Source organism: Sciurus carolinensis, chromosome 8 (assembly GCF_902686445.1).
Source record: "Sciurus carolinensis chromosome 8, mSciCar1.2, whole genome shotgun sequence".
Lineage (NCBI taxonomy): Eukaryota > Metazoa > Chordata > Mammalia > Rodentia > Sciuridae > Sciurus > Sciurus carolinensis.
Window position 1 is genome coordinate 310,545 of NC_062220.1, and position 102,550 is coordinate 413,094.

At 48.3% G+C, this 102,550-nt stretch overlaps 1 protein-coding gene and 1 non-coding gene across 5 annotated transcripts; one reads left to right on the plus strand and one right to left on the minus strand.

The window, feature by feature from the left end:
• Nucleotides 1-3,700: 3,700 nt before the first annotated feature.
• Nucleotides 3,701-84,050, plus strand: Esyt2 (extended synaptotagmin 2). Of its 4 annotated transcripts, none has more exons than XM_047562536.1 (23): nucleotides 3,703-4,154; nucleotides 27,439-27,480; nucleotides 28,282-28,416; nucleotides 37,343-37,419; nucleotides 42,469-42,541; nucleotides 42,747-42,836; nucleotides 52,497-52,552; nucleotides 56,843-56,963; nucleotides 59,061-59,237; nucleotides 59,932-60,014; nucleotides 61,177-61,225; nucleotides 62,298-62,387; nucleotides 62,829-62,924; nucleotides 64,491-64,592; nucleotides 70,338-70,412; nucleotides 71,556-71,642; nucleotides 73,868-74,017; nucleotides 75,206-75,579; nucleotides 77,304-77,402; nucleotides 79,149-79,280; nucleotides 80,209-80,314; nucleotides 81,027-81,076; nucleotides 81,170-84,050. In XM_047562536.1, the coding sequence occupies exons 1-23, from the start codon at nucleotides 3,825-3,827 to the stop codon at nucleotides 81,213-81,215; spliced, it is 2,640 nt and encodes an 879-aa protein (XP_047418492.1). In that variant the 5' UTR covers nucleotides 3,703-3,824; the 3' UTR covers nucleotides 81,216-84,050. The 4 variants fall into 4 exon arrangements, with proteins under 4 accessions (XP_047418495.1, XP_047418492.1, XP_047418493.1 ...); XM_047562537.1 differs by lacking the exon at nucleotides 64,491-64,592 and adding an exon at nucleotides 67,136-67,198 and having other exon boundaries at nucleotides 3,704-4,154; XM_047562539.1 differs by lacking the exon at nucleotides 77,304-77,402 and having other exon boundaries at nucleotides 3,701-4,154.
• On the minus strand, nucleotides 11,276-11,378 carry LOC124992096 (U6 spliceosomal RNA). Its single transcript, XR_007110091.1, has one exon. It is a non-coding gene; the product is annotated as a U6 spliceosomal RNA (small nuclear RNA).
• Nucleotides 84,051-102,550: the final 18,500 nt, after the last annotated feature.

Consider the following 102,550-nt stretch of genomic DNA (forward strand, 5'->3'; position numbering starts at 1 on the left):
CTCCCAAAGAGGACTCCAACATTGCCAAACAGTCCACAGACTCCATTTGAGCTTCACCAATGTGCCAACATTTCTGTGTCCAGGATCCTATTCAGGAACATCCATAGAATAACGGTGTGCCTTTGATCTCTTACAATCTGGAACAGATATAAAGAAAACAGGAGGGCTTTTATATTGGCCCTCTGATGTTCCCGCAGGTCATGCTTCCTGGTAGAAATATTCCAGAAATGTCAACACCATATCAGGACTCAAAATTCCAACCCGTCTCCCACTGTGTTATGGTTGGATGTGAGGTGTTCACGTGTGAGACAATGCAAGAAGGTTCAAAGGAGAAATGAGTAGATTGTGAGAGTTTTAACCTAATTGGTGAATTAAACTCTGATGGGATTAACTGAGTGGTAACCAGAGGCAGGTGGTGTGTGGCTAGAGGGAGTGGTTCACTGGGGGTGTCACTGTGGGGTAAATATTTTTTATCTGGAGAGTCTCTCTCTCTGCTTTCTGATCGCAGGTGAGCTGCTTCCCTCTGCCACACTCTTCCCCCATGATGTTCAGCCTCACCTCAGCCTCATGGAGTGGAGCCGGTCTTCTATGGACTAAGACCTCTGAAACCGTGAGCCCTAAATAAACTTTTCCTCCTCTATAATTGTGCTGGTCAGCCCATTTATTTAGTCACAGCAGCGAAAAACCTGACTAAAACACACTGGTAACATGTAGTTCCATCAGCTGGGTAGGTGATGCCCGGATGAGAGCTGGTTGTGCTGTGGTCCTGGCTCAGCCGACAGAACTAGGAAGTGCACCTGTGTTCGTGAGCACATACACCTACCCGCATGCACACAGACACAGGCATATAACTGCTTTTATATGTGAATATTCATCAAAAACATGAGCTTGTACTAATACCGCCAATTCTAATCTGCTCTGACATGGTTCTTTCTAGTCTTCCTCCTTTCTAAGTTGTTGGGGGGGTTTTGTTGTTGGGTTTTTTTTTTTTTTTTTTTTAGGTTTTTATTTTGTTTTGTTGTCCCCTGTGGTACTAGGGTTGAACCCATGAGCTCTTTACCACTGAGCTACATTCCCAGTCATTTTTATTTTATTAATTTATTTTGGTACTGAGGACTGGACCCAGTGTCAAACTGCTGGGTCACATCCCTAACCCTTTTTATTTTTTATTTGGAGAAAGGGTCCAAATTGCTGATGCTAACTTTGAACTTGTGCTCCTCCTGCCTCAGTCTCCCAAGCCACTGGGATTACAGGTGTGGGCCACCATGTCCAGCTATTTTTTATTTTGAGACAGGGTCTTGCTAAGTTGCTGAGGCTGATCTCAAACTTGTAATCCTCCTGTCTCAGCCTCTCAAGTAACTGAGATTACAGGAGTGAGCCACCATGCCCAGCCACACATTTGTAAGTATCTTCTCCAATAGCAAGAAGTCTGGCTTTCATCATTCTATTTATTTGCAAGCATAACCAGACTGACTGTTCCCTCTACCTGGTTATTACCACTTTGTCAACCACGTCTTTGTCACTGCCTCCTCTGTGCCGGAATGGAAGTTTTCTAGACAGCTTTTTAGGAGGGTAGGATTAAAGGAATACCAATCAAGAGATGTTTACAAATCATAGAAACTTGTTCAGAAAAGCCTAGGCAAAGTATGTTCACTATGAGAACGTCGGTCCATCACACAAGGAACATCACAGAAACACAGTTGTCTTTGTGGTATGGGATGTGGGGACTGAAAAGGGAGTGATTGGTTTCCTGCCCATTGTAAAGAACCATGGCCCAAAACCCTACACCAAGACAAGGTAACAGAAGAAAATATAACGCATTTACTTGGTCATAGCAGGAACCTTCAGGATGAAGACCCAAAGACCCAGTGTGAACTCTCGGCTTTTATGTTTGAATTCAACAAAGCATGGACAGCTATGTAGGAATGTGATTGGACCAAAGGGGTGTAATGCAAAGAACTGAGGGGGAAACCCAGTTAGTCCTGAGTGTTCAGATTCTTCTTGATCTGTGTGCTATTCCTTCCTCCAGAGTATGGGGAAGGACCCCTTCTGGAATTGGGGGTCTTCTGATCTCTTTATCAGACACAGTAGGTCAGAGAATTTCTTTCTGGCCAGTTCCAACAGATAAGCAGTGAAGATTAACATTTTCAGGCTTTATGACTTCGGGGGAAAAGATGTTCTAGTTTCTATGAACTGCACTGTTTGGAAAGATTCTATGGCTTGTCTTCGGAGGGAGAAGAGGAGCCTGCCACAGGAGGACAGGAAGTCTGAGAGAGACTGGTCCCAAGGCTACTTCCAAGGCTTTCTCTTTGAAATATTGTTTTCTGAGCTCCAAGATGGTTTTGAAAAATTGTGGTTGTATGCTCCACCATCTATGATGAAACAGAATCTGAGGGAAGGGGCATCTTAAAATGAAAGGATCAAATTTTATATAGAAGTAGCACTTCTCTTTGAAACTAGAAAGGCTGAAATTTCACAGTGGTGCACTGGAAAACTCATGACACACTCACTTCAAGAAGCTGTGCCTCTTCTCGGGGAACTGTCTACACAGAAGGATAGCAGGGACAGAAGAGGCTACAGGAGACAGGATATACGGGGTAAAAGCTCAGTCCGGGTTACACAGGAGGCTGACTGGCTCCCAATGCTGACCTTTTTCTTCAATCTGTTTTACAGCCTAGGTCCCTAGGCCGATTACTGGAGAGCAGACAATACATGCTTTTTCCCCTTGTAGTTTATGTTCACACAACCTTACAGGATGCACAACTCAGGTTTAGAGCAAAGACCACAGAAAACGGGCTCCTCTCTCCCTGTGTTAATGAGGGAATCACTCACTTGGATGCATTAAAATAATCTGGAGCCAGACAAGGTAGTGAACGCCGGTAATCCTTGGCAACTCAGAAGGCTGAGGCAGGAAGATCACAAGTTTGGGGTCAGCCTGGAAAATTTAGCAAGACCCTGTCTCAAAGTAAAAAACAGAAATGGCGGGGGGTGCAGCCCAGTGGTAGAGGGCACTGGGTTCAGTACCCAGCACCAAAACAGCGGATCTGGACCGAAAGGCGGCCTTAAGAGCGCAACTGCACATCGGTGAAGGGCTGAGACTCACCCTTTTACGTACGTGCGACTTACATGCCGTAATTTGGCGCGGAGGCAAACAAGGTGGAGGAAAGGAAAGGGCAATCACTTCCCTCCCCGCTCGAGGCCCTGCCCGGCCGGTTCCCCCGCGGCCGGCCGAGACGCCCGCCCACGCGCGCAGGGGTGCCCGTGCGCCCGCGCGCCAGGCCCCCTTCCGCGGCCGACCAGCGCCGCGCTCCTGGCGAACCCTCTCCACCAGACCGCACCACAAACTGCCCGCTGCGCTCCGGGACAAGGAAGTGACCGCCAGCGCGCTTCCGGGGCCGGCCCTGCAGCCCCAGGCGAGGACCTCAGCGCCCGGGGCCGCCCGCCCGAGAGGCCGCTCCCGGACCCACGCCCTGCCTCGGCCGCGCCCCTCCGCAGAGCTCGCCCCGCCCGGCGCGATGACGTCAGCGCCGCCCGTCCTCGGGAGGTTCCGCCCACCCTTCAGCGGGGGCGGGGCGGGGCAGGGGTGGCGAGTTGACGCCACGCACCGCCCATCCTCAGGCGGCTCCGCCCGACCCCGCGGAGGGGCGCTGGCGCGGGGGCGGGGCCGAGCCGACGCGGTGACGTCGAGCGTCCGACCCCTTCCCCAGGCGGGGAGGGCGGTCCCCTCAGAGCGCTGGCTCGCTGGCTCGCTGGCTGGAGCGGGTCCGGGTCCGCGGGAGCGCCGCGCCCTCCTGGTCCGAGAGGACAGCGCTGTGCGGCAGGCGATGAGCGGCGCCGGGGAACAGGCCCCGGAGGCCGGCGCCGGCCAGACCGGGGGCCGCCCGGCGCCCGAGCCGCCGGTCGGCGCGCTGAGCGTGGACGTGCCGGGGCTGCTGGCGCAGCTGGCGCGCAGCTTCGCGCTGCTGCTGCCGGTGTACGCGCTCGGCTACCTGGGGCTGAGCTTCAGCTGGGTGCTGCTGGCGCTCGGGCTGCTCGCCTGGTGCCGCCGGAGCCGCGGCCTCAAGGCCAGCCGCCTGTGCCGCGCGCTGGCGCTGCTGGAGGACGAGGAGCGCGTCGTGCGCCTGGGGGTGCGCGCCTGCGACCTGCCGGCCTGGGTGAGTGCCGGCCCCCGCCCGCCGCCGCCTCGGGCGCCCGGGTCCCGCGAGGCGTCCCCGCCCGCGGGCTGCGCCGGTGGCGGGCGCCGCGCGTGGCCCGCAGGCCGCGCGTCCGGCCCCGCCGAGTTTCCTCTCCTGGGGTTGGAAAGTGACAGCCGACGGGAGCAGAGCTTGTGTTCCCTTAGCGAAGAGCAGTAAGTGTCCCCCGAGAGGTTGCTGGTGTTAGAAAAGTTGATCCGCTTCTTTCTTTTTCCTTTTGCAAGTACCCCGTTGTGAGCCTGAGCACTTTTGTATGGGGCCATCCTAAATTCAGTGCGAATGTATATATGGCAGTAAATTTTGGAAGAACGAACGAGATTTACAGTATTTTACCTCGAGCAGTGTTCTGCATATTTGTGGAGTATAGCATTTAGTGGAGTTGGCCTCGTCTTTTTCTCCTCGCTCCTTAATTCTTTCTTAGCCATGAGTTGGCGTCGGTTTCAGACTGCAGAGAATACTGTTGTTTTAAGATAAATGGTGCTCGCTTTAGGCATGATGTGAACTTGTGTGGCAGTAGCCAGCTGTGAGTTCCCGAGGGTCGTTTTCTGTTGCTGGAGGAAAGGGCGTGGAGGCTTCGTTTCCAGCCAGCTGACACTTGTGATGGTAAGGCGTGCAACATCGGTCGCGAGTGGCCAACAGACAGAAATCAGAAGCAGGAGTGCCCAAGACCAAGAGGGACACGATGTCATTTTATGATGACAGATAGCAATTGCAATAAGAATACAGTAGAGACTTTGGGAACTTAAAATCCAGCCAGTACGTCGTGAAAGATGTATTTTGGAAAATCAGAATAATTACTGTGGTACAGCTTTTAGCTAGCTGCAGGAAAACACTAGGGATCTGTAGAAAACAGGAAGTTAGAGTAAACAAGGTGAGAAAAATCGAGAACAGGGATGCACTTCAGAAGTGCAAAAGGACTTTAAAGTGACATTTGTGTCTTATGTTATTGACTTTTTATTTATTTTTTTGCTAGTGGTACTCAAGATCAAAAAACCCTGGGCCTCATGCATGATAGGCAAGCACTTTACCACTGAGCCACATCTACTGATGCCTGCACCGTGTGTCCATAGTATCTGAGTTAGATCCTCTTAGAAAAGTAGTTAAAAATAGAGTAGTAGATAAATTACCAAAGCATCACCATAAGTAATGCTGAAATTCGCAGGAAAGGGTGGTGATAACCTTCAGAGATGCTTATTGAGCATCTCCATGTATTGATGGACATATCAAATTTGCTTAGAAAAAAGCTTTGTGAAAAAAGCTATTTTCACTTAGAAATTAAATAAATTGCTGCCACATGAAGAACTAATTTTTATGGAATAAAAAAATGATTAACTGAAGATTCTTTTTTTGGATTTTTCATCTGTGTTACTTAAACTGGTGAATCATAATGTTCAACTCATAAAGAATTTATATTTTCTCCAGAATTTTTCACTTGTTTATTCCAAATTTGTATTTGAGTTCCTGTCACACTTGGGCATACTTAAACATGCCTAGATTGCTTTAAAAAATTTTTTTGAAGTTATATATGGACAGAATGCCTTTATTTTATTTGTTTTTATTTTTATGCAGTGCTAAGGATAAAATCCAGTGCCTCACACGTGGCAGACACTCTGCCACTGAGCTACAGTCCCAGCCCCTGTAGATTGCTTTTAAGGATTTTTGTGAAACTTGACAGTGATCATATCCAGGGCTTTAGAGAGTTTTTTTTTTTGGGGATTGAGATATATATATATCACCCAGGTGTTATTTTCATAATAAAACCAGGGAGTCGCATAACCTGGAAGCATGCCTGAAGTTCTGCCACAGGGATTGAGGAGCAAATCAACGGTAGAAGAAGCCAGGCATAAGGAAAGTTAAGACTTTGAGTTCTACTCTGGGTTCTTGGGCTTTCTGAACTTTGGACTGGTATTTTTCATTGAACCAGATGTATTTGTATACCCTAGAGATGGAACATGTTTTCTAGTGTCATTGACGACTGATTCATAGTGAAGTGAAAGCTTAGAAAACATGAACTAATATGGTACTGACTTCCTACATTCGTCTTTGAATACACTCACAGTTTTCCTTTTTATTTAGTAAAGTAAAAATTTTGGCTGGACATTGAAATGACATCCTTAAAGAATATTAATGCTTTTAGAAAAATATGTTTTCTTCCTGTGTTGAGACTATCAGGGCATGAAAAGTGGCTCTTACTTAACGTCCTATAGCTTTGATACAGACAGTTATTATTCAGTCTTCCATTCTTTTTCCAAAAGTAGGGAAAAGGCCTGGAAGGCTTGAAGGATTGAGGAGGGCTCTACCCTATGTAATAGAACCCAGGAAATTAGGCTCTGGGCAAAGAATATTCTTGAAGAGTTTTTATAGAGATAAATAAAAATAAAGACAATTTTCCACTGGTGTATTTATGTTATTAGAACTTGGTAGGATAAGATGTGACTTTCTTGCACTTACTATTGCCAATAAATGCTAATGTTATGGCTACGAGTATGTTGAAATCCAAACCTGTCATGTACAGTATTATTTAACTGTTCAAACAACTGCTCTTTTTTACTTGGATTATTGAGAATTAAAGCAGAGTTGGCTTCCTTGGATATGTTTTTCTATGCTGTTGAGTACAGACTTTCTTTGGGGACAACTTCCTTCCCCGTTGTTCTTCTAGAAGGTTCTGGGGAATTTAACTCTGGTCAAAATATAGTATGTATAGTCTAAGAACAAAATGAATAAAAAGAATGTACTCTGTGTGGTCCCGTGTAAGGAAAGGAGAAACATCTGCTTTTTCTTCATTTTTAATCATTTACTTAATAATACTTTCATAACTTTTTATGAAGACTTATACTAGAAAATGATTGACATAGCTTATTGAGGAGTCAGAACTTGGTTGTTTTTAATTTGAGCCCTACCTTAGCACTTGCATCCCAGAGTGATTCTATGGTTTGAGGAACTGCAAACAGGGTGTAGGTGCTGCTGAGTTTCTTGCTCACACCCACATTGTGGCCATGATGCAGGAAGGAAAGGACCGTGACAGTCTGATTGCTTTGTGTATGTGTCTAAATGTTTCACTGAGTTAGAACAAGTTAAAGGAGTAAATACCTGTTTCTTGTTTAAATTGAAAAAACAATTTTAATTTAAGATATGCATGTCCACTGGCCTATATGCTCTGGTTTTAGTAATATTTCTAGTTCAGATTAATGTTATTCTCATTATAAATTTGAACATGGGAGAACAGGTCAAATATAATTTATAAAATATATACATTAAGATATACATATATTTACATAATTTATAAATTCTATGAAGAAAGAGTTATGGAAAACAGACTTGTGTTTTAGTGTTATCATTTGGCCTGATGAATCTCTGGCCTTTACTCTGAATTTTTGGTCACAGCACTTATTCTTGAAATAGATATTGTGAATATACTAAAAACATTGAATTGTACAGTTAAAATGAGTGACTTGAATAATATGTAAGTTATATCTCAATAGCACGGTTAAGAAATAGAGACACTGAATTTCCTATAAAACTAAGAATGGCATTGGGAATGTAATTCAGTGGTAGAGTGCTTGCCTAGTGTGTATAAGGCCCTGGGTTTGATCCCCAGCCCTGCCTAAATAAATAAATAAATGAAAGAGTGAAAAGGCAGTCAGTGCAAAATGCTTTTTGCTTATAAACTTTAGCTTAAATTTAAATGTAATGATATTTACATTTTAAACAATTTCGGTTTTTTGGGATTGGCTTATTTCATTTGACATGAACGTCTCCATAATTTCATTCTTTTTTATGGCTGAATAATATTCCATGTGTATATGTACCACATTTTCTTTACCCATTCATCTACTGAAGGGCATCTAGTTGGTTCTATAGCTTTGACAAAGTATAAGAGATCATCCTGTTTCACATTCATCCCTTTCAGGGCAGATGTGGCAAACACATAGAAGGCCTGTGGTGGTTGCCCCAGAATGTCATGGGATCAAAGAAAGGGTCAGGGAGGGATTAATGGTAAGGGATGCATAAATATTTATGTATGGAATTCTTAGGGAACAGCAAAATAATCATGGCATGTTCCATGGGCCCCAGAGCCCAGTATGGCAGCAGGGTGCAGGAGGGCAATCAAAAGGTGGGTTTCTGGGCCTTCTCAGAAGGGACTCTGAGAAAGTGATGATTCCTTCCCAGTGGACGGTGGAACTGAGCTGCAGCTTATGCTGGGCTTAGCAGTACTCTTGCTGGACCCCACTCAGGCTCTCAGGGATGAGGAGAAAAGTGCTCCCACTGGACCCCACCCGGGCTCTTAGGCATAGGAGAGAAGTACTCCCGCTGGGCCCCTCCTGGGCTCTTAGGCATAGGAGAGAAGTGCTCCCACTGGTCCCCACCTGGGCTCTTCAGTATAGAAGTACTCCCACTGGGCCCCACCTGGGCTCTTCAGTATAGAAGTACTCCCACTGGGCCCCACCTGGGCTCTTCAGTATAGAAGTGCTCCCACTGGGCCCCACCTGGGCTCTTCAGTATAGAAGTGCTCCCACTGGGCCCCACCTGGGCTCTTCAGTACAGAAGTGCTCCCACTGGGCCCCACCTGGGCTCTTCAGTACAGAAGTACTCCCACTGGGCCCCACCTGGGCTCTTCAGTATAGAAGTGCTCCCACTGGACCCCACCTGGGCTCTTCAGTACAGAAGTACTCCCACTGGGCCCCACCTGGGCTCTTCAGTATAGAAGTGCTCCCACTGGGCCCCACCTGGGCTCTTCAGTATAGAAGTGCTCCCACTGGGCCCCACCTGGGCTCTTCAGTATAGAAGTGCTCCCGCTGGTCAGTCTAGGGCTCCCAAGGCAGTTCTCCTGGTTAGCAGAGACTAATACCTAAGGATAAATACTCCCAAGTTTCTTAGATGCAGTGTTTGAACATGGAAGGAGAGGGAAAGAGTGCTGTATTCAAATCTAAGCATTTGTGAAATCGGAGGAGGGAAAGGACTGGTAATGCAGTATGGCTCTCTTTTTGCTTCAGCCACGAGAAAAGGTGCCAGAGAATTTCTGCAGGACTGTGTTCTGTGCCTCTTGGTGCTGGAAGTACCCCGCCCTCTTCCTCCAGTAGTCCTTTCACACTCAGTGAACACTCAGTGATCTTATTGTGCCTTCCACACTGAGTCACCTGGTGTTCTTTGGAACTGGGTGGGGCTTGGTTCTTACAGAAACAGTCACTATGCCCATAATCATCTTCTGCAAGGATCATATTTCCATTAAGCTTGTTTTATTTACAGAGGTTTTCTCATGTCTTTTCCCCTGTCATTGATTTTTCATTATTTCCTTTTCTAACCTATTTTAAAAGACCTACAGGCAATTTTGGTGAATTTTTACTTGAATAGATCACATTTTAAGGAACTAGCCCAATTCATGTGTACGAATAGAAAGTGAGTGTCTGTGGGTTCAGTCATGTACTGAGCCAGCATTCCGTGAGGCCTTAAATTAAACATAAGTGTCTACGGATACACTCACTCACTCGAGCAGTCTCCTGTGACCCTATGCTATGCCTCAGGCATTGTGCTGGTGACACAAGTATGAGGAAGACAAGGCCTTAAAATCAGGAAGAGTATTAGCTGGCAACAGAAAAATCTGTATATAACCCCAATTTTAAAGTCATAGTGGTGATTTGGGGCCTTTTTTTTTTTTTTTTTTTGCAAATTATTTTTACTTTTTAATTAACAAAACTATATCTTTGTACATTTTTTAAAAAATTGTATATATCGCAAATGGCTAAATTGAGCTAACATGCATTACCTCACATACTTATTTTTTTGAGAGAGCTCTTTAAAATCACTTCACTATAATCAAGAATATATAACATTGTTATTAATTGTAGTTCTGATGTTGCACAATAGAACTTTTGAACAGTAGTCCTACTAACTGAAATTTTGTGTCCTTTGGTATTATCTCTTCTCTCTGCTCTTTTTCATTTTTTTCCCCTACCAACTGAAGTTTTGTATCCTTTGATATTATCTCTGCACTACTCTCTGCTTTTCTCCTTTTTTTTTTTTTTTTTTTTTTTTTTTTTTTTTTTTTTTTTTTTTTTGGTACCAGGGATTGAACCCAGGGGTACTTAACCTCTGAGTCACATCCCTAACCCATTTTTATTTTTTATTTTGAAACAGGGTGTTGATGAATTGCTGAGTCTGGCTTTGAACTTGAGATCCTCCTGCCTCAGGCTCCCGAGCTGTGTCACTGCACCTGCTCCTTTTTTTTTTTTTTTAAGTGACACATAAGTCATTTTTCCTTTTTTTAAAAATTTTATTTATTTATTTTTTACAGACTGCATTTTGATTCATTGTACACAAATGAGGTACATTTTTCTTTAATCCAGGAAAAGTATGTCAAAAATATCATCCATGCCAAACTACCCACAATGGTAGTTGGTGGGAAATTATAAGTTAATGGGAATATTGGGAATTTTTCAGTTTGTACTGACTGGCTGTACTGAAAATCATTTTTTCAGTAAAATCTGGTTTAGAACGTTAGTATTTTCTGGATTCATAGCTACATCATAAGGAACCTTTATTTGGTCTTTCAGTTGATGAAGTAGTTTGTTCATTTTTTAAAATATGCTATTTGGGGTATTTTTATTTTTTTTCACCTTTATTGATAAATTTTGATTACACACAGTGGTGAGACTTACTATTAAGTATCCATTTGTGCATGTGATGTAACCATACAGTTTGACCGATATCCTTCCCCAGTATCTACTTCCTCTCCCTCCCCCGCCATTTGCTCTGCTCTACTGATCTGCCTTTGAGTTTTCATGAGATTCCCCCCACACCTTTCCTTGTTTCTCCCTAGCTTTCACATGAGAGAAAACATACGTCCCTTGACCTGCTGAGTTTGACTTATTTCACTGAACACGTGGTTCTCAGGTTCCATCCATTCTCCTGCAAATGACGTATTTTCATTTTTCCTTGTGGCTGAATAAAACTCCATTGTGTGTCTATACCACGTTTTCCTTATCCATTCGTCCACTGACAGAACCCAGGCTGGTTCCACGGTTTAGTTTTTGTGGATCTTGCTGCTCCGAGTGTGGGTATGCATGCATCAGTATAGTGTGCTGAAAAATATGGAGCACTTTGCAAATTTTCATGTCATCCTTCCGCAGGGGCCACACCCATCCCTGTATCATTCCAAGTCTCATGTACGTGTTGCGAAGCAAGCACTTAGGGCATTTTGTACATTACTAAGGTAACGACTCAGCTCTTTATATCAGTTCCTTTTAAAACAAGTAGTTTCTTGAGAATTAAAACCTTAGGGCTTGGTGATCTAGTGCATGTGGGTCATGTCCTTTTATTTTCTTTTGTTTGTGCAGAGCTGGGGACAGAACGCAGGGCCTTGCTTGTGTAGGCCAGTGCGCTGTCGTGAGCACACCCTCAGGCCCACATGGGTCTGGTCTGATTCTGTGCCCTGCCACCTTTGCTTGTTTCTCTGATGGGCAGTTTATGATCACTTCTACTGGATCTGTGGGTTGGTAAGGTGTCTTTTCAGTGGATCACAGCAAGGTGATCAGGTGAGTACCAGTACTGCCCCTCTCTTGGAGTCCTGCCCAGCACCTGGCAACTGCACAAGAGTGTTGGTGAGGACCCCAGTGGCTAGAGTGAAACACCAACATGATGGTGTTCAGGTGCTTTCTTTTATTTGTAAAGTTGTTATTGAAATTGAACTTGAAGGTTTTTTTTTTTTAATTTGCTTAATCATATAGTGCAGATCCTTTATTTTTAATGAACATACTGTTGTATTTTCATTTATTATGTCATAGTGTGGCTAGATAGGCTTTAAGAATATAATTTTCAGATGTCAGAAAAACACCTGGAATCCTGACTACTAATATGATAACTACTAGTAACATTTAGGTATATTTCCTTTTTTTTTTTTTTTTTTTTTTGGTGCTAGGGATTGAACTTCAGGGTCTTGTGCATGAGAGGCAAGCACTCTACCAACTGAGCTACATACCCAGCCCCCTTAATATTTTTAATGCCTTTATTTTATTTGTTTATTTTTACATGGTGCTAAGGATTGAACCCAGTGCCTCACACATGCTAGGCAAGTACTCTGCCACTGAGCTGCAGCCCCAACCCATTAATCCTTGACATGTTTGTATGTGTATGTTAGTATCTTCCTTTCTTCATTGAACATTATCTCATTCTTTGGAAATATGACTATCATTATTGCAATATTACTTATCTTATGAAAGTATTATTCTTTATTTAAATGATGTCTGATGGACACAATTGAAAAAAAGATTGTTAGGTAGCTGGGTTCGGTGGCTCACGCCTGTAATCCCAGTGGCTCAGAAGGCTGAGGCAGGAGCATCGTGAGTTCAAAACCAGTCTTAGCAATTTAGTGAGACCCTGTCTCTAAATAAAATACAAAAAGGGCTGGGATGTGACTCAGTGGTCAAGCACACCTGGGTTCAATCCCTGGTACCAAGGGGAGGGGAAATTATTAGATATATGGTGAGAAAAGATAAAAATAGAATGAGATATTTAATCTGATGTTTTTAAGTTACAGATGCATATTAAGCTATTTGGTAGATCTGTATGGAGAGACTACATGAACTATTTTGAATCATTAGAGTAGAGTGATAATGTATAAGAAAAAGTCTAATTGTAGAGACAGTGTTTGTTTTTGAATGGTAAGATGTTAAAAGTCTTTGTAGGTTTATCCACATCTCTTCCTTTTTTTGAAATATTTTTTATTTGTCAATGGACGTTTATTTTATTTATTTATATACAGTGCTGAGAGTCAAACCCAGTGCCTCACCCGTGCTAGGCAAGTGCTCTACACTGAGCCACAGCTCCAGCCCTATCCACATCTCTTCTTATGGAAGTAACCTGTAGGGGAAGCATTCCTCCTCCAGCGAGTCACAGCCTCAAGATTGCTCTTCTTCCTCCATGTGGGATGTTAAGATCTGTTAGCAGGAATGTTATTAGTCCAAGTAGTGGTTTTAGCAGGATAAAGTGACAACTGCTTTGAGACTTCTGAGCCTTGATGGATCGTCTTGTCCTTCCCTGACTGCGGCGGCCCCTGTGACCAGCATCAGTGTCTTTGGGCTGTGTTTCTGATTATGAAGGCAGACCCTGGAGGCCGCGTAGCTCAGGCAGGCCCGATCCCAGATGTGGCGCCTCTGAGGCCACTCCCATGCTAACTGTGCCCTTGGCTGGGTCACGCACACCTGCTGACATGCCTTCCTCATCAGGAAGGCTGGAATGGGGAGAGACCAGTGAAACCGTGGACACGGGTGGGCAGACAGGCGTGACCTGCGCAGCCACCTGAGGCTGCTGTGCCTGATGTCCCAGCGCCCTCTCAGTGCTGGGCCTGAGTCACTTTTCCTGCAGTGTTGTCTTTACCCGCCTCCCGCCCCCACTGGATTGGAGTGGAGCTGTTGAACCTTGGAATTTTTCTTTGTTTCTGTTTCACTGCAGTTTGTTTATTTTGTGTTGTTGCTAAGAATTTATCTACCATAATGCTTTGTTATTTTTAACACTGAAAGCATGCCTTACAATTCACTTTCTCTCCCTTTTCCCCTGTATATCCCTAAAATAATTCCAAGGACCCTGCATCCTTGCTTTGACCAGTTTTCCTGTCTTCTGCTTCCTTACCACAAGTACTGCCCGAGGACCTGGCAATCTCTCCTGCCCCACATCCACCCCCCACCCTGATGCAGTGGATAAGAGTTGGAACTATATGTGAGTGCATTGTATCCTACAGTTTATTCTGATATTCTTTTCCTTCCTGTGTGAATGAGTGTTGCTCAGTGACTAACATAGGACTTGAAAACGCACATCCTATTTCTGGGTCAGGTGCAATATAGTTCTATTTTAGCCTGTGTTAAAAGTGGAGTTGCTTCCTTCTGTTTACATCTGAGGAATTGATGTGATTTAGGTTTCCCAGAGTAATGTAGATCTGTGGGAAATAAATCATTGGTGTAGGAATCATTGGGCTGGTGACTGGAGAACACCTTGCACCCTGGTTTTGGATTATGCAGCTCACGTTGAGATACCAAGTGTCCAACTGCTAAAATCATTAATCTGAGTGATACTCTCACCTTCTCTTTTCTTATAAAACTTTGTTTATATATTTATTAAAGCATTTAAACTTTAATAATTATATCTGCTGTAGCATCTAGCATAGTGCTTTTGCATGTGGTTTGTGCTCATTTAACCTAGGCAGGCTCTTGAAACAGTGAATTATTAAGTACTCGTTTTACTAAAAGAAAGCTGCCTACATAGATTATTGATTTGTTTCCTTTCTACTATAAGTACTTAAATGCCTAGCATGTGAGTGTATAAGGTATGTTAATGCTTTCTACCTTAGCTTCTGAGTACTAGGATTTTAAAAGTAAGAATTTGTAATCTGATACAAAATGATAATACTACTTCTAGGTATGTTTTTCCATATATATGAAGACCTTAGACTATATCCAGTAGGTGATACGAAGTGTTCTTTTCTTAATAACTTGAGTTCAGTTGTGATTTTATACTGGGAGAAATAAGGGAGTGAGTGACTCTGTGTATGAAGCAAAGTTTTAGACGGGGTTTAGCAGGAGAGGTGGCGTAATGCCAGATGGCCAGAGGAAGGAAGGGTGCCACACCTCCCTGGGGCAGCCCTGTGAGGCCCGGAAGAGGGAGAGGTGTGGCGGAAAGTGCGAGAGGACCTCCTGGGCTGAAGCACAGATGCTGATGCCAGGAGGGCAGTTTGCAGGTGCGGGACAGCTCCGCGTGAGTGCCAGCCACTGCTCTCTGTCTGCCTCTTGGGATGTACCTACTCTGGATATTTCACATGACATGTGACTTTAGTGTCTGGCTTATTTCACTTAGCATATTTTTTAAGTTTATCACAAAACATGAACCAGTACTTAATGTATTTTGAAGACTGAATAATATCCCATTTTCTGGATTCACCAGTTTGTCCATTCATTCATGGATGGTCTTTTGGCTGCTTCCATCTTTTGGTTGTTTGAATGGTGCTGCTATTAAAATCCTGTCCTTGTTTTTGTTTGAACATCTGTTTCCAGTTCTCAGGTGTACACTAGGTTTAACATCTTCAGGAATGCCAGATTGTTCCCCACAGTGTCTGCACTGTTTACATTCTTACCAGCAACTATGAAGGTTAGGGTTCCTCCACATCCCTGCCAACTCCTGTTTTTGTTTTAATGTATCCATCCAAGTGAAGTGGTATCTCATGGTGGTTCTGGTTTGCATTTCTCTAATGACTAATACCACTTTCACATGATTTTCTGTGTTTCTTTCCAATTCTGCATTCAGTGAGATAGTTTGGTAGCTTGAAATTGGCTGTGGCAGGCATATTTACATTGTGGCAAAGTCAGCAGTCTCAGAGAAGTGGCTGTGAACGTTGCCCTTCCTTTCTGAAGGATGTTCTGCACCTCTGGAAAGGCTGGCCGTCCTCTGAAAGGCAGATGGGAGCAGGCTGCCTCAACCCAGGGAGATTCTACTACCTGTGTCTGTCCAGTTACTGAATCTGCAATGGCACCCGAGAGTTAGTTGTGGTGTCTCCCTATGAGAAGTAGGCCTAAGGCTCTATTTTTGCTGATTAGAGGGAGATGAAGAGTTTGGCAGATTCCTGTTGGGAGAGGTCTGTGAGTATCAGTGAGCTTCTCAGACCTCCGCAGATGACCTAGATTCCAGTTCTGGTCTCCAAGTCTCAGGATGTCCCTCAATCCTGCTGGCTTCTGTTTCTCAGCTGCATATTTCTGGATTTCTCAACTCGTGCACACCCCAAGGGAGAGCAGCCACAGTGTCAGTGCTCTGGGCCCTCACATCCTCTCCCCAGGGTGACTCTTCTGCATTTCCAGTTGTGCTGTGTGTGCACGTGGATGCAGAGTGTGGAGGCTTGTGCGTGAGTTTGTGTCTGAAGGCTGGGCTGCGTCCTGTGCGTGTCTGTGTCTGAAGGCAGGGCAGTATCGTCAGACTGCACCAGGTGTTCTTCAAGGACTGCATGGATCACTGAAGGCCTGTGTAATCTGATACGGGGAATTCTAAATTAAACTCCTCATTGACTTCTGGGCCTCTGATGTTACTTATTTGGTTCCATTGTGTTTGGAAATATCTGAGTAAAATAAATGCACTGTAGTAAAAAGGGTTTCTTTTTAGGAATATGGAAAAGTTCTCCAGGTGGATTGTGGTAATAGTTGCACAACAGTGAATATTTTTAATACCACTCGATTGTACACTTAAAATGTCTAAGATGGTAAATTTTAATTTTGTTATGTACATTTTAAAATGTATTTTTAAAAAGACTGTGGTGAATTATCACTACATGCCTGCTGGAATGGCTAAAATGTAAGATAGTGGCAGGAAAACATCTCTCACATACTGCTGGAGGGGACACAAAATGGTACAGACACTCTGGAAAGTAGTTTTGTGGTAAACACACCCTTAGCATGGGATTTAGTAGTCACACTCCTGGACATTTCTTGGAGAAATGAAATTTATATCTGCAGAAAAACCTTTACACAAGTAGTTGTTGTATATTTGTAATGTGAAAAACAATACAACCAAGGTGCCCTTTAGTAGGCGAGTGGTTAAACCGTGTTGTAGCTGCACCACGAAGTACCACTGGGCATTGGAAAGCAGCAGGCACTGTCTCCCAGGGCCATGCAGTGTGGTCCTCTTACACACCGTGCTTACTGCCCACGTCATAGAGATGAGCTCTGAGTGGTCACGGGGCTGGGAAGGTGTGGCAGCGGGTGGGTGTGTGTCTTGGCTCTGGTGGCAGTGACGCAGGGCCATGTGATGGAGGCAGGTGCCAGTGTCCGTCCTTGGTTTTGGTGTGGTTGTGTAAGATAGAGCCCTTGAGGAAACTGGGTGGAGGGCACACAGGCCTTTCTATGCTTTTGCAACTTCTATAATTATTTGTTTTAAATCCTTGAGGATGATTCTGAGCTCAGAACACCTCTGACATCACATGTGCAGACTTTATTTCACCCAAAACTAATTCAGTAACTCTGTGGTTACTGACGCCACCCGGGGTTACGTCAGATCCACAGGTGAAGGGCTTGACCCCCCAGGACCGCCCCCACTTCAGAAGCCAGCTGCAAATGGGCTGCGCCGGCTACCCACACTTCTTCCCATCCAGCCTCAAATTCACAACTCCCACAAATCCCCCTCAAGTTCTCTCACTTCTGGAACGGCCCACAGAACTGAGGGAAGCACTTTATTACCTCCCTGGTTTATCACAAAGGATGCAAGGCAGCAGCACCGGGTGGAAGAGAAGCATGGGGACAGGTGTGGGGGTGCGGTGCAGAGCGTCCTTGCCCTCTCTGGGCACACTGCTACCCTTCACCCCGGTGTTCGCCCTCTGGGAAGCTCCCTGAACCTGTCACCCAGGTTTCCATGCAGGTGTCAGTTTGCAGGCAGGACTGACTGCGGTGCTGTCCACTGGTGGAGCTCCAGACCCGCCCGTCCTGGAGGTCGGGTAGAGCTGGACCTCCCAACCCTCTGGCCCTGCCTTGGTGGTTCTGGTGGGCAGCCCCCTCCTGAGACTATCCAAGGACCCACGAAGAGTCCTCTGATTAGAACTGTGACCCCAAAAATTCCAAAGGACTTGAGAGTTCTGTGTCAGGAGCCAGGACAAACACCAGATACCGGTTTTTTGTTTTTGTTTTTTTTTTTAATTTTATCGCCATGATCTTATGATCTAATTATTGATTTATGTATAATGAATACATTAGTAGATTTTTCCAAGAAAAAGTGAAGAAGCTCAGAAATTTGATCAGGAGACATACAAAATTATGTAATTTTTCCTCCTGAGGTTTCCTGTCATTATTCAGTATCTTGTATGGAAAACAGCAAATGATAGAGTAAACCATGCTTATTCTCCCTGGATTATATCTGTAATACCAAAATTATAGGCTTTTTAAAAAAATTTCCGTATTGACATCATAGTTACTAACAACAGTGTGGCAAACAACCATTATTGGGATAGATGTACTGGGATCATGATGTTAAACATCCAGAAAAGATAAATGATCTTATTCAGAAAAAAAGTCCTCGTGTTTTCATGAGTCAGATTACATACTGTTTCTTTGTATACAAATAAAGGATTAAAAAGATTGGAAGCAATAGACTTTAGAGTGTCCAATTCATTCACACAGCTCCTGAGATATTTGCTGTCTGTGTGAGAGGTTGTTGTTAATCCCTCAGGAAATAATATAAAGCTACTACTTGAGAATGAAAATTTACAGTAAAACTGTAAGCCCGAGGTGACTTCTGAAACCACCATGTTGCTGCCCTCTCAGTCTCAGTGTTGTGTGTGCGTTAGAACAGGGCTGAATTGATGAGGGACAGTCAGACGTGACGTGAACTCCAGGCCGCAGTTGCTCATCTGTCTTCTTGGGCCATTTCAGTCAAAACACAGGTGTGTCCCTTTGATAGCAGTATGTGGTGTGAATTAAGATAAAAACCAACCAGATTGTCTTACACGTTTCAGTGAAGAAGAGAAAGAAGACAGACCTCCTCCTCTTGGACTCATTTTAATTTGTGATGTAATTCATGCCAAAACCTCAACTTATATCAAGATTATTGAATAATCTGTTTGACTTTTCTGTGAGCAGTGGCAGAAGGATGTCTGGGGACTTGAGTTTTGTCAGAATATACTTTCACTTTGGGAAAATGTCATCAAGTAACTCTCAGTCTTGGTGTTTTTGAAGAGCTGTCTTGCTATCTCTTGACTCTGGACTATGAGGTGTCCCTGTTTTGACTCTGCATTGAATATCGGTCCTAGCTTCCATCCCACACCTGCAATGAAATGTAAGCCCCCTGCTCCAAGATAAATGGGTGGAAGAATGGAGTATGTCAAATATGACACAAAATTCAATGTACATTCTCTTAGCAAATCAGAAATAAGAATTGGGTCACATGTAGTAGTATATGCCTGTAATCCCTGAGGCTGAGGCAAGCGGATTACAAATTTGAGGCCACTCTGAGCAACTTAGTGAGGCCCTAAGCAACTTAATGAGACCTTGTTTCAAAATAAAAATAAGAATGGTTGAGGATGTGGTTCAGTGGTTAAATGCCTCTGAGTTCAATCCCTGGTACCAAAAATGCTAAAAATAGAAAGGACTGGGGCTGTATGTAGCTCAATGGTAGAGTACCCCTAGGTTCAATTCCTGGTACCAAAAAACAAAAACAAACAAACAAAAAGAATTGGTTTTCAAATAAAATCTAAGTAGCTTTTATACAAGGTATACTGGGATTGACCTAGTTTTCAAAGTTTTCTTTTATTCTTCCCTAATCTACAAGAATAGATAATGGTCATTCATATAACAAAGAAATAGAAACAAATCATTGAAGACAGACACTTCTTACGCAGACATTCTATAGCCAGGCACTTGGTCCCTGCTGCCACTGCCCCTCGTTCAACCAGGAGGCTAGCGCCCAGGGCACTGGTGTCTCAAGCTGTGGCTCGCCACCGGCTCCACCAGCATTCCTTTCAGCAGCCAGCCTGCGTTCCAAACTGTCAGTTTACAATGACAGGGGAGAGTCACCAGCTTACTCTGACTCTGGTAGACCTCGTGTGATGTGTGGGGAGAAGAGGGAGTGACTGTGGTCTCGGCAAGGGCGTCAGGGTGTTAGTGCTTTTTCACATTCCCTAGTGTAATTTCTCCTTAGCATAAAAAGCACCTAGCAGAGAATTTTGAAAATGTCTCCTGTTAGGAGGCAGCCTTCTATTTGGTGTGTCAAATTATACTGTTGCAGTAACCAACATCCACATAAAGCTGACAGAACTACCAAGAAATGTATGATCTTGTGGATTTCCAGCAGATCAGTTGTTTCTTTACTATGTGAACGATTACCTGCGATTTATGTAGACTATAAGTAGGTGAAACAGCTCCTTTGTACACTTCATTTTTAGCATGGACAGTAACTATTTGGACACTGATTGTTCATTCCAAGATTCGCATATTTTCAGAGAAACACTTCTCTGCAGCCTTTTCACATTGAATCCTCTTTTCTATACAGAAGCAACTACCTGAACAAAAATCCCAGTATCTTGGGAAAAATAGCACTTCACATTAAGATTTCTTGTCCTTGTTTCTATTTTCCACAGATACTGACTCAGCTCTCTGGAGAAGACCGAGAGGGGCAGACCGAAATTGAGGGTCTTGAGGCTAGGAAATTGGTACAGAAGTTTGGATATGAAAAGAGAGGAGGTCACACATCTGTGTTGTCCTGTCAGAAACAATAGTGTCTAAATCCTAGACATTGGAACTTTTTACTCCTTTTGGTTGCTTTGAGTTATGAACCAACATTTTCTAAAAAATTCTAACTTTCTACAAGTCTTTTCCCCATTTACATAGATTTTAAGATTAATTTGTATGCAGACTAAACAATATTAAGCAATTTAAATATTTACAGACCTTTAGTTCGATTGCTCAGATCTCCTACAAAATGACTTACTCTTGTGATATAACTCATAGAAAACAGTCATCTAATGTTTTCATAAAACTTACTGTTATGCTCATTTTGTCTTACCTATTCTATTTTTGAAAATGTTGACTTTAGACATGGAAACAAAGCTCCCTGCTTCAATTTTTCAGTTTTTAGACTTATGTAGAATTCCCCGATACTGTAGGAGGTTTGGTGTGTTCAGATGACCAGTCCTTAATGACCCTGTCTTTCAGACCCACCCTTACCACCTCCCTGTCCCAGGGCACATCAGCTGTGCTGTGGCAGGAGCCTGGGGTCCTTCTTCAGCTCCTCCAGTGTGGTCCCCGATAGTGAGAAAGTCCTTCCTCTGAACATTGCTGAAAGTAAGAATTTTGTGGGGCTTGTTTTCACACAGTGCCTAAAGGTATTTAGAGATGAGCAAAGCTCAAATCCTTGGAATGAGGAAGAATATGAGCTAATGAATTTGATTTTTAAATGATCATTGTATACCTTTAAGTTTTACTTAAAGCATTTTATCTCATCAGCATTTCCCTGATGGTACCTATCTAAACAGACCCTAAATTTTCCTAGTAAAGAGAAGTGGACAGGATTACTTTGTGCTGCATGCTTCAGCCCACTTGTACTGAAGGGGTTTTGAGCCCTGCCTTCTGCCTTGGGCAGAACCCGCTGTGCCATTTGTAGTGTATTGCTGTCTGCTTGAGGTGTGGAATTTATGAACAGAAAAACCCCGCATAAATGCTGATTGTTAGTATTGGCACCTTCTTCTTTTGTGGTGCTGGGATTTGAACTCATGGCCTAGTGCTTACAAGGCAAACACTCTACCAACTGAGCTATCTCCCCAGCCCTGATTGTTAGTATTGGTCTTCAAGGGGAGCATTGTTTGAAGAAAGCCTTTTCTTTAACTTCAACTTTAGATGTTATTCCAAATTATATTTTTAATGCTCAGAAACAAGAAAATACTAAAGTAGAAATTTTTGACCAGTTTGTAAGTTCATTTCATTCTTTATACTTCAGCAGGGTGTAACAGGAAGGACTTTGGAGTCCCCCGAGTCCCGATCCCTCCTTATCTGCTGCTCATCTGCTAGGTAGAAGCCTTGATGATCAAAGGGTTCTTGTGCACTGAATATGATACTGGATGTTCAGTTCCTGGATTAGTTAAGTGTTCTGTCTTTGTATATTTAGTTTAATTTTTCTAAGTAAAATGAATATCAACAGCTTATTAGGACCTAAAATAGGCTTTTGTTCTTTTTATTTTTTATTTCTTATTTGTATTATTTTGCACTACTGAAGAACTTTTGTTCTTTTTAATGATAACATCTAAAAAGAGATTTAGGGGGTGTGTTGACTCTTAAGTACAACAAACTTGAGTAATGCTATAATGATTACTTCTGCTTCATAGAGGTAATACAAACAACAAACATAAAAGCTTGTTTTACAGTTGGAACTTAAGATTTGAGTACCACTTTTTTTAGTTGGAGGATGAGATTTGAAACTGATACATGGATACATGTTCGTGCGTTCTTATATGACTTGGGAACATGTTTTCTGTTATTCTGGTATCCCAGTCTTTCTCTACGATGTTTTTGCCACTTTAAATTCTGTTTTGTGAAACATAAGCAAATGTTTATGAATATGTATTAGCAAGAAGCAGAATTTTTTTACTTAGTGAACAGAATTGGAAATTTGTTAACAGATTTACTTTCTTCAAATTTGATATATTCTCTCTCATTTTCCTTGGCTCTTGAAATAGCCACTTATAAATGAAAAGCCCAAGAACCAGTGAGTATTGGGATACTTCTAAAGAGCTGTGTGGTGTTCAAACTCGTCCTGCACGCAGTTCTAACAACGAAGGCTGCATTCTTGTCCATGTGGTTCTTTGCTAGTTCCAGATGGACTGGCCTCTGCAGACCGTCCCCTCTGAGTCTGACCTCGCACTTTCTCCAGCAAGCGTGGGTGTCACCTAGGCCTGTGGAGTAAAACCATCCAGGCTTCAGGTGGCCAGGATGCACTGTGGCTTCCTCACCTTCCCACTCCATCCCCAGTTCAGCCACAGGGAATTACATGTGGCTTAGGATCTTCTCTCTTCTTTGCCTTATATAAGTGATGGGGGGGGGATCACACCTTTTACTTCTCATTTTTAACACTTCACCTGTGATCACCAGAATACAGTGGTGGGGTATTCCCTTCACACCAGGCAACAGCCAACAATAGCTGGGTGTCCTGTGATTCAGTTTGATTCTGATACTGTGTACTTGGAATTAACATCAGACCCCACAGGCTGTCCCCCTTCAGATGTCAGTTGCATGTAGTAGGTTGTCACCTGTGCTCCTTCTAGCCACTTATAAATCAGGGCTCTCACAACACCCACCAGGAGCTTGATTAATTTGCTAGGATGACTCACAGAACTCAGGGAAACACGTACATTCACTGGTGTATTACCAAGAACATCACGAAGAACATAGCCAGCCAGCTGGATAAATAGATGCATGGGATGCCAGGCAAAGTGGTGCCTGCCTGTAATCCTGGTGACTCAGGAGGCTGAGGCAGGAGGATCGAGAGTTCAAAGCCAGCCTCAGGGGCCAGGGATGTAGCTCAGTTGGTTGAGTGTTTACCTTGCTCTGGGTTCAATCCCCAGCACCACAATAAAAAAAAAAAAAAAAAAAAAAAAAAAAAGCCAGCCTCAGCAGTTTAGCAAGGCCTGAGCAACTTGGTGAGACCCTGTCTCTAAATAAAATACAAAAAGGGTTAGGGATGTGGCTCAGTGGTTAAGTGCCCCTGGGTTCAATCCTTGGTACCAAAAAAAAAAAGATACATGGCACAAGGTCTGGGTAGGGGGACCAGAGCTTCTGTGCCCTTTCTCGGCATGTTCCACGCCACACCACTCTGTGTGCAGCAGCTTGGAAGCTCTCCCACCTGAATCCTTTTGGGTTTTGGTGGAGGTGTCATTAAGTAGCTACAAGCTGGTTCAGTCATTGGCTTTTGGTGGCCAGCTGTCATTAGCCCCATCCCCTCCCCAGGAGCAGGAGGAGGGGGTGAGCCAGAAGCTCCAGCCCGTTAGTACATCATCTCTCTCTAGAGCCAACTGATTAAAGCAAAAGAGTTTCCTGTCACCCAGGAAATGCAGGGATTTAGGAACTCTGTGTCAGGAACCAGTTCGGAACAAAAGGTTCTCCTAGCACCTCATCCAGAAGGGTTTTAGCCAGCTATATACCTGTTGTCTTCTTCCTGACCCCAGAAGGCCCCTCCCTATCCTCCCATTGTTCTTCCTTCCCTAGTGCAGGAACTGGTCTCTGCTCCATGCCTGGTTTCTTCAGAAAGAATGGCCCAGTGACTGAAATCAGACTCTTGTCCTGGTATGCACCTGTGTGTAGAGATGCTGTATTTACTTAGGCATGATTGTCCTGGCCCCCGGCACTGGCGAATGTCCAGCTTTAGGTGTCAACCTGGTGTTAAGGATGGCAGGAGTAGGAATTCACTGGCCGACTGGCAGACCCACCTGAGAAGTGTCAGCGAGCTTAGTGAACAGTGTTGGAGAAGAGTATTTTTTTTTCTTTTTTAAAACTGGGAATTAACCCAAGAGGGGCTTTACCACTGAACCACATCTCCAGTCCTTTTGTTACTTTTTTATTTTGAGACAGGGCTTCACTAAGTTGCTCAGACTGGCCTTGAACTTGGAATTCTCCAGTCTCAACCTCCCAAGTTGCTGGAATTATAGGTGTGAGCCACTGTACTCAGGAGAAGAGCACTTTCACCCTGGAACATTTGTGGGAGTCATTTCACCATGTTCAGTCATAAAGTGTTTGATCAGTGTTGTTGTATTTTCCCTTTAGAACTTGATATACCAAAAATTTTTATTAAAATCAAATTTGGAATAGATTATTCATGTGTAATACAATCCTATTTCCAATTATCATTCTCTCCCAATATCATTACAATATGCTTTAATTTATAAAATTCCATTTTCACGTAGTTTTGGTTACTTTATAAAAATAGTACTTATTCATTAGATTTTCTTATTTTAATCCTAAGTTACAATAGTAATTAGAAAAGTAATTATGTTTCTCATAAGGAATTCCAAACTGTGGAAATACATAAAGGGGAAGGTAAAGCTTCATTCTCCTTTTGACTGGCTTGGTTTATATTCTTGCAAACATCTGCATTTATAGAAATATGTAACTTATAAAATGTTTATATATATATATATATTTATATATATATTTATATATATATATATATATAGGCTAACAGTGTTTTAAGAATACTTGGCTCCTTTTTGTCAATTTTTATTGGTTGGAAAATCTGGCTCTATCTTCTATTACCAGATAGTCATTTCTCATAATTTTTAAAGGCTTTGTTGGAAAGTAGAAGTTTGTTTGATGTATTTAAAATGTGGATTTGATATAATGTACTGACTCGAAAATATCAGGATTATTGCTTATCGGCTCAGCTGGTGAACTGGTCACTGATGCTGAGAAGACAGAAGCTGCCCCTTACATGGCTCGATAACTTTAGGGATGGACTAAGAGGCACCCTGGTCTGGCTGAGGGGCACTTAAGGGTTGTGGGGAGAGTTTGAGAGTGGAGGTATGAGTCATTGTCCAGCTGAGCCTGCTGGCTCTCCAGGAGGATGTAGGCAGTACACAAGAGGTGAGGAGAAAAGGGCATGGTTCTTTGTAGTCATGGCCGCTTTGGTTGGCTTCAGCAGGAGTGTGGTAAAAGGGAGGGTTTTGAAGGTGAGCCAGAGAAAATGTGGTTCCAACTGTCTTTGAAGATCAAGCTGAAGAAGTTGAACTGTTTGATAAACAAGTAGGAGCTTGAGGTCTTGAGTAAGGTAAGTTGGAATGAGATTCTTGTTTAACAGAACAGTGGGTCTGGTAGCTAAATTCAGCAAAGTTGGGACAGTCAGACACTCAGGTAGACACCTGCAGAGATGTCCTTTGGTGTTCACTCTTGAATTACAGAAGGAGCACGTCAGTAATAAAGTCTGGCTGTCCACACACAGGTGTTCAGTATCTGCCTTTTATTCCTTGTCTTGCCACCAGTGTTGGGGTAGATTTGCAGGGAAGGGTCAGAAAGGGAGACAGCCTCACAGCAAATTGGGAGAAATCAGAGCTGAATATCTACTTTAATGCTTAGATTACCCCTGAGCAGCAACAACCCGTCCCATTCCTGATCTGACTTTGAGTGTTGAGCTATTCTATAGTAATGGAAAGAAATGGCAGAGTACCCATTGCAAATGAATTGCATATAATTAATTTTGTGATCTCATTCGATTAGTCTAGCAAGCCCTCCGACTCTTCTCACTGAAATCCCTGACTTTCCCAGTTCCTTGGGGAAAAGTGCCGCCCATTAATGGGCACTGGTTCCACCTGGGTCAAAATTTGCCTTTTTTTTTTTTTTTTTTGCGGTGCTGGGGATCGAACCCAGGACTTTGTGCTTGCAAGGCAAGTGCTCTACCAACTGAGCTATCTCCCCAGCCCAAAATTTGCCTCTTAATAGTGACAGAAACTTATCCCCTGAAGTCAAGCAATCGTCTCTAAGAGTTTCTTTCCTGACTTCTAAGCTATTTCTCTAATTCTGAAGGTTGCTGCCCCTTTGGTTTTTGTTGTCATAATGGATTCAGGCTAACTTTATCTAGAAACAACTTATTTCAGCTCACTCCAGCCCAGCTCCTGGTTCAAGCAAAGTAATTAGTTGATGTCATGTGGTATAAAGGAATGAGGCCTGCTTAGGCTGTGGACAGGAAGGCACCCAGAACACTGCCAAGCCTGCTGCTGCTGCCTCTCCTGCGGGCACCAGGGCTTCCAGGGGCTGGGTAACTGGGATAATGCCTAGCCAGGCCTCTGTGGGACAAGGGCTTGCCTTCTGCTGGGCTGCATCCTCAGTTGTGTGAGGTGAGAAGACGAGTTGGATCTCCAAGAACCCTTCTTGGAAACCCCCCACCTGTCATGAGAGCATTTCCTGCCCAGCTGTTCCACCTGGTCCAGCTTCTCCTGCTGTAGCACAAGGTCGGAGCTTTAATTGGCTCAGGTGCTCTGTAACTTAGGAAAGCTCTGGACATCAAGACCTTTCTCCCCTCAGTCACCACTACAGACTTGCCTGGGGTCTGCCAAACCTCTAAACCGAAAGTGTCATCATAGCATTGGTGTGGCCTATGTGTTCTTCCTTCTTTGAAAACTCTGTATCTGTGGCCAAAAACAGCTAGCCTTCTGCTGCAGGGATGCTTTATTTAGCTCCAACAGCAGAAAAAACATATTTTTTCCTCCTTTTTTCTAATAGGTTTCTTTTTGCCTTTTAAACACTTGCAGTACACAGGCCTAACCCTGGAGAACTGCAGTGATAATTCACACTTGGGAAAGGGTGGGGGACCAGGTGGAGATGAGCTCTTGAAGAAAGGCATCTGGCAGGGTAGAACTGAAAGGGGAGAGCAGAAGGAAGAGGTGGGTTTTGAAGCTCTGAATCTGGATTTCTGGAACACGGAGATGGCAATGCTAATGATGATCCTTTTAAAGAAGAGATCGTTTGCTGTGTCCTCTGATGTTTCAGGCACCAGGAACAGCCCTCTCTCTGGACAGTGGGAGACAGAGAAGGCTCTGGTGGCATTTGTTGGTTCTTGGCTCTTCTGCCTTCAAGTTCTGAAAACATGGAGAGCCAGGGGCCAGGCATTCCAGCATCCCTCCTCAGTGTAGGAGCAGACCGTTTTAAAGAGTCCTCATGTAAACACAGGACAATAGGAATACAAAATAACCCACAGGGCATTTATTCACAATGGTCAGGAGTTAGTAAGTCATGTCTGTATCTTTTTCTCTTAGGTTCATTTTCCAGACACTGAAAGAGCAGAATGGCTAAATAAGGTAAGAGTAGAATACTCCAAATACCAACTATCAGTGGGAATTAGAGGATGAGAGAGCATCTTTCCATATTTGGGAATTTGGATGTTGGCAAGACTAGAGCTCATTTGGACAGCAGTGGGATGGCTTCCGCTCCCGAGAGAACGTGGTCTCTAGCGTCTGCTGTGTTCCTCCTGGGTGAAGGCTGGCTGCTTACATGAGAAGACTTGGGGCTCGCGTTGTATTGCTCTCCAGCCTCATCTCTCCGTTCCTGAACATGGAATGTTGAGTCTGTTGTATGATGATCACAAGCAGAAATTCAGGATTGTTATTACAAGGAGGGAAATAAACCCCAAGAAATCTAGCAATGTGATATATGCTGTTAAGATGAGTTTCAGGATGAGTACCCCTCGAGCTGGAATTTCCATCTTGTACTTGTGGTACCTCTGGGGCTGTGTGGTGAACACTCACCTAGATGGTACCCCTGTAGCACTGGTAGTCTGTCCTTAAACAAAGCATGGGTACTTAGTAGAATCTAAGCCGCTTAAGGTTTCTAGCAACGAGTTGAAATCTGTTTTCAGTCATCAGATGTGCTGACAAACAGAATATTAGAACTTTTTCCTGCAACATAATGGTTAATGAGTATTTCATCACCATAAGTTTTTAAAATTTGAACTGTAAAGGGTTGATTTATAAAACAAGAAAAGCATTTCCCCCTTTAATTTTCAAAACCAGATTCTTGCAAACTACAGGATTTTAATTTTTCAGGAAAACTCTGGTACATATGTATCACAATTGTTTAACATCAGTTCTTTCTCCTTCCAGACTGTAAAGCACATGTGGCCTTTTATTTGCCAATTTGTAGAGAAGCTTTTTCGAGAAACCATAGAGCCAGCTGTGCGGGGAGCCAACACCCACCTCAGCACCTTCAGTTTTACCAAGGTGGACGTGGGCCAGCAGGTCAGCTGCTTCTTGGTCTCCTTACTGTACACACAGTAGGATCACTGTCAGAACAAGACATCTTTAACCATTCCACATGTTCCAGAAGGAGCTGTTCACCAGAAGCCAACCAGTGTGCTGCAGTGCTGCCCAGGACCTGCACCCACAGGGGACCTTCTGCCCAGGGCAGTCCCGCATTGCCCACACACTGGACTGTGCTTCTTTGCCAGTTCAGCCGTCATTGTGTGCTTTCTCTCTGGTGTCACTTTGTCTTCCATAATGTATCTTTCTGCCCTACGTTCACCTGGCAGAATTATCTTTCAGATGTGCAGTCTGACATGTTAAGTTTGACATGTGAATTCACACTGACAGTCCAGTAATTGACAACAAGCTTTATGTGTTTACTCCTCTCAAGATGTTAAGAGCAACAGCTAAGGACACCTGCTGGACGGTAGGGTCATGTTCACCTCCAAGACGAAAGGAAAGCTACTGGTTGCTAGTAGTACCTCTAATGAAAACCTCAGGATTGTGTTTAAATAGCCTGGGCGTGGCAAGTTCCTCCCTCCCTCCCTGCCTCCCTTTCTTCCTTCCTTCCTCCCTCCCTCCCTCCCTCCCTCCCTCCCTCCCTTCCTTCCTCCCTCCCTCCCTCCCTCCCTCCCTCCCTTCCTTCCTTCCTTCCTTCCTTCCTCCCTCCCTCCCTCCCTCCCTCCCTTTCTTCCTCCCTTCCTCCCTCCCTCCCTCCCTCCCTTCCTTCCTCCCTCCCTTCCTTCCTTCCTTCCTCCCTCCCTCCCTCCCTCCCTTCCTTCCTCCCTTCCTCCTTCCCTCCCTCCCTCCCTCCCTTCCTTCCTTCCTTCCTTCCTCCCTCCCTCCCTCCCTCCCTCCCTTCCTTCCTTCCTCCCTCCCTCCCTCCCTCCCTCCCTTCCTTCCTCCCTCCCTCCCTCCCTCCCTCCCTTTCTTCCTCCCTTCCTCCCTTCCTCCCTTCCTCCCTCCCTCCCTCCCTCCCTCCCTCCCTCCCTCCCTTCCTTCCTCCCTCCCTCCCTCCCTCCCTTCCTTCCTTCCTTCCTTCCTCCCTCCCTCCCTCCCTCCCTCCCTTCCTTCCTTCCTTCCTTCCTTCCTTCCTCCCTCCCTTCCTCCTTCCCTCCCTCCCTCCCTCCCTCCCTTCCTTCCTCCCTCCCTCCCTCCCTCCCTCCCTCCCTCCCTTCCTTCCTCCCTCCCTCCCTCCCTCCCTCCCTCCCTTCCTTCCTTCCTTCCTTCCTTCCTCCCTCCCTCCCTTCCTTCCTTCTTGTACATAGTACGCAAACACTCTACCACTGAGCTGAACCTCCAGAACTTTTTATTTTATTTTGGGACAGTCTTACTAAGATGCCCAGGCTGCCTCACACTTGTGATCCTCCTGCCTCAGCCTCCTGAAGCCTCCAGAGTAGCTGGGATTGCAGGTGTGAGCTGCCACCTAAAGTTTCCGTTTTTGTTTTATTTACTTATTTATTCATTTTTGGTACTGGGGATTGGCTGGGGTGCTCTACCACTGAACTACATCCTAGTCCTTGTTACATTTTATTTTGAGAAAGGATCTTGTTGGCTTGGAACTTGCCATCCTCCTGCCTCAGCCTTCTGAGTAACTGGAACTTCAGTTGTGCCACTGCCTGAGGGAGTCCTCACATGTCCCTTATCCTTAACGGTGCTATTTTGGACAGTTCTGCCGTTATTGCATGGTTTCTCTTTAATCTCACTTTGTCTGTGATGTGTGCCCGTTCTCAGAAGCATTATTTTTTTAGTCAGTTTTATAAGAATTAGCAACAGTTCAAGAGAACACTGTTCTATACGCCTAATAAGAACTCAGAGCCTGACTGTACTTTAAACTCTCACGTGGTTCACACGCTTCAGTGCATGGACAGCACTCAGTGTCATCCTGTGGTGTGGCTCAGCCTGTAACAGGCGTGGCCAAGGGCGTGTCCGGTGGGTGCCACACATCTGCTGTCATCTGCTGGCTGTGTTGGTGTCCAGCCTCCTCTACTGACTGAAAGTCACTTTTACCCATCACAACTGATTTCTGCTTGTGGAGATCGCTCCATCTCTTCTGCGGTCATTCGATGTGCAGTGTCGACAGGACAGGCCTTGCCTGGCCCGGCCTATGGCGGCTGCTTCCCTTACCTTTGAGGTGTCCAAATAAGATGTGCCTGAGGCACCGCTGTCCTGTTCAGGTGGCCCAGTGCCTCCAGAGATTACCTGGGTGACCCTGTGTGGGTGGTGCAGCTTCACTTTCCATGAGCTAGACTGATAGAAGCAATTGGGAAAAACATGGAACGCAGGATCACAAGCCTTTCTGTGGTGTCTGGACAATAACTGCTCAAGCTTTTGTGGTATTTTCTTCTCCTTTTCTCCACTCCTTCCTTTTAAAATCCTTTAAAATGGTGAGAACCATTCTTAGTTACAGGATATACAAAACTGGGCCAAGACATTGTAGCTTCAGACCAAGTTTACTGTCCCCAGTGGAAAGAATGCTCATGTTTATGGAGATTTAGATTCTAACCCTCACTGGGTTTATTTCAGGGGGAATTTAATGATGTTCATGTTGTGTTACATGCTTTCAGTTTGATACCAACTAATAAGAACCTAGCAGAAGAATGAGAGCGATGAGTGCTGGCAAGAGGAGACCTTAGGGGAGAGTGGGGGTGGAGGAGGGCGGGTCGCTGGAGACCTAGGGGAAGAGGACCGTGGAGGAGGGTGGGTCGCTGGAAACCTAGGGGAAGAGGACCGTGGAGGAGGACGGGTAGCTGGAGACCTAGGGGAAGAGGACCGTGGAGGAGGACGGGTCGCTGGAGTCCTAGGGGAAGAGGACCGTGGAGGAGGGCGGGTAGCTGGAGTCCTAGGGGAAGAGGATGGTGGAGGAGGACGGGTCGCTGGAGTCCTAGGGGAAGAGGACCGTGGAGGAGGGCGGGTCGCTGGAGACCTAGGGGAAGAGGTCCGTGGAGGAGGACGGGTCGCTGGAGTCCTAGGGGAAGAGGATGGTGGAGGAGGACGGGTCGCTGGAGACCTAGGGGAAGAGGACTGTGGAGGAGGACGGGTCACTGGAGTCCTAGGGGAAGAGGACCGTGGAGGAGGACGGGTCGCTGGAGACCTAGGGGAAGAGGATGGTGGAGGAGGACGGGTTGCTGGAGACCTAGGGGAAGAGGATGGTGGAGGAGGGTGGGTCGCTGGAGACCTAGGGGAAGAGGATGGTGGAGGAGGACGGGTTGCTGGAGACCTAGGGGAAGCAGAAGGTGGAGGAGGACGGGTCGCTGGAGACCTAGGGGAAGAGGATGGTGGAGGAGGGCGGGTCGCTGGAGTCCTAGGGGAAGAGGACCGTGGAGGAGGGCGGGTCGCTGGAGTCCTAGGGGAAGAGGACCGTGGAGGAGGACGGGTCGCTGGAGACCTAGGGGAAGAGGACCGTGGAGGAGGGCGGGTTGCTGGAGACCTAGGGGAAGAGGATGGTGGAGGAGGACGGGTCGCTGGAGTCCTAGGGGAAGAGGACCGTGGAGGAGGACGGGTCGCTGGAGTCCTAGGGGAAGAGGACCGTGGAGGAGGACGGGTCGCTGGAGTCCTAGGGGAAGAGGACCGTGGAGGAGGACGGGTCGCTGGAGTCCTAGGGGAAGAGGACCGTGGAGGAGGGCGGGTCGCTGGAGTCCTAGGGGAAGCAGAAGGTGCAGGAGGACGGGTCGCTGGAGTCCTAGGGGAAGAGGACCGTGGAGGAGGACGGGTCGCTGGAGTCCTAGGGGAAGAGGATGGTGGAGGAGGGCGGGTCGCTGGAGTCCTAGGGGAAGCAGAAGGTGGAGGAGGGCGGGTCGCTGGAGACCTAGGGGAAGCAGAAGGTGGAGGAGGGCGGATCGCTGGAGTCCTAGGGGAAGAGGATGGTGGAGGAGGGCGGGTCGCTGGAGACCTAGGGGAAGCAGAAGGTGGAGGAGGGCGGGTCGCTGGAGACCTAGGGGAAGCAGAAGGTGGAGGAGGGCGGGTCGCTGGAGACCTAGGGGAAGCAGAAGGTGGAGGAGGACGGGTCGCTGGAGTCCTAGGGGAAGAGGACGGTGGAGGAGGGCGGGTCGCTGGAGACCTAGGGGAAGAGGACCGTGGAGGAGGACGGGTCGCTGGAGTCCTAGGGGAAGAGGATGGTGGAGGAGGGCGGGTCGCTGGAGTCCTAGGGGAAGAGGATGGTGGAGGAGGGTGGGTCGCTGGAGTCCTAGGGGAAGAGGATGGTGGAGGAGGACGGGTCGCTGGAGACCTAGGGGAAGAGGATGGTGGAGGAGGACGGGTAGCTGGAGACCTAGGGGAAGAGGATGGTGGAGGAGGACGGGTAGCTGGAGACCTAGGGGAAGAGGACGGTGGAGGAGGGCGGGTCGCTGGAGACCTAGGGGAAGAGGACCGTGGAGGAGGACGGGTCGCTGGAGTCCTAGGGGAAGAGGATGGTGGAGGAGGGCGGGTCGCTGGAGACCTAGGGGAAGAGGATGGTGGAGGAGGACGGGTCGCTGGAGTCCTAGGGGAAGAGGATGGTGGAGGAGGGCGGGTCGCTGGAGACCTAGGGGAAGAGGATGGTGGAGGAGGGCGGGTCGCTGGAGTCCTAGGGGAAGAGGATGGTGGAGGAGGACGGGTCGCTGGAGTCCTAGGGGAAGAGGACCGTGGAGGAGGGCGGGTCGCTGGAGACCTAGGGGAAGAGGACCGTGGAGGAGGGCGGGTCGCTGGAGACCTAGGGGAAGAGGATGGTGGAGGAGGACGGGTAGCTGGAGACCTAGGGGAAGAGGATGGTGGAGGAGGGCGGGTCGCTGGAGACCTAGGGGAAGAGGACGGTGGAGGAGGACGGGTCGCTGGAGACCTAGGGGAAGAGGACCGTGGAGGAGGACGGGTCGCTGGAGACCTAGGGGAAGAGGACCGTGGAGGAGGGCGGGTCGCTGGAGTCCTAGGGGAAGAGGACCGTGGAGGAGGACGGGTCGCTGGAGTCCTAGGGGAAGAGGACCGTGGAGGAGGACGGGTCGCTGGAGACCTAGGGGAAGAGGACCGTGGAGGAGGACGGGTCGCTGGAGTCCTAGGGGTAGAGGACCGTGGAGGAGGACGGGTCGCTGGAGACCTAGGGGAAGAGGACCGTGGAGGAGGACGGGTCGCTGGAGTCCTAGGGGAAGAGGACCGTGGAGGAGGACGGGTCGCTGGAGACCTAGGGGAAGAGGACCGTGGAGGAGGGCGGGTCGCTGGAGTCCTAGGGGAAGAGGATGGTGGAGGAGGGCGGATAGCTGGAGACCTAGGGGAAGCAGAAGGTGGAGGAGGACGGGTCGCTGGAGACCTAGGGGAAGCAGAAGGTGGAGGAGGACGGGTCGCTGGAGACCTAGGGGAAGCAGAAGGTGGAGGAGGGCGGGTAGCTGGAGACCTAGGGGAAGAGGATGGTGGAGGAGGACGGGTCGCTGGAGTCCTAGGGGAAGAGGATGGTGTAGGAGGACGGGTAGCTGGAGACCTAGGGGAAGCAGAAGGTGGAGGAGGGCGGGTTGCTGGAGTCCTAGGGGAAGTGGACGGTGGAAGGCGGGTCGCTGGGCCTAGGGGAAGAGGACCGTGGAGGAGGGCAGGTCAGTAAAGGTGGCTTTCATATTACTACCTACTCCACCAACATCTGATAAGTGGCCACAAACCCAGGCTGCCCCTGCCAGAGTTGGAGTGGGAATGGAATCTTGTGTGTGGTGCTTTCTCATATGTGAGTTCGTGCTCTGTCACCTGGGGTGGGGTTTGTGTTGCTGCTTCCCTTAATCTAAGATGAAACTCCAGTATTGGAAGGGGCATTTGTTGGCTATTGCATGAATTTAAAGTGAGTACAGTCATGGACACCCCATTTTTACTTACCCACATAGTGACTAATGGGTTTCTGAGTGGCTCCTTGGTATCCACATGTCTTAATTTGTGTGTTAGTTAGCTTTTGCACCTCTGTGGCCAAAACACCTGACAAGAACAACACAGAAGAGGGAAAGTTTATTTGGGATTCCTGGTTTCAGAGGTCTCCACCCTCGGATGACCGACGTCACCAATCTGGCCCCAGGTGAGGCAGCACATCGTGGAGAAAGGGTACAGAGGGAGCTGCTCAGCTTATGGCAGGCTCAGAAAACAGACCTCAGGGGAAGAGCACCCGAGGATAGGTCCCCTGTGGCCTACCTTCTCCAGCCACGCCCCACCTGCCCACAGTTACCACACACTCAGCCCATTCAAACTAGGATGGACTGATTAGATCACAGCTCTCACGATTAATCATTTCACCTCTAAGCATTCCTGGATTAAATCGCAGCTTTGGGGAACACCTTATATCCAAACCATAACATTCCCCTTCTTGCCCCCCAAAGCTCAAGTTCATCTCATAATGCAAAATGCATCTAGTCCACCCCCAGGACTCCCATAGTATTAACAGTTTTATCATTGCCCAAGTCCAAAGTCTTCTCTGAGACCCAAGACAAATTCTTGGCTGTGCACCTCTGTAAAAATCAAAAGTCATATATATCCAGTGTGCAGTGGCACAAAGTGAACAGTCCCATCCAGAGGAATAGGGGAGTGGGGCATAAAATAATGGGTGAGGCCAAACCAAGACTGAAACCCAGCTGAGCAAACAGGTTTCATAATTCAGCTTATGACTCTGTACAGCATCTAGGACACATGTCAGGGAGATGTGTTCTCCAAAGGTTTGGGCAACCTGGCCTCTTTGGCCATGCTGGTTTTAACACACACGGTCTCTTTAGCCTGGCTCTCTACACAGCCAGCAGCTTTTCTCAATAGACAGTGCACATTACTGGCATCTCTTAATTTCTAGGATCTCCATTCCAGCTTCAGCTTCAATTGCACAGCTTCATGTATGACCCTCTCAGGAGCAGCTTGTAGGGACTTGGACCCTGCTACACGTTGCCTGGCTTCCCAGGCCTGCCTTTGAAATCTCGGTAGAAGCCTCCACAATTTCCTTAACTTTAGCACCCTACATTCCTGCAGAACCAGCACCATGTGGATGGTGCCAGTTTGTGCAGTACCTGGGCCCTGGAATCATAAGTGCAGTGACCTCCAAGTGCCTGGAAGGTTCAGCCTGGTGAAGCAGCTTCCTAGGCACCCTGTGCTAGCAGGGTGCTCTCATGACCTCTTCTCAGGAGAATTTTCCCTTCTGAACCCTTGAGCCTGCAATGGATATGGTCTTAAAAATTCCTGAGATGTCCTAAAGGCATTTTTCCTATTGTCTCTGTGCAATTTAGGGACTGTAATCTATTTAACAAGTATACCTTTCTTATCCCCAGTTTTACAAGCACTTTTCTGGCCAAATTGCAAGTTTTAAAAATCTTTTAAGCTCTACTTTCTACTCCTAATACTCACAATAAACCTGGCTGAAAGATGCCAGCAATATCCATGCCACCAAATGGATGTTGTACTGCCTTAAAATTTCCTCCACTAGATTAATTAATCCATCACTTCTAAATTCAGCCTCACATAAAGTCTCAGAACATAGACAAAATGTAGACAAGTTCTTTGCCAGAATATAGCAGAGTGGCCTCTAGTCCAATTCCCAGAAGAATCTCCAATTCCCTGGGAAACCTCATGAGCACAGTCTGCACTCAGTAGGTATTCTGCCCTTCTGAGATCCCACCGGAGTCACCCATTAAGTTGCACTGACAATATTCTAAAATTTTCTGGTTTGCATCTCTAAACTTCAAAATCCTCCAACAAACCAACTCAGAAGACTTCTGAACCACACTGTAAGGTTAGTCATGGTAATGACACCACTTCTTAGTACCAATTTCTGTTTTAGTCACTGTGACTAAAATATCCAACAATATCAACTTAGAGAAGGGAAAGTTTATTTGGGGCTCATGGTTTCAGAGGTCTCAGTCCACAGACAGCTGACTCCTTCGCTCTGGGCCCCTGGTGAGGCAGCACATCAAGGGAAGTAGAGGGAAGCTGCCAGAAGCCAGGAGAGGGTCAGAGAATGTGAAAGCCATCACTGGGAAGATGAGCTCTTCCTCGACACACTCCTAGCAACCCATCTCCAGCCACTCTCCACCTGCCTGCAGTTACTACCAGGCAGTCCATTCAAACGAGGATGGACTGATTAGGTCCCAGTCCATTCACTTCACCTCCGAACATTCCTGCATTCACACAGGAGCTTCTGGGGGGCACCTATACCCAAGCCATAACAGCTAGTATGAAGGGAGAAGGCTGGAGCCTGGGATGGCAGGAGAGGCTTGGACTCTTCAGTGACACCCGAGTATAGTTCTGCAGCTCCTCCAGAGGCCAGACTTCAAGACATTCAGACTCAAAATAAGCAGCAGTACTCTGAGGGGAGGGGTCTCATCTTCAGAGTTAATTTTCAAGAACTTTCTCCAGGGGATCCTGAGTTTACAAATGGGAACAGCTTTGAAGTGGTGATATTATACCTGGGCCCTTGAAATACTCCATGTATTATAATCTGCCTTTTGTGTTTGCATGTACCTGTATCATCTATTGGGTATTCGTGTTACATCTACAGTTTGTCTTTTTTATTTAATCAAAAGCCCCATTTTTATGAAAATCTTAAGAAATGAAGCATTGCAAGTCATACAGAAAAATCTAGATTGAAATGGTTTCAAACAGCGTAGTTAGGATGGAGCACAGGGGAAGGATCTAATTAAATCAAAAGAGATGAGTGAGGAGCTTGGAAAAGAGTGCAGAGGTATTATGTGCTAAGAACAGCAGCAATGCCAGTGTTCATCGAGGGCTTCCCACACAGCAGGCAGTGTACGCAGTCCTTTTTCTTACAGGTGAGAAGACTGAGGAAGGGGTTAGATGGTTTGCATGGAGTCAGGCAGCTAGCCAGTATCTTGTGAAAGCAGAATCTTAGTCCAGTGCTAAAGCTGGTTCTCATCACCTCTATGCTGTATTCAGTGTTTATATTTTTTTAACCTCTCTGTATATTAAAATAAGCCACTTTTTGTTTCAGCCCCTTAGGGTCAATGGTGTTAAGGTGTATACTGAAAATGTAGACAAAAGGCAAATTATTCTGGACCTTCAGATTAGGTAAGTTTTTTATTTGTATTGTATTTGTGTCATGGTTAGTGATGGATGATGTCACTTAACTGTATCTACAAGGTGAAGAATATAACAAGCACACTTTTTACCTGCTATTTGTTGAATTTGACTAAATATTCTAGATAAATATCTTCTATAAAATGTGTAAAATAAAAGAAATTGAAACACTATAGGAAAACTACAGATCAGTCAATATCTCTTATGATACTAGCAAACCAGATTCAGCAGCATATCATACACCATGAACAAGTAAGGTTTATTCCCAGAATGCAAGGATGATTCAATATATGAAAATCTGTCAGTGTATTACACCACATTAACAGAAGAAAGGGGAGAAAACTACATGATTATCTCAGTTGATGCAGAAAAGGCATTTAACAAAATTCATGATTAAAAACCTGAAAAAGCTAGGAATAGAAGGAAACTACCTCAACATAATAAAAACAGTATATGAAAAACCTACAATAACCATTATACTCAATGATAAAAGACCAAAATTGTTCCCTTTAAAATCAGGAATGAAGCAGGAATGTCCACTTTCACCAGTTCTATTCAACATAGTATTGGAAATTCTTGCCAGAGCAATTAAATATGAAGAGGAAATGAAAGGCATCCAAATGGGAAACAAAGAATAATATTCTGTCTGTTTGCAAATGATATGATGTTGTATGTAGAAAACCCTAAAGATTCCACAAAAAGAGGAAGACCAAGTGGGGTGCAGTAACACATACACCACGCAGCACCTCGGAGGCTGAGAGAGGAGGACAGCAAGTTCAGGTCCAGCCTAGGCACCTGAGAGAGACCCTTTCTTGAAATAAAAATAAAAAAATTAAAAAGGCTGGGGATGTAGCTCAGTGGTAAAGCACCCCCAAGTTCAAAAAGAAGTTCTCCTGTACCAAAAGAAAAAAAATAAACTGTTAGAACATAAATGAATTCAGTACAGTAGCTGAATCAAAGCCAATACAAAAGTCATTTGCTTTTCTGTACATTGACAATGAACAACCCAAAAGGGAAATTAAGAATAGAATAAAATGACTAGAAATTAAGGAGGCAACTATGGAACACTGCTGAAAGGAAATTAAAGAAAACATAAATGAAAAAATATTCTTTGTTCATGATTTGGAAAACTTATGGTTAAAATGTCAGTCCTAGCCAAAGCAATCTACAGAAATGCAATTCCTATAGTCAGAAATCCGACAAGGAATTATTATCCCAAATATATGAACTCACTCACAACAACAAAAGACACCCTATTCAAATATGGGCAAAAGGCTTGAGTAGATATTTCTCCAGGAAAGATATCAAAAAGTCCAAGAAGCACCTGAAAAGATACGCAACATTATAATCATTAGGAAATGCAAATTAAAACCATAGGGAGATACCACCTGACACTCACTAGGATGGTGACTGCCAAAGAGCAGAAAATGACAAGTGTTGGTGAGGTGCCTTAGAGCCTTAAAAGTAAGATTGCCATGTGATCCAGCAATTCCACCTTCTGTTGTATTATCATAATTCATTGTCTGTTGCTAGAGCAAAGTACCTGAGACTGGGTGATTCACAAAGATGAGATGTTTCCTTTGGGTCTCAGTTCTGAAGGTTGGGAACTTTAAGATTAGGCAGCTACATCTGGTGAGGGCCTGTGCTGCTTTGACTCATGACAGAAAGTGAAAGGGCAAGCACAGATGTGTGCAGTGGAGCAAGAATAGGAGGGATGGACTTGCTTTATGGCAACTTGTGTTGTAAAGAAGCCAGTCCAGTTCTTAGGAGTAAGAACTCTGGCAATAAAAAGTGTTCATCCAAGAGGCTCCACCTCACGACCCCACGCCTCTCACTTGGCCCCACCTTCCAAGACTGGAATTAAGGTTCTAACCTGTGAACTTTTGGAGGACACACTCAGACCTTATCAAGGATAAACCTGAAGGAATTGAAGGCAGAGACTAGAGCAGATACTTGTACACCAGTGTTCATTATAGTACTTGGGCTGCATAACTGCACTTTGGTCAATGGTAGACCACATACACAATGGCGGTCACGTAAGATGACTTTGCCTAGTGATATGGTAGCCATCTAGGTTTGTATAAGTGTCCTCTGTGACCCTTACACAATGATAAAATCCCCTGTGGGTGAATTTCTCAGAACGTATCCCCATTGTTAAACCCACCCGTCCGTATTGATGATAGCTAATAGGTAGAAGCTGCTCAAGTGTCTGTGGAAGGATGAAAGATAAACAAAATATGGTGTAACAAGTTACCCAGCCTTAGAAAAGAAGGAAATTTTGGCACTTGTTGCAACGTGGAAGAACCCTGAGGTCATCGTGTAAGTGAGATAAACCCAACACAGACAACTGCAGTGCAATGCTACTTGTTTAACGTGTCTAGAGTAAACAAACTTGGGGAGGCAAAGTAGATCGGTGGGTAACCAGGGGCTGGAGGAGGAGGAATGGGGAGTTAGTGTTACTGGGTACAGAGCTTCACTTTTCAAGCAGAGAATGTTCTGGAGATGGATGGTGGCAATGGTGCAGGCCTTATGGATGTCTTAAATACCACTAATGTAAACACTTAAATTAGTTACGATGATCAATTTTATGTTATGTATATTTTAGCACAGTTTTTTAAATTGGGGGGAAAAAAACTGAGGGTCTGCCAAGTACCATGCCGGGAATAAAAAAGGTGGGTTTTCTTGTGTTAATGGTTTGGATATATGAGGTGTCCCCCAAGAGCTCTTGTGTTAATGCTGGAATAACCAGAGGCAAGAGGATTAGATTATGACAGCTGCAACCCAGTTGATCAGTGCATCCTAATTTGAATGGATTAACTGGTGGTAACTGGGCAGGTGGGTGTGGTTGGAGATGGGTCACTTGGGGCATGGCCTTGGGATTGTGTCTTGTCCCCATGACTCCTCCCTTTCTCCCTCTGCTTCCTGGCTGCCATGTCCTGAGCTGCCTTCCTCTGCCACACTGTTCTGCCACGACTCTGCCTCACCTTGGTGTCAGAGCAGGGAGTCGGCTGACCATGGACTGAAAGCTCTGAAGTCATGAGCCCCTAGTAGACTTCTCCTCCTCTAGGCTGTTCTTGTTGGGTATCTTGGTCATCGTGGCACAGAGCTGCCCAACACCCCTTGTTTCTTCATTCTTAATTGGACTTGCATATGACTTCCTGCATTCTGTGTGAGGCCTGTCAGTCAGCTTTTTGTCACTGTGACAGATACCTAAAGTACACAATTTATAAGGAAGAAATCTGTCTTGGCTCATGGTTTTAGTCCACGGTCACTTGGCCGTGATGCCCTTGGGTCTGTGGTGAGGCAGAAGGTCATGTAAGCACATAGTAAAGGAAACTGCTCTCCTTACACTATCAGGAAGTAAAGAGAGAGGGAAAAGCTTGGGTCCCAATACCCGCTTTGAGGACATGTCCCAATGACTTCACTTCCTTCCACTAAGACACCCCTTAAAAGTTCTACCATCTCCCAGTAATGCCGGGGGGTTGAGGACCAGGCCTTTAGCACATGGGCCTTTGGGTAACATTTTAGAGTCAGACTATGGCAAGTCCTAACAGATGCATGCTGTGCATGGTGAGTACTGAACACGGTAGACTCAAAACACTGTGTGGTTGTAGCACTTCAGAGTTTTTGTTTGTTTGTTTGTTTATCCTTGATTAAGGATCATTTTGTAATTTATGAGTTAAAATTTTTAAAAAAGACTAAATTACAATAATACAATAACTGAATAGAGTTGGTACCAATTACCTTTAATTTAGAAAAGAATGTAGGATGTCTTTGATATCAGAAAACCTGCATCTTTAAAATATTTGACACTTGTGCAAAAAACATTGTCATCAGTGAAATAAGAGCAGACCCACTTATGTCTTTGTTAGTCTGTGGCCAGAAGGCCTGTCCACAGGGCCCATGGTGAGCTCCCAGAAGGCCCCCTTCCAGAAGCCTTGTCCACAGGGCCCATGGTGAGCTCCCAGGAGGCCCCTTCCAGAAGCCCTGTCCACAGGGCTGATGATGAGCTTCATGAGGGTGGAAACCTAGTCTTTTGTTCAGTTCCCGTAGCCCAAGTGAGTTTACTGAATGAACATGTGAATCAGCTGGTTAACGAGTGTCATTTGAAGATGCAGCTGCAGCAGCACATGAATTCTCCTTTTCTGTGTTCCAAACTCAAGTTCTTAACTGCATTGGCAGTGGGGATGGGGAAGGAGAAATTGAAAAGATTTAGGAAATAAGCAAAAGTCTTAGGTGAAAAAAGGTAAGGTTTTATGACGGTTTTTGTAACAGGCTATTGGTGAGTTCACCAACTTGGAAGTGAATTGTCATCGAGAATAATCTGTAGGTTTGGGCTTGAACATTAGGAAATGAGTCTTTGAAAAATTTCATCCCCTGTCCCTTTTGTTACTGTTTTTTGCATCTGCCTAGCCACTCTCTGACCAATGCTCCTCAAATTCCACAAGTGTGCCTAAGCAGGAATATGGAGCCCTGGGTCCAATTCTACACCATCCTATGCAACACTTATTTGACATTTCAAGTGTATATTGAAAACAGAGTACACCATGCATTCAGTGTCACAGTCGGTTCACATTTATTGGTCTTTGGGTAAAGTCAAGCCTGAACAGACCTGCTGTGTTCAACCTTTGACATCTCAAGGCTGTGGAGCACCTTAAGCAGCATGCTCGTGACTGGAGAAAGGGTCTGGCCTTTCCCAGTGATGAAATGAAATAAAGACCTTTCTGTTTAGACAAACAGGATCCATATGACAAGTAAGAACTGCACTCCACCCAAACAGTGACCCAGGAGCTGCACATTGCACTTCATGTTTCACCTCTGGAAGTGGACACTGGCTTCAGCTGAGTGTTGGTGCATGACAGGAGTGCATGGCAGCCCTCCCTGGTGCTGTGGCCTGGAGCAGCACAGTGCCTGACTCGAGCTTCCCCTGCAGTCTGCTTTCGGTTGCTTTGCTATTGTCATGTTCTGATTGTGAACCTTGAGGTTCTGTGGGGATTAACTTCACTCACTTAATGTAATGCAGAATTTTTTCTTTGCTAGTTTTGTAGGAAATTGTGAGATTGATTTGGAGATCAAACGATATTTTTGTAGAGCTGGCGTGAAAAGTATACAGGTACATTTTTAAAAATTTCATTCTAAAGTTCTCTAAGCTGTATTCAAAAAGAAAATTAAGACGTTTGTACTAGCTCAGAAAGTTTTTAAAGTAAGTTTGTGTTTGTGGTCATGGAATGAACCCATGAAATTAGATGCTTGAAAGTCACTCCATGGTCCTGCAGAGCCGTGTTCTCTTACACATTCTGGTTTCCTTTTGAGTTTAGATCCATGGCACAATGCGGGTGATACTGGAGCCTCTGATTGGAGACATGCCTTTAGTCGGAGCTTTATCCATCTTCTTCCTTAGGAAACCAGTAAGTCAACCTTTATGCCTTGTTTATGGACCTACAGAAGAATAGGTAAAGTGAAGGACAAAATCCCATCCGTAACTTACTCTTCCCTTTTCGATGCACACATCCTATGAGCTGTGTTTTCATACTCTCTGTGCTTAAGTCCCTAACTAAGGACTTAACCTCTTGATAAACAACGTTCCTTTGTGATTATGAAAATGTTTGTTGTAGAAAATTTGAAAAAACTTTTTAAAAAGTGTAGGTTTAGCAGCCATTTTATTCAGCACCTGTTGTTAAGGGTAAGTGACAGAGTCTTGCTCATTTAAGCCTCATGCCTCCAAATCCAGCTAGTGTTTGCTTTTACTGTCAGGAAGTGGGATTGAGAGTCTGTTTGTCCAGGTCATACAGCTACTGAGTGTGGGAACCTGCACATTGATCTGGATAGCCCAAAGAGAACTATGTTTCTAGCACTTCGTGCAGTGCCTCTCCTGCTCCCTGGCTCCCTCCTGAGACAAGTGCAGCTGTCTGTTGGATGCGTTTCCTTCCCCTTTTGGGGTGCATTTGATCAACTGTGCATAGAGTTGTGTACTGTGTTTTAAAATGAAATACTTTTCTTGACTTGGATAAGCCGTAATGTTACCGTCTCATGATGTTAGGTGTGCTGTTCCTTTTATTGCTGTAAGCAGGCAGTGTTTATCACGTTATTAGCAAAACACATGGCACCACAGCTATTGCTTCTACAGCAGATTCCTCCTCCTCTAGGCACCGGCAGCCTCTGACTGGTGCTGTCTTCAGTGTTCACTGATTTTAGATGCAAATTGACCATTGGAAGTTTCCCTGCCCTTACAGACAAGATCACAGTGACACGGAGGAACTTCTCTTTCTAGACTCATTTCCCACCACTGTCCCAGCCCACATCCCAAGTTCCAGCCATAGGGAATGAATGATGCTAGGAAAATTATCAACCCCCTCTTCCATCGCTTCCTCCTCCCTCTCTCTCTCTCTCTCTCTCTCTCTCTCTCTCTCTCTCTCTCTCTCTCTCTCTCTTTTTTTTGGGGGGGGGTTGGGTACCAAGGATTGAACCCAGGGTTGCAACCACAGGGTCTTATCCCCAGCTCCTTTTAAGTTTTTATTTTGAGGGTCTTACTAAGTTGCTTAGGGCCTCACTAAATTGCTGAGGCTGGCCTTGAACTCACGGTCTTCCTACCTCAGCCTCCTGAGCTGCTAGGATTACAGGCATGTGCCACCACACCTGGCTCCTCCTTCAACTTTTTCCTTCCTTCCTGAATGCTGGTTTCAAACCCCCCCCACACACACACACACACATTTATTTCCGGCAACTTTCTACATTTCCCTTCCTGGGACAGTCCCATTTTAGGCCATTGCAGGTAAGTCTGAAAGCAAGGGCAACTGTCTCCTTATAGTTCATCAGATGTCTGCAGGTGAGCAGCTGCTTCCAGGTCTTCCACTCAAGTGTGACCCTGGGAGTCCTCTGGGAAGGTGCCTTTAATGGCTTAAAGCAGGAATATTTGTGTAGTTTGATTCAAATAACTTAATTAAAAGTATTGTTTTGTTTTGTTTTGTTCTGGGTACTAGGGATTGAACCCAGGTGTGCTTAACCACGGTGCCACATCCCCAGCACTCTCTTTATGCTTTTTTTTGAGACAGGGTCTCCCTGAGTTGCTTAGAGCCTCACTAAATTGCTGAGGCTGCCTTTGAACTTTGAATCCTCCTGTCTCAGCCACCTGAGCTGCTGGGATTATAGGTGTGTGCTATTGTTTTTAAAATATGGGTTTATCTAAGTCAAACTAAATGTAGTGCAGTTGTACTTTTCTGTGTGAAGACAGAATTGTGTCTCTGCTTTCTGTTACCACTAACGTTGTTCTCATTGACTGATTGCTTAAATCATGGACTTATTTTGGATGCATTTTAAGCATATAGAACATATAAAATGTAAAAGCTTCTAGAGAGTATGTCAAATTTTACTTGACATTGTGAAATGAAGAAATCCCAAAAAACTTCAAATTTGTATTTTAATCTGGGGATGTAGTTCAGTGGTAGGGTGTTCACCTAGCATGCTTGAGGCCTTCAGTTCGATCCCCCAGCACAAAAATAAATAAATAAATAAAATTCATTTTTTTCCACATACCAATTATTTAAAAAACAGTATGTATAAGAAATTGGCTCTACTAATGTTTATAAAAAGTTAATCTTAAACACAGTAGCACGTGGCTATAGTTCCGGCTATGCAAGAGGCTGAGGCAGGAGGATCAGTTGAGCCCAGGAGTTAAAAGCCAGCCTTGACAACATAGGGAGAACCTGTCCTTAGAGAGAATGGGGCTGGGAGTGTGTCTTAGTGGTAAAATACTTGCCTACGCGCGTGAAGTCTTGGGCTTGATCCCCAGCACCCCTGCTGGAGGGGATCTAACACATTGCCAATAGTTTAAATTTACTCCTCCTTGTCTGGGGACATTCTTAACAGTTTACAGAAAGGTCTTTTTTCCTGGAATATAACAGAATCCAAATCTTTTAGTCTTCCTCAAAATTTATCAGTGCTCTTACTTAGTTTGGATCTTCCACAGAGTAATTTACTTTAAAATAACATGACAGTATTAGCCTCTAAATTATATTTTTTTACCCAAAGGATGAGGCTGAAAGTTCAGAATCGCCCCTTTCCTTATATGGTAAGTAAAGTCACCAAACATGCCTCAGAGGGAAGGGAATTTTTTAAGTTAGTTTCAGCTGGAAACTATGAGAATGGATTTCTTGCCAAATGCCAAGTAGTTCTGCCTTGTCCTGGTGAACAACACAGAAGGGTGTTTAGTGGATCGTCTTTACTATCTGACTGAGGTGGAAGCAGTGCCGGAGGCCTGTGTGAAACCTACGTGGTTTCTGCTTGCTCTTTGCTGAGTCAGTTTTGATAACAAGGAGCTTGTTGGGAAACCCTGCAACCTACTGAAGCAGGGAGGTTTTGGAGCCAGGGAAAGGCAGTGTTGTGCAGCCAGCTTCCTGCCCCTTGGTCCCCTCCACTCTTCCTCTTCCTGCTGTGTGCTTTCAACAGCTCATTCCATTTTTCTGAGCCTCAGTTTCCCTGTCCGTAACATGGGGGTGACGATAATACTTACAATTAAATATGAAGATTAACGGTCAGTTCACCTAAGTCTTCGGATTTCTAGGATGTCAAGCATTTTGCCATACGGAGCTCTCACGTCTGGTTCCTGACTAGCGGTGAGTCCCGTGCTGGCTAGGAGACAAGCTGGAGCAGATGTCCCAGTGAGCCTGAGGCTCAGCGATGGAGTACTGCTCAGCACGTGCCAGGGCCTGGGTTAGTACCCAGCACTGCCCAAGCGCGTTCCGATAAGAACCACACAGTGCCCGTTTGCCCATGGCTGTTACCTCAGGGAACCTCTGACCCGGTGCCGTGCCTCAGGCACCCGTCTCAGGTGCGCCTACTGAGGGCTGTTTTTGGATGTAGCCCAAAAGCACCCCTGAAGCTGAGGTGAACCCGGAGGCCTCTCTCAGAGCTCGCTCCAGAGGTGTGCATCTTAGGGACTCTTTCCATCCTGGAGGGAGGTGCTGGCTTCTGAAGTCTTTTGAGCCACAGATTTTATTTCTTCATCAGGCAAATGGAAATAATATCTTTCTTTTAGAGTTAGTATGAGAAGAACTTGAGTCCTATTAGACTAAGATTCAAGAAATTTAAATATTTTAAATGGGACAGCAAAGGAGAGGAACTTTTATTTAAAAATAAGAATAACGTATATATGAGACTCTGCAACTGTGGGCAAGTCCCAGAAGCGAACGTTGCAGCTGCCACACCTCTGCTCCACTCCTACCTCCCAGACCAGCTTTGGTTCTCCAATTCACATGCGGCAGCCATGCCCACTGCACTCCAGGAGGCTCCGAGCCTCTTCCCATCCCTGTTCTTCCTGGACCAGGCCTGGGGAAGGGGGGAAAGAAGGTGGAAAGGCTTGAGAAGCCCACCCCTGCAATTCTGGCAGGCTAGCTGCAGGCATCCAGTCTCAGACCACACCCATAGTGACCTGGAAACTTTGGGGGGCTTTTATTCTGCTAAGTTTCACTGGAGTTTCTTGGAACTGTGATTTGATGTCTTTCATTATTTTGGACAGTCCTGTGGTCCTTGTCCACCCTGGGTCTTAGGGTGAGCGCTCTCAGCAGCTGCCCCTCCTCCATGTGTCCTGTGTCTGAGGTGGCTCTTGTGCAGGGTAGGCTGTTACTGGAACTGTCCTGCCACCTGCAGGGACTCTCTTTAGTGGGTCCTCACTGGTGCTTCCTTCCTGCAGTGGCCATTGTCCCTTCAGGTGGAGGTGGGATGGGTTTCTCTGTGCCTTTCTGCAGCACTCCTCTACCTGACCACTTTCCTGCAGAGGTGTTCTCCCTGCTCTGTCTGTACAGCTGCAGGTGCAGGTGCTCCTGGGTGTGCGTGGCCTGTGTCTGTGGATCTCTGGCTCACCCACACCTGGTCTTTGGTCTTCCTTTAGGGTCTAGCTGGAGTCGTCTCACCTGCCCAGTGGGGGCCTTGTCTTCGTCCATGCTCAGCTCTCCCATGCCATCAAGAGGTTTACTTGTTCCAGTTTTTTATACTCCAAGTGAAAGCTAGACATCTTGGGACTAAAACATAAGAAAAGCATTCTTGAACTTAAATCCAACCCAAACCACTCAATCAAAAACACTCAGGGAGGAAACCCCACAGGAGTACAATAGCCATCGGTTTGTGTTCTTAACAGACTTCCTGGGTGCCTGGCCTACTGTGAGCTCTCCAGGGCCAGTCATGCTTGGGGCGTGAGTTTGCCTGCACCCAGCAGAAGGTCGTGCCGCCGCAGCAGGGAAGGATCTGTTTTCCATGAAACACGCGGCGATGGCTTGCTGTTCAGGTGAAACCTCATGTCCTTTTCCAGTTGCGTCTTGTGTTCTGCTTCTCAGGGAAGAGTCACCACAGCTCAGAGACAACTTCCTGTGCTTGGAAATGCCTCGCACACTCCTCAGCCTTCTGAAACAGCTCTTAGTCATGCAGAAGCGCTGGCTGCGTTTCCCCCAGGAGTCTTGGAGCCTGTGAAGGCCAGCAGGAGACAGCTTCTGTGAGGCCCTTCCCAGACTGCCTGCATCAGGCGCTCTGGCTCTTCACGTCCTGTCCGACTTCCAGGGAGTGTGTTGTTTTGTTTTGTTTTGTTGTTTTTGTTTTTGTTTTTTGTTTTGTTTTTTGGGCTTTTTTTTTTTTTGGTGTTTTGTTTTGTTTTGCTTTGCTTGTACTTGTAGATGGACAGCATGACTTTATTTTATTTGTTTCTCTCTCTGTGGTGCTAAGGATCCAACCCAGTGCCTCACAGGTGCAAAGCAAGTGCTCTGCCAGTGAGCCACAGCCCAGCCCTGTTCACACAGGCCGTCACGCTCACCTCCACCTCGCTCGCCCCGCGCTCTCACTCTCACCCTTGACCTTGCTCACCACAGGCCGGGTCTCCCACCCTTGACCTTGCTCACCGCACACTCTCACTCTCACCCTTGACCTTGCTCACCACAGGCCGGGTCTCCCACCCTTGACCTTGCTCACCGCACACTCTCACTCTCACCCTTGACCTTGCTCACCACAGGCCGGGTCTCCCACCCTTGACCTTGCTCACCGCACACTCTCACTCTCACCCTTGACCTTGCTCACCACAGGCCGGGTCTCCCACCCTTGACCTTGCTCACTGCACACTCTCACTCTCACCCTTGACCTTGCTCACCACAGGCCGGGTCTCCCACCCTTGACCTTGCTCACCGCACACTCTCACTCTCACCCTTGACCTTGCTCACCACAGGCTGGGTCTCCCACCCTTGACCTTGCTCACTGCACACTCTCACTCTCACCCTTGACCTTGCTCACCACAGGCCGGGTCTCTCACCCTTGACCTTGCTCACCGCACACTCTCACTCTCACCTTTGACCTTGCTCACCACAGGCTGGGTCTCCCACCCTTGACCTTGCTCACCGCACACTCTCACTCTCACCCTTGACCTTGCTCACCACAGGCCGGGTCTCCCACCCTTGACCTTGCTCACCGCACACTCTCACTCTCACCCTTGACCTTGCTCACCGCATGCCGGGTCTCACACACTTGTCCTTCTACTCTTCTTCACACTCATCCTCACACACAGGCTTGCCCAGTTCTACCCCCATCGCTCCTCCATCTTCCATGCTGGCTTCCCCTGCTCCCCAGCGCCAGTGCCCAGGGACAAGCCCTGCACTTGCTCAGTTCCTTGAGTACAGGACCTTTCCTCTGCCTGAGGCCTTCCATCTTGCATTGAGACTCTTCTCAGAACCCAGCTCAGTCCTGCCCTCCTGGAGTCCCGCTCCTGCCTCCGTGATGGCTTCTGTCTCTGAACCTCAGCAGCACTTGTGTGCATCTCAGTCGTCTCAGCGAGGCTCCTGTGAGAGGAAGAAGCAGGAGCCAGCACCACCCAGGCCAGGGTGGGGAGGCTTGGGAGCAGGTCTGGCCAAGGCCATCCCACAGGAGTGGCTGGAAGGCCAGGAAGGCCACGCTGGTCAGAGTCTGGGAGCAGGGCTGGCTGAGAGCTCCTTCCCATGTGGCCCCTTGGGGAGACCCTGCTCTACTGTCATGCAGCGTGACGTTGAGAGGGTTACAGATGAAATCACTTCCTCTGGGTCTCAGTTTTCTCATCTCTACAATTCAAATTTTGGTTCTTCCCAGATTTGTGAAAAACCCTAAATTTGAACCTACTTTTTAAGCCAGTTGTATATGTAATTTTAAGATGTATATCTGTTTTGCTTCGTTCTTTGACTTATTCCAGTAAACCTTTATGCTCTTACATATGCTTTCATGCTCTTTGAAAAAATAGAAATTTTTCCTACTTTTGATGCCTTTTGCCCTTGCTTCTGTGGCAGAAAGACATCTTTCAAAATTCTAGATCACCTTCAGAGAGTCGTTTCTCAGTGCTGACAAGGACAGCTAGTTACTAATACCCTTTTGTGGAGATTTTACTTTCCAGTTATGAGCAGTTTTTAATATTTAAGATACTGGGAAATGTTTGTTTCAATGCCATATCAGACCTTTAAATCTTCATGCAATAGGCTACCCACAGATAGGTCAACGTTTCTGTTGGTTAAAGCAGAAGCATACTTTTTTAAACAAAATAATTAGAGGCCAACTGGTATACACTGTACAGTGGTTTTTCTTCTGTTCTGTTCTGTGTTTAGTGTAAGGGGCAAGGTCTCACTATGCTGCCCAACTGGCGCTGAGCTCCTGGGCCTAAGCTTTCCTCCTGCCTCAGCCTCCTCACTGTCTAGCTAGCTGCAAGGATTTCCACACAGCACAATCATACAGGACATAGTGAGTTTCTGGCGTCAGCCCAGGACATGTTTTCTATTCTCCACTGATCTGCAGCAGGGTGCATCTGGAGGAAAAGCCAGTGAGTCACTGTAACTAGAGTCAGTTCTTGTGATCCGGGTTATTATTTTGATCAAACAAGCAAGATGTCAAAACTGGTTGTGGCCATGTGTTTGAGATTGCTGCGTGCAGTAATAGCATGAAGTATGTGGATCTTGGGGAAACAGGCTGGGAGCAGATTCCTTTGTTGTTCTTCATTCACTTTATACATGTCCTTGTTTTTGACAATTTGTGACGTTACATTTGTCATCTTTTGCATTTTTATCCAGAAGGCAATTTACGTGGCAGTTGAGCCTTCTTAGTTCTAACCAGTCCCTGTTTCACCTGAGTATTTTAACAGGTCCAAAACAACAACTAAAATTAGCTTCACACTGACTTTAGTTCTAAAGCCAGCCCTTGTCTCACTCAAGTATTTAACAGGTTCAAAAATACCACATAGCTACTTGGAAACATAATAAAGTCTCATTATAACACAGCTCTCAAGTATTCTGCGTTATAGTCTTCTTAAAACATGACTGCATTAACAGTACTATTAATAGGATCGTTAATTCTGTTTCCCAGAGTGTTAGGGTCAAATGCTTTAATGCGTTAGGACTCAGTTCCTGAGGTAGCGCACAGTGACACAATGGTCACAGACCCCTTAGAATCGAGGTGCTGTTAGAAGCAGACTTCTCTCTCCTGGTGCTCTCTCACCCGCAGTGGTGTCACGGACTCGAATGTGGAAGCTTCCGTCTCCCCTTAGCAGGTGTCCCTGTGCTGGGGTCCGTCTGGCTCCCCATCTCAGCTCTGCAGATGCTGCGCCATCTTCTGTGACAGCATCTTTGGGGTGCTCGCATCTGAACTTGAATTGAGTACAAAGATTCCACACTGCACCTCTGATGCATCTGTGATCAAGAAAAGGACCTTCAAAACCAAGAGTAAAGCTCATGAATCTCCAGCTGCCTAATATGCAGGTGCTTTTAGAGGTCAGAGGTGGTGGCACTGGGCAGCACCTTCTCCTTCCTGGATCCTGAGGCATCTCACACTCCTGATGAGAGTGCACAGTGCTTCTCAGTCTGCCCAGGCAGTACCAGTCCAGCCCCTGCACAGCGTGTCCCTGGTGTGGCCCATACCAGCTCCCAGTAGTCCTTCTGGTGATCGGGAATGCCAAGCCCTGGAGTCGGACATGCTCCCAAGCCTGAGTCCTCCTCCTGGAAGCTCTGTCAGTCTTAGGCAGCTCAGGTGGTGGCTGCCCCTGGTGGGCATTGCCTCTGAGCCCAAGCAGCGGGGACATGGGCAACACACAGATCCACCCTGACCCTGCACTCCCTGTGTAAGATTGACTACCTGTTCTTTTCCTTCATGGGTTTCATGTAGCACTTCTCCCGTTCTGTAAAAAATTATAGTCGTGAAGAATCTTTTAAAAAAATTGATGCTTTTTTCCTTCTTTCAGTCTTTCCAACAGAATTTTGACTCTTCAGTTCCTATTTACATGTAAGCAGTGACTTCCAGGACAAATTTGAAGAGTTTTGTTTTCCTGGCTGTGAGAGCATGCAGTTCCACCTAGCATTTTTACCACAAGTCTAACATATAAGTGATTTTACTATGTGATGTGTGCTTCCATTTGATAGGAAAAAGTGTTTCCAGTCAGGGGTTTTAACTGGTCCACATCCACTTAATGAAATCTTAGCTAACTGTAGGACTTACTTTCTGAGATGAATGGATTAACAAATGTCAAATAAATGGATGAAATGTGTTCCACTCATTGGAAAATGCAAATTAAAGAGGTATTAAAGTGACTTGTTTTAACTGCCAAATGGGCTGCTTTTCATTTTCATCTATTTTTGGTGAAGGTATGGGAAAGATATTTTCACACGTTTTTGGTGGGAATATAAATTGGAGTAGTGTTTTTAGAGGTCAGTTAGGTTAATTTATGAAAACACATCAAATTCTACTTTTGAATGCTGGTCTGCATATGAGAAAATGTGTGTAGAAAGACATTCACTGAATCATTACTTGCAGTAGAAATTCCAGGTATTCCCAGTGCTTGTCCGTAAGAAGAGGGGCAAGTGCATCATTGTACAGTTCTAGAGAAAACCATGCAGTGTCACAGAACAAAACCAGAGGCCTCCACACACAGGAGGAGGAGGATGTCCTTGACCACCCACGCAAGCCCTGGGAAGGCGTGGGCAGTTGTGTGTGCTGTCCTCTTTCGCTGACGAGAAGTGAGCTATGTGCATTTGGATGGACAACTGGAAGCAAATGGATGCTTAACATTTTGCCCCCCTTTCTTTGAACAGCTGTTAGAGATTAACTGGACAGGACTGACCAACCTCCTGGACATCCCTGGATTGAAGTAAGTCCTGTGTGCATCCTGTCGCAGTGGCTGCTTGGTGAGGCCTCGCCTCTCGGTGTCGGAAATGACAGGAGACTGAGAGCTGGTCTCCCAGGTGGTCTGCCCCAGTGGGCCCCTGAGGAGCAGGGGAGCTTGAGGGGCGCTGCTCAGCCCCACAGGTCAGGAGTGCTCACGGGCCACTCCATTGGCTGGCTTATTCATCCCGAGGCGTTGTCCCAGTGTAGCATATAAGAAAAGTAGCAGCCTTGTAGTGTTGTGTAAATTAAATCTTTTAATTTGTGTTTTACTGTTTTCCCATAAACGACAGAGAAAACTTGGAAAAAAGGAATCTGTGCTTCAAAACGAACCCTCTTTGTCCTTTGTTATGGCTACCCTTGTCCTTCCTCCTTGGAAGGAGTGGAACTAGAAGGCAGCCTGGGTGTGACATTTCTGTATCATGTCATTGGAAATCCCTTTGGTTATTTGTAGCAACTTACTATCTAAAAAGAAGGAAAAATGCCCCTTAAAAAGCAACTGAGAGCCAGGGAGGTGGCAGGAGCTGGGTAGTTCCAGGTACCCAGCAGGCTGAGGCAGGAGGATCCCAGGTCTGAGGACAGCCTGCAAAACTCAGTGAGACCCTGTCTCGAAAAGGGCTGGGGATGTGGCTCAGTGGTAAAGCTCCCCTGGGGGCCATTCCCAGTACCAAAATAATGTGTGAAAGCATCTAGACCGTGGAAGGCGTGTGCCACGGAAGAAGGCAAGCGGTGTTATTGCTGCTTGCAGCCCCACGGCCCTGTGCAGCTTGGGTGTGGCAGGGAGCCTGTCAGCAGTCACCACGGGCAGGAGCCTTTGGGGCTGCAGCCTCATACACGTGCTGTGTGGCTTTACTGTTGTATTTGAAGGTTAAAATGCATAACTTATTGTTTAAAGTTATATATCTAGAGCATGTTTTGTTAATCTGTGGATATTTTTTCCTAAAATAGCTTAGAAATTAGATTATGAAAGTTGGATTTCAGACTATTTTTTCTATTCCTGCATGTTTGTTTATGCCTCTGAAATGGCCATTAGGAACAACAGACCCACTCAAATGATATACTTTTTGTTCTTTTTAGATATACACAACAGGGTGTACTTTGACCTATCGTACACACATGGAGTATAACTTCCCATTCTTGGGGTTGTACATTACCTGTGGTTTCACGAGTCATGTATTCATATATGAACATAGGAAAATGATGTCCCATTCATTCTACTGTCTTTCCTATTCCCATGCCCACTCCCTCAGATGATCTTAAAGAGGAAAGTAAGTTAAGAAATATATTTTTTTTAAGTACTGGGGTTTGGATCCAGAATCTTGCTCATGCTAGGCAAGCATTCTTCCACTAAGCTACATCCCCAGCCCAAATCGTAGGATCTTCAAGGCCATCTGGTTGGCCAGCACAGAGGCTTTGAGTGCCTTGCCTACTCTGAGCCAGACACTTTCTCAGAGCTCAGGTGCAGCTTGAACAGAGTCCTCCATGGCTGCTCTCAGGGAGCTGCTCCCGCTCACAGAGCGTCCCCTGAGTGTGAGCCTCTCCTGCTTTTCTGCTTGGGCTCCTGCCTCGCACAGCTGCTGCCAGCCTTGGCTCTGTGGACAGCAGCCTGTGTCAAAAGTGAACCCTTCCCACTAGTCAGAAAAAGTTCCTGGTTTAGCATTGTGTCTACCCCTCTTGGACAGAGTTCTGTGATTCTGGTGATGAGGCTTTGTTCTTGTGTACCCCTTCAGCCTAGTGTAGAAAAGTTTATTCTAGTCAGGTGTGATGGTGCATGCCTGCAGTGCCAGCTACTTGGGAGGCTGAGCTGGGAGGATCTCACAACTTAGTGAGACCCCATCTCGAAACAAAAAGGACGGGAATGTGGCTCAGTGGTAAGTTCCCTGGGCTCCACCCCTAGTATTGCAAAAAGGAAAAAAGAAAGTTTTGTTTTCCTTTGCTTCCCTTCAGTGTTGTGGGAGGACTGATGTAGAAGGCAGTCTTATTGAGTGTCTGCCTCTAATTCACATCATCTTACCAGCTGCAGATGACATCAGAGGATACACCAGGCCCTGGAAAGACTGCAGCCAGTCCCAGACTGTTTTATATAAATGGGATATATGCACACAACAAACACACATACATACACACATCTGGCTTCGTTTTATTTAATATGCTTCTAACCATTGACTTATGTATAGATCTTATGTATATATTCTGTAAAATATCCCTATATATCCTCTCTGTATATAGAATTGTATTAAGAATACTCTTACATACATATACAGGGGTAAATATATATACATCATTCAGAAATGAGCTATCTGTGGTATAAAAGGACTATATAAAAAGTACCCCTTTAAAATAAGGTCATATGTACGCTATACATAAACCTTACATAATTATGTAAATTTTGAATAATACAACATTCCTAGTGTATAGTATATGTAATAAAATAATATAAAATTAGGCCTCCTAGTTCTCAAAGATTGTCAAGTAAATCAGAACTATAGCAAGCATGTTATAGATATTTTATAAAAAGGTGAGTGTTCAATTTCTGCCAGCCTGGTAGAGTGGACTTTGGTGTCAGCTTATGAACCGGGCATCCACATGCCATTCTCGCTGGCTGCAGAAAGGAAACGGCGTGATGGGGTGGTGTCTGAGTGCTTCACCGCCCCACCTTGTGGCCAGCCCCACTGCAGCATCCCTGCCAGGAGGAACGTGGGGCGGTGCAGGGATGAGGGTGATGGGCAGGGTGGAAGCTGGCAAGCAGCAGCAGTGCCCCCGACGGGCTGGGGACTGGCGCCTCCTGGACTAGCCACTGCTCGCCCGGAGGCTGTGTGGAAGCCAGGAGCAGCATCTGCACCAGTGTCCAGGAAGGTGGGACTGTGGGGAGCAGGGTCTGTGGAGCACTGGCCAGTGACCACTGACTCCTGGGCACAGAGCAGGTGGCATGAACTACACCAGGTACCGTCTAGGGGTGCTGGGTTTGTTGCCTCCGGTCAGCGAAGAATGGAAGAACAGCACACAGAGCTAGCAAGCAGCAGGTTTCCTGTAAAGGTGACAGAATTCTCCAAAGAGAAGGGGCCCAGAGCCTGTTCCCTTCACAGGAACAGGTTTCTGCCTGTTCCTTTCAGTCTCCGGAATTTCCTCCTCTCCTCATCTCCTCCCCTGTCCAGGCGTTCCTCACTTTTATTGACTGGTGCCCTGTGCCCACGTGTCTGTTTCAGTTTTCTGTTTCTTAGGAGCATGAGTATGGAGATGTCTGTCCGATTGGGTTCCCACTTGTGTCCATCAGCACTTTCACCAGCCAGGGAGTTGACTTATCAGGAGACCCTCTCCATGCTCCTTTGACCTGGCCCTGCCCCACCTCCTCCCCTGCCATCCTGCCCTTGCTGCCCACGCCCTTCTACCTCTCCCTCACCAGCACAGCAGCAAGGGGATGCTCCAGAACACTTCACTCAGGGACTCTTTCAGTACAAACCAGCCATGTTCTGGGGCGTGTCCACATGAGAACACAGTAGGTACCAAAGCACAGCACCACCTAGTACCTCCTCAGACAGCCTGTGTTCAGTGCCCGCTAGCTCGAGCCCTTCATGTCTCTCCAGAAGAATCCACAGTCAACCCGGGCACAGTGGCCCACACCTGCAATCCCAGCAACTGCAGGGGCTGAGGCAGGAGCACCCCAAGTTTGAGGCCAGCCTCACCAACTCAGTAAGCCTGTCTGAAAATAAAAATTAAAATGGGTTGGTGGTGTGGCTCGGTGCTAGAGCACCCTGGGTTCAGTTCCAGGCGCCGCACACACACAGTACTTACGTTCCTTGAGACAATTGTGTTCTTACTGAGTGCACTGTGCAGTGGTGCATGTTACTCAGTGTGAAGAGAGCAGTGGGAGCTAGCACCAACAGTAGAGAAATTCAGTGTGCACAGAAACACGGAATGGGTTAGTGTGTTCTCTGCACTTTTACGTTCGAAATAAATTCATGTTTAATGAAATGTACCTTCGTTCAGTATTAAATCTATGGTGCAGCTGGGCAGGGGTGTATGAAGTTCACTTAGGAATCATGAAGTGTAGCTCCAGTTTTGTTTACTTACTTAGAACAAGAGTAGCTCCCACCTCCTAGTTGCCCTGCTCAGCCCGGCTGAAGTCCTGAGTGCTGGCTTTGAACGTGGTGTTGGAGAAGCAAGCCCACCAAGCCTGTGAGCGGACGCTGCCGTGTGTCGGTGGTGACGCTTGTTGAAGTTGATAGTGAGTAGTGACGTGTCTGATTGTTTTTTCTTTTTACCTCCCAAACTGCAGTGGCTTATCTGATACTATCATTTTGGATATAATATCAAACTACCTGGTGCTTCCCAATCGCATCACTGTTCCTCTCGTCAGCGAAGTTCAAATAGCCCAGTTGCGGTTTCCTGTACCAAAGGTAAGCGTGCCCAAGTACCCTCTGCTTCTCCGTGTGCCATGGCCTGCCCAGCGAGGCGGGCACTCCACGGTCTCGTGAGCCACCACGTGGGTCTTGACAAGGTGACAACCAGCCTGCCACCCTCCTTGAGAGTGCTGCTGCACACCAGGCCTGGAGTCCCGCTCCAGCCGCGGGTGGACCCCGCCCTCTCCGCCTTCACGGTGCAGTGGGGTCGGAGCTCTCGGGACTGGTCCCCTCAGCAGGCCCCGTCCCTCTTTGTGACTCAGCAGCAAGCACGGTGACCGACAGGATGGGAATTTTGATATGGTGACTTGTGTTTGCTTTCTCTGGACCACCTGACGAGTAATGTGGTGGAAGAGGGGCGGTGACAGCTCGCCTGGACAAAGTGGGACGAGCAGACGCTCCACCCTCGTGGCACGTTGCTTTATGGACACGTGACTGGCCCGGCTAGGCCTGTTTCTGCACCCCAAGTCAGGGTGATGCCCACAGAGCTGAGTCCCAGACTTCAGGATCCCTTCACACAGAGGTCGGGAACCCGCTCACCTGAGCGTGGAGCCCCGCTGGCCCTGAGGGGCTGGTGTTCCTGAGTGTGCCAGCCACGGGGTCAGGTCCCGCCTCACGTCTGACTGGATGTCAGCCTCCAGAGGCCAGGGAGACGGCTGCTGTGGTGCAGTCTGCAGTTCTCACCTGCTTCCTGGACTGGCGGCAGCTTACCACACCTACTTTTATGGTTAAATTAGTTAGATCTTGGCAGTAGTACACAGATCAGAGCTGCATGAACACCCTCGAGTTTTAAGAGTCACGTGCGCCTTTCATTTGAGGTCCGGAGTGGTTCTGCTGACTTTCGACAGACGCAGTGTGATGCTAGTGTGCGGAGGAGTGTCTTCCCTCTTCACGCAGGAGTCTCCCTCTGGACCTGCAGGGGAAACCCTCATGCTCCTTTGTGGCGTGGGCCTTCTTGTCCTGAGTGCAGTGAGCCCCGATCCCACCTGGAACTTGCTGCCCTCACCCACAGGGCCTAAGAGCCAGTGCTGTTGAAAAGCAGGGCCAGATCCTCCAGGCTTCAGCCACAGGCCAGCATGAGGGAGAACGGTCTCGGTGTGCGTCCACAGAGCGCTCATCTTCCTGTGCCAGTCCAGCCGGGACATGGCCTCTGCTTCTGTTATACTGTTTAAAGTTGATGGGGAATGCCTGTTTCAAGTTCCACTGTCCTCCTCTATAAAGCAGGTTTAATGATAGCATTTCATACTCTTTTGAAGACTGGGTGTTGCCAGGCACAGTGATGCACACCTGCAGTCCCAGCACTCAGGAGGCCGAGACAGGAGAACCATGAGTTCAAAACCAGCCTCAGCAACTTAGTGAGACCCTGTCTCTAAATATTTTTTAAAAAGGGCTGGGGACATGGCTTAGTGGTTAATCACCCCTGGGTTCAATCCCTGGTACAAAAAAAAAAAAAAACAAACAAAAATCTGGGTGTCATGGTTATATCCAGCGTGTAGTCACAGACATGGTGTCTCCCATCGTGTTATTTACTGCTTACTTAGACCACAGCGTGAGCTTGCTGATGACACACAGCCCAGTGTGGCAGTACAGGACCTCTGCCCTCGGTGCCAGGAGAGTCTCTGCAGCTGTCTCTGCTCAGTCTCTCCTGTGATGAGGTAGCTGCTCTCCCCTTCAGACAGCTCCACTCCTGTGCTCTCATCCCCCAACCCCGCCCCTGTACTGGGACCAACCCCAGGGCCTCACACATGCTAGGCAAGTGCTCTACCATTAGCCATGTCCCCAACCCTTTTTCTTTATTATTTTGAGACAGGGTCTGGCTAAGTTGCTGAGGTGAACTTGAGATCCTCCTGCCCTAGCCTCCCAAGTAGCTGGGATTACAAGTGTGCACCACAAGGCCAGCAACTATCACCTTTTTCTCAGGCCTTGTTTTCTGACCTGCCACATCTTTGCTGACTCTGTTGGGATATATGCTACATGGGAATGAGGTCATTGTGTTCCTCAGCAATTCTTAGGACAGGGTCAGGCACACAACTGCCCCCAGTTCTCCATAAATTTACCAGTGAATGGTCTCCATGGCTCGCTTTTCTTTTTCAGGGTGTCCTAAGGATACATTTCATCGAAGCTCAGGATCTTCAGGGGAAAGACACTTATCTTAAGGGCCTTGTCAAGGGGAAGTCAGACCCTTATGGAATTATCCGAGTGGGCAACCAAATCTTCCAGAGCAAGGTCATCAAAGAGAACCTGAGTCCAAAGTGGAACGAGGTGTACGAGGTACGGCATGGTGCCCTGGGTGCTGAGCGGGGTGTCAGGAGGCCACTGTTTAACTTCTGTTGTATTGACTCCCCATCTTTAAAAGCATCGTACCTTCTCTCCCTTCCTCATAGTGTTCTTGCCACGTGAACACGTAGGATTTTAAACCTTAATTCTATGATGTTGTTATAATGAAGAATTGGCAAAAGTATTTTTCATAATGCGAATAGCTTATCTTTTTCTAATTATCAAATGTCATGTGTGGTTGTTAACATAAACACAAAAAAGAGATTATACTGTTTGCAAACTTTGCATTTGATACATCTGGACAGCTTTACATGTCAGTGAAGGAGAGCTACATGATTTTAATAACCACGCCACTGAGTGGCACCCTGGTGCTTTACCTGGGGAGGCCTGTCTGCACAGGACAGGCTGCGCGGGGTGGGGGCAGCCTGGGGTGGGGGCAGCACGGGCAGCGCTGTACAGGATGGCGTGGATTTCCTGACGTGGCCCAGTTTCCCCCAGGTACATTCCAGGAAAGCTGGATCAGATCACGGATTATAGTTCTGCAGCACACAGGGCGTTTGGCCCCTCCCTCCTTCTGCCCTTTGTCCCCGGGTGTCACTCTGCGTGATGAGTGGGACAGCTTCACCGTCATACGCAATAGCAGACCGACTCAGTAAACATGCAATAGCGCTAACCGTTCGTCTTCCAGGCTTTGGTCTACGAGCACCCCGGACAGGAGCTGGAGATCGAGCTCTTTGATGAAGACCCAGACAAGGATGACTTCTTGGGAAGGTGAGGAGCCTGTGGCGGTGGGCACACAGGCTCTGCTCTCACAGACACCAGCGTCAAACCTATGTACTTGCATGTGTGCATCTTTCAATGGTTCTTAGATACAATGTTTTTTTCACATTCAATTTCTTAAGGCACTTTAATTCCTAAAAAGTCACCCGGAGGAGGAGAAAAGCTTCTAGCTCTGGTGGCCCATCACAGTGACCACCACCCAGGGGCTGCTTGAAGCACGCCAGTTGGACTTGAAGTTGCTGGGACACTCGGTAGTACCCGGCAGCCTGCTCTGCAGGTTTGCTCAGAGGTGCTTCTTTCTAGACTGTAAAAAGGGGTTCTCAAGCTGCTTCAGTTTGCTGTCCTACAGTGGTTCACAGATATTGATTTTTGGGGGTGTAGTTCAGTGGCACAGTACTTGCCTAACAGGCCCAAGGCCCTTTCAATCCCTGTACTGCAGGAGAATAATAATATTACTATATGCATGAAATGATACATATTGTAGTAATAATAGTGCTTTTAAATTGAAAGTTTCTATAGCTGGAGATAATGGACTCTAAAAAATAGGCTTCTACCTGATCTTTAGCATTTAATTTAATTTAATTTATCATGACAGAAAAATGCAGGAACAGATGCCTGACACTGCAGAGGCTTGACCCTTGTCAGGAGCAGCCCGTGTGTCTTGCCTGCTGCCAGGGCAGGGCCACAGGGGTCCACACAGAGCTCCAGCGTGGGGCGGAGAGAAGCCCCAGACCTCGGGCCATTGCAGTCGCTGCTGCCTGCAGGCTGGGCGCCCTCTGCAGAGCAGGCTTCTCTCAGGCCGACCAAGGCCTCAGAGGGACCCTAACCCCGGGGCCCGCGGGCACCTCCACCTGTGCATAGCGCATCCACAGTGATGTTTGGCAGTACCCAGCAAAGCGTGTAGATCACGAGGACTGGTGTGTGCACTGCGCAGAGGGGGTCAGTTCTTGGCAGCTCTAACCTCGCCTCTGATCTCACAGAAGTGCAAGCCTACTCTTGTCCTCTCCTCTTGACACTCTGGGAATCATCCTGCTTCCTGATCACCTGGGTTGCGTCTTAGAGTAGTCTTCCATGGACAGGTGCTTGCTGAGGTCTCTCCATGTGTAGGAGCTGTGTTTTCATGCTCTAAACGTCTGTGTTGTTATTCCTCCAGTCTTATGATTGATCTTATTGAAGTTGAGAAGGAGCGCCTCTTGGATGAAGTAAGTTTTCTCTGAGTTTGTATACTTAGTGAACACTGCCTAAGCGCCCCCTGTGTTTCAGAGGTGGGCGGACATGCTGTTGCCCATCTGCTCAGTGCAGGAATCCTGGCTGGTCCTGAACGGACAGCATCACTCCACAAACATTAAGAATGCAGGTCCTAAAAAATAACAAAAAAATTTTAAAACAAAAAGAAAAATAATCAAAAAATAAAACAATAGCAACAAAAGAATTAGGCCTTTAAAAATAAACTAAAAAGAAATTTAAAGGTCAAATCAGATGATTCACATAGAATACCTGCCACATGCTAGAAATTCTTATGGACACAAAACACAAAGCTGACTCTGGCAGGCAACCTGTGGCATCCTGCAGGGTTAGGGGCAGAGTCCGAGAAGCCCACCAGTAATGAGAATGATATCTGGAGTGAATAGCAGAAATGGCATGTGCAATCAGATCATAAGACATCTGTAAATACTATGGGAATTTACAGCAAGAAGATATTACCTCAAGCAGGGATATTGCTATCAAAATAAAAACATCAAAAAGGCAAAATGTATAGAGACTTCTAAAAGAGGTCAGTTTTCTGCAGCAAGCTCTAACCAGCCAGATTGGTGTTGAGATTCTGCTGCTTCCAGAGTGGCTGTCTGCCCACAATTGCTCGGTGTCCACAAGACAGAGTTTCGCATGCACCTGTTGGGTGCCAAGCACCGAGTGCAGCATTGCACAGGGCAGACAGAACACAGCCTTGGGGCTGTCCCTTTTTATCTGTCAGTGTTTGGGGACCCTCTTTGATGAACCGTTTTGTGGTTTTAAGCCAGTGTTTGATGTGAGCGTTCGATGCCTGGGGACCAGTGTTGGCCGTCTCTTGGCCTCTGAACTCCCTGCGAGTCACGTATAGGACTTCCCAGGGCTTGAGTCCTGTGTGCATGCGGGTGGTGGTTGTGCTGCTTGGCACAACCTAGACACGTGAGGTCAGCGCTTCAGGCCAGTTGAGCAGCAGTGCTCGGGCAGGGGGCGGCTCTGACCTGGGGCCTCTGGTCAGCAGTGCCGTGCGAACTTAAGCTCTCCCCACAGTGGTTCACTCTGGACGAGGTTCCCAGAGGGAAGTTGCACTTGAAGCTGGAGTGGCTCACCCTGATGCCAGATGCCTCGAACCTTGACAAGGTGCCGTGCACTGACTTTCCTCCTACTGCTGATCACGGGATCAGGTTCTTCAGACAGTGTTGTTCCTTAACTAAAAAAATTATGCCAGTGATTTTGATTATTGTGTTCTATGTCTCTATAGTAGCATTGGGATAAATTAAAGATAATGGAAATTTTTTTAATGGAATTTATGGGTCTATGCCTGTTTTATATATCTTGAAATTGCTTGCTACAGTACAGGGATTTGGAGGGCCATACATCATCAAGTACTTCATTTGATTGATTTGTGTGGGATAGCAGTCTTGTTTAAAAGACACGTATTATTCCAGTTTTCAGTCTGTTGCACGTATTGAGCAGTTAATTTCTTACTTTTGTGGTTTTCTTGTGCATAATTGACATATGCCATCAGATAGGAACAGTCTGCAGTCTTATGGACAGACACGAAGGCCTTTTCCTCCCCAGGTCCTGATGGACATCAGAGCTGACAAAGACCAAGCCAATGATGGCCTTTCTTCTGCACTGCTAATTTTGTACTTGGACTCAGCGCGGAACCTTCCGGTAAGACAGCAGTGCTCACTCATTTGGGTGCTTTTTTCTAGATAGCACAACTTGCTTGAAAACCACTTCTTTGTTTACCCACAATGTGGCGCCTGGTGTTGTCTAGCTGTTTGATTTCACTGCAGAGCAGAAGAGTAGCAACAGAGAGCACAAGTTAGTGTTTGCTTTGCATGTCTAGATCCATCTCTAATCAGTAAAACTTCACTGTCTAACTGTGGAAATCACCTCTGTTTGGAAGGTGACTCCAGACTTGTCCTAGCTGTAGCTGGAGGAACCAGGAAGCTCCCGACAAAGCGGTGGCGGGCATCTGACAACCCGCTGCCAAACAGACGCTGCCTGCAGCCTGAAAGCACTTGCCTTTGTTCACATCAGAATTGCTTTGTCCTGAGGAAGAGTAGAGACACACTGTACAGAGTCGAGGGCTAGTGACGACCCGGAGAGGGTGATCCCGTAGGCAGTCAAGGCGGGCACACTTCAGCCTTCAGCCCACCGTTCGGGGCACATACTTGCTCACCAGGCAGTTCTCTGTTTCATTGTGTCAATGACCAGTTTCGTTGAAAGAATGAACACTGCTACCAGGTACTGAGGTTGCCCCAAGACTGGCCTTTGCTTAGTTCTTTCCGCACGGTAAATGCCACTCACGCAGACAGGCAAGCAGACTGCGCAAGTCTTTTTCACACAAGGACTTCACCACGTGTGTGCAGTTCAGTCTGGCCCCACCTTGCCGGGTAAGCCACGCTTCTCTATGGTTGCTGAAATTGCTGCGCCTAGTACTTCTCATGCTGGGAATGACTGTACTCTGTTGTAACAGCCTATCATTTTACTTTCTTTCAGTGAAGGTTTCTTGACTGATTTTAACTTCTTAAATTCTTAGTTTTCTTAAAAGAATTTACCTTAACTTCTTTGCCAATCTATCTAAATCTGTGGCTTTATCTATTATGATTTCAATTTGAGAGACATTACTTTATTATCATTTAACCCTACTACATAGTTTTTCATATAGAACTTTCTGATTTTAACCAATGTTTATTATAAAATGTCTTAATGTTACAATGACTTATGCCCGGTGAAAGTGAACCAGTTTATATTTTAGGATATAGAGCATAGGGTGGGTAAACTGGCAAGAAAGGCTTAGGCCGGGCTGGGGATACAGCTCAACTGGTAGAGTGCTTGCCTCTCAAGCACAAGACCCTGGGTTCAATCCCCAGCACCTCAAAAAAGAAAAAAAGAAAAGAAAAGAAAGACTTAGGCCCATCTGTAGAACTGATGTGTTTTGTCCATTAAGTTGAAATTTCAATCCTGTCATAAGCAAAAAATGGAAAAAGGAAAGTGACTGTTCTGATTTTCTGTTAGCTGGGCACTTTGTGCATGATGTACGCTGTGGCCGTCAGAGGCAAAGGATCCTGGCCAAGCGCTTTGTGAGGTGTGGGTGAGGGCCTTTGCTGGGGTCCCCATGAGCTGGGATCCTTTGGCTCTGCCTCTGCACTGTTTTCCTGTGCTTCTGGTGCGCACATTGACCACAATCCACCGTTCTTTGCTTTTTCCTCCCATCTCCACTTTCCTAAGAGTATCTTCGAGGGAAACTTTGGGTGTGGCTACTTAAAAGAGAGGCGAGCGTCGGGACTAGTGTTTTGTGAGAATACTACCTCAGTCTATAGAGCACTATTTGTGAGTCCTCCAGGTTCCTTCCTTTGTTGCGTGGGTTCTGCGGAGTGTGGCCTGGACCTTCCGTGCAGTCTGCTCGTGTGGAATGATGGGGCATGCTGCTGTCATCTCCCTGCATGGTTTCGGTTCCTGTGTATCGCCCTGTGCTGGTTTCGTAGAGTGTAACACTGCTTTAACATTGGCAAGTGCATCTGATGGGAGACGAACTACACTGAGATGCCTCAATTGCTACTGGCCTGTAAAAAAATTTAAAATTGCTATGAGAAGAACGAAGCCATACTGTGAAAATTGATTGTTCTGTGGTTCATCTCAACGTGAGATGTAAATCTCTTTGTTAACTTTCCCAAGACTCTCCCATGTCTGCCTTTTCCTCCTGACCAACACAGCGGTGTTAGGGCTTCCCTTCTCCCAGTCCATCCCTCTAGTCCACGCTGTCACCAGGGCATGGTCATGTGAGGACAGGCAGTGCCCCTCCCAGGGACAGCCAGCCTTCTCCCTTGAGGACCCGAAAACCACTTTGAGTTCACTGTTCAGTTCCTTTTAAGGAATTTGAAGGATTTCTATGCACTTTTTGTTTTGATTTCATTATATTGGTTCCCAGGACCACGTGTGTGGGACCTTCACTGGGTACTGTTCTGGATAGGTACTCTCAGTTGGGATGTGTTCTCTCTTGCTTAGGGGCTGTAGAAAATCACTAATGACTCACTCGTTAGTCTAGAAGTCACCCTTCAGACTGAACTCTGTGACTGGCCGGGTCCCAGAGTCCTTTGCCCCTGGACTCTTGTCATGATAGCTCTTTGCGTTCTCCTGGAGACGTTATTTCTGTATCCAGAGCTTTCCACATGCATCTTCAGTGTATTCTTACTTTTCAAAAGAGAAGGTGTGCAGGAAAGCACCTCAAGAATAGATATTCTGCCCCATTTTACCAATAAGGAAAGGCAGGGGCCTGAGTCGCACCAGCAGGTGGACACTGTGGCCCTCCCAGTGGTCTGCCTCACCTGCCACCTGTCCAAGGCCAGGAGACTTGTGCTGTCCTGCTTCGGGCGTTTCTTAGTGGATGACCGAGTGGCTGTGCTGTGTAGATTCTGTCTCTAGGAGCTTTTCCAAGTTGCTTTTGCCATTCTGTAGCTGCCTGCTTTTGTAAAAAGAAGATATTTCTGAACCTGAGCCAGACTTTTACATTGCTGTTTAGTATTTAGCCATGTCGGTTCCCCCGGCATGGTCAACGGTGCTCTACTGTTAGGATATATATGAATGTGGACGCTTCTGTCACCCGTCCAGAGTGACGTCAGATCAGCTCCCTGGGTCTTCCCGACAGCTGGCTGTGGAAACGAGTAACGGTGCCAGGCAGCCCTTGCTGTCTGCCTTCCACCTCGTCTCCTCACTGCCGAGTGCACTCCAACCAGGGTCCCAACCCAGAACTGAAGAGCAGCTTTGCTGCACGTGGGCTCCACCTCTCCTCGCAGAGGCTCTTAGCTCTGTGCCCTCCTCCTCTCCGTCACTTCCTGCACTCGGACTCTGACTCTGGTGGCCAGCTTCCCAGAGCCAGGCGCACACCGTGACTCGTGATCAAGGAGCACCGTGCAGGAGCCAGGCAGGGCTGGAAGGCCCTGCAGCTGCCTCTCGGCTAGTCCCTCCACTGTTGATGTCATTTTGCAGATTAGGAGACAGGATGACACAGAGGACAGAATGACTGAGATTGGAGACCTGAGGCCACAGGGTTTGTGAGTGTAGAGCTGTCACTTCATTAGTTCATGGGCTCATGATTCTACGTGTGGACACTTCATGTGTCTGGGACAAGTGGAGTTGGGTCGTGCCCACCCCGCACATGACAGTGCCGCTGTACACCACGCAGACCTCCGGCGGGGATGCTTTGTGCACGTTATTCTGGCTCTCCTTTAAACAAAAAGTCAGGTGCTGCTGCTGCCTCCATTGGTGGTGAGAGGCCCAGGGGACATGATGCCTGACTTCTGAGCCTTGGGCCTGGACACCTGCCCAAAGTACTTCAGTGACCTGGTCTCTCTCACACCCAAGCTACAACTTTCCCTGACCCCACACGGCTCCTCCTGCACCCCCGGCCCCACACCACAGCAGCCCTCCTGGTTTCCCTGTAACTGACGCATGTCGGAATAACATCACATTTGTTTCGGCCGCGCTTGCCCAGCGTGCGCATCAGCAGAGTCACTGTGAAGTCCGCACAGTCAGTGCTTGCCCTTGAGGGCCAGGCTCCCAGGCTCCACCAGTCTGTAGTTAACGATTCTAGTTTACTCAGGCAGATGATAATAAACAGAACCCTTCCTAAAATCTCACTCTTAAATTTTTTAAGTCCCACAGGACAGAGTTTGGGGGAGTAAAAGATTATGGAGAACAGGAAATACATTTTGAAACCTCTAAGGTGAAATCTTGGGCATAAAGAGTCCGATGGTGGGGGGATTTGCTTAAGTTTGTGTTTACTCTCTTAGATGTTCGTGTCATTAACCTTCCATAAGCTCCTCATTGCACGTTTTATTAACCCTTGGTGTATTCATTTTCTTCTGACCTGAAAGAATAACCCATTAGACTTTAACCCCGGTGTCTTGAAGAAGGCTGCGGTTCAGAGAGCGCTGAAGGTAAAAAGTGTCCCTGGAGGGTACAGCATAACCAAGGCATATTGAAAGAGATGATACTTGAGGGCATGAGGTGTGGGCAGGCTACCTCTCCCACTAGCCCCCAGTTGGTGGTCCTGTGGAAGAGAGCCTGCTGTTACTAACCAAGAATTGGTAGGTGGAAGAATTTATGGCAACTCGGAAGGTAAATTTTACAAATCTCCAATGACAAATCATGTCTTTCCCCTCGACCTGAGGCAGCTACCTCTAGGGCAGTTGAAACATCTGTATTTCATTTGGATTTGAATTTGTGAAAATGGTGCTCTAGAAGTTCTACTTAAAATCTCAACCAAATTTTAGATTGTGACTTAAAGACACACCTTGCAAATTGTGAATACGCTTTTAAGAAATCGCCTCTTCCAATATGTTGAGTAGGGCTCTCTGAGGCAACAGCCTCGTGGCTTTGGTGCTGTGGGTCTGGGTGATAGATCTTTCCGAAAGCTTGGAAATCTTTAAATGAGGTCTATTGAAACTGAGCTCCACTCCCAGAACACAATGTTAGCATGTATTTGCTGGCTAAATTGTTAGTTTTCTATGACTTATTTTTTTTTTCTAATCTCTCTGAATATTTTAGGTTTAAATATTTAGAGTGGGGAAGTTTTTAAAATAATTCTTTTTTAAAAACCCAAAGAAACAGGAATGGTTATTTCACCTAGAAAAATAAGTCGGCTTGCAGTGAAGGACGCTGGCAAAGGCTGCTCTTTGACGTCTGTTGTTCTGCACTGAGAAGTGACACGTGGGTGGAGGGAGCAGTCTGTGTGCGCCAATCAGCAGGCGTTGCCGCCCGTGCCCACAGCACGCTGGGGACTTGCTGGGCACTGCCGAGGAAGGCCACTGGCCAGCAGCGCAGTGCTCAGCAAGGCAGGCTCTAAAGCCGGGGGATGGGTTCACTCTGTGCTGTACTGGGGTGCGAGTGGCATCTGCTGCTTTGGCTTGATGAGGAAGCGGACATGGGGCATGTGAACGTGCCATTGTCCTGTTGCATTAGCCCACTTAAGACAGCCTTCCACCAGGGTTCTGGAGATGGCACTGCGCCCATGTTATAGTCATGGAGACATACAGGTTTCACGGGTCGAGAGGCAGTCCAACTTAACAGCTTATATTTCATTCACTTTGTGCCTTTGACTTCTGCTAATGCATTTTGAATATTGTGTCATAGTCCAAAATTTAGTAATGATTTAACCTTTTTTCATATAACATACCATCCATTTTAAGATTTCTTGCTGCTGGGCAGGCGCAGTGGCACACACCTATAATCCCAGTGGCTTGGGAGGCTGAGGCAGGAGGATCACAAGTTTGAGGCCAGCCTCAGCAACTTAGCAAGAACTTAAGCAACTTAGCAAGACCCCATAAGAAAATTAAAAGGACTGGGGATGTGACTCAATGGTCGAGCACTCCTGGGGGTTCAATCTCTCATACCAAAAAAAAAGATACACTGCTATTTTATGTACCCCTGAGGGAGATTATAAAGTGCCAGTTGTACTTTGTTCGTGTTTGTTTTATACTTAGAACTTTTTAGATTCAGATGAGACAGATTTTTACTATCACGTGCAGACCCGAAAGGAAGTCATAAGCGCAGTAACTTGACCAGGCAGTGACAGCTGTCTTACTGCTGCAGACTGCCCAGGAGCAAGCACATAATGCCAGCAATTGCAAGCCTCATTCTGTTCTCAGAGATGTTAGAAAGTGAAGGGGGGAAAGTGGGTCTTGAAATTGCGAGATCCATAAGTAGAGAGGCTCTCTCAGCGGTGAAGTGTTAGCAGTTAGGATGGAACGCTGCTGCTGTGTCCAAGACCTACAGCAGGGACGGCTCACTCAAGTCCCTCACTGGTGGCACCACCTTGTGGAGGGAGCTGGCAGGGACCTGCCCTTCTCAGTGGCCAGAACCAATTGCTTTGCTGTGCCTATTCCCAGGGAGCTGGTCACAGAGGGTGAGTGCAGAGCTGGCCCCTGGGGGTCTGTAGGGGAAGGAGAACTGAGCTAGCGGCAGAGTCAGGGTTCTCCACCAGTCTTCCACGGCCTTGGACATTGGCTTTTAATAGTACTTATTTCATTTTTCAGAATGTATGAACATCAGAAAGATGAACCAGAAAATAGATTATCACAGTAGATCTTGGCTAGGAATATTTTTTCCAACAGTTTTGATTTTGATACCTGTTTTTCTCATGGCTGCAGTGTTGAGGATTGACTCAGAATTACTAAACTAAAAGCACTTTTTTGACCTTCTTTTAAGTTCCACTAACAAGATCTTAATGGCATCTCCTCGTGGGGCTAAGTTGTAAATAAACCTCAGAACACATACCTCTTGTCCTACTGTGTTCTCCTTTATAAGCTGTATGTGCTGTTGTGCTTCTTGCCGTTTTTTCTTATTCCCAAATTTTCCCATTATGTTTATATCTGCTGAATTTAATGATTCTAAACTGACATTTATTCTCCTAGTTAAAATGGCCTTGCAGCTGGTAAGCAGGATTTGATGTCTGATAGCTGTGTGTATCTGAACAGAGCATGCCGAGTCGAGCTCGTAAAGCCGTGCCTCTGAACCGGCGGCATTCTGTCCCTCCAACCAGAGGAGTGTTCTGAAGTACCACTCTGCACGCTGGTTGTCTCACGTGTGCTTTGGTTTCCATTCGTTGCACTTCTATATTTTTATTACCAAGTTTTGAGAACTGTAGTTAACATTAAAGATTTTTTTTTTAAGATTTAACTTTCATAGAAAAGCTTGCTTTAAAAATTAAAAAGAAAAAAAAAAAAAGTTTCACATGTAAGAATCAGGTTCGGCTGGTGCAGCGGCACGCTCCCATGTCCTGGTGGCTTGGGAGGCCGGGCAGGAGAGTGGCTTGAGCCTGGGCAGCATAGTGAAACCTGTCTCAACAGAAAAATCGTACGTGAATGTGAGTTTTCAAGTTCACTTTGTGGTTGGAGCAGTTATGGCCCAGGTGTGCTTAGCAGTTGCTGTGTGGTTACTTCCCATGTAGTCCCTCTATCTGAAACGTCAGAGGTGAATAGAAGTGTCTCTCAGTATCAGCCAAGATCTCATGTTTAGTAGGCCCTTTTCAAAATCTATGTCTATTTATTTTGTCTATTTCTTCTTCTTTTTGGATAGTCAGGGAAGAAAATGAACAGCAGCCCAAACCCTCTCGTCCAAATGTCGGTTGGCCACAAGGCTCGGGAGAGTAAGGTGAGTCCCAGGCTGGCTGCTGCTCAGGGCTGCCTCGCCGCGTGTCACTGCCACGCTGCACCCAAGGCGGCCTGGGTTTCCCGTAGCCTTTTTCCCTTGGAACAGTTATTTTGTTGATAACCAGCTACTTAATTTGTCAAAAAAATGTTTTTAAAATAACATTAAAAATTACCATACAAATGTGTTATTTCTTGATTTTATAGGTATGTGTAGAATAAATTCCCCAAGGTTCTTTTGAGCTCTATAAATATGTGAAGATAACCAACGGTGCTTAAAACTAAGCAAATAAAATAGGTTCAAGAATTGAAAGCAGGTATTGCTGCCAGGTGTGGTGTTACTCGCCTGTAACCCCAGCTGCTGTGGTGGTTGAGATGGGGTAGCAGGTTAGATGCCAGCCTTAGCAACTTTGTGAAACCCTATCTCAAATTAAAAATACGGGGCTGGGGTTTTGGCTCAGTGGTAGAGCATGTGCCAGGCCTTGGGTTCCATCCTCAGCCCACATAAAAGTAAATAAGATAAAGGCATTGTGTTCATCTACATCTGAAAAATTTTTTTTTTACTTAAAACTAAAAGGGGCTGGTGGTGCAACTCAGTGGTACAGCATCCCTGGGTCCAATTCACAGTAAAAGGAAGGAAAGGAAACAAAAAGGGAGGGAGGGAGCAAGCAAAAATCACTGTAGCTGTAATACGTTCTTCTCTCCTAATCAAAGAGAAAGCACTTCAGAAATCATTCAGTTACAGTCACTGGCCATTTGTAATTGTCAACCCTTCAAGATGTGGGCCCACGCCAGGCACAGTGGCACAGGCCTGTGACCCCAGCAGCTCAGAAGCTGAGGCAGCAGGATCGCAGGGCACAGCCGAGAGGCTACGTGCCAGGGTGAGGAAGAGGGAGAACACAGGCCAGCTGAGTAGGCGGGTCCAGTCCGTCACAGTTGCTTTCCTGACGCTCAGAAAGCCCCGGCACGTCCTCCGTCTTTTCAACACCTCCCATGCTTGATAATGTAGTAGTGCATGCACAATGAGTGTGTCCTGGATTATATCAAACTCATCCTGTGCTTCTGGACACACTGAACCAGTAAGCACAGCACTGGGATCCCTTCCCCACAAAGCATTGCAGAGCTGATACTGGCATATTTCTTCCAGATTCGGTACAAAACCAGCGAGCCCGTGTGGGAGGAAAACTTCACTTTCTTCGTTCACAACCCTAAGCGCCAAGACCTTGAAGTTGAGGTATTTTATTTGCATCCTTTTAATGATGTGTTGGAATGGAATTGACGTGTAATAAGCTGCCCATATTTAAATGTGCAGTTGGATGAGTTGTGACAGGCGGCTGTGGATGAAGACGTAGACAGACCCACGGGCACATCACACAACCAGGATAACGACTGTACCTGTGCCCAGGCAAAGCTCCCTGCTGCTCTGAAACTCAGGCCACACACGCACACATGCACACACGCACACAGGCAAGCAAATCCGCCTTTTGGGCCCTCACTGTCTGCATCGTTTTGTGTAGTGCTTTTGGGGTTTGCGGTGTTGTTACGGATATGTGTAGTACTCCATGGGACGGACGCACCCCCACTGACTTGTCCAGCACCTGACGGTGCAGGGCTGGCAGGAGGTTCACGAACACACCTGCTCCGAGTGTGGCGTGCAGTCGTTGTGAGGACCACGCCTCCGTTGCTCTTGGGTGTGCTTGGGAACAGGATGTGGGTGACCCTCGTCGTCTTGGTGTGCCTTTCACACCCCCACTGGCAGTGTGTGGCAGGCGCTGTCCCTGCACATGCTGCCAAGGCTCCGCGCTTAGCGGGTAGAGGTAAAGCAGGCCCTGCAACACCGTCACCTGTGGCTTCGGTCACCTATGGTCAGCCTTGCTCCAGACCACAGGCCACATCATCAGAGGAAGGGTGAGCCCTGTGCCATGGCCATATCTGAAATCCCAGCAGCATGGGAGGCTGAGGCAGGAGGACACAAGTCCAAGGCCAGCATGGGCAACTTACACGTAATGAGCCCCTTTAAAGTTTTCCCAACTTTTTAAAGAGGGCTAGTCGGGTAGCTCAGTGGCAGAGCACCCCAGGTTCAGTCCCCAGTACCAAAAATGATGTGGGGAGGGTGAGTACAGTATAAGTTACTTCGAAACTCAACCTTTTATGACAGCACATGGTTAAAGATCGTTCTACTTCATTGTTTACTACTGTTCATATCTCACTGTGCCTAGTATGTCAGTTAAACTTTATCACAGGCAGTGTGCACAGGAGAACGTGGTGCAGGGTTCGGTGCGCCCACAGGCCTTGGAGCCGGGCGGAGGCAGGACCTGCTGCTCGCGGTGCTGTGGAGTGGTTCCTGTGTTCCCGTGCTCTGCATGTCTGCCGTAGCGCCACGTCCGTTCACGCCCTCTGCCGCTGTTGTTATTTGTCTTCTTAATGCTGAACTGTGAGAAGCGTTAATATATTCTAGAAAGAACTGCTTTTTGGATATATATTTTGAAATATTTTCTCTTGATCTGTCACTTGATTTTCCATTTTGTAGCAGTCTTTGGAATAGCCAAACTTTGAGAGTGTGCTGAAGTTCACTTTTTCACCGTTTTCTTTTCAGTTCATGCTCTTCATGTCCTACCTAAGAAATAATTGCCAAACACGTGGTTTCTAAGTGTTTCTCCTCTGCAGTCTCCTGGAGGTTGTATTTCTAACTTTGCATTTAGGTCTGTGTCAGGTTAATTTTCATTAACAGTATCAGACAAAAGCCAAAGCTTACTTTTTAATAGATGGTTATGCTATTGTTCAGCAGGGTTTTTGTTGTGGTTTGAGTTTTTGTATTCTGGTTTTTGCATTACTAGAAATCGAACCCAGGAGCGTTGAAACACTGAGCTACGCCCTCAGCCCCCCCCCCCTTTTTTTTTTTTTTTCTATTTTGAGGCAGGTCTCACCAAGTTGCCCAGGCTGACATTGAATTTATGATCTGCCTCCTACGGGGCTGAGGCGGTAGGCTGCACCCTCACGCCCGGCAGATTACCAGGCTTTTAAAGCAGATATTGTCAGTTTTCAAGCCAACCATGTAGACTTTGCATTGGGAAGACTCGAACGGTCCTTGGAGTGCCTTTCCTGCACAGCCACGTGTCACCAGTGCAGGCCTCACGTGTCTACACTGGCCTTCTCGTGGGGCCCGAGGACCTCTCTTCCACCCTGCAGAGTCCTGCAGGCCATGCCTCTCAACCCAGGCTTGTGGTAAGGGCTCCGAGACAGGGCGTGTCCTGTGGTGCTCGTGGCGCCTGCCAGGAGGACGTGCCGGGAGGAGCCTTGCTGCGGCAGTGCTTCTCCCGGGGAGGTCCCTGCTGCGCCCCTCGCTTGTGGAGGCGCCACCTAAAGGTCACGGCTGAAGGCGTTTGGGCTCTTTAAAGTGGTTTTCAGAGGCTGGCTGTGGGCTCCCTGCAGTCCTGTGGTCCCCGTGCCCCGCTGCAGGTCAAGGACGAGCAGCACCAGTGTTCTCTGGGGAGCCTGCGGGTCCCGCTCAGCCAGCTGCTCGCCAGCGACGACATGGCCATGAACCAGCGGTTCCACCTCAGCAACTCAGGCCCAAACAGCACCTTGAAGATGAAGCTCGCCCTCAGGGTAGGTGCAGCCTTCGCAGTAGATGCCGTGTGGGAAGAGACAGCGCTGGCCAGGCCACACCTGGTCCTGGTCAACGGGGCGGATGGTGCCAGGGGCCCGCGGAGGTGCTGCTTGAGGAGCGCAGCCCCTGCCCGGCCCTGGGAGTCCTGGGACCCGGCCTGTGACGGCCGCAGCACTGGCAGGTGGTGAGGCAGGGCCAGGGCCACTCATGGGCCGCTGCCGCCTCTGCCTGCCACCCCGTTTTCACCTGCGATCCAGAAGGTGCTACTTCCCCATCCGCACGGTTCTCTCCTGAAGCGGAATTTTCAGAGTTGTTCAGGAGAGAGAATTTAAACCCAGCAAGTTCTAAGCAGAGCTTAGAAGAACTTTATTTGTCCAAAATAGACCATTTGTAAATACCTGAAGAAATTTGAAAATAAAACCAGTAAATATGCTAAAAATTCACTAATCAGCATATACAAATTGAAGAGTCAGCTTTTCTTTCCTTTTTTTGAGGGGGGCGGTGCCGGGTATTGAACACAGGGTCTCACACTCTACCACTGGAGCTACACCCCCTGCACCCCAAGAGCCAGCTTTTAAAACAAATTTAAAACAAACTAGTCTGTTGAGGGTACAGTAGAAGTGGTCTCCTTGCACCTGGCCGAGACACTGGGTATCGAAAAAAAGCCGGAAAAAACCCAGGGCTGCCATAAGCAAGGAGACGTTTGCTGTAGCTTTATTTCATTAAAGCAGAAAAAGCTCTCCCACCATCTCAGTGACCCTGGAGTGGAGGAGACGCTCAGGGGGATGCCAGCCCCAGCTCCCACGACGGGCAGCGTGGCCGTCCCCGCTGCCGTGCACGGCCGTCTGGGATGCTCCTGCTGGAGGGCGGGGTTCTGCGTCACTCCTCTCTCTGGGGTTCCTGGCGCACACCTGTGCAGCACGAGGGCTTCCATCTCCATCAGGACAGGTGCGGTGGGCTGTCCAGCGAGACGCTGCCCACAGCTGCGTGGGAAAGCGTGCGTGTGGAGGAGGCCCCGCAGTGGTGCTGCAGAAGCCATGTCCGATCAGACTTTCTGCAGAGTGGTGCCCCCGTGATAATGGAGCCGGCAAAGAGAAGACTAGAGTGCGGCTCTGAGAGGTCCTGGGCAGGAGGGCGTCCCGTGTGGCCAGCGCCACTGTTCAGTGTTGGTTTATTTCCACCCGTAGGTGCTCCATCTTGAAAAACAGGAGAGGCCTGCAGACCACCAACACTCGGCTCAAGTGAAACGACCCTCCGTGTCCAAAGAAGGAAGGAAAATGCCCGTCAAGTCTCCAGTGTCTGCGTCTCCAGGCACCAGTGGCAGCAGCACGGCCCCCTCCACACCAGTCACTGGGGGTGGTGATAGGCCTGGTGTGGAAGAGAAGGCCCAGCCCCCTGAGGCCGGCCCCGCAGCCCAGCGCGAGCTGGACAGGAGCTCCTCCAGCCTCCTGGCCTCTCCAAGTCACGCCTCCGTCAAAGAGCCCACCCCCAGCATCGCCTCAGACGTGTCGCTGCCCATCGCCACCCAGGAGCTGCGGCAAAGGCTGAGACAGCTCGAAAAGTAAATGTCCGCCGGCTCTCACAGGCCGTGCGCCTGGCACGAGGGTCGTCGCCGTCCCGCCGTGCTCATCTGCACATCACGGGTTGTAGGCAGGCAGAGTCCACGTCCCACACGCGGCAGGGCGGGAGATGTCCTCCTGAGTTCACGGGAGGAACTTCAGGCGGTGCCGTTGGGCCCGCGGCGTCTGACAGGCCCTGCCAAGCTGGGTGTGTGGGCAGACGTCTGTGATCCCAGGGACTTAGAGGCGGAGGCAGGAGGACAGCAAGTTGGAGACCAGTCTCAGTAGCTTAGTGAGACCTATCTCAAGAAAAAAGAAGGGGCTGGGGCTCAGTGTAGAGCACTTGTCTAGCACATGTGGGGCACTGGGTTTGATCCTCAGCACCACATAAAAGTAAATACTGTGTCCATCAACAACTTAAATATATATATATATATATGTATATGTTTAGAAAAAAGGGAAAAAAGAGAACCTGCCATTTTCTAGGACCTTACCATTTAAGGTTTAGGAGGTGGTAGAGTAAGAGGTTGTCCAAATGGAAAAGGAAAGGGCTCGGACCCATGAAGCTGTTGCACCTCCCACCGTCCCAGGAAGACAGATTCAAAAGGTGCCCTGGTGAACTGAGGGTGTGGCATGTGTGAAGGTGTGGCAGAAGGCTTATCTTTGTTGTAAAAGGATAGATTGCCTAGCTGGGTGTGGCGGCATATGCCTATAATCCCAGGGACCTAGGAGGCTGAGGCAGGAGGATAACAAGTTCAAGGCCAGCCTCATTAACTCTAGATCCTGTCTCAAAATTTACAAAAGGGCTGGGGATGTAGATCAGTGGTGTAGTACCGCTGGGTTCAATCCTCAATACAAAAATAAAAAGACGACAAAGAAGAAGAATAGGTCATCAGGCCCGGTGTTGCATGCCTGTAATCCCAGTGACTCAGGAGGTTGAGGCAGGAGGATGGCAAGTTTGAAACCAGCCTCAGCAACTTAGTTTCCATCTCAAAATTTAAAAATTTCAAAAATTTGCTGCTGTCCAGTCCCTGTGTGTCTGTCTTTGGATGCCGTGTTGCCCTATGATCCATACATGTTGCTGATGGTTTCTTCAGAAAGGAGGAAAAACAGTCCAGTTATCAAAGCTTCAGATGTGAACACTTCCCCTAAGTGAAAGGAGTAGGCTGACCTTTGAAACTTCTTTGTCACTGTAAGGGACGTCGAGTGGTGGGAAACGGAGGAGAGGCACAGAGGCAGAGGGACAGGCATTGCTCCTTGGTGGCTCTCGGGCACGCCAGGTGCCAGTGCCTGCTGTGCCCACATCTGCAAGGCCGTCTTTGGTCCAGTCTCACTTTTTCCTTGACACTGTCTTGTGTCCATTATTTTGGGAAAAAAGAAATCAGACTCTTCCTGCTCACTTTCTGAAGGAAACAGAATTTTAAACAAGGAACCACCTTTTCTCAGCCGACGCTGGGGAGTATCCAAAAACACCTGGGACCCTAAACAGGAGCATTCGCAGGAGTCCTCTCCCACCTGGAGCAGGGGGTCTTGCTGGGGAGGGACGAGGGACACAGGGTATCTCCTTGTTACCTTGGGCTCTCATCTGAAAACTGAGCTTTGAATACGTAAGTTCACGGATCCTCAGGTGAAGCATGGGTGACCCGCGTGAGTGGGAGCCCTGCCGCTGTGTGCTCGGTGCCCGAGCCGCAGCCCTCCTGGTTTCTGTCTGCTCTGCTTTCCACAGTGGGACGACCCTGGGGCAGTCTCCGCTGGGGCAGATCCAGCTGACCATCCGGCACAGCTCCCAGAGGAACAGGCTCATCGTGGTGGTCCACTCCTGCAGGTGAGCTGGGCCTGCGGAGGCGGCCGGCAGCCCTGGCGACTCCCGCATGTGGCCTGTGACAGCTCGTGGCATGGTGCAGGCCACTTGGAGGGGAAGGCGTGCCCACACAGAGCGCACTCGCTTTTGTGAATAGGGAGCTAGCTTATCTGCAGTGTGGCAGTGCAGAGAGCTAAGAAAAGAATGTCTCTTCCTTGTCCACTTACTATCCCCCCTCAAAAGAAGTCTGAGCAAACTGGAAGAAAAGTTTGTTTATTAATGTATTTGTTAGGTTGTTGGAATATAGAGAAATGCAAACTCAAAGGTGTTAGAAGAAGTAAAGGTTTGCCCAAGTCTAACAGCAAACTTTGCAACCTATAATGAGCTGTTTGAATGATCAAAAAAATGAAGATACAGCAACGTGGACCATTCAGAGAAAAGCACCCGTGATTCCATCTGCTCCAGAGCACGCCACAGCCACAGGCACACAGGCATACGTCGTTTGTGGTTTTAGCTTTTGTTTTTTGGTACTGGGGGTTAAACTCAGGATGCTCTACCACTGAGCTGCACCCCAGGCCTATTTATTTTTATTTTGAGGCAGGGTCTCACTGAGTTGCTGAGGTGGCCCTGGAACTTGAGTCTTCCTGCCTCAGCCTCCCAGTAGCTGGGGTGGAAGGTGCGGCCACCAGGCCGGCAGACTGCCCAGGTGTTGCTGTCACCGCCCTCCTGGTAGTTCATTCCCGTCGTGGTCTCAGCATCGTTTCGTAAGCACTTCTGTGGCATGCACCACTGTGCCGACCACACTACAGGAGCCCCTGAGCGTGCTCTGCTGTGCTCTGTGGTGTTCCTCACGGTTAGACATGTCTGTGTCACACGTACTGTGGTAGTGAACTTTTTTATTGAAGAACTTTTTGCATTAATTTCCAGGAGTAGGTATCAGTTTTAAAGAACCAGTGTGGCTTATGATAGGAGTTACGCTGCTCTTTCAGAAAGCAGCCAGGGCCCAGTGCTGCTTGGTGCCTTACCCACAAGCAGACGAGGGTCTCCCAACCAGCCTCGTGCACCAAGCGAGGAAGTGCAAGGGTCTGACAGTGTCCCTGGAATCTGTTTAGTAGGGACAATGGTGTGGGCTTACTAATTATGTTCCTTTCATGTGATTTTGTCTGTGTTGTTAAGTTTGGACAAATAGGAAGGTAAAATCAGTAATATTTAGAAATAAGATTATATAACAGAGTCCAGTGCAGTCATCACAGAGCACCTGTGCACCCTTGCTCCTGAGAGAGCCAGGCAGGCAGAACAGCAGAGGCTGTGCAGCGGGCCTGCAGACACCCTGCCAAGAGGCCTTCCTGGAGGAGGTGGGTCCTGGGAAGGGTCTCAGAGAGGCTGCTGCAAGGGGGCAGCCAGGGTCATGCCAACAAGGGTCCAGGTGACCTTCTGGAGCCTGTGACTTGGCTGTGGGGCTAACTCATGTTTCCTTGTGTGGATAAAGCAGTGGAAGAATTGTGGCAAGATATGTAGAAGCAGAGCAAGGACACAGAATGTCCCCCAGACTCGGGGCCTGGGATGCAGAGGCAAGGTCACCTCTGGCAAAGCCAGTAAGGACGTTTGGGCAAGACCCCAGCCAGCACGTGTGGGGCTGGCTTTGGCTTCTCCTGTTTACCTCTCGATGTTCAGATTGGTCCGAGCTCACAGCTGGATGAAGAGATGTGCTGTGATGGTGTTCTCCTTTCCCTTGATTCTAACGTCCTGTCTTCTGGTTTGTGTTAAAAGAAATCTGATTGCCTTCTCGGAAGATGGCTCGGATCCATATGTCCGCATGTACTTACTGCCAGACAAGAGGAGGTCAGGAAGGAGAAAAACACACGTGTCGAAGAAGACATTAAACCCAGTGTTCGATCAGAGGTAGGATAGAGCCTTGGCTCAGCTGGGAGGAGGCTGCTGTAAGGCAGCAGAAGTGCAGGAGTGAGGCAAGGCCTGCACAGCCAGGTGACGGAGCCCAGAGCCAACTCAGGGCCACAAGGCAAAGGTGTGGGCCTTTACCCTGACCTTGCTCCTGTGCACTCGTTACTATAAGCACACAGTGTTCCAAGCTTCCTGCAGAAGCCCAAGTGCTGAGCACAGTAGGTCCAGGTCATAGGCACCAGATGGGGGCATTCTGAGCTTCCTGCAGAAGCCCAAGTGCTGAGCAGAGCAGCTCCAGCTCACAGGCACCAGATGGGAGACCAGTGGCTGAACCAAGGTCTACTAATGGCCCTGAAGAAAATTCATTATGGTGGGCAAAGACCATTGATACTTGGTTTGCTATAAATTAAAACTGAAGATTTAAAGCCACCCATATTTTGAAATTTGCTTTACAATAACATGATAAACTCATAACATTGTAAAAGACAACATTTTTGTGAAAACATCTATTTTCCAAAACAATTTTTTTTAAATGGGTGAAAAGAATAATGCTATTACCTGTTTGCAAACCTCCAGTGGTCTGACCTAACAGGCTGCCATCTGCTTGTGTGCAATCTTGCCAGGTGACTTCTTGAGAGCCCTCAGGACCCAGGTAGTGTGTTCAGGTTGGGCCCTACTCAGGGGCTGCTGGTGGTGGTTTGGAAACAGCAATGCTGGATGGGACCAGTGTCTGTGGGCTCACAAGAAAGGTGCTGCGTGCTCACTGTCTTTGTGCCAGATTTAAACTGGCAGGCAAGTACCAACTGGAGAACCCAGTTTTACAAGAAAAAGCAAACATTGTGTTTGAATGATCTTAAGCAGAAATGCCATTTTTAGTTGGAGTGCACAAAAGTGTGGAGAAAGTTGGTAAGGCCCCATGTCCCCTCAGCTTCGACTTCAGCGTGTCACTCCCTGAGGTGCAGAGGAGAACCCTGGATGTGGCGGTGAAGAACAGTGGCGGCTTCCTGTCCAAAGATAAAGGACTTCTTGGCAAAGTAAGTTCTCAGAGCGGGTTTGTTGCTGCGCCTGATAGTCTTCCCCGTGCAGGGCTTATTCTGCACCCCAGCTGCAAAGGGAGCTCAGTCTGATCAGTTAGCCCTACACAGGACAGCAGTGCATCCCAAGGTATTTTAAGTTGTTCTCATTGTCTTCACACTTTCAGATTATTAGCTTATTAGTTGTACTAATACCAGGAACCTTTAGTTAAAGAAAAGTTGGTTTCTAGGTTTTTAAATTTTTGTTCTGTCCCACATGGAAAGAAAATACAGTGGAGATTAGCTCAGAGGTAGAGCACTTGCCTAGCATATGTGAGGCCCTGGGTTCAATCCCCAGTACCATAAAATAAAGTAAAACTGAAAAACAAAGAAAAAGAGAGAAAACTGTACAGCTCCACCTCATCAGCTGACTGCATGGTCCTTTCTCCAGCAGATGGTTGGCTTCATCTCGAAATTTTGTGCAGTCTTTGTCCTACTCACGTTAACTTTTGCGTATGGTTCCCGTTTCTCTGCTAGAGCACACGAAGGCTCAGTTAGGGGAGGGGCTTCTGGACTGCAGACCACCACTCTTGGTGGCAGCACAGGGAGCCCCATCAGCCGCGATGCGTTCATGGCACATGGCCAGGGTCCCCACAGATGGACTCCTCGTGGCTGCAGGATCCCTGGGTGCAGGACTTACTCAGCTGCCTTCACAGCCACGTCTTGCCCACAGGTGCTGGTTGCTTTGGCATCTGAAGAGCTCACCAAGGGCTGGACCCAGTGGTGAGTGTCCCTGTCCCGCAGGCGGGCCAAGCGGGCGAGCCCTGGGTGCGAGCTGGGGTCTGACCTGTCTGCCCTGCCCTTTGTCTTCCCCAGGTACGACCTCACGGAGGATGGGGCGAGACCCCAGCTAGTGACGTAGCCACGTAGGACGTGAGGGCGTCCTGGGGCCTGCTGCCTGCGCCCGATTGCACCCTCCAGATGTACCCATGCTATTTTTATAATGTCATATCCTTAGTTATGCCCACCTTGATGATTTTATAAAGCCGTTGACATTTCAGGCAAACTCGGCCACTGTGGTCGTTCAGTTTGTGTTGGGTCCCTGCAGTGCTTCACCTGCTGCTCCTGGCACAGCTGAACCTGCGGCGCTGCTGCCTGGGTGTCACCCCGAGGGGCCCTGGCCATGTACATAGACTGTTTTTTATGATCTCTGTGTGCTGACTTGGATTCAGAAGAAAGTGGATCAGGAAATACATATTTTTCTTCTAGAACTTGTTAGATTCTTGTGACAAATAATCATTTTCATCTTTGCAGCAGAAAGTTCCCAGTGACCTGTTTTGTGGTGTTTCTTTTTAAAAGGAAAATTTAGAAAGATCATCAGATATTAGTATATTTCTGCCCATTACAAACGACAGAAGAAAGTATTCAGAATATTAGCATTTTCATAAATACAAAGATCACTCTTGAGAAGTCAAGAGGAGGCTGGTGAGGAAGGCGTGTGCCCGAGTGAGGTAAACGAGGGGGAGCCACGTGGCTAATCCAAGACGCCTTACGTTAAGAGAGACGGCTGTGTGCCTGCTTATCGCAACTGGCTCATGCAGCAGTGCAGACAAGCACCTTAGACTTTCCTGAAAGTGAAAGCTGCTGTCCCAAGGTCAGGAGCCAGGCTGCGAGTGCCGTTGTCAGGTTGTGAGGGACATCAGGACAAGCAGGCAGCTGTTGCTGAGACCTGATGGCTGGCCCGTTCACGTGCTGGTGGACTTAGATCCCAGCTTTGCCGCTCGGCCAGCACACAGGGCCCCCGGTACCCGGGGAGCCCTCCCACTGCCAGCACAATGGCTGTGAGTCCCAGCAGCTCCTGGGGCTCCTCCTTTATGCCATTGCTGACCTGAGTAGTGGGGTGTGGTCATGCAGCCCTTATTTGGGGCTTTCTCTCTGGTAGACTAGCAGAGCGTGTTGGTAGACTTGCATCCCCAGACTCGCTCCCCAGCCAGGCTGTGTGCAGCGAGCCACGCATGCCTGCCATGGGCGCACCTGTGCAGAAGGACTGCTCGTCTGTTCCCGGCAGCAGGACGGAGGGCTGCCCTGGGCGGAGATCACAGCACTGCCATGGATGGGCACGGAGCTCGCAGTGGCTTCCTGGAGCTGGGCAGCCCGTGGGAGCTCACTCGACCAGATGCACCAAAGTGCCTGTGGCTGACGCCAACTGTTACCAGCTCCTCCCGCCCAGCAGACGGACTGTTCCGTGTGTGACGCACTCTCTACTCCTCGGTTTACGTGCAGTGGAGTCTGCTGCTTCCGCTCACAGTGCACCCATCGTAAAGACCAGTGTGATCTCACTGCCGCCTGTCTGCTGACGCTCTTCCCTGAAGCCTGTCAGTCACGTCCAGTTGCTGTTCAGGACTGATTGTGCTGGCAAGAAGTGAATGCACGTGTCACACACGTGACCTAGATGCACACAAAACATTTAATTGTGGTATTTTAGTAGCCAGAGAGCAGTAAAATCTTATTAAATCTAGTTGCTTATTCATGGTATTTAGGTGTTTTTTGAAGGTTTTTTTGTTTTTATTTCGTTTTGTTGAAAAATTAGGTCTATTGAAGAGCTTCTGTTATGCTCTGTGAAGGAAAAGAAGCATCCTGAGTTTCCACCATCACCCTACGCACCTGGGTTTTGCGCCCACATGCTGCTTCTGGTCAGTGTTTTACTTAGTGGAATGCTTTACCCAAGCAACCAGGCAAGGTAACTGCAGGGAAGGGTGGGAAGCGGGAGGAGGCCAGGTGAGCACAGGAGGCACTACCCTGGGCTGTGGTGGGGCAGGGAGAGCTGTCAGCAGGCCTTGGGTCCAGGGCTCCCACGGCAAGTCTGAAGACCTCTAGGAGTATCTCAGTTCTCTTTGAAAGGAAGAAGGGGCCGGGCGCGGTGGCGTGTGCCTGTAGTCCCAGCTACTCGGGAGGCTGAGGCAGGAGGATCGCTTGAGCCCAGGAGTTTTGGGCTGTAGTGCGCTATGCCAATCGGGTGTCCGCACTAAGTTCGGCATCAATATGGTGACCTCCCGGGAGCGGGGAGCCACCAGGTTGCCTAAGGAGGGGTGAACCGGCCCAGGTCGGAAAGGAAGAAGGGGCTGGGCTGTAGCTCAGGGGGAGAGCTTACCCAGCATGTGGCTCCATCCCCAGCACCAGGGAAGAGGAGAGGGAAGACCCAGGGCAGTAGCGCCTCCCAGACAGGGTTCTGCGCAGCAGCGAGGACGGTGTCTCGGCACCCCAGGATCCTGATGAGGAAAGGTGCCTGAGTTGTTCCCAGAGTGTAAGCTTTGGGTTTTTAATAATTGATTTGTCTGGGAAAAGGGAACTTTTACTTTACTATTTGAGCCAAACCAGTGGAGGGGAATTCGCTCAGATGAATTTGAAGTGCAGTCCGCTGGCTTGTGTACGCAGCTTGCCCATCCCCTGCCTTAACGGAGAAGATGGTGTTCACAAGTGCCGGCCTGAGGCAGGGGCGTCTTGGAGCTGGTCCACCAGTTTATGTTCTGCACTCCGGGATTCCTTCCACGGACACTGCCCCGGCCTGAGGCAGGTGCACACAGAGGGGAGCTGTGTGTTCATCCTTGGGCTGCTGCAGAACTCTGCATCCAGCTGGGTGGGCCACTCCCAGTGGAAGGTGGCAGAGGGCTTTTCAAAGCATAGAATGTCCTTTTTGCTTAACCAGTTTTACATGACAGTGCATGTATTTATTCAATAAAACTTTTATATTAGTTCACTTGTGACTTGTTTTTCCTTTGTCTTTTGAAATGAAATTGTTACTGTGGGACCAGATAATTTAGAAAGTAAGTATAGGATGCAGTGTGTATTCTTCGATTTTCAGGTCATTGGGTATCCTTCCTCCTGTTCCCATCTTAGTGTGACTCCCCTCTGCCTAGCTAAGTTCAGAAAGCAGCTCTTCTGAAGGGCAGTTGTGAGCAGGAAAAGCAGACCGTAGAGAGTACTTTCTAACCAGAGCACCAAAAACTCAGGAGGTAGAAGCTGCGGAGACAGGGTGTTGGAACATCCTTGGGAATGCTGGAGGTGCTGCTTAAGTCCCTCACGGACAACTGGATGGGCCTGAGTGGGCACTTGGTGGTCTTCCCTTAGCCTCTCAGAGCTTCCATCTGCTGCTTTACCCCTGGCCCAGCTGCCATCTTTATGATCCTTTACTCTCTCGTCCTCCTCTTCCGTTTTGAGGGCATCAAACCCAGAGCCTTAGATACGCCCGACAAGCGCTCAGCCACTGAGCCATATGCTTGACACTGAATTTTCTTTCCACGTTGCTGGCCCTTCCTTAAGAGTATCTTTTGTTGTCATCTCTTCTAGCCAGGCTTAAATCATGAATTGACACATTATCCTGTTCCTTTTTATTTCTGTTCTGCAGCCTTAACACCATTGATACCCCAGGGTTTCCTTCTGAGCTCAAGGTCAGTTCATCCAGCTGCCCCGTGGCAGCCCTCTGCCTGGACACTTGGGTTCTCTGCTGTCTCTGGGTGCCTGAGCTACAGAGCTGGACAGCATCTGCCCGCTGGGGCAGACCCCTGGTCCTCGAAACACAGCTTGAGAGTGTGTCCACTCAGCTGCTGTTCCCAGCCCGGACCCAGCCCTTCCTCCTGACAGCTCCAGGTTTCGACCTTTCCCCGCCTCTCCGCCTCCCTTTTCCACCGGCAGCCAGAGACATCCTCCAAAAGCACAGCTCTCAGCCCTTCACTCTGCCGTTTTCCACTGCTCTTACAGTAACACCCAGAGCACTCAGGCTGCAGGACCCACAGCCGCCCCAGCACTTCCCTCAGTCAGCTGCAATGGCCTCCGATTCCTCCTGCCTCCGCCCCCAGGCGCGCTCCTCCCGTGACACTGGCCTGGCTGCTGCCACTACCCTTCACTTCCCAGCTTAAGGCCAGTTCCCCCGCTCTCCAGGACGCTTTTTTTTTTTAGTTGTCGATGGACCTTTATTTTTGTTTGTTTATATGTAGTCTTGAGAAGGGAACCCAGTGCCTCACACAAACTAGCTAGGCAGGTGCTCTACCACTGAGCCACAACCGCGTCCTCCCAGGACGCTCGTCGTCACCACGCACATCTCGAGCTGGCTCCTGTTGCAAACGTGGTTGCCTTCTTCGTACTTGACATATTCACACCTTAGGGTTTTTTATATATATTTTTAGTTGTAGATGGACATACGACTTTATTCATTTTTACGCGGTGCTGAGGGATTGAACCCAGTGCCTCACACTTGCTAGGCGAGTGCTCTAACACTGAGCCACAGCCCCAGCTCATGCCTCAGTTTTAGTAAAGATTTTCCTCCCTGGTTCTTAAACTCCCAAGGGCGGGGATCACTCAAGTGTCATTGGAACCTTTTCATCATGGCCGTTCTTGGCACACAACCCAGGCACCAAATATCTATTGGATAAATGCTGCACAAAGTTTGGCAGACCATACACAACATTCATTTGTCTTAAGCTTCTAGTCAAATAAAGAGACCTATTGACAGTCTTTAGTAAAGACAAGCATAGTAATACGACTGAAACAAAAAGCCAACAATGTGATTATCTGAGAAGCAAAGGAGACATGAAAGTGAAAATATCCAGGAAGTCTGTCTGCGCCTGTTTTATTCTGGAACTCTTGGTGTTTTATTCTGGAACTCTTGGATAATTCAGTATAAAAATTAATAGATTAAATTTTTGCTGTGAGGGAAAGTTGTTTTCAGACACAAGATGGTCTACCTGAAAAACCCAAGAAAATAATCTGAAAGCTCTTGGATTTAACAAATGGGAGGTCAAGAAATGTACAAGTCTGTGTGTCTCATATGCTAACATTAATAGCTACTGGAGAATATCATGGAAAAAACTGCAACATCAGTGAAAATCAGCAGCCACCGAAGGAGAGGAAAGTCCCATCTCCAGAGAATTTTCACTAAGTAAACTGTCTGGGTCCTGGGAAAACTCTCCAGAGTGTTTGTCAAAAACAGTAGCTATGTATAATCATAATCCACCAGTGCAAAACAAAAAAACAAAAGCAAGCCACTCAGTGGCAGTTAACACCGCAGCTGCCTGGTCCATGATACCACTGGGCAGACGGAGTGGCCAACACGTTAAAGGAAACCCAGGGTATGAGACACCAGAAGGCTGGTGTCCTGGGATGTAGGACGGTGCACGTGCAGGGGCTTGTGCATCCTGGGAGAGACCTGCGTAGGGCTTGGCAGCAGGAGGGGAAGCCCAGGCGGAGCTGTGGAGTGCTGGCACGTGCACACCCAGCACCACCCCAGCGAAGCCCGTTTAAAGAAGTCCTGATCCACTTAACAGCCAACCAAACAAGCCAGCCACAGAGACTACAGAGAAGATACCTTTTAGAGAGAGCATCCAAGAAAGCAGCAGCAAAGCAGAGAAGACAAGGGAACTTATTTACAGCATTGTCATACTCTTATTACTTTAAATATCCAGTTTTCAACTAAAAAACCACAAAGCCTGGGGCTGGGGAGATAGTTCAGCAGGTAGAGTGCTTGCCTTGTAAGCACAAGGCCCTGGGTTCGATCCCCAGCACCCAAAAAAAAAAAAAAAAAACCACAAAGCCTACAAAGAAATAGTAAAACACGGGTGGCCGTGCAGTGGAGAAAAGTCAGTAGAAACTTTCCCCAAGGTCATCCAGATGTTGGACTTAAAGCAGAAGGCTGAATCAGCTGTGTCATCAAAGAAGTACAGGATCCTGTGCTAAAGAACTAGAGGGCCAGTCAGAACGGTATCTCACCAAAGCAATGGCAGCAAATATCACAAATATAAGAAACATTGGGGTTTCAAACACAGTAAGTAGAATATAAATTTCACTGGAGCTTAGCGTAGACTTGATGGACAGAAGAACCAGGTCCACTGAGATGATGCAGGCTGAGGATCTCACAGACTGGAGAGGAAGGAGCAGCACCAACTGAGAGTGAGAGTCCCACCAGGGAGCCAAGAGAGCAGCACCAGGAAAACACTTAAGACAGGATGAGCAAAAGGTGAAAATCAAAAATCCATGCAGGAGAAAGACCACAGGAAATCACAAAAAAGCTTAAAAATAGGAAAAAATAGGAATGATGAACAAAACCAATTTTGATGGAAAACTCAAGGAGCTTCGAGTAGGATGTGTTTTAGAAAGAGCCACGCACCGGCACACTCTCGTCAAGCCAGCCTCAGGAGAAAAGGCTGGTTCCTGGTCAGCCACCATGAGCCCGGAAGGAGCAGGTTCCGGGTGTCACTGGCTAAAATGGTGGCAGATGAAGGCATCATGGTACTGACGTGGAAATGACCGACCTTTCAGTGTGCAACTGGAACCCAGCACCCACGCAGGCTGGCAAGGGCTCTACCCCGGATCCACAGGCCCAGCCTGTTTTCCATTTTGAGACTAGTCTTGCTAAGTTGCCCAGGCTGGCCTGGCACTAAAAGTCCTCCTGCTGCAGCCCCAGGCAGCTGGGTCACAGGCATGCACCACGCACCAGGCGGCTGGGTCACAGGCATGCCCCACGCACCAGGCGGCTGGGTCACAGGCATGCACCAAACACCAGGCGGCTGGGTCACAGGCATGCACCACACACCAGGCGGCTGGGTCACAGGCGTGCACCGCACCAGGCGGCTGGGTCACAGGCGTGCCCCACACCAGGGAGCTGGGTCACAGGCGTGCCCCACACCAGGGAGCTGGGTCACAGGCATGCCCCACGCACCAGGCGGCTGGGTCACAGGCGTGCCCCACACCAGGGAGCTGGGTCACAGGCGTGCACCGCACCAGGCGGCTGGGTCACAGGCGTGCCCCACACCAGGGAGCTGGGTCACAGGCGTGCACCGCACCAGGCGGCTGGGTCACAGGCGTGCCCCACACCAGGCGGCTGGGTCACAGGCGTGCACCGCACCAGGCGGCTGGGTCACAGGCGTGCCCCGCACCAGGCGGCTGGGTCACAGGCGTGCCCCGCACCAGGCGGCTGGGTCACAGGCGTGCCCCGCACCAGGCGGCTGGGTCACAGGCGTGCCCCGCACCAGGCGGCTGGGTCACAGGCGTGCCCCGCACCAGGCGGCTGGGTCACAGGCGTGCACCGCACCAGGGGGCTGGGTCACAGGCGTGCACCGCACCAGGCGGCTGGGTCACAGGCGTGCACCGCACCAGGGGGCTGGGTCACAGGCGTGCCCCGCACCAGGCGGCTGGGTCACAGGCGTGCACCGCACCAGGCGGCTGGGTCACAGGCGTGCCCCGCACCAGGCGGCTGGGTCACAGGCGTGCACCGCACCAGGGGGCTGGGTCACAGGCGTGCACCGCACCAGGCGGCTGGGTCACAGGCGTGCACCGCACCAGGGGGCTGGGTCACAGGCGTGCACCGCACCAGGCGGCTGGGTCACAGGCGTGCACCGCACCAGGGGGCTGGGTCACAGGCGTGCACCGCACCAGGCGGCTGGGTCACAGGCGTGCACCGCACCAGGGGGCTGGGTCACAGGCGTGCACCGCACCAGGCGGCTGGGTCACAGGCGTGCACCGCACCAGGGGGCTGGGTCACAGGCGTGCACCGCACCAGGCGGCTGGGTCACAGGCGTGCACCGCACCAGGGGGCTGGGTCACAGGCGTGCACCGCACCAGGCGGCTGGGTCACAGGCGTGCACCGCACCAGGGGGCTGGGTCACAGGCGTGCACCGCACCAGGCGGCTGGGTCACAGGCGTGCCCCGCACCAGGGGGCTGGGTCACAGGCGTGCACCGCACCAGGCGGCTGGGTCACAGGCGTGCCCCGCACCAGGGGGCTGGGTCACAGGCGTGCACCGCACCAGGCGGCTGGGTCACAGGCGTGCACCGCACCAGGGGGCTGGGTCACAGGCGTGCACCGCACCAGGCGGCTGGGTCACAGGCGTGCACCGCACCAGGGGGCTGGGTCACAGGCGTGCACCGCACCAGGCGGCTGGGTCACAGGCGTGCACCGCACCAGGGAGCTGGGTCACAGGCGTGCACCGCACCAGGCCAGATTTTCGTTATAAAAACCATTTGCTGCTAGCCAGCCTGCCCTGTCGATACTAGAGGATAAACGTCACGCCCGCTTTGCAGGCATTGATGTCTCCCACACGCAGACTCTCTTGAAGCAGGTGTGTGTTATAGTCTGGGTGGCGGGGGCTGGAGTCCAGGGGCACAGACCATGGCTCCAGGTCAGATCACCCATATCCAAACCGCACACCGCCCTGTGAGACGAGCAGGATGGCCACCCTGTTCATCCAAAAGGAAGTGCCCGGGCAGAATGAGACCCCTGTGCCGGCACCCAGCCTGGGCCTCCACCGGGCATCAGACAGGCGCCTGGGCCTCGCCCCCAGCCAGTGCATAGCACGCTCCTTCCCTTCCTGCTCTACTGCTTCCCCTGCCCCAGCCACGTCCAGGCCCTGCCCTCCCAGCTCCCGCTGTGTTCCTCGCGGTGCCCACCCGCACAGTGCACAGCACAGCCAGTGCCGTTGGAGGCTGTGCCACTCATCCCAGCACAAAGCTGCTCTGTCGTCCCCCCCCCATGGTGAGACTGGGGACACCAGCACCCAGGTCCCCGCCTGAGCCCTAACCCTCCAGGGGGAGCCCTGTCGGACACCCGGCGCCCGGGTCCCTCGCTGAGCTTTGTGGCGGTGGACACTGTGCTCTTGTTCCCTCTGGCTCCTGCGTGGACACCGTGTTTGTGAGCGGCAGGCAGTGCCTTCGCGGGTGTGCTGAAGCCTGGGATGCAGAGGCACTGGGCCCCTTCCACACCCCGGAGGCCAAGGGCCAGCTCGCGGCACAGAATCCAGCCAACCCCCTGCCACACCCACACAGCACACCCCGTGCCCTGCCCAGGACGCCAGGCCTGCAGGAAGGGCTTCTGCCCAGAGGCCTGCCTCCCTCCAAGACCCACAGCCCAGTTTCTCCTCCCCCAGAATTAACCTCCTCACCAGCTGCTCCACTGAGGACCCACAGGCCGGGCAGTGGCCCAGGGCTTTCCCCAGGCTAGGGCTCGGCTCTGGCTGTCCTGCAGCGTGGACAGCCAGGGTCAGTCAGCAGGCTGCTCTCAGAGTCTCCCAAGAACCGTCGCTACACATGCACAGAATTACACAGCTTGCATACTCAACCAACACACAACACACTGCAACACTTGCACAACACAGTACACAAGCCATATCCAGCACACACACACACACACACTAGCAGACATAGGCACAGCACACAGTGTGCAACACACACAATAGCACACAACAGACAGACATACCCCAGGCACACAACACACACTTTCAAAAGAACAGACATATAATGCCACACCTGCAGGCACACACTCCACACACCACAACACACTCCATACACAATAGACACATAATACAAAATGTAGAATACACAAAACAATTCACAACACACTACATGCAGCACAATTCACATATAGCACATGTACTACACACACAACACACATGGACAATACACAACGCACAAGATACAACTCGATATGATATACACAGAACACAACACAGTAGACAATGCACGATACACAACATATCCAACAAAATAGAAACGATCCAAATTCCATGTGCACAACACAAACTATGCACAATTCATGTGCACATCTCCCACACACAACATAACACACACGGCCAACATAACATACATATCATGCAACACACATGCACAAGACACACGTGCACACACAATATTTTACCATACATTCATAGACACAATATATACACAATGCATGGAAAATATACAACATGCAGTAACGTACAACACATGATGCACAACATGCAACACATGCTACACACAACACAGAAACCATACAAATGATGTACAATTCAACCACACAATTCACACACATACCACACACAACACATCTCACAACATACATTATCTCACGATAATGCCTAACACACATGTACACACAGCGATGTACAGATGGGACACAACACAACCCATGTACACAATACATGCAGTGCACAACACACTACGTACAACACAGAGCACCGTGCACAACACGCCCCCTTCACACATACGCACATCACTTTCGGGACACACATGGTCACACAGGCAGTGGAGCAACACCTGGACAATGCACACACACGATGCTCCCCAGCATGAGACGCACACAGTGCACACTCCGGAACGGAACTCGAGTCTGCTCTCTGCTCCTGCTCAGCCTCCTCAGCCTGCCTGGGGCGACCGACCAGGACCAAAAAGGCCGCTGAGGCTCACAGAGCCAGAGGAGCAGCCGCCTCGGCCGCCCACAGAGGGGCCTCGCGGGCAGATACTTGGTTTCTGTTGTGAGTTCTCCTCTACTTTGTAGCAGCCTCACGTCAGGAGTCTCTGTTTTGCCCCAGAGCCTTTGCACTCTCCATGATTTTCAATCTGCTTCACCTCTCAGTTGAAAGGTTAGACTTTTTATTTGTGAATATTTTAACAAACAAAGCAACACCAGCCAGGCACAGTGGCTCACACCTGTAATCCCAGCAGCTCAGGAGGCTGAGGCAGGAGGATCACGAGTTCAAAGCCAGCCTCAGCAAAAGCAAGTTGCTAAGCAACTCAGTGAGACCCTGTCTCTAAACAAAATACAAAATAGGGCTGGGGGTGTGGTTCAGTGGTCAAGTGCCCCTAAGTTCAATCCCCAGTAACCCCCCCCCCAAAATTGTTGCGCCACCTGCAATCCCCCTCAGTGCTTGACAAGGATTCCGCTGAGTAGTAAAGATGTTTGCAAAGTCTCATCTCGTTGGGAATTTGAGTTGCAGGCTTTCCTTCTTTGCTTGCTTAATATGTGTAGGTTTACTATTAATATTTTATGTGTTTTCCCTGAAAATAGGGGTCTTAACAGAACCAGGGTTAGAACATAAAAAACAGACTTCTAATGGAACAGTGATTTCAGATTTAGTCATTTGCTATGAAACTCTGAGTAACGAAGAAAATACAAAAATAGATTCTAGCTGCCGATCCCCTGTTGACTACTCTCAGATGACCTGAAACACGTAGGCAAATAATTCCAACTCCATCAGGTAGGAATAACAGGAACAGAAGAAATAAAGGGCTCCTCAATGTTAAGATCACACAGTATAAGATGATATCATATATTTGTGATCTTAAAATGTCTAGCATTTATTAACCACAGCAGTAGTCACACGACTGACGTTTATTCAACCCTGCAGAACTTGCTTTAACCTTTATGATCAGTTAAATATAAATATGTCTTATTGTTTAGTTATAGGTCATCACTAGTAAACAATTACTAGAATAATTAGAATACTTCATTGTCTAGTCTAGTAATGATCATACAAAATATTTTTGTTTTTCTCCTTGTGACCTTTTCCTGTTCTGAAAAATCATGTGTAACTGCCTACCTTTTAATGTATAAAAAGCTGGCTGGGAAAAATAAAATTCAGAACTCAGCCTCCATTCCTTGAGTCTGTGTTGCTTTGTTCTCCACCGCGCCGAGGCCTACTCCATCACCTGTGACCACCATGACCCCTGCTGGGGCTGGACCCCGGCAAAAAATAAATAAAAATAAATAAAATGACATCGGGTCAGTGGCACACACCTATAATCCCGGAGACGGGAGGCCGAGGCAGAAGGTTGGAAGTTTCAGACCAGCCTCAGCAATTTTGCAAGACCTTATCTCAAAATAAAAAATATATTTTAAAAAAGGGAGGCTGAGGAGGTGGCCAGTGGTCTGGCACCCCTGGGTTCAACCCCCAGGACCAACAACAAACACACAAAGCCGAACACCATAAATCCCTCCAATCATCCTTGTGCAGTTTTCTTCCTACAGACCGTCACTGGAAGTGTCTCATCATAAGTCTAAGTGTGCAAATGCCTGAATACTCGCAGTGGCGTCTGACAATGTTTCTTTCTTTCTTTTCTTTTTCTTTTTTTTTAATATTTTGCAGTTGTCAGTGGACCTTAATCTTATTTACTTACATGTGGTGCTGAGACTGGAACCCAGTGCCTCACACATGCTAGGCAAGTGCTCTACCGCTGAGCCACACCCAGCCCCTGACAGTGTGTCTAGACAGTGTTGATTTCCTTCTTCTGGCGAGTGCAGGAAACCACCGGGAACTTCTTCTCATACGCTGCCATCCCCTGACGTCAGTGTGAACCTGTCTCATTGAATATCTCAAAACAGACCGGAAGGGCAGAGTGCTGTCAGAGCTCCCTTCACACGCCATGTCGCAACACAGCTGCCGCGTGCCAGGCTGTCCTCCCAGATCAGGTACGCACGTGGGGGTGAGCATGCCCTTGTGTGGGAGTGCACGCGTGTGCACGCGCACATCTGGTACGTGTGACCGTGACTGCTGTGAGTGGGCGTGGGGGGCGTCCAACCTGTGCAGAGCAGGGCAAACCTGGGATTGCAGTCCTGGGCTGGTCTCCGAAACAGCTTGTGGCACGTGATCATCGCTCCTGGGAACTTGGTGGGGCCGGTGGATCAGTGCACCCAGCCTGGTGCCAGTCGGGAAATTGTGAACACCCATTCTTTTAAAATTTTTGTATTTTTAAAATTTGTGCTGTCCAATTTTTACCCATTGAATCTTGAAGAGAATAATCTGTTTCGTCAGTTTTCAAATTCACTGGGAATGCATCCTGTGTGTTTAATGTCCACACTGCAGCTGCCGCTTTTTGTGTGCAGAGCTGGGGACTGAGCCCAGGGCCTTGTGCATGCTGGGCAAGCCTCAACCAACTGAGCTATATCCCCAGCCCTGCAGCTGCTTCTTGATAACATTGATTTACAATTTCCATCCTTTCTCCATCAGACTAGCTACAAGGCCACCTATCTGATCGTAAGGACTTCTCTTTCTTATCAAGTCTTTTTCTGTTCATTGTATTAAACTCCATTCTTGCTTTCCTTTCTATTTACTTTAGATCTGTTCTGTTTTTCCTCTTGTACCTCTTGAGTTGAACAGCAGACTTTTTTTTAATCATATAAATACATGTTGTGTGTATTCAAGGGGGGTAATGCCTATTTCCCATGAGCGTACAATGCACCAGGGGCACAGAAGCAGGTACCGTTCATCACCCACAAGACAGTGGGGGGAGTACAAGTCCTGTGCCCTGGGATGGAGTGCAGGCTTCCTGGACCGGGTGGTCTCCAGGCCAGGCCAGGAACATGAGTGGATATGGCAGCATGTGGGGAGGGATCCGCAGGGCTGGAGAGGACACAGCCACAGACTCACCGACTGTTCGGAGGACAGTGGAGGGTTTGTACTGGCAGAGGGATGTGATCTAAGAGAAGCATAAAACAGAGAACTGAAAGCCTCCTCCAACAAGAGGGCAAATACCTTCCCCAGGGGAGCCGCGTGCTCTCTGTGGAGGTGAAGTGGCCGAGGATCCCTGTGCAGGTCACCTCCACCCCTGTTGTGAGTGGGCCCTAGTCCCTGGGAATCAAATTCATGAGCAAGAACCTTCCTTCATGTAAACTGCCTTTTCTCCAAAAAGTAAAACAAAAACACAAGCACAAGCAAACAACACAAAATTCAAAAGAAAAAGAATCAGAGCTTTGACCCTCGTGCTCCACCTGCGTGTCCTGCTGCGCAGCTGGGTCTGCGGCACCCCAGCCCGTCCCTGGGGGCACCCAGCACGTCTCGCTCCTAACACAGTCCCCTCAAAACAGCACCACATAAACTTACCTAACCAAAGGCAGCATCAACGTGGACCTACTGGGGTATGACTACACTAGCAGCATGTTTTAACCCTGGTTCTGGAGTATCGTAATTTCCCCCTCAGATAATAACAAACTAACAACTGGAAAAAACTATATAAAAGTCATATAAAAATTTAAAAACAAGCAAAAAAAACAAGAAAGAATCTGTGTCATCAAACTAACAGTCTAAACTCTGCTACAGACAAACAAACAAAAACAAACCTCACTTTGTTTACCAAGCTAGAGGCATTTTATAAAGTACTCAAGGAATTAACAGCTCATAAAAATTGGGGAAATTCTAAGGTGGAAAAAAATGAACACCAACTCATCCTCTGGCAAGTAGTTCTGAAATGCCACGTCCACACAGAGAGAGGTCCGGTGAACCTGTCTGCGAGGGGATACCTTGTGGGCCAGACCCCTCCCAGGTCTGCTGCAGAGGCTGCGGGCAGGCCAGGGAGCCCCGAAGGCCTCTGTTGGCTTTCTGTGCTGCACACTGATGTCCTCCAGCACCTGCTGTCAGTGCCCGCCCTTCGTCAAGAGCCTCTGCACCTGCGCGTCCTTCTGGAAGCTGCAATTCATTCCTTAGTTCTGAGACGTCCTCTTTGATAACTTGCTCTGGTATCTAGACAGACAACTGCAACCTGTTTTGTAGAAAAAAGCATTCTGTCTGTCGTGCAATATCCAGAACCTTCTGGATACATTGATAACACCAGTTCGAATCTCTTCCTGATCGGTGCCATTGACATCATTATGACACACGAGAGAACCAAAGCAAGCCTCGAAAGACGACTCCAGCTCTTCCACCAAGGTGCTGCTAGAAGTCCTCGAACGCCAGGCCATGCCTGGCGAAGGACAGCCTGGCTGGGAGTCCTGGCGTGGGTGGTGGAGGCCCCGGGCGGCTGCCTGGAGAACGTGCCGTCCAGCGGAGCTGCCCAGTTTGGGGTGGCGGCCTGCAGCCCACTCAAACAGCAGATTTGTTTCCCATTTTTCTTTTAAAAAGTTAAATTTACTTAAGGCTGTAATTTACCCTTCATACTGCTTTAGCTTCATCTCCCAATTTTGACAAGTTCGTTACGATCTGGATTCATGCATCCTTGTTAACCTTGCAACGGTTCCGAGAGTTGCTCCTGACAGCATTTTACAGTTTCTTGGCACGTTTGGCCGGCCTTCCCAGTGCTGGCCTGACCGTGCCGAGTTTGTAGGAAAGCTGAAACCTTTCTTTGAGACTTGATCACGGTCAGCTTTTGTAATCTCTGTGGATTTAGTAATTATCCAAACATCTCTCCTTGTTGGGGGCAAGGTTTCTCGTGTGTGAGTGTCAGCAGTTTTGGGCATTACTGGGGAGCAGTTCTCAGCTTCAGCACAGAGAAGGCGGCACAGAGATCAAGATTGCCCCGCTCCACACACACGGCCCCCGGTCAGCGTCTGCTAGCGCAGTGCTCCGTTTCTCCAGCCAGAACCCACATCAACACATGGCATCAGAGGCCACGCTTGCATTAGGGTCTGCTCCTGGGGAGGCACACTCTGCAGGGTGGGCACACGTGTGATGGTGGGTGGCCCCCACATAGCAGAGCAGTATCGCAGCACCAGGATCCCTCTGGGCTCCACCTGTTCTCTGCCCCCCGCCCCCAGGCCCTGACCACCACTGATCTTTATGGATCAGGTGGCATGTGGCCTTCCACATTGGATTCTGTGACTTAGCGATATACGTTTACATTGCCTTGGTCTTTTCCTGGCTTATTAGCTCATTTCTTTTCAGTGCTGACTGACGTTCCATTGTCTGGATGTGCCACAGTACACAGCAAATTTGGTTGCTTCCAAATTTGGGCAATATGAATAAAGTTGCTGTAAATTCATGTGCCTGTGGATGTGTGGGCATAAATTTTCAGCTCCTTTGGGTAAATATCAAGGAAGGAGACTCTAGATTGTATAGTAAGGGATTGATGTTTCTTCTTTTGTTTGCTTCCAGTGCTGGGGCTGGAACCCAGGGCTTTGCGTGTGCTGAGCAAGTGCCCTACCACTGAACTGCATCCCCAACCCTATTTATTTTGAGACAGGGTCCTTCTGCCTCAGCCTCCTGATCTCTGGGGTTACAGGTGTGTGTGCACCATTTTTCATTCCCCCTAGTAATGGACAGTCATTCCCATTGCTGCACATCCTCAGCAGCAGCAGGTGTGGTCAGGGCTCATCGTTCAGGCCCGTCTGAGAGGTGTGCAGTGGTGGTGTTTTAACTTGGTTTTCCTTAATGACATGACCAGAACACAGTTTTGCATGCTGTTTGTCATTGGTGTGTCTCCCTCATGAGGTATCTGTTAAGATCTTTAGTCCATTGTTCTCAGGCTGTGCCTGCCCTGGTGACTCCATGGTATGTAGAACAGCAGCTCTCAGGCTGAGCCTGCCCTGAGTGACTCCATGGTGTATAACAGCAGCTCTCAGGCTGAGTCCTGCCCTGAGTGACTCCATGGTGTGCAGAACAGCAGCTCTCAGGCTGTGCCTGCCCTGAGTGACTACATGGTGTGCAGAACAGCAGCTCTCAGGCTGTGCCTGCCCTGAGTGACTACATGGTGTGCAGAACAGCAGCTCTCAGGCTGTGCCTGCCCTGAGTGACTCCATGGTGTGTAGAACAGCAGCTCTCAGGCTGTGTCTGCCCTGAGTGACTCCATGGTATAGAACAGCAGCTCTCAGGCTGAGCCTGCCCTGGTGACTCCATGGTGTAGAACAGCAGCTCTCAGGCTGAGTCCTGCCCTGAGTGACTCCATGGTGTGTAGAACAGCAGCTCTCAGGCTGTGCCTGCCCTAGTGACTCCATGGTGTAGAACAGCAGCTCTCAGGCTGTGCCTGCCCTGAGTGACTCCATGGTGTGTAGAACAGCAGCTCTCAGGCTGTGCCTGCCCTAGTGACTCCATGGTGTAGAACAGCAGCTCTCAGGCTGCGCCTGCCCTGAGCGACTCCATGGTGTGTAGAACAGCAGCTCTCAGGCTGTGCCTGCCCTAGTGACTCCATGGTGTAGAACAGCAGCTCTCAGGCTGTGCCTGCCCTGAGTGACTCCATGGTGTGTAGAACAGCAGCTCTCAGGCTGTGCCTGCCCTAGTGACTCCATGGTGTAGAACAGCAGCTCTCAGGCTGTGCCTGCCCTGAGTGACTCCATGGTGTAGAAAAGCAGCTCTCAGGCTGCACTTGCCCTGAGTGACTCCATGGTATGTAGAACAGCAGCTCTCAGGCTGTGCCTGCCCTGAGTTGACTCCATGGTGTAGAACAGCAGCTCTCAGGCTGTGCCTGCCCTGAGTGACTCCATGGTATGTAGAACAGCAGCTCTCAGGCTGCGCCTGCCCTAGTGACTCCATGGTGTAGAACAGCAGCTCTCAGGCTGTGCCTGCCCTGAGTGACTCCATGGTGTGTAGAACAGCAGCTCTCAGGCTGCGCCTGCCCTAGTGACTCCATGGTGTAGAACAGCAGCTCTCAGGCTGAGTCCTGCCCTGAGTGACTCCATGGTGTGTAGAACAGCAGCTCTCAGGCTGTGCCTGCCCTAGTGACTCCATGGTGTAGAACAGCAGCTCTCAGGCTGTGCCTGCCCTGAGTGACTCCATGGTGTGTAGAACAGCAGCTCTCAGGCTGTGCCTGCCCTAGTGACTCCATGGTGTAGAACAGCAGCTCTCAGGCTGTGCCTGCCCTGAGTGACTCCATGGTGTAGAAAAGCAGCTCTCAGGCTGCACTTGCCCTGAGTGACTCCATGGTATGTAGAACAGCAGCTCTCAGGCTGTGCCTGCCCTAGTGACTCCATGGTGTAGAACAGCAGCTCTCAGGCTGTGCCTGCCCTGAGTGACTCCATGGTGTAGAACAGCAGCTCTCAGGCTGCGCCTGCCCTGAGTGACTCCATGGTGTGTAGAACAGCAGCTCTCAGGCTGTGCCTGCCCTAGTGACTCCATGGTGTAGAACAGCAGCTCTCAGGCTGAGTCCTGCCCTGAGTGACTACATGGTGTAGAACAGCAGCTCTCAGGCTGAGTCCTGCCCTGAGTGACTCCATGGTGTAGAACAGCAGCTCTCAGGCTGCGCCTGCCCTGAGAGACTCCATGGCATAGAAAAGCAGCTCTCAGGCTGCGCCTGCCCTTAGTGACTCCATGGTGTAGAACAGCAGCTCTCAGGCTGTGCCTGACCTGAGTGACTCCATTTTGTAGAACCATAGCTGGCCCTGAACTACTCTATGTTGACTACCAGAGTCAAGGTATAATGACTCTGTATTTTGTACAAGTAAACAACCACCATCTGCCCAGCAAAACCATAAGGCACAAAGTGACAAGTAACTTACACATGCCAACTTATCAAAATAAACCAGGAGACCCTGGACATGTGGCCATCCAGGTCATATCAGGAATACCAGCCTCTGGAGCTTATCAACCTCACCAGATGCAGTCCCCTCACCTAAGACCCATAAAAGGAGGAACCCCCAGGACTGGACACCGTGGCTCCTGACTCCATCACCTGTCCACTGGTCATGAACCTTGCCCAGGAAAATCACCACAGTGACCAATCTCTGGTTCTGTCCCTTGGGCCTCCCTTTTGCTGGTGAAGCTGGGCCCCACCCCAAGCTGACGCCTAGAGGTGACGCTGAAACGGTCACCTGCACAGACCCTCTGCCTTGGCAAGTCTCGTTTGTCAAAACCTTTATGGAACTGGGTACTGTGGCAGTGCAGGCCTGTAATCCCAGCTACTCAGGAGGCTAAGGCAGATCACAAGTTCAAGGCCAGCTTGGAAACCTTGGTTAGACTCTACTCAAAAACAAACAAAAAGGGCTGGGGACTAGCTCAGTGGCAGAGCACCCCTGGATTCAATCCCCAGCATCACAAAAGCAACAGAATAGAACCACACAAGTCCTTATCTGACCACCTACAGTGGCTCTTTTTTGTTTGTTTCAGTACTGGGGGATGTAGGGGATATTGAGCTTAGGAGCCTTTACCACAGATTACATCCCCAGACCTTTTTAGTTTTTATTTTGAAACAAGGTCTTGCTAAGTTTCTCAGGGCCTCAAGTGACTGAGGCTGGTCTTGAACTTGCAGTCCTCCTGCCTTGGCCGAAGGAGTGGCTGGGATTCCAGGTGTGGCCAGGGGAGCGTCTCCAGGACAGGGAATCTTTGCATCCATATCTGTCTCTGTCCACACTCTTGGCACCGCCTTCTATAACCCTGCAGTCACTTTAGCCCTTTCCTGGTCTTTCTGTGAAGTTTGTAGTGTGCTATGTGATTTGAACGTTTAGATACAGGAAATTCAGGTTGGAATGGATGAAAGAACCTGCAATTGCCTATCAGGCAACCCGCAGGTGTTCAGTGAAAGGCGGCTCCTACAGTGCTGTATGTAGCCGTGCATTTACTGTCGTTCAGAGAATTCTGACACTGGGAAGAGAAGTGTGTTTGGTCTGTGGTGATGGCACAGTTCACTCTCGGGGGCCCAGCGAGGGGCTGGGGCTGGGGCTCAGTGGCAGAGCGCTTGCCTAGCATGTGTGAGGCACTGAATTCAATTCTCAGCACCGCATATAAACAAATGAATAAAATAAAGGTCTTTCAACAACTTAAAAATATAGTTTTTTTAAAGAGAACTCACTGATTTTAGCGTGGACGCGGCCAACACCTCCCGTCTGGAGTCTGATGGAATATGGTGGCTCCTGCAAAGTCTTCCCCTGGCTGATGCAGGCATGTGGCAGCAGCAGCCCCAGCTCCAGTTGCTGTGAATGTCCTGCCCACTGTGGTCACTTGCTCAGGCACCTGCCCCATCCCTTGTGCACTCCCAGCTGTGATCCAAATCCCCAGATGGCACATCTGGAAGCCTGCTGGCTGAAGCGGTATTTCTGATGCGCTGAGTTAAATAATACCGTTGCATTTTGGCTCACGTTGCTTCTCGGGCAGGGGTGGCCACTCTAGTGGCCATGTCGCTTCAGTCTCATGGAGACCTTTAGGCTTCAGTGCAGAAAACAGAAGCCTGCCACACACGTGGGACATGAGTGCACGTGGCCCTGGAGTGTTCCCCAGGCAGGTGAGGAAGGGGCTGCTTGCAGTGCACATGGGAGGAGGCGGTAGGAGCCAGGGAGGACCATGCAGAGAGGAGGCAGGCCGGGAGAACAGGCTCTGGAGGAACAGACTGGCTTCTGGGCTCCTTCTCTACTTCCTGGGAAGGAAGCAGAGCCTGGGAAGATGGGCTCAACCCCAGTGCACTGATTCATGTGCAGCTGCAGCAGACGGGGGCTGTGGTCTGTCTGGGCAGGCGGTTCCCCTCTCACTGGTCAGCGGAGGGGGATCTGAAAAGTTGCACCATCTTTTCTTAGTGTTGTGCTGTAATAAAATTCCTGGCTCTGTAATTTATTCTGTGTGTGTGCGTGTGTGTGTGCGTGTGTGTACGTGTGTGTGGTGCTGGGATTGAACCAGGGCCTTGTGCATGTGAGGCAAGCACTCTGCCCACTGAGCCACACCCCCAACCCAAATTTATTAATTTTTTATTAAAAAAATTTTGGGGAGGTGTTGCTGATGGACCCCAATGGTCCTCTGCAATAGAGCTACATCCCCAGTCTTTTTTGAAACAGGGTTTAAGTTGCTGAAGCTGGCCTCAAACTTGTGATTCTTCTTCAGCCTCCCAAGTAACTTGGGTTACAGGTGTGCACCACCACATCCAGCTGATTTATGAAAAACAAAGATTTACTTCTTCCCCTCCTGGGTCTGGGAAGTGCAAGCTCAAGGCTCCCACAGACTCTGTCTGGAAAGGGTCCAGCCTGCAAGAGGGTGCTTCTCCTCAAATCGCAGAGGGCAAGAGGGCGGAGGGGCAGACTCTCCGTAGACCCCGTTATAAGGGCACCTCCTCCTGCCAGATCACCTGTCCTAGGCCCCTTCCCAACAGTGTCATGCTGCAGCACAGGTTCTTGTGGGGGACACACTCAAACCTGTGTCAGTCAGCCTTTTAGTCAGCTTCCTCACCACTGTGACCGAAGGACCCTACCAGAAAACCTGTAAAGGAGGACAGGCTTATTTAGGGGCTCATGGTTCAGAGGTCTTAGTCCACAGGTCAGCTCCCTTCCTCAGGGCTCCAGGTGAGGCAGAACATCCTGGCAGAAGGGTGTGGGGGAGGAGAGCCGCTCAGGACAGGGCAACTAGGAAGCAGAGAGGAGCTAGGGACAAGATACACAATCCTCAAGGCACATCCCCGTGACCCACTTCCTCCAGCCATGCCCCACCTGCCCACAGTTCACAGTTAACTGACGAGTCCATCACATGGATTAACCCACTGACCAGGTGACAGGTCTCATAATCTAATCATGTCACCTTTGAGCATTCCTGCATTGCCACAGGTGGAGGGACACCTCGCAGCCAAACACTAACAGAACTAAAACAACGTGCTATTTTTCAGTAGTTCATATTCTTCCAGACGTTCTTTGGACAGGGATATCTGTAATTTGGCTGAATGGTTTGACAGTGAGAGCTGCATTCAGCAAGTGGATTATTTAGAACATTTCCTATAAACCGAGCGATTTAAATCTGCAGCTGTACAAGGTCTGACAAAAACATTCATATCCAGTAAAAAAAAAAGTTTTTATTTAAAAAAATACTTTGGCAAATATGCCTTCAAATGAAGAGTAACAGATATCA

Bases quoted from the DNA above. Each gene is read 5' to 3' on its own strand.
- Esyt2 (XM_047562536.1), top strand. From the start codon at position 3,825: ATGAGCGGCGCCGGGGAACAGGCCCCGGAGGCCGGCGCCGGCCAGACC. The intron at 52,553-56,842 runs GTAAGTCCTGTG...CCCAAACTGCAG, and splicing joins CTGGACATCCCTGGATTGAA to TGGCTTATCTGATACTATCA. The intron at 71,643-73,867 runs GTATTTTATTTG...GCCCCGCTGCAG, and splicing joins GCCAAGACCTTGAAGTTGAG to GTCAAGGACGAGCAGCACCA.